Source organism: Girardinichthys multiradiatus, chromosome 14 (assembly GCF_021462225.1).
Source record: "Girardinichthys multiradiatus isolate DD_20200921_A chromosome 14, DD_fGirMul_XY1, whole genome shotgun sequence".
In the NCBI taxonomy this organism is placed as follows: Eukaryota; Metazoa; Chordata; class Actinopteri; order Cyprinodontiformes; family Goodeidae; genus Girardinichthys; species Girardinichthys multiradiatus.
In genome coordinates this window covers 27057132-27197991 of record NC_061807.1, presented here as the reverse complement: position 1 = coordinate 27197991, position 140860 = coordinate 27057132, and the positions used below count along the sequence as shown (strand labels likewise).

General features: G+C 40.7%; 8 protein-coding genes and 2 long non-coding RNA genes across 17 annotated transcripts in view; 5 read left to right on the top strand and 5 right to left on the bottom strand.

The window, feature by feature from the left end:
• Positions 1 to 17381, top strand: part of acap1 (ArfGAP with coiled-coil, ankyrin repeat and PH domains 1) — a 21309-nt gene extending 3928 nt beyond the window's left edge. The window contains exons 2-17 of the mRNA XM_047385368.1: positions 419 to 476; positions 5738 to 5857; positions 6141 to 6194; positions 6380 to 6438; positions 7958 to 8141; positions 8402 to 8446; positions 8541 to 8636; positions 13150 to 13224; positions 13369 to 13481; positions 13609 to 13660; positions 13769 to 13869; positions 14064 to 14175; positions 14312 to 14517; positions 15102 to 15171; positions 15281 to 15375; positions 17171 to 17381. Coding sequence (XP_047241324.1) covers positions 419 to 476; positions 5738 to 5857; positions 6141 to 6194; positions 6380 to 6438; positions 7958 to 8141; positions 8402 to 8446; positions 8541 to 8636; positions 13150 to 13224; positions 13369 to 13481; positions 13609 to 13660; positions 13769 to 13869; positions 14064 to 14175; positions 14312 to 14517; positions 15102 to 15171; positions 15281 to 15375; positions 17171 to 17381 — 1651 coding nt within the window. The remainder of the gene's footprint in view (positions 1 to 418; positions 477 to 5737; positions 5858 to 6140; positions 6195 to 6379; positions 6439 to 7957; positions 8142 to 8401; positions 8447 to 8540; positions 8637 to 13149; positions 13225 to 13368; positions 13482 to 13608; positions 13661 to 13768; positions 13870 to 14063; positions 14176 to 14311; positions 14518 to 15101; positions 15172 to 15280; positions 15376 to 17170) is intronic.
• A 784-nt stretch (positions 17382 to 18165) lies between these two features.
• Positions 18166 to 43373, bottom strand: slc16a13 (solute carrier family 16 member 13). Of its 3 annotated transcripts, none has more exons than XM_047385412.1 (7): positions 42950 to 43373; positions 37091 to 37348; positions 36197 to 36340; positions 35558 to 35814; positions 34779 to 35310; positions 30669 to 30903; positions 18166 to 18531 (listed from the first exon to the last, which is right to left on the bottom strand). In XM_047385412.1, the coding sequence occupies exons 2-7, from the start codon at positions 37317 to 37319 to the stop codon at positions 18318 to 18320; spliced, it is 1611 nt and encodes a 536-aa protein (XP_047241368.1). In that variant the 5' UTR covers positions 37320 to 37348; positions 42950 to 43373; the 3' UTR covers positions 18166 to 18317. The 3 variants fall into 3 exon arrangements, with proteins under 3 accessions (XP_047241368.1, XP_047241367.1, XP_047241369.1); XM_047385411.1 differs by having other exon boundaries at positions 37091 to 37336; positions 42950 to 43372; XM_047385413.1 differs by lacking the exon at positions 18166 to 18531 and having other exon boundaries at positions 29757 to 30903; positions 37091 to 37336; positions 42950 to 43369.
• LOC124880367 lies at positions 25601 to 28922 on the top strand. The gene is made up of 2 exons (XR_007041299.1): positions 25601 to 26996; positions 28227 to 28922. It is a non-coding gene; the product is annotated as an uncharacterized LOC124880367 (long non-coding RNA).
• A 4850-nt stretch (positions 43374 to 48223) lies between the features above and the next one.
• On the bottom strand, positions 48224 to 54180 carry bcl6b (BCL6B transcription repressor). Its single transcript, XM_047385415.1, has 12 exons — positions 53945 to 54180; positions 53181 to 53258; positions 52891 to 53105; positions 52515 to 52766; positions 52279 to 52413; positions 51923 to 52115; positions 51653 to 51843; positions 51466 to 51566; positions 51252 to 51338; positions 51017 to 51147; positions 49207 to 49344; positions 48224 to 49099 (listed from the first exon to the last, which is right to left on the bottom strand). Exons 3-12 carry the CDS (start codon positions 53088 to 53090, stop codon positions 48959 to 48961), a joined length of 1569 nt encoding a protein of 522 aa, XP_047241371.1. The 5' UTR covers positions 53091 to 53105; positions 53181 to 53258; positions 53945 to 54180; the 3' UTR covers positions 48224 to 48958.
• Positions 54181 to 60258: 6078 nt separating this feature from the next.
• Positions 60259 to 71179, top strand: trip6 (thyroid hormone receptor interactor 6). 5 transcript variants are annotated; one of them, XM_047385409.1, is made up of 11 exons: positions 60259 to 60337; positions 60782 to 60823; positions 62876 to 63086; positions 64212 to 64315; positions 64773 to 64886; positions 65450 to 66034; positions 66537 to 66630; positions 66727 to 66896; positions 67012 to 67190; positions 67277 to 67397; positions 68584 to 71179. In XM_047385409.1, exons 3-11 carry the CDS (start codon positions 62885 to 62887, stop codon positions 68713 to 68715), a joined length of 1701 nt encoding a protein of 566 aa, XP_047241365.1. In that variant the 5' UTR covers positions 60259 to 60337; positions 60782 to 60823; positions 62876 to 62884; the 3' UTR covers positions 68716 to 71179. The 5 variants fall into 5 exon arrangements, with proteins under 5 accessions (XP_047241365.1, XP_047241362.1, XP_047241366.1 ...); XM_047385406.1 differs by having other exon boundaries at positions 66534 to 66630; XM_047385407.1 differs by lacking the exon at positions 60259 to 60337 and adding an exon at positions 60353 to 60542 and having other exon boundaries at positions 66534 to 66630.
• A 130-nt stretch (positions 71180 to 71309) lies between these two features.
• sst5 (somatostatin 5) lies at positions 71310 to 73236 on the bottom strand. The gene is made up of 2 exons (XM_047385420.1): positions 72928 to 73236; positions 71310 to 71706 (listed from the first exon to the last, which is right to left on the bottom strand). The coding sequence occupies exons 1-2, from the start codon at positions 73192 to 73194 to the stop codon at positions 71512 to 71514; spliced, it is 462 nt and encodes a 153-aa protein (XP_047241376.1). The 5' UTR covers positions 73195 to 73236; the 3' UTR covers positions 71310 to 71511.
• Positions 73237 to 77015: 3779 nt separating this feature from the next.
• On the top strand, positions 77016 to 87674 carry LOC124880743. Its single transcript, XM_047386069.1, has 13 exons — positions 77016 to 77081; positions 78401 to 78490; positions 78595 to 78719; positions 78795 to 78938; positions 79080 to 79283; positions 79367 to 79390; positions 79731 to 79880; positions 79950 to 80067; positions 81383 to 81597; positions 84668 to 84785; positions 84869 to 85038; positions 85108 to 85203; positions 87551 to 87674. Exons 2-12 carry the CDS (start codon positions 78469 to 78471, stop codon positions 85171 to 85173), a joined length of 1356 nt encoding a protein of 451 aa, XP_047242025.1. The 5' UTR covers positions 77016 to 77081; positions 78401 to 78468; the 3' UTR covers positions 85174 to 85203; positions 87551 to 87674.
• Positions 87675 to 94912: 7238 nt separating this feature from the next.
• Positions 94913 to 95377, bottom strand: LOC124880744. The gene is made up of 3 exons (XR_007041442.1): positions 95255 to 95377; positions 95109 to 95165; positions 94913 to 95008 (listed from the first exon to the last, which is right to left on the bottom strand). It is a non-coding gene; the product is annotated as an uncharacterized LOC124880744 (long non-coding RNA).
• Positions 95378 to 104572: 9195 nt separating this feature from the next.
• Positions 104573 to 112561, top strand: LOC124880742. 2 transcript variants are annotated; one of them, XM_047386067.1, is made up of 20 exons: positions 104573 to 104732; positions 104801 to 104856; positions 104928 to 105014; positions 105153 to 105277; positions 105364 to 105501; positions 105567 to 105632; positions 105696 to 105866; positions 105935 to 106031; positions 106105 to 106310; positions 106381 to 106740; positions 106837 to 106954; positions 107026 to 107231; positions 107306 to 107423; positions 107497 to 107666; positions 107744 to 107811; positions 107897 to 108015; positions 108088 to 108237; positions 109053 to 109188; positions 109254 to 109342; positions 112424 to 112561. In XM_047386067.1, the coding sequence occupies exons 1-19, from the start codon at positions 104710 to 104712 to the stop codon at positions 109324 to 109326; spliced, it is 2487 nt and encodes an 828-aa protein (XP_047242023.1). In that variant the 5' UTR covers positions 104573 to 104709; the 3' UTR covers positions 109327 to 109342; positions 112424 to 112561. The 2 variants fall into 2 exon arrangements, with proteins under 2 accessions (XP_047242023.1, XP_047242024.1); XM_047386068.1 differs by lacking the exons at positions 109053 to 109188; positions 109254 to 109342; positions 112424 to 112561 and adding an exon at positions 108307 to 108674.
• Positions 112562 to 113370: 809 nt separating this feature from the next.
• On the bottom strand, positions 113371 to 139542 carry arhgef15b (Rho guanine nucleotide exchange factor 15b). The gene is made up of 16 exons (XM_047386066.1): positions 139503 to 139542; positions 127791 to 128277; positions 124207 to 125394; positions 124046 to 124088; positions 123885 to 123916; positions 122498 to 122772; positions 121740 to 121900; positions 121463 to 121615; positions 121209 to 121338; positions 119714 to 119788; positions 119359 to 119451; positions 119115 to 119269; positions 118214 to 118378; positions 114546 to 114628; positions 114362 to 114466; positions 113371 to 114071 (listed from the first exon to the last, which is right to left on the bottom strand). Exons 2-16 carry the CDS (start codon positions 128194 to 128196, stop codon positions 113911 to 113913), a joined length of 3225 nt encoding a protein of 1074 aa, XP_047242022.1. The 5' UTR covers positions 128197 to 128277; positions 139503 to 139542; the 3' UTR covers positions 113371 to 113910.
• Between the last annotated feature and the right edge of the window lie 1318 nt (positions 139543 to 140860).

The window sequence follows — 140860 nt, the reverse complement described above, 5'->3', positions numbered from 1 at the left end:
GAGTTTTAGACTAAATCATCTTTTATTTTCAATTTCAGAGACACTTATAGTTGATTTGTAAAAAATTCACAATAGTTTTTAGTTTTAAATGTTTCTGTAGACGCTTCAGAACCAATTTTCTAGCTACATTCATGGGACAAAAAAAAAAAAGAGAAATTTTTATAACAGTTTTTAAGTTAGGCCACCAGCAAACAGCACAAATAATTAAACTGCTGGTCATTGTGTTGTGTAAAGCCAAACAAATTCAAATCTGCCAAACAAAGGAAACATTGGCTTCACAGCATAATTGTTAATGCCTAGCTCTTTATGGCTCATTACTCAAAATGTTTGTTTTTTTATAAATGGTTAGAAATCAATATGTGGTTTAATATGGAACAATAATTAAATTCAGTTTTTTTGATGTGTTTATCCTTTTCAGAGCTGAAATCGAAGTTGTCCAGACTGATGTGAGCGAACTCGAGACTCGCCTGGAAAAGGTAAGACTGCTTTCCACATACAATCAGTTATCAGATGTTATTGGACAAGTTCCCTTTAAGTGAGGAGGCAGTGTTAGTAGGTGGTTTGGGGAAAGTTTACCTGAAGCAGGCAGGAAGTAGCTGCAGGTGCTGCTTCCCCATCATATTGACATCCCAATGAGAGAACTACACTTTGTTCTGCTTCAGCCTGTCTTCCCCGCTGCACAAATGGGTTACGGTTTCAGATGTATTCAGCTAATAAGCCGATAGACCATATGCTGTGTTTCTGTTCCCTGATCAAACCTAATAAACATTAAATGAAATGCCATCTGATTTTGTTACCTATGCTTCTGGAGGCTGGGTCCGTTGCTTTTTGGCAATTCATAAAAAAAATAAAAAAAACGTTCTACAGAAACCTTTCAAAATAGACAGGATCAAGCTTATTTGTTAAATCCGCATAAGCGATAAAACTGGGCAAAATGAGATGAAAAAACTTTTATCTGGCTTGTGCAGCACCTTCAGCTTCCGCAGCTGAATTCTGATCTTACTTTTAAAGAAAAGAAACAGAAACAAAAATGTTTTCAGTTTGCATGAGATTATTTTTCATGAGATAAAATTGATGTTTTTTCTTGTCACCCCTCTGTTTCACACAATATCATGTTTTAACATGCTTGGTGTGAACGACGGTTAAAAGTCACTTTCAGATAAAGGGTTTTCTCATTGGCAAATAAGAAACTATGTTCTGTTTCAAAAGATATGTTTCCGATATGCATATCCTCTCAATAGTTTTACAAGGATTATATTACTTTGGTTAAATATAACTAAAACTAGAGATATACCAATCAGGGTTTTACTGGTCAATGCAGATTTCCCGTCGTCTCTGTTTTTTTTTTCTTCTATTTTCTATTGTAAACAGTCCTCCTGCTGACGATCAGTCAAAGTCGATCACAAAGTGTCCAATCTCCGGACGATTGCCTTTAACGTTTTACTTTTCTTTTACATAGAAAGGACTCCTGGATCAGTGCTTCTTTGTTCTTTTTGTGTCTCTGGTCTGTTCTCTCTAACCCTCAGTCGGTCGTGGCAGATGGCTGCTCACACTGAGCCTGGTTCTGCTGGAAGTTTCTTCCTGTTAAAAGGGATTTTTTCTTTCCACTGTTGCTGACTCGACTACTGGATTTCCTTAGAAAACATTTTTAAGCCATTTGAATAATAAACTGAATTTGACTGCATTGTTTGATGATTAGGATCAATTGGAATGTATGCACCTGACTTGAAATCTGAATGATTCGATTGAATTGAGTTTGTAAAGTGCCTTGAGACGACGTGTGGTGTGAATTGGTGCTGCAAAAAGTAACTGAATTCAATTGAACTGACTGATAAATCTCTAATTCCAGTGAGAACCTGTAAAGGAAAACTGGTCAATCAAAATCCTCACAAAAAGGTTATTTTCATGGAAAGCTTTGTTGTTTAGCCTGTAGAGAGCTGCTTTAGTAGATCCTTATTACAGATGAATCTCGTTAAGGTCAGTGTAATGCTCTTATAGAAAAATCTCACATGTAGACGTGCAATATATCTGTAACATGAGCCACAAGGTTTTAAAGCTGTCATATCTTCTAAGCAAATGGACAAAAAGATGGATGAAAGAAAACAAATATATCTAAAATACCCATAAACCTTTATTTACGTTACATAAATTAGTATATTCATTGAATCACATGTTAAAAACACACATCTTCTACAAAAAAAACGTAAGTCCACATACGGGTTAACATTCTGAAAAGGAGTTAACACATTTTTTCTCCTCAGGTTATGAAGCCTATTGCAAAACTTTAAAAATACATATTTCCATAATACTTTTAATTGCAGCGAAACCTATTAATAACGGGGGTGCCACTAAAGAGAAACCGGAGGAAATGGACATAATGGCCAGATTCACACCAGTCAGCTTTATAAACTTTATGTAGATAAGATTTCTTATGAATATAAACTTATAACAGGAAAGGGTGAGCTTCAAAGAGCATCACCTTTTATTTTTTTTTATTAATTTCATTGTCCTTCATCGTTGATTGCTTCTACACTGCTCAAAAAAATAAAGGGAACACTCAAATAACATGTCCTAGATCTGAATGAATGAAATATTCTCTTTGAATACTTTGTTCTGTACAAAGTTGAATGTGCTGACAACAAAATCACACAAAAATCATCAATGGAAATCACATTTATTAACCAATGGAGGCCTGGATTTGGAGTCACACACAAAATTAAAGTTGAAAAACACACTACAGGCTGATCCAACTTTGATGTAATGTCCTTAAAACAAGTCAAAATGAGGCTCAGTATTGTGTGTGGCCTCCACGTGCCTGTATGACCTCCCTACAATGCCTGGACATGCTCCTGATGAGACGGTGGATGGTCTCCTCCCAGATCTGGACTAAAGCATCCACCAACTCCTGGACAGTCTGTGGTGCAACGTGACGTTGGTGGATGGAACGAGACATGATGGCCCAGATGTGCTCAATCAGATTCAGGTCTGGGGAACGGGCGGGCCAGTCCATAGCTTCAATGTCTTCATCTTGCAGGAACTGCTGACACACTCCAGCCACATGAGGTCTAACATTGTCCTGCATTAGGAGGAACCCAGGGCCAACCTCACCAGCATATGGTCTCACAAGGGGTCTGAGGATCTCATCTCGGTACCTAATGGCAGTCAGGCTACCTCTGGCGAGCACATGGAGGGCCGTGCTGCCCTCCAAAGAAATGCCACCCCACACCATTACTGACCCACTGCCAAACCGGTCATCCTGAAGGATGTTGCAGGCAGCAGATCGCTCTCCACGGTGTCTCCAGACTCTGTCACGTCTGTCACATGTGCTCAGTGTGAACCTGCTTTCATCTGTGAAGACCACAGGGCACCAGTGGCAACTTTGCCAATCCTGGTGTTCTCTGGCAAATGCCAAGCATCCTGCACGGTGTTGGGCTGTGAGCACAACCCCCATTTTTGGACATCGGGCCCTCATACTATCCTCATGGAGTCGGTTTCTAACCATTTGTGCAGACACATTCACATTTGTGGCCTGCTGGAGGTCATTTTGCAGGGCTCTGGCAGTGCTCCTCCTGTTCCTCTTTGCTCAAAGACGGAGGTAGCGGTCCTGCTGCTGGGTTGTTGCCCTCCTACGTCCTCCTCCACGTCTCCTGGTGTACTGGCCTGTCTCCTGGTAGCGCCTCCAGGTTCTGGACACTACGCTGACAGACACAGCAAACCTTCTTGCCACAGCTCGCATTGATGTGCCATCCTGGATGAGCTGCACTACCTGAGCCACCTGTGTCGGTTGTAGAGTCCGTCTCATGCTACCACGAGTGTTAAAGCACCACCAACATTCAAAAGTGACCAAAACATCAGTCAGAAAGCATAGATACTGAGAAGTGGTCTGTGGTCCCCAGCTGCAGAACCACTCCTTTATTGAGTGTGTCTTGTTAATCGCCAAAGATTTCCCCCTGTTGTCTATTTCATTTGCACAACAACATGTGAAATTGATTGTCAATCAGTGTTGCTTCCTAAGTGGACAGTTTGTTTTCACAGAAGTTTGATTTATTTGGAGTTATATTGTGTTGTTTATGTAAGGTAAGGTAAGGTAAGTGTATTTATATAGCGCTTTTCAGTAACGAGGCACTCAAAGCGCTATGTGTTCCCTTTATTTTTTTGAGCAGTGTAATTACTTGTAACTCACTCCCAGTTCTGCCTCCCACTGCTTTGAACATGACAAAAACATATTAAAACTTCTGAAATTCTGTTATTGGTTTTGGTTTGCCACCCCAAGACTTTCATTGGCCCCCATCTTGCCACCCCTTTGGAAATCTCCTGGAAGCGCCCCTGCGTAATACCTGAACCTCAAAACTGCGGCAGGGTTTTCCCCCTTTCCTACTTGCCAGGCTCTCCATATGTTTATCAGAAACATAGGCTCTATTAGAAAGCCCACAGAGCTGCACAGATAGCAAGTGAATTGCTGAAGAAGGATGAAGGTGGTTTAAGCAAGGGGCTGCATAAAAAACCTATATTACAAGTGCATTAATAATGAGCCCTTTTAACAATTAAATGCAGATCTTCTAATGAAGGGACCAATGAAAAAATAGTCATGTCTAATGTTACATGTTGTCTCATAGCAAATTGGCTTAGATTGTTTTTTGGGTGCATAATAATAGTAGTAGGTAGACTGTTCCCAAACACAGAAGTGGAAAAACTGAGAATTGGGCAAAAACTATAGTTATAAAACAGTGTTGACTTGATGAGAGTGACGTGAGGAGCTGAATTTATTTTTGTTGCAAGCATAAGAAGAGTGTAGTAGCCTTCTTTTAGTCAGCTGATGGGCAGTGCGTAGCAGCAGGTGAAGGTGGGGCAGCACTGTGGGACTCCCAAGCTCTACACAGTTGGAGAAAACAGTTGTTAATCTGTTTTTTTTTCTGGTATTTCATGGAAAGGGCTGCAGGAATGGTCTGATAGATAACTTCAGTTTTGAAACAGCGACTTTGTATAATTATGGTATACCTTGATACCACCAACCAGGCCAGCATCCATCCATTGTCTATACCTCCCAAATCCATTGGGTTGGGGGGAATGGTATCACCTCCAGCTGTCACTGGGCAATAGGCAGGGACACCCTCAGACAGGTCGCCAGTCCATCAAAGGTCAACACAGAGACACACAGGACACACAACCATGCATACACACACTGATATTTATGGACAATTTAGAGTAACCAGTTAACCCAGCAGTGATGTTAGGTTAGGTTGGACTGTGGGAGGAAGCTGGAGTACCTGGAGAGCCCATGTATGCATGCAGAGAACCTGTAAACTCCATGCAGATAGACCTCAGGTCTGGATTTGAACCAAGGTCCTTCTTGCTGCAAAGCAACAGAGCTAACAACTCATGATCTCATGTTGGTTGAATGTGTAGACGAACAAACATACAAATGTTTAATAAAATGCTCTGTTCAGAACTAAAAAATAAGCTTTTAATGCATCATCAATATAATGTTTCGACATAAAATGTTTTGCACACAATCCTAAAAATGTATTAGTTCATTTTTAAACATTTTATTAAAATCACACAGGCTTTGAATGTTCAAGACCCTGAATATGGGAACAAAACAGCTTAAAGGCAGTAATTAACAGCTTGAAGTTACATATATTTTCCATTGAATAGTTTAAAACCCGAAATACTGTTTAAGTTTCTGTTTATCTATTCATTCTGTACTGATATTAGTTGCTTTGTTTGTATCTTTTAGCTTGTGAAGCAATGCCAGGCCATGCTGGAGGCAGGCAGAGTCTACTGCCAGACCAGCAAGAGCTTCGTCAACGGCCTGCGGGAGCTCGGACACCAGTGGTCGACGGACAACATGATGGAGGTAGCAAAAACAAGCTAGCATAATCGTTACAAGAGTTATGTATGCTCTCATAAATATGTTATATAAGACAAAAGCATGCCTAATTTTAAGTACGCTTCAAAGAAAATACACTCGAGTACTCATTTTCTCAGAGGAAGTGTTTGATGCTAGAATATCTTTGCCCATTTGCAGCCGTTCTTGTTTTAGAAATAGATCCACAACTTGTCATGTAATTTGGAAAAAGACCCATCAAGCTGCGGATTAAAAATAATGCACAACCTAATCTGAAATGTCTGCCCTGCAGGACTGCTTGGATAAATTTTCCAAGAAGCTGTCTGTCATCTTGGACGCACAGGGGGTGAGTCTGTGAGCCAGTCTGTCGGTTTTTGCCTGCGTAACATCTTCTTTCCAGTCATGGTGGTTATCAGCTGTAGTATGTGGCCAAGCAAACGTACAGCTCACTGTCGAAAATATTGCGTTTGACTTTTCACTGAGAGCTATGCTAACGGCGCTTGATTTGTCTTTTTCTTGATCATCTTTTAGGAAGTGATTGAGACCATTCAGAAGTCAGTGAGGACGAAGTTGCAGACCTTTGTGAAGGAGTGAGTGAGCTGCTTTCACACCACCTCCATGGGTGTTCAGGCTGAGCCGTTGGATTTAGTGCTTCTTTCCCAACAACAGTGCAATCTGTGCAATTAGCCAACATGTGAACACTGAGTCACTCCCTTGCTTTTCTGCCAGCCATCAGCATTGTTTTATGGTTCTCCTTCTCCGGACTTTGTCTTGCTGTCTGCCTCTATTAGTGGAAGGTAATTGGTGGATAAGACGAAGGAGGATGCTTAGGAACATGCTGCAATCCTTTCCAGCAGTTAATATGTTATAATGTGGTTTTATCTTATGAGTTCACTGGTTTCCGTTTAGAGATGATTGAGAATAGTGACATAAATTCACTAAAGCCTTTATTCTTTAACTGAAGGCCCTATTTAACTTGAATTATATAATACCAATATGAAAAAAGTACATCGTTCTTGGTGTAACTGTGGTTTTATAAGGTGCCATTGGGTGTGCTAATATCACTTTATTGTGACAAAATTTAAATCTATAATATACCGCCATTTAAATGGGTTTATACCCTTTGAACCTTTCCACATTTTTGTATGTTACAATAACGAGTAGTGCAAACTAAAATTATGAAAGAAATCTTACTTACTACCACATCTAAAGACTGAAATCTTGGCCAGTTTTTTGTTTAAGCCAAAAAAAAGCTTAAACAGTCTGGGCTTTGACTGGGCCATTCCAACACATGGATATGCTTTAATGCAAGGCAAGGTATTTGTATAGCACATTTCAGCTTTACGTGAAGACAAAAACATTTTACAAAAGTACATTGCAATGGCATAACAAAGGAAAGTAAAAGAAAAGTTGGACTACAGATTGAAATGAAAGGCCTCAACCTTTTAAACGAACCAGGAAAATTTACATCTTTAACCTATTTATTGATGCACTCTGTGCTTTTTGGTCCATTTCTTTTCACCATAAAATCTAACGTTTCTCCCTGGGGAGGAGGTCATTCCTTAGAACCCTTCTGGCCCATTACGTGTCTGGGTAATGGGGGAATATTCCTTTCACGTAAACCACCCTAGTTGCATGGTTAGGGTTGTTGTTCTGCTGAAAGGTGAACCTCTACCTCAGTCTCAAGTCTTTTCAGCCTCTAACAGGTTTTCTCTCAGGATTGTCAGGTCTTTAGCTCCCATCAACTCTGATGTGGACTGGTAGCTTCCCACCACACTAAGCATTTTACACGTCGGCCAGTAGATAATTTTTCTTCCACCTTACAATTATGCAATATTTGGTATTGTCTGTCCCGTTAACACCAAATAAAATACACTGAAATTTATGTTATTTTAGCAGCAGTATGAATTATTGTGGCCTATCTGTTTTTATAAATGTTTGTCCAAAATCTTTGAGTAAATACAGCGAATCCCTACTATTTTTACTGAAAGCTATCATGCTGTGTGACTGCCATGAGCCCACGCTTGTTCTTTATTGATATAATAAAACATAGATAAACTACAGGGAAATAATCCCAGTTTCCTGGTATTTTCTCTCCCTGAATCACAGAGATGTTCGTAGGTTCAAGGATGTCCGTAAAGAGTTTGAGCGCAGCAGCGAGACTCTGGAGGGGGCGCTGGTCAGGAACGCCCAAGCTCCACGAGGCAAGCAGCACGAGGTGGAGGAGGCGACTAACGCTCTGGTCAATGCACGCAAGGCCTTCCGGTCGGGGGCTTTGGACTATGTGCTGGAGGTAAGTAAAATGTTACAGAGAAGAATAATCCAATTACCTCTACTTTAGTCTTTTTAATTTTTCATTTAACTGAACGTCCTAATTTTGCCCTTCAAATTTAAATGTAGCCTGAATGAAATAAGCAGCAGTACATCTGATTGTAGTTTTGTTTTGACTGATAACTATCTTTTCTCCAGCTTTGTGGTTGTGGCTCACAGTTGGTCAGTGAGCTGCTTATCCCACATGGAAATGTGTGTAACCACTGCCTCCTTTTGTTACAGATTAATGTCATTGAAGCCAAAAAGAAGGCAGATATTCTGTTGGCCGTGAGTTCATAGTGCATTTTGTTTTTAACATTTTCTATGTATTTAGTTTTTTGTTTAAAATATCTAATTGTAAAAGCTGTCTTATACCTTTTAGATGCTGTCCCTCATGGAGACCCAGGCTCAGTTCTTTCAACAAGGCCACCAATCTCTGTCAGAACTGGATCAATATTGCCAAAAACTGAGCGAAGAGGTAATAATTTGCTTCCTAAAATGATTGTAATATGTTGCCATTAGTTATTCTCTTACTGTACAAAAGGTTGCTTTAATTCAATGACGCTAAAGAATATTTGCTTGCTGGAACTTCAGGCTGTTTTTCAACCTTTCCATTGGACCTGTTTTTGAATTTAACCTAATGAACCGTACTAATATTTGTGTGTGTCCCCTGTATAAAAATAAGTGTAACATGCTCAGACGTTGGGTGTTCTGTTATTAGAATGTGATGTAACATAAAACCTTCGCTCTGTTATTCAAAGCCTAAACCAACTCACCTATCATCACAATCAAAGGCCCCAATGATGTAGAGACTTCATTTAACCACATGCAGTTTAAACCAGATATTTACAGTGTTGTGATTATGAATATGAATATATTATTTAATATTTAATACTTCATTTTATTAAATAATATTTCAGTCTGTTAAGGGTTGTTATTAGGACAAAATTGAAAGGGATGAGCCAAGCTCTGACATTATTGAACAGCCAAACTCTGCACACACATGGAACGAATTCACACAATTTCTTAAAATACAAGAATTTATTAACAACAATAAGTCAACTCAAAGTCAAACATATTTCAATCAACAAACTATTTACCATGCTAAAATAATCCAACTAAACTATCAAGCAGAATTAAAGAATAATGAAGACTAATGGGCTATGTACAATATAAACAAGTTGATTGGAGATGGTTGAAAACCATGACCCAAAGAATGATGCAACATTACCATGCAATGTTATTTATGTTTGAGAACCAAGGATTATCTTGAAGAATCTGGAAGCGAAGTGAAGTTAGTCTTGGAACCAACTTAGACAACCATTCACAATGCAAGATCAGATAAAATATTATTTTAATTAAAATAATATTTTAAAGAATGATCTGCTGAATAAAACCAACCTTCTGGATGACCGATTCTCAACGGTGTTTAATTAGCTGCCTTTATTTATTAAAATAATATTTAAAGAAATATTATTTTGAATAAGAACCAAATCTTTGAGAAATGGGCTTAATTGTGTTACTTAGTTATCAAGTTTAGTAAAATAATATTTAGGGAAATATTATTTTGCTAGATTGAAAACTAACAACCTTTTTGGGTAAATGATCTTTAGCAGGCAACCACGTGTTCTTAGCTGTTAGCAAAAGAAGCTTATAGCTTATAATCAGAATCAAACATACCTTTAAAATACCACTAATAAAAGGGTTAAAATGCATAAGCGTGGACGGCGCGTTATGATCAATCTTCTGTGTTAAAATCACCCTTTAAATAAAGTTTGTCTTAACTTTTAAAAAAAACACAGAACACACCAACTGAGCACATGTGCTTACAGCTAATCTGCTAGCACTAAGATGGCTGAGTCTTCAACACAAACAAAATGCCATAAAGCGAAAAAGTTTTCGATTATTTTATTCTAAACTACTTCTCTCTGCCCAAAGCACAACCTCTTACGTGAACCGTGCTGAGGAAAAGTTTTCTGGGGTGACGAAGTTGAAGAAAGTATCCGCAGTGAACAAAGGGTTAATTTGCAGCTAACCTATGTAGCTGTGGGGTGGGGTAGCTCATTCTGTCGGCCGGCCAATCAGCACGTTACTGCTGTAACCATGGTGATGCGGTCCCGTTGTCCTTCCTTCAGACCGGAAAAACTGCTCCACTCGGGGTCGTAGAGACAGGGTCTCTGCTGGGAACTCTCTGGGACACAGTTTGCTTCTGTCGACCTCAGAGAGAAAGTCAAGCAACGCTCGTACCTTAATTACCCCTGTTCATGAATGAATACCGGATACACAAACAGTAATTCATTCGTACTTAACTTAGTGCATATGATCGCGGGATCGTATGACACTCTTGGATCCAGTTTGAATAGTTATGTCTGTTTGCCTGCAAAGAGACATTAGCACGCTGTGTCCCTCCATCCAGTTCCCCTGGGGACCTGTGTGGAAGAGGTCAGTTTGTTGCAAAAGCGGGGGTTTTATTCGGACAGTGACGTCACGGGAAGTCCGCTGTTATTCCCTGTTTCTCCCTGTGCTGGAAGTAGGTTAATGCGATTTATTTTGAAAGTTCCAGAAAAGTTCTTGTCGTGTTGTAACCATGGCTGTGGTCCCAACAACATACACTGAACAAAATGACACAAAATCATATTTTTATTACTGTCTGACATGTGCCCTTTTCTACCTTAGTTAGGATTACAAAAATTATTTATTTTTGCTAAATTCCAGAACAAATGAGAAGAAAAATTATGGAAGCATTCATAGTCAGAAGATTACATAGACTAAGATTAGAATGCCTTTGACAGTTTGTGAAGCCAAAGGGTAATTAATGCTATGACTTTGTAATCTCTTAATAGGTTAATATAAAACATGTAAATTAATTAAAGGCATTCCTGACTATGCATTTTTAAGGCAATGCACCAAACACACTGCTTTGTGTGACGTCTTGGAAAAATCTAAAGAAATCAGGCAAGAAATCTGTCAGCAGCAAGGGTGGTGCAGTTTATAGTTGTGAGTTTATCGTTAGTCTTTAATGCTCAATTTGGTTTCATTTTATGTTTGTGCATATTAATGTCAGTTAACCCCTGAAGCTTGTTGGACACAAGCCACATTGCTGTCAGTGAACATGAACAGCTTTGTAAAGCTAACTGAAAAACACTGGCTGCTAACTGCAACCTGGTCTCGGTGTTGTTTCTATCTACTGAAAATCGGAACCAATTCAGGTTTCTGACTTGGTTCTGAAGTAGTCATACCAGTTTCTTTTTATGTTTGTGTAAAAAAAAAAAACTAAATCTGGATATGATTTGGTGAACGTAATGAAACCATGTTTATGTACAAGAAACAACCTGGTAATCTTGGTGAGGGAGGCCCCAAAAGGTTGACTGGGTAAGACCACATCCAACTGGGGTGGGGGCAGAGTCACAAGATTACATCACGCTTTCATCATGACAGGAAAAAGGGAGCAACAACAGGAAATATTTCATATGTCTGTGTGAGTCTATCCCAGTGTGTGTTTGCTTGCTCCAGCCTTTTTTTCTGCAGAGGCTGGAAATGTTTCTGCCCCGTCAACTCTGACGACGGCTGCCAATTTTGTCTTGTAATTAAAAGAATTTGAAACTCAGAACAAACAGGGAACACAGATAAATTAAACAGCAGCAATGTTTAACTGTTTCCCCTGAAATCTGAACTTTTAGGGGTAACAAAACCTACATGAGAAATGCCACGTGTTACACTCAAAGTTGTTCAACATTTTCCACTTCCTCTTTTCACGGAAGCCTACAGGAGGGATAATCTCCCATTTCTCTTTTTATCCAATAACCAAATACACGGACAAATAAAGAGAGCAACATTTTCATTCAGTAGCTGGCATACAACACAGACAGGTGAAAAAGTTATAAGTTGATGCAGGATTTGATTTTACGCCGATCTACATCTCTATGCTTGTGAAACAAAGACTTCAGCGTGATCTCATCTCTTGATTGCAGTTGTAGTTTAACTGGTTTCTTAGCGACTGGTTTGGTCTTGCTTGTTCTCACAACTGCTTATGATCTGGAGTTACATTATTAACCTCTTCCTGTGTTGTTTTTTTGGTTCATATTCTCCACTAAGGTCGGTTAAGGTAGCATTTTGTGTGGCTAGAGGACACGCAGTACCAAGTTCTTACAGTGCACCAAAGTCCTTGAACTTTTTCACAATTTTTGTAGGTTACATTTGTTTTCTTTAGTCTGAAAGTGAGCAAATAGAGTCCACCTGTGTGTAATTTCATCTCAGTATAAATCCACCTGTCCTGTGAAGGCCTCAAAAGTTTGTTCAAAAACATTAGAGAATAAACATGATCATAAAGACCAATGAACACTAGCAGACAGGTCAGGGAGAAAGCTGTGCAGACATTTAAAGCAGGGTTTGGTTATAAAATCTCACAGAGCTCCGTCATGTGAAAGTGGAAAGATTATGGCGCAAATGCAAACTCACCAAGAAATTGTTGCTTACCTTCTCTGACGGGCCAGGCAAAAAGAGCATTAAAATGAGAAGCAGCAAATAGCCCTATTGTAACTCTGGAGGAGCTGCTGAAATCCACAGCTCAGGTGGGATCATTTTTGACAAGATGACTATTGGCTGTCCACTTCACAAATGTGGCATTCATGGAAGAGCGGCAAGAAGAAAGTTAATTTAGGGGATATAGGCCATATAGGGGGACAGAGAAAACATGTGGGAGACGGTGGTCTAGTCACATGACACCAAAATTAAACTTTTGATCAACATGCATCATGCACTGGGTCCGATTGTTGGCAAATCAGAAGCTTTTTTAATTTGGTGGGAAGATGGAAGGAGCTAAATATGGAAGAATACAGGAAGGAGACATAGAATCTCACTAAAATACATTGAAGTTTGTGGTTGTAACTCGACTAAATGTACAAACGGGAAAGTGGCATGGATACTTTCGTGAAACACTGTCAGTCTGTATAAAGACTTACTTCTTGATGATGTTTTTTCTTTGTTTACAGCACACCCAGTTTGTCTTAAACTCTGCCAGGGAGAAGAGGGATATGGAGCAAAGGCATGCAGCCATCAAGAAAAAGGTAAAATGTTACAAAAAAGCACAATTAAAAAGAAACACCTTATATGTACAAGAGATATCACAAAGCAATCAAACAAACTACAGAAATCTGCAGATTGATAATGATGCAACAGATATTGATCTGCACCTTTCTTTACATTTTAAGGACATGTCCTACGATGATTCTGTTTTGGATTTCAATTCTGATGCTGCTAATGGGATAGCAATGGAGGGTTACCTTTATAAGCGGGCGAGCAACGCATTCAAGACCTGGAGCAGGTAGAACTGTTGCCATCGGATAATTTACACAGAACAGCTGCTTCGTTAAAAACAAATGTATGAATCTGCATGTTTGAGCTTTCTTTCACTGATTCCCAAATTCTTTGTGTTTTCTTCTCCACCTCAGACGTTGGTTTTCAATTCAGAAGAATCAGCTGGTGTATCAGAAGAAATTTAAGGTATATTGTTTGAAACATTCTCTGAAAGCACACGTTTGGCGCCAACAAAAGGGCACTGTTGCATGCACAGACTTCACTGTGTGTTCTTCTTGTCTGCATCTCGCTCAGGACCAGCCCACAGTTGTGGTGGAGGACCTGCGCCTCTGCACAGTCAAGCCCAGCTCTGAAAACGAGAGGCGATTCTGCTTTGAAGTGGTTTCTCCGTCAAAGTGAGTTTGTGTGGGTGGTCACCGTCATGCAGTCATTGCAGACGTGTGTCTGAGCCAGTGTGATTCTCATCAATGCTAAGTGTGTGAATTAATGTGTCCTGAGTGCAGAGGAGAGGGCTGGTTTTTGAGAAAACGCCAGGGGCAGATCATCACAGTGTGTGTGTGTGTGTGTGTGTGTGTGTGTCTGTCCACAGGTGCTGTTTGTTACAGGCAGACTCAGACAGGGAGCAGCAAGGGTGGATCAGCGCAGTCCAAAACAGCATCGCCTCCGCCTTTCAGGAGCGCAGAGAGGATACACACAGCCCAGTGAGGAAAAGAAAAACACTCCCCCACACACACCCTCTAGATATTAACTTTTAGATTTGTATTTTCTGTGGGACCTAATCTGCTGCGATGCAAAGGGAACTCCTTTCTTAATTCCGGTGCGTCTGTTTTATATCAGAGGCAGCGCTGCAGCTCGGTGTCGATGAGCAGTTTAGGAGGAGGCGGAGGAATCGGGGAACAGGAGAGTGAAGGCTGCAAGGCTCTAGAGGAGATTCAGGCAATCCCAGGAAACAAGCAGTGCTGCGACTGCGGAGAGCCCGGTCCTGATTGGGCTTCCATCAACCTGGGCATCACCCTGTGTATCGTCTGCTCAGGAATACACAGGTAGTGATAAGCCTTTGTGAGGAAAACTTTGTGTGAAAAGATTTAAATGGACCCCTAACGTCACAATGTATGGCAACATTATGCTTATTTTACACTTCTTCTAGTTGCCTCTAGTTCTACTAAACGCCAACATTTAATCTAATCATCTAATTAAAGCACATTAATCAGCAGTGGCATCATAACTCAGTTTACAGTTAAATCTGAAATTATTCATATGCCTGGCAGATTTAAGTTTAAAGTAATCTTTCAATTTGATCAACATGTTTCTTCTGATTGGAAGTGATATTAATGCTGCCCAGCCAGAGTAAAGATTTTAATCTAAAAAGGTAAACAATTGTAGCTATGCCTGTGCCAGAGGGATAACACAGATAAGTAATTAATCCTAATATTTAATATAATTATACCCTGTTAACAAAAATTACTTTAAATCCTCCAAATTGGCCAAAAATGCCCTTACTATCAAAGTGACCATGATTGGTCTAAAGCCTACCCTGATCCTCAGTTGCGTAGATAAGCACACACACACACACACACACTCAGCGTTATCTTGAATCCTGTACTGTAATGGTTTCTTTTTCTAACAGGAGCCTGGGAGTACATTTTTCCAAAGTGCGCTCCCTCACTCTTGATTCCTGGGAGCCAGAGCTCATTAAGGTAATTTCACCTTTTTAAAGCAGCCTCGCAGACCTCATTATGGCGTTTTTTGTAACAATAACGAGTATTCGGGGGATTCTCCCTGCTCTTTTGCTCTTTTGTTTTTAAGTTGATGTGCGAGTTGGGAAACTCAGTGATCAACAGGATCTATGAGGCTCGGATAGATGAGATCACCATCAAGAAGCCCCACCCCACCAGTCCCAGGTCAGTCAGAGGGGTCCAGCGTGTAAATGTGTACTTTAACAGGGAATTTGACAGATTGTACACATGGTGATACACATCAGATCATATTATATTAGGAAGCACCTTAATCTGAAAAAAGGAAACTCAAATGTCTGAGACAATAATCAGAACTTATCTGCTAACCTAATATTCAATGATGCACTACTGCACAGTACTGTGCAAAAGTCTGAAGTCTACACTCACAGACCAACTTGCATCCAAGAGTACAAGGTGGTTTTTAGAGGAATGAATGTTGGTTTTATAAAATCTCTAACCCTGACCAATTTCAGTTGTATGTGTAGGGTCTTTATTTAATACAACTTTGACACAAAGATACATTTTGTAAAAAAAATTTAAAAAAAAATAAGCTAATAGAACACAATATAACAAATAATGCTAATACCTGTTATAATAACAAAAATGGTCATTTAGAACAAACAAGGTGAGTTATTATTTGAAAATGAGATGATTCCCTGGAGGCCTGCAGACACTGACTCTGCTAGTTCTGCACGCTGTGCGCCCCAGTGTGCGCTGTGCCTGTGGTGGTCCCAGTAACAGTAACCATGGTATGTTTAGTGGTGAGGAAAGTTGATGAAATAAACATATTGCACAGATTGCATCTTATTATAATGTCATGCTTTAATTCACTGAGCTCCTGAGAGCAACCCTTTCTTTCAGAACCGTTTGTAGAGCCAGTCTGCCAGCCAAGCTGCTGACTAAAACATCTCAGTTCAATTATATAGAGCGTTGTTCATTACTTTAGGCAATGCAGTGAATAAAAAATGTTGGGCTTAGTTCACACTTTCACACAGTACTGTATGGGATTTGGCCTTATTAGAAAGAAATGATGTAACTCCTTTGTGTGTTTTAATTAAACTAAACCAAAGACATAATAAAACTCCAGTTATCCAGAAATGTGCCTTTTAAATTTGATGGTGTCCTAAATTATTTGGGTGCTTGTTGAAGCATAATGTTCATGCACATTGTTGAACGTTTGCGTCACTTGTCCATCTTTGTTGAAGCAGGTGACACATTTGTTAAGCTGCCAAAGATGGCCTGCAGCAGATGGTAAACTGCAGGTGTGGGGAGGCACTGAGGATTATTTTAGTTATTTCACAACTGCCTATAGATTTCATCGGAGATAAAGCGTTTATGGTGACAAGTTTATATTTAAAATAATCTTTGACCTTACTTGCTGAAGAAAATGCGTTTTTTGTTGGGGTTTTTTTTTTTTTTTTTTTTTTTTTTTGTATTTTATGTAAACTATCTTTCAAATCATATGTTCCTCCTGCTGTGATATTGCTGGCCTATTTAATGAAGTTGTACTTCACTTTGCTGTGCAGGCTCTGTTTAAAGATCTGTGTGGTTCAGAAATGCGTTATCAGTAGACAGCGACTAATTCTACACATTCTTCGACTTCCTCGTCTCTTTGCCGTGTCGCGCTGCAAAAGACAGGAAGTCATAGGTATTTCATAGAGATAGTAGAGGTTGTTATATCCGGAAACTTGCTTTAATGCTACAGAAGGTTTTTTTTTAACGCAGAGAATGAGATGCTATTGCTGTATCTGACAGACGTGGGTTTTTAGTATGATACAAGTGAAACTTAAACATCATGCTATGGGGATTTAAAAAAAACACAGAGACACTTTGAGTTTTGAACATATTTTTTCGAGTCAAGTCAGAAATCTGTTGAGCAAACTAAGCCTTCTGGCTTCATATTGCCTCAGTTTGTGGGAAACTCATTGTTTGATATGTATCTCTTTCTTCCTTTCCTCAGAGGCGATAAGGAGTCATGGATTAGGTCGAAGTACGTTGAAAAGAAGTTTATCCAGAAGCTGCCTGAGACGGGCAGAACCACCCTGCTGAGGCGGTCCAGTGCCAGGAGAACCCGAGCCACCACCCAGGACACGAATGTTCAACGGCCGGCTCTCAAGCCCAAGCCGAACCGGGCCACGCTGCCTCGGCTCACAGGTAAAGCGGCGCCATAGATCATTATGATAAATCCGTAGGGGCCTTGCCAAAGTATTCACACCCCTGTAACTCTTCCACGTTTTGTCAGTTGACAACCACAAACCTCAGGGTGTCCTGTTAGTGATTCAAAGGTAATTTGACAGGAAAGAGGATGGAGAGAGATCTTTTTTACACCAGAACAATGATCAAAATGTAGTGTGGTGCAGAAATGTAAGGCAGCACATCACCCTGAACGCACCATCCCCACCGTGAAACATAGTGGTGGCAGCATGGTGCTATGGAGATGTTTTTCTTCAGCAGGGAGATGAATGGGAAGATGAGTGGAGTTAAAAATAGGAAGACTTGAGATGGGGGAGGAGGTTAACCTTCCAGCAGGATAACGGCCCTGAACATACAAGGAGTTTAATAGAATCATTTTCACAAAGATGCGCTACATTGTGTTGGTCTATCAAAGAAAATCCCAATAAAATACATTGAGGTTTGTGGTTGTAAAGAAACAAAATGTGAAAAAGTTCCAGGGGTGGGAATATTTTTGTGAGACACTAAAGCTCTCTTTAAACTGACCGGTGTTAATTAAATATCAACAAAATCAATCCCTGCTGATTTAGCAGCAGTGGCGTTCCCAAAGGGATTTTCCTGCGGGGTTTTATGTGTGTGTGTTGCGGCAGCAGGCAGGAAAGACAAGTTTTACTGTATCTGTCTGTCTCTCCTCAGGACTAAGCGTCAGTGACAACCAAAAGAACAATTCAAGCTCTCATAAAGGTGGGATCAAACACGCTTCAAATGATGTGACAACACCAAGCACACAACTCAAGTTTAATCTAAAGCCATTCTTGCAACCTTTATAAGAAAATGATCACAGTTGGTCAATGACTAATAAAATTAATTGACATAAAAGACCTCCTGATGTCCCCAGATTGGGTGGAAGACGAAGAAGAGGATCTCAGCGGCCTTCATCCGGGGGCGTTGTTGTACCGCTCAGCAGCACTGCAGAACTTCCCCGTCATGGCTGACGCGCTGGCCCATGGAGCTGACGTCAACTGGGTCAACATGGCCGAGGAGTCGAGCACACCTCTGATACAGGCCGTGTCGGTGGTGAGGACAACAATCAGCTCACTTTTAATGCACTGATGGTGTTCAGTCTTGGTGACACCAGGGCTTCTGGTCCTGTGGGTCAAACATATTCTCTGATAAAAAAAATAACTTATCGATGATGTGAAATTTTAAGAACACATTAATTTGAACTGAACCACAGTAATTCTCCCATCTTTTTAACAACTTCTATTTCTTGATTTCCTTCCAAGCAGACAGACTTTTTTGTAATCTTTGAAATTGGCCTTGATTACCAGTTCTCAAGGTTGTAGATTTTTGGTAAAAGTGGACATGTGAAAATAAGTGAAGAATAAGTGTTAGACTTAAAAAATATGTAATGTGTTAAAATAAATCCATGAAAAACCTGACATAGAACCTGAGAGAGGCAAAACTCAATGGAAATCCCTGTTTTTGACCCAAAACACTACAGAGCCCTTTAAAGTTATTACCCTAATATCCATGTATAGTTCCATCAAATTTACTAAGCTTGTATTGATTCTTATTTTACATTTTAAACAAATAAATAAATAATTAAATATCTGAAAATGAATTCAAACCCCACCCTCCTGCAGCTTTGACTTGGTTCGGTCTGGCCCGTGAACCACCAACCGCTTCAGAAATAAGACTCTCTTAATCTCAGCGTAAGATTAGCAGTGAAGCATTATACAGTCATTTGGGATAAAATTTAACCAGAATCAGAATCTACTTTTTAAGCATTATAACTGCTGCAGCTCTTTAACTTGCTGTGAATCTGATAAAATAGAGCAGAAATCTTCAGCAGCAACTTGCAAGGTGTCATGCAGTCTTTATCTATTGCAATAAAGCTCCCTCTCCTTTTGCAGAAACAGCTTCCCAATGAAATCTCCTGAGGTTCAATCTGGCTATAGACTCATTCAAAAGCCTTGTAAGCGTGTCGGCATACAAACACTCCCACTTTATAACTAAATTATGCTCACCATTTGTGTGTTTATCTTCATAAGTCTGGAAATTACTACAGGAAAATGGCAACTTGACTAAACTTGCTGATATCCACAATCAGAGCAGCAATTACAACGTATAACTAACTAGAAGTGTGACAAACGAGCCTGAACGAAGACCAACATTTATCTTGCAACCACATGGTAATGCAGGTAAAAACAAAACCAGAACTGCAACTGTAAGGAAAGATGCATTTATTTTATGCTTGTTTACATATTTTCAACCAAAGTTTTAACAGCTATGGAAGAAGTTGTATGTTCTGTTCATCAGAGCTACTAAACTTTGTTACAGTAACTGTGGATGTTTTTCAGTTTCCACTCAGGAACAAATGATCTCTTTGTGATTCAGTTAAGAACATTTCTCTGGAAAAGTTCAGGTGCTGGACTGAAAATAAGTTAAAGAAATTTAAAAAAACACCTTAAAACCTGGGGAACTACTGATGGTGACCATTTTAAAAGCTAAAAAATAAAGTCTGGCTAATTGGAAGAAAAATATAAAGAAATGGGTCGAAGAATTATGCTCAAGTTGCTCATAATTGATGTGAAAATAACCAATCTTAAAGATCAAGATGGCTATTAGATGCCACCTGCCAGATTTGAACTTTTCTTTGGTTGCACTCTAACATTTTGTCCTCTTCTGACCAGAACGCTCTGGCAGCTTGTGAGTTCCTACTGCAGAACAGCGCCAACGTCAACCAGGCGGACAGCAACGGGAGAGGACCGCTGCACCACGGCACCATCCTGGGCCACACAGGGTACGACCGACCCGCTCCCACACGCTCACCATGTTACTGCATGATGGCCCTCATAAAGATCAAACCACTTAATCGAATACAAATGCTCAGTTCCTCTGGTACATGTGAGCAAGTGCAGACTATTTTTAGAGATTGAGACTTTCATTCATTCAGCACATTCATTAGCAAATCTAAATTAATTCTGATACCCACTGTTCCAGAACATTGCGGCTACATATTTGATACGTAATTAGGGACGCACCGATATGAAAACTTGGGCCGATGTCGATATCTGATAGTAATATTGCTCTGACTGATATTTACTGATATATATTACATATATTGCCCTACCCTTTCGACGCCTTGAAAAAGTACCCCACCACTGACATTGCTTCGTCGATTCAGTTAAACACCCCACAATCCTGTGCTGCATCACTGTCACATGACCAAACACATACCACATGGCCAACCCCCTCCCCTTCCTGAAACACATACAACAAATAGCAGCAAGATGGAAACAAACATCGGCCAACATGCACAGGTGTGGCTATCCAAGCAAGTTCAAACTGAGGGTAGATTGCAAGAAGTCTCCCGAAATCTGTAAAATATCATCATGGAACCTGCAGCAGGATCATGCTACTGCTGATATGAAGCGTGGTCCTTTACAGTCAGAAAGAGACTGAACAAGTTTAACTTTCATTGGAGGTGTGCAAGAAGGAAGGTCAGATTGAAGTTTACCATAGAGACCACAGACAAAGACACTAGATATTTGGGGATAGGGTGTCCTAACTTTTGTCTTCTTCTGCAGTTTTTCACAGGATAACATTGAGAGGTTTTGTGAGATGAGCTTTACCAGTGTTTGCGAGGTTTATTTTGTGGTGTTAGCTCATAACGTCAAACTAATCAGTCATGTACGTAGGTGCTGTAAATGACCGTTTTTTAATCAAGTTCTGAAAACCACAACAGGTTGTACTTCCTGTTGCGGAAACACAAATAAAGTGCAACTTCCTCATCATGATTCAGTAGCTTAAAGAACAATGGAGCAGTTTCAGTGACCTAAAAGCACTTTTTTGTACAAAATCTGAACTTTCGCAGTGCACATTTTTGCTGCAGTCTCTTTCTTGTCACAGTATAAACCATGATGTTTTTATAAGCATACACTATATTGCCAAAAGTATTTGCTCACCCATCCGATTAATTGAAATCAGGTGTTCCATCACTTGCATGACCACAGGTGCATAGAACCAAGCACACAGGCATGCTAAATGTTTCTACAAACATTTGTGAAAGAATGGGTCACTCTCAGGAGCTCAGTGAAGTCCAGCGTGGTACTGTGATAGGATGCCACCTGTCCAACAAGCCCAGTCAGGAAATTTTCCTCAACCAGAAGCTGGGCTTTGCCCCTTGGTTCCAGTGAAAGGAGCTTTGAATGCTTCAGGATACCAAGACATTTTGGACAATTCTCTGTTCGCAACATTGTGAGAACAGTTTGGAGATGGTCCCTTTCTCTTCCAACCTGACTGTGCACCAGAGCACAAAGCAAGGTCCATAAAGAGATGGATGAGAGAGTTTGATGTGGACGAGCTTGACTGGCCTGCACAGAGTCCTCAGCCCAAGCGGATAGAACACCTTTGGGATGAATTAGAGTGGAGACAGAGTCAGGTCCTCTTGTCCAACATCGGTATATAATCTCACAAATGTGCTTCTAGAAGAATGTCCAAAAATCCCTATGAACAAGCACCTAAACCTTGTGGAAAGACCTTGCCAGAAGAGTTGAAGCTATTACAGCTGTTATAGTTCATACGTGAGTCAAGGTAGGTGAGGGAATACTTTTGGCAATATAGTGTAGGTACACCGCCATTTAATTCAGTTTATTTATATAGCGCTAATTCACAACACATGTTGTTTCAAGGCACTTCACAAAGTCAGGTACATACATTCCAATTAATCCTAATCATTGAACAGTGCAGTCAGATTCAGTTATTTATTCAAATTGGATAAAAAGTTTTTCTATCTAAGGAAACCCAGCAGATTGCATCCAGTCAGTGACTTGTAGCATTCACTCCTCCTGGATGAGCATGTAGAGACAGTGGACAGTCACTGGCGTTGACTTTGCAGCAATCCCTCATACTGAGCATGCATGTAGCGACAGTGGAGACGAAAAACTCCCTTTTAACAGGAAGAAACCTCCAGCAGAACCAGGCTCAGTGTGAGCGGCCATCTGCCACGACCGACTGGGGGTTAGAGAGAACAGAGCAGAGACACAAAAAGAACAAAGAAGCACTGATCCAGGAGTACTTTCTATGGGAAGGAAAAGTAAATGTTAATGGATGTAGCTCCTTTAGTCGTTTCACCTAGAAAGAATGAACAGATAAACTCTGAGCCAGTTTACAAGGTTAGAGTCTGAAAGAGAGCACATATAATTAGTTACAGTAAAAGCTCAGTCAATTTCCATGTCTAGGAGAGAGAAAGGGTTAATCACTAAAAGACAGGGCTATGTGGATCATCGGTAGAAGGTGAGCATTAAGTTGTTGCCAGCAGAAGCTCGGACGATGCCCCCCTCCAGAAAGATGTCACAGATAGACACAGAGTCAGACCAGGTGTAGCTTCTAGGAAGAGAAAAGAGAGAGAACATAAAGTTAAAAACTGAAATAACAGCAAATAATGCAAAATTGGAGAGTAGTGTGAGAATGTAGCGAAGAGGGTGAAAGTGGTCATTATGTCCTCCAGCAGCATAAGCCTATAGCAGCATAACTACAGAGATAGTTCAGGATAACCTAAGCCACTCTAACTATAAGCTTTATCAAAAAGGAAAGTTTTAAGCCTAGCCTTAAAGGTAGACAGTTTGTCCATCTAGAGGCCACTGGTGGCCATTGTTATACTAAAAACCACAACGATTGGGATACCTCTCTCTGTCAGATTGACCATAACCATTGGAAAAGAGAGGGGGTCATACAGGTAGCAGAAATGGAGGATGTGTTTACACCTCAACCATAACTGAGCCGGTTTAGGCTAAACCTGACTCTCCCTTACTCCATCCAACAGGGAGGGAAGAAGATGGAGGTAAAAAATAAGGAAGATAGCTCAGGATAAACTAAGCCACTCTAACTATAAGCTTTATCAAAAAGGAAAGTTTTAAGCCTAGCCTTAAAAGTAGACGGGGTGTCTGCCTCACGGACTAAAACTGGGAGCTGGTTCCACAGGAGAGGAGCCTGATAACTAAAGGATCTGCCTCCCATTCTACTTCTAGAGACTCTAGGAACCACCAGTAAACCTGCAGTCTGAGAACGAAGTGCTCTGTTAGGAACATATGGAACAATCAGATCTCTGATGTATGATGGAGCTAGATCATTAAGGTCGTTTACACTTATTTGCACTCTTGTTAACGATGTGGAAAATACCAGTACCTCAACTACTGGCACAGCTGCTGTTAATGCAAGTACAACCACCTTTTCCCAACAGGACACTTAGTCAATAGCACCTCAGTCCGAGGTAATAATTCACTATGTTGGACCATACAGAGAGGGATTTTTGACCATTCCTGATTGTGAAGTCTCTAAGATGATCCAGAGTCCTGGGTCTTCTCTTGTGCTCTCTTGTCTTCAAATTGTCCCACAGGTTTTCTCTAGGATGTAGATCTGGTTGATTTTGTGTCTAATGAATGATTTAAATGATTTGGATCATTATCCTGTTAAATGACCAAATGATGGCCCATTTTCAGTTTTCTGTGGTGCCATCAGATTTGTTTTTAATTGTCCTGTTAGTTCAAAAGTTGTCTGAGTCTTTCGGGGATAAACTGGCCCACAGCATCACAGATCTTTCACCTTACATAGTAGAAATGAGTTGCTTTTCAATATATACATCCTTTGTATTACACCAGGTCTGTAAAGGGGTGCAGTTGTTAGCACTGTTCCTTTGCAGCGAGATAGTCCTGCATTTGAATACCTGGCCAGGGGCCTTTCTGCATGAAGTCTGCATGTTCTCCCCATGCATACATGGGTGCGCCCTAAGGTACTCTGGCTTCCTCTCACAGTCCAAGACCACCAATGTTAGGTTAATGGTCTGAATTACCCTCAGGAATTCTTGGTTGTGTGTCTCTGTGACGCAGTGGCAACTTGGCCCACAGCATCACAGATCCTGGCGTCTTAAAGACCCTGAGATGTCACTTTGTGCCGTAGTTCTCTATCAGTGGTGGACATTACTTTTACACCTTCTTCCCATCCTCCTCACTGTTCACTGTAGCAAAATAAACCTAGGGCCTCCTCCAGGCTTGTTTGATGCAGCATTTGAATTATTATTCTTCTCACTGTAGTTATATGGGAAAGTTTAGTTGAGTAACTATTTTCTTGTTGTCATTTCCTTGTCTATGAAGATCTACAGACATCTGTCATAAAGCTTATATGACTGGCTTGTTCTACTGTCTTTCCCCTTCTGAAGAGTGGCTAAGAGAAATGTGCCTCTGCGTCACATCATATTTTTCCCCTGGAAAAACAGGAAGTGATGGATTACTAAAAGATCCTAGAAAAAAAGATTAACTTTAGAAAGTTCAACATTAAAAAAAGCTTCAATAAACATTTATTTTATTTTATAGTGTCAATAACAAAAAAAGCACACGCCGAATGAATGTAATAATCATAAAACTTTATTACATTTTTTATATTGAGTTTTATGATTCTTTATTTTATCACTTCAAAGAAGTTTTTCCTATTGACTAAAGTAGATTAGCCTGCCGTTATCTTTGTTGTGCAAAAGCAAAAAAAAAACTTCTTAGATGAAGAACATAAAGAAAAAACCTGGAATAATCACCCAACTGATTGAACCAGCCTGAAGATATCCTGCCTGGGACACAAATTTGAAGTCCAACCATCAATCACCTGCCTGTATTTTCATGTAGCACAGGTCATTTAGCTGGCCTGTGGGGAGCAACACGTGAAATGACATCGGAGCGAAAATTGTTAGTGCAGGATTGTTGCACAGGAGCTAAATTCAGGAACAACATAAGGAACCAAAAATATGCTTAAATCCTGTTTTGATTTCTGCCGAATTAAAACAAAACCTGTTCCAGCCTCAAAGGCATCAAAAATCACAACTGTAGTAAAAGGCATAAATGGAGTTACTGTAGAAAATGTAATTATTGAACTGTAATCTGCTTTACTTGTTTCTCCAGGCTGGTTTGCCTGTTCTTAAAACGAGGAGCTGACTACAACGCCAGAGACAAGAACGGAAAAGACCCCATAACCATCGCCGTGGACAACGCAAACGCGGACATTGTTACTCTGTAAGCGCTCATGTTCAGAGAAACTCCATAATCCAGCACAAACAGACACTGTTCTGACTGTCTCCACTTACCTTTCAGGTTGAGGATCGCCAAAATGAACAAAGAGATGCGGGAGATGGACGGAGCGTTCGGCCAATCAGGTCCGAATTCAGAGGGGGAGGAATGTGTTGGGGTAGCGAGCGGGGCTAGGGGTGGCCGGGCCCACGCCCGGAAGAGAATCCAGGCCAAAATGAATCAAATAAGCGACTGGGCTTTAGGAGGGGTGGAACGATTAGCAGAGCTGAAATCAGATCTTAAAACATAAATAATCACTTCCCATATAACAAAACACTATTTCTAGTCATTTCCACAACACAGGCTGCAGAGAACATGAAAAAGGTAGAAGAGATAAAAAGAAATGTAGGGAAGATAACAAAATACATACATGCATAAAAACGCTTCAGGTGGACTTTGAATTATACTGTGAATAATAAATGTGTTTGCATTGCTATAAAATGCTTCAGTAGGTTTCTGTGACTTAAAAGCAATAATGGATCATTTCAAAACTTTTCCACCTTTAATGTGACGTGTATGCTGCTCCAGTCCTGGCTAAAATATGCCAGAACGTTGCGGGAGAATGTGTTTCAGCTTGATAAAACCAAACTTCAACTTTTGGTCTGTGATTCTTAAAGCTGAGAGTGGCGCAAAAAGGAGACAGAGAATCACGGAACCAGAACCATACTACCCTCAGTGAAACACGGTGGTGGCAGCATCATGATTTGGGATTACAGAGCTCAATAACTGAATCAGTAGTTGCTTCAACCAGGTTATTGTTTACATTTTCTGACTGGTTTATTAGTTAGACTGCACAAGATATGGCATTAAAGGAGGAAAACGTTTTGAAATGAATCATCATGGTATCATTATTTTACGTCACATAAACCTGCCGTTTTCACATGGCTGTGTACTGTGTATATTCACTGCAAAAGCACATCGGCACTTTGAAACAAAGTCAACAAAGAAAAATGCAAAATATGTTTGAATATTTTGCTGTTGTATGTAAAACAAACTTTTTCCAGTGTGTTTGGATATATTTTGACATTCTCACATCTTTATTACTTCTAAATAACTGGCTGTCCTTCCAGTTATTTAGGCTAAATTCAGGGTTGGTTTTTGAGCTCTCTGGTAATTGTTTTCCCACTATTCTGTGAATAGTGGCTGGGATTAAGCTTTTAAGCTGTTATATTTCATATATTTATTAGCTACTGTTAGTCAGGTTCCACACCTCTCTGGTCAGTTTGTCTCCAGTTGAAGCTCCACGGTCCATTCTTTCGCGACTGCTCTGTGGTCAGTGTCGCTAACCTGTCTTAACTTCAGTTTCCAGTGGGAGTTGGCGGGGGGGTGTTTGCTCACCAAGGAATGGAAACGTGAAACGCGTTTGTCTGTTGGTCAGTTTTTAAAGTGCTCCGCTTTTTCATTGTCTTGTCTTTGTTGTGTGCTCTCCTCTCCCCACTGAGATGTCCATCTGGTCTCAACTGCTTGCGCAGTGTGCCACCTACAGCAGACTAAGAGGTAAATTGCATGTGCATGCCACTGTGTGTGTCAGTTCATCCTGTTGTTATGCGTTGTGCTTCAGGGCTTCTGCTCGTTTTGTGTTCAGGGGAACTGTTGCTGGAGTTCTTTGAAATAAACACATCCTGACTGCTTTCTTGCTTTTTGTGCAAAAACCAACTTGATCGAAATAAAAGAAAGTGGAATGTCTGGCAAAAGTATTCACACCCCACACTTTCCACACACATTCAATGCATGGTTTGTGATTTTATGAAATAGACCAACGAAACGTAGTGCATGATTGGGAAATGAAAGGAAACTGAAACATTGTTAATTCAGAGTCCTGTCCAGCTACAAGTCGTTTGGGGTACGTCTCTTATCAGCTTTGCACCTCTAAACAGTTTTCCCCATCCTTCTTTGCAAAATAGCTCTAGCTCAGTTCGATTGGATCGATAATTTTTCAAGACTTTAACTGGGCCATTTGAACGTTTAGATCTTTGATCTAAACGTTGGATTTCTAGGTTTAGTGTCCTGCTGGAAGTCAACCTCTGCCCCAGTCTTAAGTGTTTTGCAGCTTTGCCCTGTGGTTAGCTTCATCCATCTTTAAATCAACTCTGACCAACAATCCCCACGGCATAATGCTGCCTCTGCCATGTTTGAAGGTGGGGACGGTGTAACCAGGGTTCAAGTTACTTTCCACCACACATAGCGTTTTGCATATACGCCAGAAAGTCCTTGCTCAGTTTAGCTGGATGGCCACATCTTGGTAGATTTGCAGTTGTGCCATAATCTTTCCATTTTGGTTGATAGGTTGGTCAGAGCTCTGTGAGATGTTCCAAGTTTGGATAGTTTAATAACCTAACCCTGCTTTAAATTTCTCCACAACTCTTTCCCTGAACTATCTGCTGTGTGGTCTTCATGATGCTATTTGTTTGCTAATGTTCTTTAACAAACCTTTATTTTATATGCTGGAGGGGGCTGCATACAGATACACATCACACTTTTTAGATTATTATTAGCTAAATTATGTTTCATTTTCCCTCCATTGAACAATTATCCACTATTTGTAGTTGGTCTATCACATTAAACCCTAATAAAATACGTTAAGATTTGTAGCAAAATAACTTTCCAGGGGTGTGAGTACTTTTACGGGAGATTGTATAGTAAGAGTTGGGTTGGGAGTTTCTGCAGTTTTAAGAAATGTGAAGCTTCCAGCTCTTAAGCTCATGTCTCTTCTTTGATATCTTCCAGGTGATGAAACGTACCAGGACATTTTCAGAGACTTTTCACACATGGCCTCCAATAACCCAGAGAAGCTCAGACGCCGCAGTGCAGATCCCAAATCTTAACCAGCCACATAACCCTCCCCTCCACCAATTGTTCTGTCCAGTTCCATCTTCCACAGCCCCCCAACACCCAAAAGCAGAAAAGGCTGAGCTCTCAAGACACATCCATTCTCTCTGGCTTCCTTCCACATGTTGAGCTCAGCTGGTGCTGACTTCAGAGACGTGGGGTATGAACGCTCCGAACAGGGAATGCTTTGTGCGATCACGTCAGCGCAGAACAATCGCGTCCAAGTGGAAACACTGGAGCAGCTTTATGAATCCAGCATGAGGTGTTACTATGTCCCGCAGAGCGGCGCCATCACTCTGCCAAGAGTTCCTAATTAAAATCAGTAATTCTGATTTCTTTCCTTTCGGTTTATTTTAACAAAAATGGGCTGTTTTTTTGGTTATCGTTCGTTTTTGTTTAATACTGACTTTTTAAAAGGATGGTTGCAAGGAGACATAAATGTTACAAAAAGAACATTTTTGTTTCAATAAAATACAATAAAAACTGCACTTGGCAGATTTCTACATTACAAAAGACAATATTTATGTATATTTTCTCTACATCATGTGAGCATCTTTAAATTTGTATTTGACCAAATAAAACAGTGCAACCTTACGTTTCAGTGTTAGTGCTTTTCTTACAGAAGTCCACTAGAGGGCGACCATGCTTAAGGCTGGGACCTTAGAATGGTATTATCCAAAGGCCTATTGCATTGTAACAACCCTGCAGTGAGTGTGCCAGGAATCAGCAGGTCATTGTGACCCTGATGTTCATCCAGCTGTTCTGAAGGTTAAACATATCTGGTGTTACAAAGGCGTTCCTGGTTAATGGTTTACAAAGGTTCACAGACCACGTGCAAGTATATAGGCCGTCAGAGAGTGCAGTTTAAAAAACACAGTCTGGCGTTCTGCAGTGAATGAAGGAGACACTCCTGATAACACTGAAAGGTGTAGAGCTTTGTTCCTCATATTAAATCAGTGGTAACGGTGAGCAGAACTGTGAGGTGAAAGAAGTACATCTCATCTGCCTTATAAGACATTCATTCGCATGATGATCAAACATTATTAAATTCCCACAATTTGGATTGATGATGTTAAAGAAAAACCATGAACTCATGTATTAATTAAAGGGTGCACTTATTAAGAAATATTCCCCACAGGTCCAGCTTTTTTTATAGGCTGGATTTGTGGTGTTATTCATTTTAATAACCAAATTATGACAATGCAAGATTTAAATATGCTGCTGACTGAGACTCAAACAGTAGGGAAAATAAGTTTGAACATGTTGGTGTTTTTATTTATAAATATAATATTATTTAAGGCTATTGACATGAAAATCATTGGAAATGTTGGTAACAACCCAAGTCATCCATCCATGCATCCATCCATCCATCTATTTTCTACACGGCTTATCGCTGCAGGGTCGTTAGGCCAAGGAATCCACACATACTGAAAAGTTTATAAATCTATTTATGTGAAATACAGTAGAATGACTCAGGGAATACATATAACACTTAAAGAAAAGGAGATGCAACAGGCATAGTAAGCCCAAAATCCATCTGAAATCTGTCACTTTTTAGAAAGCAATCCTGAGTGCAAAAATAATATCAGCTGATACAGTCCTAATTAATGGCCTATTAAAATGTGTCCCGGGATACTGGGAGAATATAGACCATAATTTAACTCTTTCATGTCAATGCACTGCACATAACCCCCAAAATAACCAGCGTGGAGGTGGGAACGCCATGATCTGGGGGCTGTTTTTCAGCATTTGTCACCTCATCTACTTGAAGGAAGGATGAAAGGAGAAATGTGCCGGGACATTCCCAAACACACTTCCAAGGAAACTAAGCTGGTTTCAGAGAAGGAGAATGGAGCTGCTGTATTAGCCCAGTCAAATATCTAACTGGAAATCATCTGAAGATTTATGGAAAAAAAAAAACAGAAGATCAGAGTGCAGAGACGATTCCCATCAGAACCTTTAAGATTTAAAGGCAGTTTATGTGGAGGAAATATGCATTTCTTTTGTCATTCTGTTTTATCAAGCATAACCTAATTTATGGACTAATTTTGCTACCGACATCTGGTGTACATTTCATGTCGGAGAAAACATACTAATGCGTCTCAACTCTTTTTCTTCTAGCTGTAATTTACACTCACTATAATGTTATTTTTTGATCCTTAATGTCTTTGTCATGTACGATTAAAATGCACATTTAAAAAGGGACAACACTTTTTTCTCCTTCTGTCTTTTACTGGACCCTTTCTTTATCCACAGGCTTTGGATCTGAGCCTCTGAGGTAGATTCATAAAAACACTCAGCTGACTTTTACAAACAGAGAGATCTCCCCGGTTATTTCACCTCTTGGTTTGTTCCACGGCTTGATGGTTCATCTCAGAGGAACAGCAGTTCTTCTGTGCCAGCTCTAAACGCAAAGCGTCACTGTTATCTATGAGGACGGGTCTCTTAGGAGGTGGTGGGTCCGTGCAGGAGAAGAAGTGAGGCAGCGTGGTCATGGTCAAGCTACCAAGGAGTACGAAGGAGCCGGCGACCATGAAGGAGGCCACATAGTTTCCTGTGTTGTCTCTGAGCCAACCTGCGAGAACAAAGGTTAAAAGACAACAATGATCACAATGATTGCAAAACACACACAACAAAAATGTACAAGTTCAAAGCTTGTAATGATTGATCTGAGCTGTTCTTTTCCAGCGTGGTCTGATTACACAATATATTTCTTTAAGGAATTTGAAATCAAACATTAGGTCCACAAGTTTATTGTGAATTTGCTGTAGGCAACACAGCGTCAACATAGGCTCAAATATATACATACAGCCTCACTAATATTTGGATGAATGTTTCCTAGCAAACTGCAAAAAAACCTGACTGTTTTTGGTTCCATCAACAAACATCTAAAATAATTCTGGCTAGATGTTTGACTGCTCTTCTTAGCAGATTTGGAAGAGCTCATTTAAATATGTGTTTCATATTTATGGCACAAACTGTGCCATGAATAGTCCATACATTTTAGATAGAATTGGCACCAATCCAGAAGCTTAATGTTGGCCTGTTTTATCCCTTCCACATTTCAACAGTCTAGTTGAAACATGGATATGACTAGATATAACCCCTGACCCCTAGATCTGGTGCCTATTTCCAGCAGTCATTGGGCGGGAGGCGGGGTACGCCCTGGACTGGTCGCAAGTCCATCACAGGGCAACACAGAGACACACAGGACACACACAATCACCTAAGGTGTAGTGTGCCTGCACGCACTTTGGACAGAGGGAGGAAGCTGGAGTAGATGGAGAGAAACCCATACATGCACGGTGAAAATGTGCAATCTCCATGCAGAAAGACCCCAGGCAGGGATTTGAACACAAGACCGTCTTGCTGTGAGGCAACAGTGCTACCAACTGCACCTTTTATCTAATTAATTATTCACACTGTTATACATCCCTGACAAATGCTGTTTTATTTTGTTGCATGCTATTTTTTAGACACTGAATGATGATAAATTGATTTGATTTGAACATCCCTATTGTTCAATGTGCTAGTCAACCCAATCAGTGCTTTTGCTTTTTCTCCTGGTTTAATGAAACTACCAGCTGTCGACCATGGTCACTAACAGATAAATACACCATGGCCTCGACAAGCCCTCAGCAACATGCATTTAATATTTAGATAAACGTATGTATATATTTGACTCTGGATTTATAATCTGTACTCAGTGTAGAACTGAGAAAACTCCCAATAAATTCAAACTTTTTCATCCAATTCTTGTTTCTCTTGTTAATGACCACTTAAGGTGGTTTGAAATAATTTCAATCTGGAAACAGAATGGTTTAAATGAATGGTTAAAAGCCCAAAATTAACGCGGCATTCATGCCTATGATGAGTGTATGTAAATGTCTGACAGAGAATCATCTAAATGAGCATGAAACCTTTGCACAGTGTGCCGTCTCATCCTGAGTCGGTAAAACACAGATTACACAAGAGGACGCGTTGTTAGTAAACTCTGCAGAGATATGTGCTTCAAATGATCAGTTTAATCAATGAGTTACAAAGTTCCGAATGTTTTAAAATATGCTGTTAAACATTTGAAAAGAGATTTTCAAACTGTTCATTTCTTTCCTCCTAGAACCAAACTGAAAATGTGTCGTTTTTTTCCCCATTCGCTCAGTTCTTTCTCTAAAACAATATTAGAAATCTCAAAGTAACATAAGTCAGTGTTAGAACACATGTCTCATAATATTCTTATGTATTTCTTACAATTTCTCTTTTTTATCTCTGACAGAAAGCAGAGCTGTATCTTATGATCTTAATGCACGCTGTATTGCTGCAGTGTGACAGGTTACTTAAACAGATGCTTTGAGATTTATCTATCAACTGTTTCAGACATTAGTGTTTGACAGTCAAAGTTTCAGATGACAAGTTGTTAATTTTTTTACACTGTGTATAAGTCCGTGACTTTTTTCACGGTTCCATGAAGGAATGGATGTTTTTACTTCTAAACTACCGGCCAATCTTACTTAATGCAACTCTAATCAAACCTAACAGATACAATATTTAGGGCGTACAAGGTAGACTCTTCGATGTGTAAAAATGATGTAAGCTCGCCTTTCTAGACATATATTTCTAGATTTCTTTTTGTTACTGTTTAATAATTTAAACTCTGCATAGATTATTCAATTCATTTGAATTGTATGGCAAGAAATAAACTAAAGCACAATAAAGATTATTAAATGTTTGAGTAAACTTTGAGTGAAAAAGGTTGAAAACCTTTTTTTCTGTTAGGTTAATCGGTTAATCTAAATTGCCCTTAGGTGTATGAATGAGTGTGTGCTTGGTTGTTTGTGTGTTGCCCTGCGATGGACTGGCGACCTGTCCAGGGTGTACCCCGCCTCTCTCCCATAGACTGCTGGAGATAGGCACCAGCTTCCCTGCGACCCACTATGGAATAAGCTGTAGAAAATGACTGACTGACCTTTTTTTCTGCTAATGTTTAACTACTTTCAGGTTCACTAGGTTAACTCGTCTTTATGGACTGATTTCATCACTTTAGGTAATGGTATTACACTGCAAACCAAAATAAATAATACCAGTTTTTACTATTATCGTTATTAACCTAAAAAAAGAGTCTACTTTTATGACTACGCTCCTTTCTCTCCCTTTCTAAGGAAGCTTAGAGTTAGAGTGGTTTAGGTTATCCTGATCTATCTCAACAGTTATGCTGCCATGGGCTTAGGCTGCTGGAGGACATACTGACCGCTTTTTTTAAGCTACTATTTTTTCCTACTACTCTCCACTTAATCACTATTTGAAATTACTGCTGCCATAACCTGGTCTGATGCCTCTGTGTTTGGCCTTGTCTGTTTCCTGGATAAAGCAATCATTGGCACTATTGCTGCCAAAAAAAAATTATCTACTCTCTTTGTTTTTATTTCTCATAGAAAGCAAACCCTTCTTAGTGCTTGGGAAATAATCTGTCTCTTTCTTGGGTGGAGCTTTTAATATATGATTTATAAATATTAATTTTCCATATCTTTATGTAATCTCTTTGTTTTTCTCCCACAGATAGTGGGCTCATTGCCGTAGTGTTAAATTATGTCTCATTCCTGGATGAAACCACTGACAGCACTACTGCTGCCATTTACTACACTCTTTGATCTCCCTTTTTATGGAAAGTAGCCCTGGGCTCAGTGTTTTACAGTGAAGGTCTAGTTTTCCTGAACAGAGCTACTGGCAGAGCCACACCTGACTTATCTATGTGTACTGTATTTGTTTTTCTATGCTATATACAGTAATCCTGGCTCATGGCTTCTGTGTCTTTTAAAGCCTGCAGAGTTTAGCCTGCTAAACTCTGCAGGCTTTTTTTTGTGGATGGAGCCGTTAATGGAGCTATTGCTAAAATTGATTTTGGGTGCTGCCTTTACTATTACCTCATATAAAGTGCTCCTGGCTCACTGCTTTTGTTTGCATGCGTCTCTATCCTGGACAGAGCCATTGACGGAGCTGGTGCTGCAATCAATTACATGTGCTGTTTTTGTTTTACTCCCCCATAATAAGTACTCTGGATTCACAACTTTGTTTTCTGTCTGTTTTTTTTCTTTCCATAGAGGGTATGCCTGTTGCGGTCCTTCTGTATTTTGCCGTTTCTCTTTCCTGGACAGATCCAATGAGAAAACAGTAACTTTTATGCAACCAATAACTTTGTGTACTACGTTTTAATTTCCCATAGAAAGTACTCCTGGCTCAATGGTTCTATGTTTAGCCATGTCTCTTTTCTGGACAGAGCCAGTGATTTCTTTCCCTGCCATAAACTCTCTGTACTGCCTAAGTCTTCTTTAAAATAGAAAGCGCTTGGGGCTTTATGCTTCCTACCAGAGGACTTGTTTGACTTGCTAAGTGCCTTAAGATGACTGTCGTTGTTAACTATCATATTAGAGAAGTTCCTGTTTGGTAAGCTCCTACCTGACAGTGGAGTCCCCAGCAGTCCTCCACAACTCTCGATCAGCTGCAGCAGCCCGAGGCCCCCCATCATGCGCTCCACTCCCATAATCATCGGCACCACAGCAAACACCATGGAAGTCAAAGCGCCGGAGCAGAAACCGTAGAGAAGGCTGATCACCATCAGTGCAGAGTAGGAACCCATCAAGGAGCTCACTGGCAGAAGCATGATGAACACTCCAGCCAAAACTGTCCACAGGATCAGTAGATGAATGACCCTAAAGTGTCCCAAGTCAGAAAACCAGCCTGAAACTATTCGGCCAAAAATGTCTGTGGCGCCTGCAGCTGACATGATGAACGCCGCCCCGTACTCAGAGAAGCCCACATGGCGGCTGTGGGCCACCAGGTGGAAATACGGCACAAAATAGCCGAAGTTAAAAAGAGTTACACCTAGAGTGTAGGTGAGATAAGGCCTCTCACAAAGCAATGATACCTCCAGGTAGGAGGAGACTCTCTGCAGCATATCAGAACATGGCAATCTGCTCTGTGAGTCCAGCTGCAGCAGAGAAACATAAGGAATCACAAACACAAATCATCACTTCTGTTTCTTTAAATAACAGAAAACTTTAAACACAACCTGGATTTTAAAAAACAGATCAGCAAAGGTGATACTGAAACATGAATACAAGTCATATTAACCTACATGCTCAGAAGCATGAAGGGAACTCTTCCTGTAACATTAATAAGTCCTGCTTTTACCTAATGTTATTATTATATCCAGCAGGCTTGACAGTCTGGCCTACCTTTGCTGGGCCTTTAGAGCGGCACTCTGGTCGGATAAGGGCTCCGCAGGCCATGATGTTGAGGCTGAGGCCCCCTAGAATGAGCAGGGCACCTCGCCAGGCATATGTCTCCACCAGCAGCTGGAAAAGAGGGTTAAAAGCAAAGGAAGAAAGGCCAATGCTAGAGAAACCCAGTCCTACAGCCAGGGCTCGTCTATGGGTGAAGTTAGCCATGACTGTGGCAACCATGGGGGTAAAGACCAGCCCCCAGCCCAAACCTGGAGGAAAAACGAAGTGAAGAAAGTGAAATGAATAACTAGAATGTTACCTTTTTTAACCTTACCCTCAAAAACACATCTAAACTCATCCAGCTGATGTGTCCTGCAGAAATAAACATAAAAAGTGACCAACGATTACTCTGGTACAGATGGGTTTGAAAAACGAATGCTAAACTTGACCTCACTGCAATTATTTAGCACAGTGTCATATAATCCACACTTTAATTAGCTAAAGTTCGTTCCTCGAAGGGAAGAAACAAATAAGGTTTTAACATGCAACCATTTTAATCAGTGTGACTTGAATCGCAGAAAATGTTTTTGGTCTTTCAAGTGAATTCAAATTTAAAAAGTAAATAAGGGATAAAATTGAGACGAGATGTACCTGAGATTACTCCCATAGTGAGGTAGAGGTGGACCAGGCAGGTGGCCTGTGAGGCGAGTATGAGTCCGAGGCCAGAGAGGAAGCCTCCTGTCATGACCACCGGTCTGGTATTATAAGCATTACAAAGAGCTGCACCCAGTGGGCCTGCAAAATAAACACAAACATATCAGCAGCAAAAATGAATCCTCAATCAAATCAAATCAAATCAAATCAAATCAAATCAAGCCTATTTTCCTTGGATTTTGGGATGTCCAAATCAGGAAATACTTTGACTGGGATGTCAACATGAGTCATTTTAGAATAACATGATACAGAGTCGTGGTCCAATGCTTCAGTAAAACCAGTGAAGTGAAGGAAAATACCACACTGTTCTCATCAGTATTACATGATCTACACTGCTATTGTGATTGTGTCCCTCTTAACTCCCTCACCAGTAATGCTGCATCTTCACCTGCAGCTTTAGTCCACTGTAAAGCTCAGGGCTCGCTTCTTGTGACAGTGTTTCACATGTAGCAGTATCCTTGATAATTTGGCTGAACACATTGGCAGGTAATCATATTTAGGAGTTGCAGCAGCACATTCTGTAATTGTATGAGATAGTAAATAGTGAAAAAACTATTCTGATACCAGGGATTGGACTGGGACATCCAGAATTCAGACAACTGTTTATGGTGTCATTAGTGTCTAATCGTTATCACATCCATATCATCAAAGCCCTTTAGTGTTTTATGACTCCTTAACTTTATTTTTTGGGGATGCCTTAACATTCTGTATTAATAACTTATTTCTGTACCCTTAAGAATCTGCGTTTCTTCTCAAACCCCATTACAAAGATCCTTACAGTGTTCTTTAATTATTTAATGGTGAGAGGACAGGGTTCAGCATTAGACTTACTGAAGAACTGCTGCGCTGCCAGACCGATGGATGAGATCCAGGAGATGGCCTGAGCGCTCTCCTCGAAGTACTGGACGAACTCCACGAAGAAGACGCCCAGACTGCGCATCAGGCCGAACACAAGGCTCGTGCTGACAAACATCGCCACAACCAGCACCCAACCCCAGCCTCCGTCCGGGCCTTCCACTCCATCCCCCTGGCTCTTAGATTTCAGCTTTGAGTTGGTCATGTCAGCAGAAGAGTTATCTAAGAAAAAGCCTATTATTTATATAAATATCTATACATATATATATATAAATATATACACACATACATATATAACAATAAAAAAAGAGGCGTTCAAATTAAGCTGTCAGAACAGCTCCAGAACAGCAAAAGTGCAGAATAGATAACAGGTCCTTGCTGTAATTGTCCAAAGTGGTAATGATTGACCTGCTACGGGGCGGAGCGTGGCACTGGTTGCACAGGGGTTAATGTGTGCGACCTGTGTATGGGGGCCCCAGTCCTTGAAGCAGGCTGTCACGGGATCGAATCCCAGACCGTCAACATTTACTGCATAGGCCTACACTTCCCCAGCTCTCTCGTACACTTACTTTCAAAAAATGAAGGCTGCTATGCCTAAAAATAAAATACCTTTAACCTCCTACAGGGCAATAAACTCTCTCGGTGTCATGTATGTGTGACTAAACTTCTTAACAAGTTGGCCTTCGTTGACCTGATGTAGGTGAAAGGTGAGAGATTGTTGGCAGAAGCTCCTCACAGGTTGGTTATCGATTACTGATGTTGAACTACTGAGCACAATCAATCAAACAAAAAGATCCGGCTCCACCTGAAAACATCTAGTACCACATTATTGCATGACGTCGTCGCACTTACTAGTAAATGAAGCCATCATTGGAGAACTTTGTGTTTGCTCAAGTTATCTTTGTTATTAAAATTAGACTGATGATCTGAAACACTGAAGCATTACAAAGCATGAGTTACAAACCTTTTTTTTTCTTAACTTTAGCCTTTGCTTTTTGTTAGACTTTAATAACACATGGGTTTTCTCTGGGGGCTCTGAAATATCTTGTATTTGTTATAAACGTTTTTAATAGTTATTATTAGTTACTGATTTCCTAGTATGAATTTGAACTGGTCATCAAATAAATAATGGGTGTCCCGACAACTGGCTAATTACCAACACTCCTAAATACATTTGGGTTCTGCCAGTAACTGATGATAAATCTCTGAGATTCATGTTTTTACAACTATTTATTTTGCTTTTTCATTAGATATATTTGGCCAGAAGCAGGCTAATTTACTCAACCAGAAAGTATTTTTTTACTTAGTCTTACTCTTAACATTCACTCATTCTTAGACTCTGCAGGCTGGTAGAAGCTGCCGTCATGTTGCTGAAAGTGAATTGACGAAAGCCCAGGTGCAAACTGTCTTATGCTCAGTGAACCTGCAGTGCTGATCATTATTTTATTCATGATTTTTAAAATATGAATGTAGCCGAGCTAGTTTTGCTGAGTCAAAATAAAGTTTAAGGAAATGCTGCATAGCTGAGATGTGGTTAGTCCAACAAAGCAGCAGTTCCCCAATCACTAATGGAGGAAATGAGGACGTGGGTTCAGTCATTTGTCTTACCACATCGAGGTTATGGCTGACAATATGATGTCTAACCTACTCTCTAGTTGTGTTCACTCAATATAAATCCAGATTAGACAAACTGGGAACTAAAAATATAAGAAGCTTCTGTCAGGGTAACCGTCTGATTTACAAGAAAAGCCCCATAAAACCAAAAGTATTTTAGTGGTTTAGGAAAAACCTAGTTTATGGATTTTTACACAGACTCACTTCTTGGTGCGTGTTTCACACAGGAAAATCCTTGTTGCCACACCTCCACCAACCTCCATTACAATTCAATTCAATTCAATTCAATTCAATTCAATTCAATTCAAAAATACTTTATTAATCCCAAAGGTAAATTAAATGTTGTTGTAGCTCATATTATGAAGGTTTCCTCAAAGAGCCGTTGTAGATGCTGATGGCTGTGGGCAGGAAGGATCTCCTGTAGCGCTCCGTCTTACAGCAGATCTGAAGAAGCCTCTGACTGAAGACACTCTGTTGTTGTAGGACAGTCTCATGAAGAGGATGCTCAGGGTTCTCCATAATGTTCTTCATTTTATGAAGAATCCATCTTGCTACAATGATCTCCAGAGGTTCCAGAGAAGTCCCCATATCAGAACCAGCCTTTTTTATCAGCTTGTTGAGCTTTTTTAAGTCCCTGGCTCTGATGCTGCTTCCCCAGCAGATGATGGCAGAAGAGATCACACTCTCCACAACAGACTTATAGAAGATATGCAGCATCTTGCTGCAAACACCGAAGGACCTAAGCTTCCTCAAGAAGTACAGTTTGCTCTGTCCCTTCTTGTAGATGGCTTCACAGTTGCATCTCCACTCTAGTCTGTTGTCCAGGTGAACACCGAGGTATTTATACTCCTCCACCACCTCCACTTCTTTTCCCATGATAGAAATAGTTTTTGACTTATTCCTGTTTCTCTTAAAATCTACAATCATCTCCTTTGTTTTAGTCACGTTCAAAATGAGATGATTGTTTCCACACCATGTCACAAAGCGGTCCACCACCTTCCTGAACTCAGCTTCTTGTCCATCTCTGATCCACCCCACGACTGCAGAATCATCCAAGTATTTCTGCAGATGACAGGAGTCTGTCTTGTACTGGAAGTCTGAGGTGTACAGAGTGAAAAGGAATGGTGAGAGTACAGTCCCCTGTGGTGCTCCTGTGCTGCTGACTACCTGGTTAGACTCACAACCCTTCAGTCTCACAAACTGTGGTCTGTTTGTCAGGTAGTCTTTGATCCAGGAGATTGTTGAGGCCTCCACCTGAGTCTTCTGGAGTTTCTGACATAGCAAATCAGGTTGAATTGTATTAAATGCACTGGAGAAATCAAAGAACATGATCCTCACAGTGCTGCTGGCTTTGTCCAGATGACAGTGGGTTTGTTGAAGCAGGTGTATGATGGCATCTTCAACTCAAACTCCACAGCGGTAAGCAAACTGAAGGGGGTCCTGATGGTTTACTGTTTGCTTACTCAGGTGGGCCAACAGGAGTCTCTCTAGGACCTTCATGATGTGGGATGTCAGGGCAACAGGTCTATAGTCATTGAGGACTGATGGGTGAGTTTTCTTTGGTACCGGAACAAGACAGGAGGTCTTCCACAACACCGGAACCTTCTTCTGGGCCAGGCTAAGGTTGAAGAGGTGCTGCAGAATCCCACAGAGCTGCTCTGCACAGGCCTTCAGGACTCTAGGGCTGACATGATCTGGACCTGCAGCCTTATTCCTATTCAGTCTCTCCAGTTGTCTCTTCACCTGACTTCTTGAGACACACAGGTGGAAGGGGGAAGGAAAGGAAGCATCAGCATCTTCTGATATGGTTGAAGGCAAACATGTAGAAGCTGAAGGGTCTAGGGCTGAGGTGGAAGATAAAAAATGTGAGGTGTTACTGGACAGCTGTGGGTCCTGTGGGTCAAAGGAGGGTGGAATGTCTGTTTGGCTGTGAGCAGGAGAGAAGGATGCTGAGCTTGTTTCTGAACTGAACCTATTGAAGAATGTGTTCAGTTCATTGGTTCTGTCCAGACCTCCATCGGTCTGATCATCCTTCTGCTTGAAGCCTGTGATCTTCTTCATCCCTGTCCACACATCTCTGATATTGTTTTGCTGGAGCTTGCTCTCCAGCTTCTTCTCGTACACCTCCTTGCTGTCTCTTATCTTGACTTTAAGTTGCTTCTCTATAATCCTCAATAATTATCTGTCTCCCTCTCTGAAGGCTCTTTTTTTCTTGTTAAGCAGGTCCTTCAGGTCACTGGTGATTCAGGGTTTGTTATTGGGGAAGCATCTCACGGTTCTGGTGGGATGATGTTATCCACACAGAAGTCTATATAGTCGGTTACACACTCAGTCATGGCATTGATGTCCTCTCCATGTGGCTGGCACAGTGCGTCCCAGTCTGTAGCCTCAAAGCAACCTTGCAGAGCTTCTTCAGCTTCTTGTGACCATTTTCTCACAGTCCTCTTTATTACATGTTGCCTCTGAACAAGGGGCTTATATTTCGAGCAGAGAAAAACAAGATTGTGATCTGATTTGCCTAGAGGAGGTCTTGCTGTAGAGATGTATGAGTCCTTGACATTTGCATAAAACAAATCCAATGTTTTGTTTTCTCTGGTAGAGCAGCTGACAAACTGTTGAAACGTTGGAAGTGTAGCAGAGAGTGAAGCATGGTTAAAATCACCAGAAATTGCCACAAAAGCATTGGGGTTTTGTGTCTGTAGCTTAGCAACAACTGAGCTGATGGCATCACATGCAGTGTCAGCAACAGCGGAAGTTGGAATGTAAACTGTTACCAAAATAACCCTGGTGAACTCTCTGGGTAAATAATATGGAGGAAAACTTACTGCCAACAGTTCAATATCTGGACTGCAGAGACGACACTTCACAGTAACATGTCCTGGATTACACCATCTGTTGTTCACAAGTACTGCCAGTCCACCTCCTTTACATTTGCCGCTCCTCTTTAAATCTCTGTCTGCTCGTATGGTTAAAAAGCCCGGCAGAGAGACGCTGGAGTCGGGGATATGATCCTGCAGCCATGTCTCAGTAAAACACATGATACTGCATGCCTGGTACTCTGGCTGGGTCCTTTTGTAGGGCTTGGAGTTCATCCAACTTGTTTCCCAACGATCTCACATTGCCCATCAAAATCGACAGAAGAGATGGTTTGAACTTCTTCCTTCTCTCTCTTCTCTTAGCTCCTGCTCTGCATCCACGGCATCTCCTTTTCAACTCACCAGGGATTTGGGGTTGTAGCTGAAGTATTATTTGAGCTTTTGAGATATTAATCAGCTGCTCCCGGTTGTAAGAAACAACCCCATTGCCATGGCAATGCATCATAACAAATGTCCAAAAATAGAAAGTATTAAGAAAAATCCTCCAAGCTGCACAGCATCCGACACTGGAGTGGACAGTCATCCAAAAAAAATCAACTGTATCCACCACAAGAGGAATAGTTCCCAAAAAAGAATAAATCAGAATCAAAAGTAACAGAGCTACTCCAACCTGCTGCCACCTTGAGCGGCGCAATTCTAGTTATATTCATGTAAATATAACTTGCTTCTGTACAGGAAACTGATGGCGCTGGTTTAAAGCTTCAAAAACAACATTCATATGAACTTCAATGACGTTTTAGAGACTGGAGTTCTTTTAAGACGGTACACGTCCATTTTATTCTTGCAACCTCTCAGATTGTTGAGACCATCTAATCTGACTTTATACAACATGAAGATGCCAAGACACTTATCTACTGCAGTTAATTTATTTATTAACTGCCTATAACCTTTTAACAAAACCTAATCTCAAACAATTTAACAACTATTGCCTTGAAGTTGCTTCTTTTCTTGGCTGATTTAGGTCAATTTAAATGTATGGTTTGATTATATCTTAAAACACCCTGCCATACCTCCTGCTATATCTCCAATTAACACATGAGCATGACGTAGCCTCACGTGATTTCTGTGTATTATTGCTGCTGAACGTTGCTTAATAGTTTATTGAACAAAACTTTTAGAGAAAATAGCTAACTCCCCATTTTTACAGCTGCTTATAACATCTCAGTTAGAGTCTGGTTATAAAAGCATCAAACGTGGGGGGAACTAATAATCGTTTCATTTCCTTTGACCCGGAGCGGACTGTGAGGACACCTGCTGACCGGTGGAGAAAACAGGAGCTTGAACACGGATCCCATCCCGCTAAAACAACTCACTGAGCTGTCTGTAAGTCGACACAACTACTCACCGTCCGTGTGTGCGTGTCAGCTCGGTCCACAGCGCCTCATGGTCCGCAGGGTCCTGGTTCAGAGCAGTAAACTGAAAACATGTTAGGCGACAGGCGAGACCTCAACATGCAGCTGAGTCTGCGCAGTCGCAGATATCCGAGAGTAAACACTGTGCCAGGGGCGTAGCCAGGAACTTTGGGGCCCATGACGAAAAACATCAGCTGTTGTCACCACATCTCTAGGATCTAACTGACCCATCAAAAGCTTTACGTAACTTTAGAAGCTTGCACCTGTTTTGCTTCATGTAGTTCAGTACTCGTACTAGGACAATTTAATGCAATTTAAACAATTTTATTTAATTATACACAGGGGTAAAAGGTTCTGCGCCAGTACGCAGTACCGGGAAGAGGGAAGAACAGGTCTGCTATGAAGCCTTCATCCAGAACCAGCTACAGCTGCAAAAACTCACGAGCACACAAAGAAGATCAGATCCGCTACCAACAGGAAGTCTAAAACACGACTTAATCTGTTTATAAATGTAGCTTTTTTCCCCTCATTCCAAATAGTTTCTGAACTGTTCTGCTATGATGGAGCCTCAATGCTCTTGCTTTCCTTCTCTCTCCTCGGAGCTCGAGGCTTTAATGAACGGCCAGCGTTTAAAACGAGCACCGCTACATTTAATGTCTGTCTGCTCGTTGCAGACAAAACAGAGAACAATAAGACGGAAACTGAAGATGAAAAGTTATGCATCAGAAAATAGGTTATCATTGTTTCATACATGGCAGTTCTTTAACAATTGAAATATACTGTATATATATATATATATATATATATATATATATATAAATATTCTACATTGTCAAGCTATTCTGATTTCTGCATATACAAACAGCCAACAGTAAAGTAAATTATTGATACATTTTAATTAGTTTAAGTTTGGACTTTGCTGAGAGACAGAGAGATCTCGAAGGGGCCACAGATGAGAGTAACAATTAACACACACACACATTTATATATATATATATATATATATATATATATATATATAAATATTCTACATTGTCAAGCTATTCTGATTTCTGCATATACAAACAGCCAACAGTAAAGTAAATTATTGATACATTTTAATTAGTTTAAGTTTGGACTTTGCTGAGAGACAGAGAGATCTCGAAGGGGCCACAGATGAGAGTAACAATTAACACACACACACATTTATATATATATATATATATATATATATATATATATATATATATATATATGCATGCATATATGCCTGCATAGTGCCTGCTCAGCCCCCCCTCTAGCTCCGCCCCTAAGTACCAATAGTTTGAAACTACTTTCACCCCTGATTATACATGCACAGGCTTCATACAGAATGCAATTTGCTATTTTAGGCAAGATTCAAAGCTGACAAAACTGTGCCGTACTTTATGCATTTTTTGCAAAAATTCAAAATGAAAAATTCTCTCAACATTCCTGAAAGATTAAAAAAACAGATAAACTGTCACGGTTTGGTCACGGTTTACTTGGAATTGGACCTCAGAATGCTTTACTGACTCTGTGAACAGTTATAGCCTCCAGTCAACCACAGTCAAACTTTATTTAATTAGCACATTTAGGAAGAATCACAGTTGAACAGTTGGTTTACAATGGATATGGCCAATAAATCAATAAAAGACTGAACCTCGGCAAAATTAAACACTTTATCAACAAAAGCAAAATATCTTGTTTTATTAAAACGGTCATATTGTGTTTAGCTGGAACTAAAGGCCAGTCGAAACATTTAAAATGATCAACACTTTGTGCCTCTCCTATTTCCAAAAGCAGCTTGTTCCAAGTCAGACAGGAAACAGCAGCAGTTTTTTTGTTTTTGTTTTTAATCCTTTTCTCAAGCTCCGAGTGTTTTAGCCAGCAGAATAGGCCACCCTTTTTACTGTCCCCAGTTAAGATGCTGTTTTTAGCAGCTGCTGGAATCTCCTAGTGCGCCAATCATGTGAGTGGGAGCACCTTGAACCTAACTGGGAAATGACACAAGATGCTGCATATCTTCTATAAGTCTGTTGTGGAAAGTGTGATCTCTTCTACCATCATCTCCTGGGGAAGCAGCATCAGACCCAGGGACTTAAAAAAGCTCAACAAGCTGATAAAAAAGGCTAGCTCTGTTCTGGGGACTCGTCTGGAACCTCTGGAGATCATTGTGGCAAGATGGATTCTCCATAAAATGAAGAACATTATGAAGAACCCTGAGCATCCTCTTCATGAGACTGTCCTACAACAACAGAGTGTCTTCAGTCAGAGGCTTCTTCAGATCTGCTGTAAAGCAGACCTACAGGAGATCCTTCCTGCCCACAGCCATCAGCATCTACAACGACTCTCTGAAGAAACCCTCATAATGAGCTACAACAACATTTAATTTCCCTTTGGAATTAATAAATTGTTTTTGAATTGAATTGATTGGAAATGATACAAAGCCCAACCTCCCGTGAGGTTTTCCTTCTTCTTGAGTCTGATTTCTTTTGGATTTTGTCTTTTTATTTATCTTGTATAACATAGAACATTTCAATTCATTATGTCCCTACAGTGACATTGACTTGACTGACTTAGCTGAAAATGCACATCTTATCTTCCCTAATATAGTTTTCATTTAACTTTGTGTCACTGTAGATACATTTTACTGCTATGTTTGTGCACTTTACAGAGAAATGTCATGATCAGTTTAGTTCTGTAATTCGTTAATTCATAATTATTGTAGGATCTGATAATTTCTTTGTTTTGTCCCTCATGGTGTTCCTTACATGATTCACTCTAGGTTCTTATTAGAATAACAGATTCTTCTTGTATTATTTTTAACCTCTATATTTTGATTTAATTGATCCTTTTGTGTTCTCCTAATTTTCCCTCTGTGTTATTTCTCTGCCCTAAGTTGTCCCAGCTCTTGTCAACACCCAGCTGAACTATTTTCTGTTTATTGTACTCACCTTGTCCCCCTTTCACTGATCATATCCCTAGATGTTAGAAGCCAGTGACATTTTTCCATTCCTTGTCAGATCCTATCAGTTTCCCTGTTGTGCTAGTTTCTCTGCTGGTTTCATTCCACGGTCCACAGTTTCTCGTTCGTGCCTGCTGTTTTTCACCATTTTTTCATACTTTTCTAACTCATACATGGTAAAACACAGCAATAATTGCTAGGCTCCATGATGTTATAAAAAGTCCATTAAAAGTTTTCAAATGCCTTAAAAGTTTTCTGCAGATCCTCTGGTTTTAAATAAAAAAATAGCATTCAGCAAAACAAAGTAAAGCAAACAATTAAATATCCGATAATCAATTTTAAGTATGTTTCATGGTGATTTTCATGAATTGGTCGTTAAATTTGAACAGGGTAATTATACAAATAGTTATTTCATATTTTTAATTCATAAAGGTGATCCTAATCTTATCTATTATAGAGAACATATAGGAATATCTCAGTTTATCTTCTGAACACTTCAAGTCACTGGAAATGCAGATTCTTTGATGTAATGCAAGGCTTTCAGTTTAGAGCCACCTTAGTCTGGAAAGATGTTATCAAATATCCCTGGGTGACGGAGCCCCTCATCCTGTCTCTATGGCTGAACCCAAACACCAAACGAAGGAAGTTCATTTCAGCCACTGCTGTGTGGTAGCACATTTTTTGCACTTCTGCCTTGCCGCAGGAAGGTCCAGGGTATAAATACTGATTGTTGAGGAGTTTGCATGTTCTCTCTGTGTTTTCTGACTTCGTCCCACAGACCAAAAACCTGCATGTTAGGTTAATTGATCACTTTAAACTGCCCATAAATGGGAAGGTGTGCATTGCCCTATGATTATACTACCTTATCCTATGTGTAGAACACCTATTGAGGATCGAAGATTAAGCGGATTTAGAGGATGGAGGTTTCTGGGATCTTGTACTTCTGGTCGGGATCCGTATCTTGTGACAACATGTTAGGATAGGAAAGATGGATTATGCACCTGCGTCACACAGTCTGTCTCTATATTTCCTGCTCTATGCTACCATCGCTTGTGAACAACGCTGAACTCCCCCTCTTCAAGGATAGGCTAACCTCTTACCCAGGAGAAAGAAATGCACCTTTTCCCAGTTGGGAACCATCAAACTTAGCTGGCTGCCAGCTACTGCAGTACACGCTGAGGCTCATATCCTGGAGATGCCAACAACAAAATCATATCATCTGCAAACAGCCAAGATGAGCTCCGGTTCCTAAACCAGACCCGACCCTCTCCTAGACCTTGAGATCCTGTCCAAGAAACCCACAAATCTGGCTGGAAATTAATCTCATAAAGTGTATATGGATTTATTGACAAGAGGAAGTATTTGTTTTCTATTGGTTTAGATCATTGAAAGGTTTCTGGTACTTCCAAATTCTTGAAATGTCATCTCAAATGGCCTTCTTTGAATTGATTTCCTGAAATGTTCTTGCACAATTCCTCTTTTCAAGCAAATCTTTTTTTTTTTTTTTTTGCATTTGTGAACTAATTTGTAGGAAGATCTATTGAAACCTAAAGTCATAAGTTTTAATTTCTCATTTAGTGTATACAAGGGGTACAGGAGAAGTGTTTTGAAGCCTGGAAAGTCCCGTCAAACTTCCAGTGTTTGTCCACAGAGCTCAGACAATAAGGCCTGGCGAACCACGGCTCATCAGGGAGCAGGAAGCGGGGATGACAGAGGGTGGGAGAGTTCACCGACACCCCTTCACCTTCAGGAAGCTCCCACACGTGTTGGAGTATCGCAGTGCGACCAAGGAGAGCTAGGACTCTGGAGGAAACAGGTGCTCTCAGCTTCATTGTTTCAACACAAAGAAAAACAAGGATTTGGGCAAAAAATTGGCTAAATGGATTTGAATTACGACAAAAGCCATCCATCCATCCAATCCCTACAGTAGTCATTGGAGGGAGGTGTACACCCTGGACAGGTCGCCAGTCCATCAAATGGAAACACAAAGACACACAGGACAAACAACCATACACACATCAGGACAATTTAGAGAAACCAGTTAACCTAACAGTCATGTTTTTGGTCTGAGGAGGAAGCTGGAGTACCTGAGGAGAACATGCATGTACAGGGAGAACATCCAAAATCCATGCAGAGAGAGCCCAGACCAAGATTCAAACTCAGAACCTTCTTGCAGCAAGGCAGCAGTGCTAACCATTGCAACACCTCTTAGACCTCTAGGACAAAATGTGGTTCATATGAAAAACAAGAATAAGGCTATTTTTGAAGTATTGCAAGTGAATAAATAAAACCACACAGGAAAGACTTTTGAAATGACACAAAACTTATTTTAATTTAAATTTGTCCTGCAAATGAACTCATACACATACAAATTAAATTTGCTTTATAACATTTCGTTTAAATGCCTTCATCAATAACGTATAATTTAATTTCATTCTACAGTCTATATTCCGTACAGGGGAACTATTCCCTTTATCTGTTTGAACTTCAAGACCATAAATTACTTCTTATAGATGCTTAAAAAGACAATATAGAGGCCCCAGGCCATCAGGTTAAATAAACATTTACAAAAACAAAAACTCATGAAGGGCTTCTCCACATTTAAAACATTACTCACCATCTCTCTAATTAACATATTCTTCCTTTCTTTCTTCTAGTCACATCCTACACCTTTCTACAACATGTGGTCTCAAAACGTTTTTCCCTGCACTCTTTCCCTCTTAACATCTGCTAACAAACCTTCTTCAACACTTTACTTCAATCCTTTTCATTATTTCTCCATTTATCAATATTCACATAACATTTCTGATAAAATGTGAGTGTCATACACGGTCCAGACCTCATCCAACAAAGACGCCTAAAATGCTGGGAAAATAGAAATGTCTTTCTCTCAATGCAACAATTTTAACGTCCAAATCTAACATTCAGTGGTGCATAAGTCGTCAATAAAAATCCGGTGGTTCTTTCCCCAAGTTTAACATTTTCTGACAGATTCAGGTATAACTGGTGTGATCCGGTATGTTGTGGTTAGTGCTCCTCAGCAGGCCTGCAGAAGAGGCTGGAAGGGCTCGGTCAGCACCTTGTAGCGGATCTTGGTGTTGGTGACGGCGCCGTGCTTCTGTCGCAGGTGCAGACGCAGCTGGCTCTTGTGCCGGAAGTGAAGGTCGCACTTCTCACACTGTAAACAACAAAAAGCACCCCACATATCAAGGATGTAACAAGGTTATTATTCCTGCTTGGTTGGATTACTATTTGGAGGCTTTGCATGTTGTTTCTCTAACGTACAGAGTAAGGTTTCTCTCCAGTGTGGATGCGCAGATGGCTCTTCAGCGTCTGCAGGTGGCGGAAGCGGGTGCCGCAGGTGTGACAGGGGTAGGGCTTCTCACCTGTATGGATCAAGACGTGGGCCCTGAGGTGGGCGACCTAATACCAGGACAGAGCAAAGGAGCAAATGGTTGAGACGTGCAACAGTTCAAGAAAACATTTTTTAGCTGTGGAATTTCACAAACTAGTATGTTTAAATATAAAGCTAATAAAAATATCTTGCTATTGATGCACAGCAGTTTTTGGCTCCAAGTAAATTTATTTTAACTTGGAAAGGTTCTTAAAACAAAGGTCTCAAACTCTACCTTTTTCTGCTACTTTTAGAAACATCCCTGGTCCAACACATCTGAATAAAAGCTGTGTGTACCGGCTGCTGCAGCTGTCTTTTGTATCATATCCCAACATCATTCTTGTTCAGCAAGTGGTGGTTTCATTTATTGATCGGGTGATTCTTAACACTTTCTTCTGTGTCGGGTTGAATTGCCTCCACGTCGCACAGTCAGGTTCTATGAAGTCCTGCTAATGAACAAGTTACCTGTATTTGATTTGATTGTGCTGAAGCGGGGACACACCTTAAAGTTGCAGGACGCCGTCCTTTAAGAACTGGAGTTTGAGAACCCTTATCTACAGCCATATAAAATACATTGGAATATGTGTTCCGATGAGGCTTATTTGTCAGATTAAAAATACCTTCTGAAAATAATAAACTTTAAGCAGGTATTAAATTTACTTTTAATTAGTTAATTGTAGGAAGCAAATCATCATAATTTACAGAAATAAAGGCTGAAAAACATCAGTGTGTCTGGAATTAATCTATATAATGCGTTCTGCTTAGTAAACTTGAATTTCTGAAATAAGCAAACTTTTCAATAATATTCTAATTTATTGAATATGACTGTAATACAAGATCTTCTAAATGAACTGAATTTTCCAAATACAAGATTTTTGTCCCAGATTGTTTTAAGGTTTTTTTATTTATTTTTTATATAAGTTCTTAATTACATTTTGGCATCTTTGAAGAGGTTTACATACCTAAATCTAACAAAAACATCATACTATCAGCTAAAACCGGCTGTTTTAGCTAATGTCTCTTTAAATCACTCATGCTAAATGGGATTATTATACTCTGAAAAATTATTATGTCAGACCTTAGGACAGCAAATCCTCCTTATTTGAAATGAGAGTCATGTGAATGAGGGAAAGACTCAACAACAAACAAGACCTTCCAGGCAGTATAAAAGAGGAGTTATCTGGAGGAGGGCATTACTCATTGTAGTGTGAACTTTGGGCTTTTGCAATATTGAGGTTCATTTTTTCTTGGAAGTTGAATTTCAGATCTGAGAGTGATGCCGCACCCAGTTTTTGTCCTTTTTGAACAGGGTGGCGAATATTCGCATGATGCTAATAACATTGCATTCAAAAAGTGTAGAAACATGAACTCTGCGTGTGGCTGATTTAATGAGGGAAAATTTTTTTTACCTACCTACCAATGTACTGTATGAACTTGGTAGCCATATTGGATTTTAGGCTTGGAGCTGGTTAGAACGTCCCGTTTTCCAAGTCAAAATTCAGAGTTCAGAAGCTGTTCAACTTAATTTTTCCAAATCAGAACTCAAAACTCAAAAGTAAAGTAACTTTTCAAGGCTTTTATAAATTATTAGGGTCTTTTTAAGAAGAAAAAAAAAGATGGGAAGCCACTTTTAACTCAGTGTGGCTAACTTCAGTTTAATAAGGAGGTTATTTATTGTGGTAATGCACCATTTTTCCTCACCTGAACAAATCGAGCTCCACAGGTGTCACAGCGGTAAGGCTTCTCTCCTGAGTGAATACGGGTGTGAGTTTTCAGGTTGGCTGGTCGGTTAAACTGAGCTCCACACACGTTACAGCGGTACGGTTTGTCTCCTGCCAGAAGAAAGTTCACTCCTGTTACAAGTTTGCTTCTAATTCAGCAAAACAGAATCAAGAAAAAAACAAAATGAAACAGAAATATATGTTTAAAGTTTCACCTGAGCACACAGATTTGGTTCCAGAGTAAGCGAAGGGCAGGTAGCGGTTCTCGCATTTGATTGGAGGTTGGCAGAGCTGGCCAGTTTCTGAATCAAATGCAAGTTTACGAGAAAAATGGACCCAGGTGAGACCCGAGAAGCCAAGAAGAAAAGGAAAACTATTTTAGACACCAAATCATTGCTATTTTTATGAGCTATTTCCATTTGGGCTTACCTGGTTCCTTCTTGTGAGAGGCAGACGCTTTTGGGTTAGAGGGAGGTGGCCCGAGGGGAGGGGCTCGGCCAGAACCCTCGTAGCAGGAGGCCTGCCCCTGTCTGATGAGAAAATAATCCAAATATTTAACAACATCTTTTCATTTTTCTTTTTTTATCATCATGATTTTCTTGTTTCTCTGGTTTACCTATCAATCTGACCAGGCACTTCTCCAGACCACGCCTCTATTGGAGCTTTTAGAGCCAAATCTTGACACTGAACTTCCTCTGGCTCCTCTACCTTCACCCCAGCAGCAGCAGAGCAGAGAGGGTTCAGGACAATGTACTTGTACTTCTTCCAGTTGCAGGCCTTTGGGTCTGGTGTGGCTTTGGTTTCAATCTAAAAAAAAAAAGTTAAATTGATCATATTTCTTTCTGTTTTCTTGTTAATAACAGCCACCAGGTTTTCTGGGACCTACTTCAGGGTTTTTGCTGCAGGTGCTGGACTCAGCAGGAGAGTTTGGATGGCAGCTGGAGCGCTCTGGGCTGTTTGGGGATAAAGTCCGGGCGTTCGGGAGGGGCGAGTCAGGATGTTCTTTCACCTCGTCTGACCCGGGCTGGCAGGGCTGGAAAACCCCAGGCTTGAGAAAGCATTCTGCGACAACAGGGAACCTGCAGGAAAAACAAAGGAAGTTCTGTAATGAGCTCAACATGCCGACAGACAAAGGCACATAAAATGCAGCTGCAGCTGTACGTCTGGTAATGTGCAAATGGCACGAAAATAAAAGTTTCCTTCATTTTTAGAGTAATTCAGGTTTTTTATGGGAAGACTAACCTTCTTTTTGCAGCTGCCGCGAAGGACTGCTGGGGTCCTGGATGGGGCAATTCCCCTCCTTTAGGGGAAACAGAGGCTACAGAGACACTGGAGTCCCGCTCCATATGGGGTTGTCTAACACTCACGTTCTCTGTGCTGGAAAAGAAAAGTCAAAAACATGCAGGAGATTCAGATCAAATGCATCAGGTCTCTGCTTTAGAATAGCTGTAGGAGGTTGCAGATTTCCAGGCCCTCACCAGTGCAGCTGCATGAAATCCCTGCACGTGTCAGCCACATGGTCCATCTGCAGATAGGCAGCCACAGCCAACACTCCAGAGACAATGCTTGGTGTCAGAGGGAGGCGGGAGGTGTACATGAAGTCGAGCAGCAGGGAGACACAGGACGGGTCCAGCGTACTGGGGAGAGACACGGTCATGAGCTGCTCCGTGCTGCCACCACCACGCCCCTGAAGCAGCACCCGGCGGGAATACAGGGAGTAGAAAAACCCACTGCACGGACAGAGAAAGATTCGGAAAGGGTTAAACATGCGTGCTGGAACATCTTTAAAAAACCTAGACAACTCCTCATTGCTTTCTAGAGCAAAGGGAGCAACATGTTGACCCATGCATTCACCTGCAGGCCACAAGCACCGCACAGTGCGCCTGCAGCTGAACGCTGCCGACCACCAGGGTGGTGTCGGTCAGGATGCCTCTGTGCCGGAGCTCGTTCAAATTCAGCAGGACATCATCGGAATGGCGGGTGAACTCCTTCACGTATCCCTCAGCCCGCATGGTCTGCCCTCTGTCCGCCATGTAAACCCCCCACATTTCCATCAGGCTTGCCTGGATCTACAGGGAAAAAAGAAAACATAAGTGTCCTGGAATGGTGACTGTTTGGATGTGTGTATTTTCAGACTGACATACCTGGATGTAACTGATAGAATAAATAAACAGGAGTGTCCCAGACACATCTGTTAGGTGAGACCAGCTCCCTACTCGTACCTGCAAGAGAACAAATGAAAATAACGACTTTATTCTCCGTGTGGGCATGTTTTCAGATTCTGACAGTATTAAAGAAAAACTAGAGGCCATTTCCACAATTTCTGATTTATCCGTTCTAAGATCTATAACACATAAAAGAGAATACTGTACTGTGTGTTTTCTCATAGAGGCAGTAGCTTTGGATTAAACAGAAAATTAAGGAATTCTTGTCATGAGTTGAAGGATTGTGAACTCATTTTATTTTATATTTCATTGATTTTACATGTAGTGCATTCTGGATTACTTTATTGTCCCTTGTCCATTTTCTTTTGTATAAATTCCCCAGCTCCCTGCTTTCCACACTGCTGCAGATGGTTAATCAGACCCACATATGTCCCTAACCAGTACCTGCCTTTTATTAAACTCAGCCAAGTACATGCTGTTGGTCCATGTGTTTAGGGACCGAAAATGGTGGAAGTTCTTTTAATGCATTTAAAGAATAGGGGAGAATTAATTTATTTTTCAGTTTTTGACCTGTCCAACAATAAAAGATTGGCCTATTTCCGTCCCTAGGCTGACTGAATGGTGCATCTCCATCATTATTATATTAAAAAGCTCAAAACATGAAAAGCCTTTCCAACTAAACATACTCAGACAGCTGAAACAATAATAAAAAAAAAAATAACAAATGTGATCTCAGAACTCACCCCGACCAGCAGGGACGAGAAACACTCTGCGCCTTTGTGCCTTCAGACCCCCCTCCGAGTCTGTGTTCAGTCAGCAGTCAGAGGGAAGAGGAGCAGGCATTCACCTTCCAACCAACACTGTGACACCAATTCAACTGCAGGGAGGGCCTTTATGAAGTCTTGCAGGAAACTCCCTTACAACCATAGTTCCTTGTTTCCTCCTTCCTCAATAGCCCACGCGCCCTGTGGAAGAGAGGCAGGAAAAGACCAATGGCGGCAGCCTCCAGGCTCTTGAGTATTTTTAGTGAGCTATTAGTTTTTCTAAACCCCCACAGCTCTGTGAGGAGTAATGGCAGGAAAGCTCTGGGTGTTTTTGTGCCACGCTGAAAAAATATATACTGGGACCCCTTGGGAAGAAGCAGTACGTGCCTGGCTGTCCAGGGGTATAACTGGGGAACACCCCCACCAACGCTTTCCGACACTTCAGTCCTGTACAGAATAGAGGAAACTGCAGGAGAGGAAGCTGGAACACCAGCTTATTGTTTGAAAAACAAGCTATTCTCCAATCATTGAGATTTTATCCTCGATTCATACGAGGTTGACAGATCTTTTAACGCACACCCACTCCTATTGTCCCTGTGTAGTAAAAAGGTCTGAAAAAAGCTGATGTTGCTTATTTTTAATCTATTTAGTTGGACAAAATTAAGAGATTTTTGATCACTCAGATCTGAGTAAAAAAAAACACTGAGCTGACCTATATTTGTGATGTATTTTTATGCAAACGTGCTTATAAATTTAAGAAATTTTAGTTTTAATGGGGGAAAAAAAACACAAAAAAAAAAACAACCATATTGATTATATTTTCTCTGTTGTGGAGGTAATAACCAGTCCGGACGCTGAGCGGAAGCCTCTGGCTTGCTGCCTGGTAGGAGAAGTGTTTATGAGGACCAGAAGAGGAAGGAAGCAGGACAAACTTGATCTTTCTAGATGGGAGACACAGGGTTAGGGTTAGTTAAGTGTTGAAAAACAACTTTTACCCCACCCCGAGTAAGAAAAATGTAGCCGACAGATGTGCAGGAACTTCCCCAACACATACATACACATCCACACAAAGCTCTGAATACATCCTGCGAAGCTGGGCAGAGACAGGGATGACAACGCCGGTGCAGGACATCCGTCAGTGACATAAAGTAAGAAGGAGACAGTGACGGAGAGGGTAGGTAGTCATGGAGGAAGGGGACAAGGGCCAAGAGGTCACAAACAGCTGGAAAAATAAGCGGAAAGTTAACTCATCATCGAACCAGCTATGTATCACATTCAGAGGAGCTAATAGAGTCGCAGAAAATGTTAACTTTGAACTAAGATGTTTCCTTTAAATGCGTTAAACAAGAGATGTTAAAGGAGAACAGAAGGAAAATCTCATCAAAGAAGATAAATGCTTATTATACGCAATCTAGTGAGAGTGATTTAACTAAAGTTCTTTATCAATTATAATACCTGAGTTAATATAACAGGTAATAATTCATAGAGTATCTGGCAGGGAGAACTGCATCAACATTAAGGAAACCTGCAATGGTTTCCAAAAGTAATCATACCCCTTTAACTTTTCCACATTTTGTCAAGTAACAACCACACATTTTATAGATTCTATAGGAAGTAAATGGTGCATAATTGTAAAGTGGAAGGAAAATGATACGTGATTTCTCATTTTTGTAGAAATAAAAATCTGAAAAGTGTGGTGTGGATTTGTATTAAGCCCCTCTTAAACTTTGTGGAACTGTGTTTCGTTGCAGTCACAGCTGCAGGAATGAAACGTTTTGCCCATTCTTCTTTGTAAAATAGCTCACATTTAGTCAGACTGGAAAAAGAACACCCATGAACATGAATTTTCAGTTTGACTTTGATTCTTAATTGGATTTAGATCTGGGTTTTGACTAGGATATTCTGACACATAACTATGCTTTGATATAAACCATCCAATTGTAGCTCTGGTTGTATCATTAGAGCCATTGGAAGGTGAACTCTCATCCCAGTCATCTTTTGCAGCCTCTAAGAGGTTTTCTTCCAGGACTGCCCCGTATTGAGCTCCATCCATCTCCGCATCAACTTTGATTAGCTTTCCTATTACTTAAGAAAACTATTCCCACAGACTGATATTTCACCCTTGTGATAGTGTGTTCAAGGTGATGCAGAATGTTAGTTTTCCTCCACAACATGGCATTTCGTACGTAGGCACAAAGTTCAGTGTCGGTCTGACCAGAGCATTCATTTCTCATGTTTGATGTGTTTCCTACATGACTGGCGGCAAACTACAAAGGCTATTTCTTATGGCTGTCTTTCAGCAATGACTTTCTCTTTGCCAGTCTTCCACAAAGGTTAGATGGATTGCACTACTAATATTTATAATGTCGGCAGATCCTTCCACCTAAGTTGTGGATCTCTGCAACTCCTCCAGTGTTACTATGGGCCTGTAGACTGCTTATTTGATTAATGCTCTCCTTTTCTAGTCTGTCAGTTTAGGCAGACGGATTTATAATGAGATTAATTTACACAAATACTCTATCAAATAATTATGTAACATCAAAAGGCAATGGTTGCAATGGGTTTTATGTAAGGGTTCCAAAGTAAAGAGAGCTAAATGCATATGCAGATAACACCCATAACAGTATACACTGACATTTAATAAAGTGGCAAAAAGTGCCTTAAAAAGTTACTTAATATCAGAAGGAAAATCTAGCCTAAATGTCACAAATTTTAAGTCATTTAATTAAACGTTGCTCAGATTTCTGCTTCTTTGAAAATGTGAATCGGAAGTATATTGTTTGCAGGGGATGCAAAGTAGGATGAGAGCGTCCTTGTGCTTTAATGTGTTGAGATGGAAGGTTGGATCAATTGTGAGCTTTGTTAAAATAAAAAAATAAAAAAAACAGAGGAAGAAACCATAAAGGAAAACAACGATTAAGAAAACAGAGGTGGAGATGTAGGTCTCTGCTACTTCCAGGCATTGTGAGAAGAACGGATGAGGGGGGTGGTTGAGGAAAAGTGAGAACATTACTAAACGGGTTCACCAATGGCCGGAAGCCGTTGAGTCTGTCCCGTTGGCAGAACGGGCACCGCTCTCTGTGACTTCCTGCATCTTAGCCCATCTGTGTGTGCCCTTTGTCGACCCGACTGGCCGTGTTTGTGATAAAATAGAGAGATTATGTTATTTAAAATCAAAGCGAAGAGGTTGTACAACCTGTCTGTATTTTACATTTAGGGCTTCCCCTCATTTTGGAGTTTCCTGGTTTGCCTGGAAAGAACTTCTATCCATCTGATAACAGATGGACTGAGGCCATGCTCTGACTTCAAAAGCCCCAGTCAGCGCCAAAAGGTTGACAATAACACTGATCTGGGTAAACTGGCTCTTCCTGTGGTTGTGGAGCTATCTGGACATATAAGGGCAAACAGCAGAGGAGCAAAAGGAAGAAGATCCATCAATGTTGTTTGTCCACTCTTCTACAGAAATAGCCCAAAATAGAGAGAAAATAAATAAAAATAAGAACATTCTTCTGTTGAAGTTACTCTGGAAAAACAGTTTAACATCATTTTGGGTGGAGTGGGAGGAGGAGGAGAAGGAGGAGGAGGAGGAAGAAATAGGTTAGGGGTATTGGGTAAGAAACAGTTGACCCAAATCTGATGAAGTGCAAAATTATAAAGCCTCACATGACCTTCATATGAAATTCCGCATTTGATGTGAGAGTAGAGAGTAAATTAGGATCAAGTTTTTTATGCCTATCTATAATGACGGTCTCCAAATCATCATCATTGTATGGTTATGGGAGTCTTCCTTGCCATACCCAGTATATTAAACACACAGGAGGATTCACTGAAGATTTTGCAACCACAAAACGAGCTGTGTGGAAAACGAAGTACACTCTAGCAATCTAGGGAAAGTATGAGCCAGATGTTGCTTCTCAAATGCACTTTGATCAGCATGCGACCAACTCAGTTCAGCAAATTCAGACTGTGCAATGCTCAAAAGAATTGTAAAAACCCAAAAGCTCAATCTCAGGCTCTGCAGGTCCCAGTTAGTAAGTTAAGTGCGAAAGCTGATGACAGCACAAGGAGAAAAAGGCTGAACAAGCATCATATTTGGAAGAGTTATCAGAAAATAGCTCCTTTCCTCCATAAAGAATATGGCAGCAAAATTGGGGTTTGCAGGGCTGCACCTAAATGAACCACATAACGTTTGGAACAATATGTTTTGAAAAGATGACACCAAATTACAGATTTTGAGCTATAATGCATAGCACCATGTTTTGAGAAAACAAAACCATGCTTATCAGCCCAAACACCTCAAACTAACTGTCAAATACAGTGGTGGAGTGGTGATGATTTGGGAATGTTTTGCCGCCACAGGACCCGGGCACCTCTTGACTGAGCTCTTTTTCAAAAATATGTTAAAATATGTCATGTGCTGGATCATCAAAGAGTCATCAAAACAGAGAGGAAATATGCGAATGTTAGTCTTGCACTACAACAAACTGTTCTTTGTTTGAATTGAGTGTCATTGTGATGTATGTAGTAATCTTGTTAATAATGTGGAAATAAATAGACATTGGGAAACAAGAGAAAAATCTGTCTAAAAATGGATCTCTCAAATTACTTATGGTGTGAAAGTAAGGAGACGTACGTATATATTCCAAACTGTATTCAGAAGTTTTTTGAAATTAAAAAAACAAAATATGAGCTTGGAGGGAAACACGTATTTAAAAAAGTTAAGGTCAAGACAAACATTAGATTCAGTTTACATCATAAAATTCATAGTTATCATGCTCTATCCTATCTTATCCTATCCTATACTATGTAGTATTATATTGTATCTTATCATATCCTACTGTATCTTATTGTATTCAATCATATCATATATCATATTGTAACCTAATTTTTAATGGTTTATATTTATATTCTATCAAATCATATCATATTGTAACCTTATGTATCATGCTGTGTCATATCATGTCATATTGAAATATAATGTATAATGTTGAACTCTATCATATCATATCATATCATGTCACATTGTAACCTAATGCATAATGTGCATTACTTCATAGCATACGATAACCTAATATATAGTGTTGTATTTTATCATCGTATCATATTATATAATTTTTACTATCAATTTCATGTATAATATGGTATCATATCATATTGTATCATATTTTAACCTTATGCTGTATCATATCATATATCATATCATATATATATATATATATATATATATATATATATGTCATATCATGTAATGTCATACCATATCATTCCATATATATATATATATATATATATATATTATGTTGTAAGCTAATGTATAATGCTGCATTCCTTCATATTATATGATAACATAATGATAATGTATAATATTGTATTCTTTCATATTTCATACCATATCTTATCATATTACATTGTTCCCTAATTCACAATGCTGTGTCCCATCATATATCATATCATATAACCTAGTGTATAATGCAGTCAGTCATGTTATGATATATCATATGTCATGTCATGTCATGTCATGTTATATCATATCATAAATTATATCATTTCATGTCATATCATGTCTTGTCTTGTCATGTCTTTTCATGTCATATCATGTAATGTCATACCATATCATTTCATATCATATTACCATATCATATATTATCATATCATAAGTTGTATCATGTCATGTCATATCATATCATATATCTTTTCATGTCATTCAATTCAATTCAAAAATACTTTATTAATCCCAAAGGGAAATTAAATGTTGTTATAGCTCATATTATGAAGGTTTCTTCATGTCATATCATGTAATGTCATACCATATCATTCCATGTCTTGTCTTGTCATGTCATATCATATATCTTTTCATGTCATATCATGTAATGTCATGTCATATCATGTCATATATCTTTTCATGTCATATCATGTAATGTCATGTCATATCATGTCATATATCTTTTCATGTCATATCATGTAATGTCATGTCATATCATGTCATATATCTTTTCATGTCATATCATGTAATGTCATGTCATATCATGTCATATATCTTTTCATGTCGTATCATGTAATGTCATGTCATATATCTTTTCATGTCGTATCATGTAATGTCATGTCATATCATGTCATATATTGTTTCATGTCATATCATGTAATGTCATACCATATCATTCCATATCATATTACCATATCATATATTATCATATCATAAGTTGTATCATTTCATGTCATATCATGTCATGTCATATCATATATCTTTTCACGTCATATCATATCATCTAATTGTGTGCTTTTGTTTTGAAAAGCCGATTACGTCAGTCAACAGGAACGCAGCCAGTAGCTGCTGCTGCTGCTGCTGCTAAAGGCCTTCGGATCCCTGACAAAGTAGGTTAACGACGCTTCAACAAACAAGGAGGGTTTTCCGGATAACTTTCACTAACCTGTGAAAGTTTAGGTGGAGGTGGAGATCGTGTTTTTGTGGCTGGTTTCGGGGCGGTGGGTGTCGGTTGCCGCATTGTTTCCTCATCGGTCGTGTTGAAAGTTAGCTCTGGGGGAAGCAAGCAGAAGCTCTGCTCGACTTCATAACATGGTGGGAAACTAGTCAACTAAACTGTTATTAAAGTTAATTACAGCTACTTCTTCATTCTGGGTTACTTTATCTCCTCGGTGACATTTTAGCGTAAGTGGGACCCGCAGACAGACTTAGAATGTGATTTAAGCTAAAGACTAAAGAGTTTCTGCCATATTCAGACCGTTAAAGCAGCTCCATGTCCATTATATGTTTGTTTTAACTTGATTGATCGATTTATTCTTGTTCTGTTTGTGTAGATGACTCCAAGAGAAAGAGGGCTGTAAAGTTACTGTCAAAAGGTAGGAAACGCCTTGTTTTCTATTAATAAATTCCCACGTAAAATGCTATTTGTTTTGTTAATGATGTATTTCTTTACACTTGTTCATTTCAATTGTGTTTTTATCTGTGTTTATAGGCGCATAAAGATGTTAAATGCAACCTAAACAGAAAAGTTTGCTTTCAAATTAAAAGCGCCAGTTTATTCTGAATTGATCAAATCCGAGTTAAACCAAAAACTGCAACATATAGTTGTACCTTCAGCAAGTCTGACCATCATTTTTCCATTTTTATTTGTGCTATATTCATTTTTATTCTCTCTGGCTTGATGCTTGTCTCACTGCCTTTTATAGAGTTAACAAAAAATCTTTTCCAGTCAATAGTCCCAACCAAAATAAAGGATAAATGTGTAATCTTCGCAGTCAGGTCACATGTAAACAACAACTGGCCGTAAAGCAGTGGGGATAAAATTGCAGGGATTAATTTTCCTGGGATTTGGGTGTCTGCTCTCATTCCGATTCAGACAGGCAATAAATGATTAGGGAGAAAATGGAGGTGGTGGGAACTCCTTCCACATGGATGCAGTTTGATAAGCGTTGACCCTGCAGGGTTGAAGCGCTGACGCGACGACTATGCAGACAGGACGTTTAAAACAACTAAGAAAATATATTTTATTATATGGAGCTGTCATCATAATCCTCTTAGCTACATGGTTGGTGACACGGTCCACATACAATCAGTGTGAGTGGGTCATTGTTTCCACCCTGACGTTGCTTCTGTTCAAGTTCACATGGCTTGTGTTTGTATTTGCTTTCTGTGAGCATTTAGAGACCATAATCTGTAGTCATTGATAAATCAGTTAGTTTTACTGATCCCAAAATCATGTTTTATTAGTTTCTCATTTAGTTTTTTATTTTATCAGTAGCTTTCACTTTATCCTCTACACAATGAGCCTTTAATTAAATTTCTGTTCTTCCTTCCATCAATTTTTTAAATATCTGTCCCTCCATTTGTCCATCAGTTTATTTTTCTATCCATCCCACTCTGAAAAATTATGTAATTTTGACATTAAACTGTGTAGGAACCCCAGTATGAGCCCCTGGTGATACCTTGCAGAATCAAAGCATACATAAAAAGGTGACGCTATAGTGTGAAAACTATAATTAGTGACCCATCAAAACAAGATCACAGCAGAGAAATGATTGGAAGTGTTGGTCCGAACAGGAAACGAGGACGCTGAAAACTAAAAAGTTTCTTCAACCTTCCTCAAACGAAACGGTTAAGGCACCGCCGGCATTGAAACACGGGGGGAATAAGTCTTTCTTTCACACGGTGCTAGCCTCTAGAGAAGTTGCTCACAACAGAGACCCCTGTTCTCTACTCTGGTTCATTGCCTTGTTGGTTTATCTGTAAACTGGGATTAAAAGAACTCATGATCAGCAAAAGATGTTGCTTCAGGAGTTTATAGACTGAAGAAAATTCATCCCTTCTGCCTCATCCTGCTTGATTACATGTAATTAACGTTCTGCATGCTCATTGTTTTTGAACTGAGTGACTTCTTATATAACGGTCGTATCCTGAAAGCCTTCAGTCAGCTGTTGGCTTTCAGCGTTGATGTTTATCCCGCATGACACATTGTTAAGAGGCAGGTGTTCACCCGGATAAATATCATTACAGAAGGTTTCCTGTCTCGATTTGCCTCGGCTTCAGTTGGAAAGACGTGATACTTGTGTGTAAACACCCAAACACAATAACTATTGTGGATTAACACCTGCTCGTGTATCTGTGTATGAGAAGGGCTTCGTGTGAGCCGGAGATCGTCTGTATGACGATCCCCCAACAATAAACACATTGCTCTTTTCCTCCTCTTCTCGAACTCTATTGTTCAGTCTGTGTGTCTTCTGTTACTATAGGAAACAAAGCCTGGAGCATCCTGCGGTTTCCATTGGTTACCTGTTACATAAATGGACACAAACCAGAGCTGTTTTTAAAAAGAAAAAAATGAAAGCTGGAAAAATAAACGTAATCTGTTAGTTATGACAAAAAATAGAGGTTGTTTTGTCATCTGATCCCAGAATCCTGCCATGTCCGGTCCCACCTGGCTGCCGCCGAGGACTCTGGACAGCCCAGAGCGATCCGTCCCCCAGATGTCCCACTCTGCAGGGCCACCGATCTACCAAACCGTCAACAAGAAGGGCGTGTCCGACTTCAGGCCCAAGTACGCTCCCTACGACCAGAACGGAGGAGGGGGGATGACCAACAGGTACATGGCTACAGGATCCACAGGTAAGGATTCTGAGATTTCCAACATATTTCCAACATATTTACAGAAGAAAACCGAGAACGATGTTAGCATTTCCACTCTTTATTTCCTATCCTGCTGCATGTTTCCATCCATCCACCCCAGCTGTAGTTTATGCAGATTCTGCATTTAAAGCCTTACCTCTGTAAAAACATTTTTTGAAAAATAGTTCAAGTTCAAGAATGAAGAACTTCTGTGAACGTTATTTTTTTTAAGCCTTGCCACAGATTCTCAATTGGAGTTAAGTCTGCACTTTGACTAGACCATTCTGTCCAAGAATTTCTAAGAAACAGCTAGACGAAGTAACATTCATGGGGCACCAGTATGACTAACTCTGACTTTGCTTAGTAATAATCAGTCTGTGGCAAAGAGGAAGTTTTTAACAAAGAACACACTTTGGCCTGATGAGTAAAGGAAACTGGCTTCTGCGAAGTCTTTATCTTCTGTAAATGTTTGTTTAACAGTAAAATCTTTTCTCTGCTTTAAACTGGTAGACATTTTAGTTTGAGTCATAGTTCCTTTTTTCTGTGTTGTTCGACGTGTTGAAATCCTTTCCTTGGAAAAATACAGTGTGACCCTCAGCGCTTTGAGAGCCTTGTTGCTGGAAAGCGCTATATAAATAAACTTGACTTGACTTGACATGATTGCTGGAGGGCTTCAGTACAAAGTTATCCTCCAGTTGTCTTAGCTCCAGATTCCTGCATTTTCTCAGCCCTGCTTCTCATAACTAACAGTTACTCTTTTGATTTCAGCATTTTATCTCAGAAAAATACTGAAGTGATTTAATGCTTTGAAATGCAGATACTGGGCGTGAAGATTAAAGCAATATAAGCTGTTAGTTATGCTCTTTTTCATCCTCCAGACAAAATAACTGGATAATCACGAGTCTTTTTCACATGCTTCTCGTTTTAAACTTTAAACTTTGAAATTAAACAAGTGACAGAATAGCCTAGTCAAAGTCCAGAACTAGTTTTGTCCATGACTGGAGCCCCTCTGCAGAAGGAGCTTATTGAAGTAGACGTCAAACAATACTCTTCTGATTTAGGTGTGGGCAATCGTACATAGCATAGTAATAAGAATAAAAATAATATAGTCGTGTCTAACTCCAGGTGGGGCCACTCATCATTCATCAAGTGATCACTACTACCCTCCCCCTCATGGTCCCACAGAGGATCAAAGCTGGAGCTCTCACATGGACAGCTACGATATGATGGTGGGTGAATTTTCGGCACTTTTTCCTGAACAGCTTTGAGTGAATGTATTGGCACCCCTGGTAAAGATGTGTAAAAAGCCTTAAAATGAACTCGTTTTGGTACATTTGGCGATTTAATTATTTTTTTTAACAAAATCACCAGTGCTGCACTTACGGGCAGCCCTAACTATTTCTGTTAAATAACTAACTAACTAAATAATAACTTGAACTCTTTTTGAAAAGAAAAATGTCCGTTTGATACATCTGTTATTTGTTGTGCGTTGGATTTGTCATTAACAGAGTAAGGAAACTATGTAAAGTATGTTAATACTGAGCCATTCGTCGACGCAGGTTGAAAACGTGGTTGTTTTTATGAATAGCTGAAACATTTATTTGACATGACTACGTCCTCATATGGCCTGAAATAACTACTCATATGATGAACTACATGTCATTCGTTCCTTTTGGGGTTTTTTAGCATCGCGGTCCTGAAAAACCCTCCAACTACCACTCCAAGATTGATGCCGATATCGACTCCCTCACCAGTATGCTGGCTAATCTGGACAGCCACCCACAGGACTCCAGCACCCAAGTATGACGCTCTGTTAGATTAAAACAGTGGACATGGGTCAGATACTCTCTACTGAGGTTGTAAGTTTGCTCATTGAGCAAGAAATCTTATGGTAGTTCAGGCTCAATGTGAAGAGAAGTCTCATGACTCTTTATAATATAGGAGTTTCACTTATTTAAGTTATTAACTAAAATAAATACACTCTTTGAATATGTCAGATTCATTAATAGCCACCTATTATGAGTTAGGAATGCCTGTAATTGATTAATTGACTTTATGTGCCATATGGACACAAGTTAGCCAGGTTTCTGACTGAGCTGTAGATGTTGATTCAGGTTCATTTAAAGGAGTTTTTACCACTCAGGCAATTAGCTTTTTTATTCCTGATATTAAATCAGTTTTCCTTCCCCCCACATTAAAATGAAAGTGCCATAAAATTAGAGGCTCTCATTTCATTTTAAGTGCTACCTTAAAGTCTGCAGGGTATTAAATATTCATTCCCAATATTGTACATGCGGTTTTATTTCATTCGTGAGCTGGTAAGTGTGCCATAAGGATCTAACAGTGACACTGTGCCTCCTCAGCTCTATGACAACGTGCCTTACAACAAATACATCTCAGGGGATCACTACAGGTCTGCACACCAGAGTGCAGCCCCTGCTCAGGGTCGGCCTTCCATGGGCTACAATTCTCACCCCCAGAGTCAATATCACCCAGCCCCTCCTTATCCCAGCGAGCATCAGACCCCCCAGTACTCGCACCAGCCAGACTTCTACTCCACTTCCACCCCTAAACCCTACCTGCAGCCCGTCCCGGCCTCCTACACCACCGCCTCCACTCCCACCGGGCCGAGGTTCAGCGTACAGGTCAAGACGGCGCAGCCCGTCACCTACTCTCAGACTGGGAGGCAGGCAGAACAGGCTTACACCCCGCCCCCTCCTCGTCAGCACGTGTCTCGGCCCCCAGCACAGAACCAGACGGGTCCGCAGGGCTGGTACCCTCCACATCCCACCTCGCAAGTTCAGGAGCTGCACTCTGATGGGGGCTACAAGGGCAACAACCTGGGATCTGGAGGAAGAGTTAACCAGGTTCCACTAACTAAGAGAGGGATAGAAAAGACCCAGACGACTCAGACGTCAGCACAGACGCCTTCTTATCAGACCAGCAAGGTAAAGACTTGAACATGCTTTATCTGTGATCGCCACCTCACAGCATGGGTATTTGTCCTATTCCTCAGACTGTTTTGGTTTTTGGTTTACTGAGTGAACCCACAGATATGCATAAAGATACAAAGGGACTTAACTGGTTCCAAACATTAAAAACAAAAAATCAAGGCATCTCGCATCACAAAATACAATTGAAAGCATCTTTTATTTAGTGTAGGATGATATTGTCCAGATTCGACAAAGCTAAGTGATTTTTAAATTTAGCTGATCTGCTTGTCCATATGTACCCCAAAAAGTTGGAAAATAGCCCTTTTTCTTTGCTGGCAAGTAAGAAGCCAACTTAAGCGTTGATCTGTTTATTGATTTGTGACATTTTAGGTAAATGTTTTGTACTGAAATGTCCTGAATGTTATAAATTTTCCATCAAAATCTGTAAATTTGAGTTTGGAAAAGTCTGGAAATCTGATAATTTGAGTTACAGCCTGTTTCCTCCTTTTTCCAGCAGGGGGCAGCAACGACGAGGCCTGAGGAGGAGCTGGATCGGCTCACCAAGAAGCTGGTTTATGATATGAACCATCCGCCTGCAGAGGATTACTTTGGTATGACCCATTTTGGGTTTTTAACTTTGACACTTTTAGTAAAGCGTTTTAGGTAAGTTGAATGCAAAGGGACATGGATTCTGGTTCTGTGCTCAGGTCGCTGTGCTCGTTGTGGGGATAATGTGGTCGGTGACGGCAGTGGCTGCATCGCCATGGAGCAGGTGTTCCACGTGGAGTGCTTCACCTGCATCACCTGCCACGCCCGGCTGCGAGGGCAACCCTTCTACGCCCTCGACAAGAAGAGTTACTGTGAGAGTTGTTACATTGTAAGTGAAGGAACCAGCTAAGATCCTACGGAGAGATTTATTATAGTTTTGCAGCTTTTGCTGCATTCCTCTCTTCCTCTCCTCTCTCTCATTCTCTCTTCCTTTGTTTTTTAAGAGCACACTAGAGCGCTGTTCTAAATGCTCGAAGCCCATTCTGGACCGGATCCTGCGGGCCATGGGCAAAGCCTACCACCCTCGTTGCTTCACCTGTGTGGTCTGTAACTGCTGCTTGGACGGGGTGCCGTTCACCGTGGACTCCACCTCTCAGATACACTGCATCGACGACTTCCACAGGTACGCTCCCATTCCTGCGTCACACAGAACACCACCTCCGATTTCCAGCTGTGGTTTTGACTCTTCGAAGCACGTCTTTCTGACAGGAAGTACGCCCCCCGCTGCTCTGTATGTGGTGAGCCCATCATGCCCGAACCGGGCCAGGAGGAGACGGTCAGGATTGTAGCTCTCGACCGCAGCTTCCACGTTCACTGTTACGTTTGTGAGGTGAGTCAGTTGTTGATGGAAAATATAAACACCACCTCGAAGCCTCTGGTTATAAACAAACGAAATAGTTTTCAAAAACAAGTTTAAATTTGTTGTGGATTTTCTCTAATCAAGTTCAAAAATATACATAAACATTAATAATATTTGGGGGTGTCTTAGGAGCCTAAACCTTGATCACATGCATTCTGTGGCCGTCCACAAGCTTCCAGCATAAATCTTGGCTGGATATTAGCCCCCTATTCTTAACAGAACTGCAAAACCTGGGGTTTAAATAAAGCCCGTAGATTTCCAGTGGGGTTTGAGGTCAAGGCCAACAGCTTGTCAGTGTCCTAAGAGAATTAAAGAGGGCTCAAAAGAATTGAAGCCATTTGACTGCATAGAAAATGATCTGGAAGTGGACGGGAGCCAAAACAACAGCCAACATGCCCACATCTGGCAGTCTAAGCAAATTAACCCTAAGAGCAGACTGCAAGATGCTAAGAGTTTCTAAAGTATAACCCCAGGACAGCATCTTTCTACTATAAATGTGAAAGTTCTGCCTGTACAGCAGAGAGAGACTGCACAAGTTTAACCTCCACGGAGGGGGGTGCAGGGAGAACACCTTCAGCCTCTCTGAAAAACACAAAGGCCCGACCGTTTTAACTAAACCTAAGCAGAACTGGACCTCGATGCACAACGATGATCCAAAACCTACCAGTAAATCCACCGAGAACTGGCTTAGAATGAAGAAAAACAAAGTCCTACCTCGAGTCAAAGTCCAGATCTCCATCTCATTGAGAAGTTACCGGGTCAAACATCTCCCAGCTGAAAGTGAGGAGTGGGCAAACTTTCCTCAGACTGATGTCAGAAACTCGTAGATGTCTACAAGAAGTGTCTCTGAAGTTATTTCAACCAGAGGCAGTAACACTAGGGATTTGGAGGCAGGGTGTCCTAATTTGTCCTCAGCTAGAAAACACGCGGTCAAGGTGTAGCTTGCTAAGTGAGATTTATCCAAATATTGGTGGGGGTGAATTAATCCACAACCTAGTGGGGATTAAAGAAAATCCACAATAAATTCTAACTTATGCATCCAGTTCTTGTTTTGTTTGTTGTGTTGATGTTCCTCACTTGGAAACAACAGAAGACTTGGAATACATCATTAAAAGACCTGTTAGCTTGAAGTGACTCAAATGTCCGTGTCCATCAGGAATGCGGTCTCCTGCTGTCGTCTGAAGGCGAAGGTCGAGGCTGTTACCCGCTGGATGGACACATCCTGTGCAAGAGCTGCAGCGCTCGCCGCATCCAGGACCTCTCGGCCAAAATCTCCACCGACTGCTAACAGATCTCCTGCGTCCTCTTCTCATTTTCAGCCTCCTTCTCCTTCACAAACCCGGTCAACACGTTGATGATGGCACAAACATGTCCCTGCAGTGTTCAGACATCGTTATTGTCCGTCCCCCCCCCCTTCTTTGTGGTTTGCATTTCTCTGAATCCCTCTATTGCTTTATAGTTACTGACAGTTGGTAGTGCAGCTAAATCATGTCTAGCATTGTTTTGTTGTTTCTGGTGCACCAGTAATCAGGTTTAGCTCAGATTAGTACGACGGTAGCCTGACCTGCAGGCAGCTTGGGCTCCATTTTCCCTTTTTGTTTTTGTCCCACTTTGGTACAGATTATATCTCAGTTTGAATCTTATCTTCTCATCTATTGGGGTGCCAGTTTCAGGACACTCAGCAATTATGATAATCAGTTGTCTAAACATATCCCTCCAAGAAAAATAGACTCTGTATTTTTGTAAAACACTTTCAAAAGGGACTGAAGAGTACAACATAATGCTGGGACTGTATATAACGCACTGGCTTGGTTTGAAAGCCTTCGGAGCAGTGGAACTTCCTGTGAAGTAGCCTCATAGCACCAGAAATGTAGACGAGAAGAATGTGCAAACCAGTTTTCACTCCTTTAGCTTTTATTAAACACTAAAACACTGTAGGACAGATTTGTTTGCCCTCACACGATTGTGTCATTTAGCTTGTTAAAATGATCTTTGTCGTTGAATGTCTTAGAAACCACGATATGGCTTAGATTTTGCTTGTGTTTGATGTTGTTTAGTGGATTCTTGCCTGTTACGTTAGAAATGACGGTGCAATGACAAATGCTTCTGTCTTCCAAAGGAAAGCAGGGTGTAGGTCACCTCTGGAAAGTCTCACGAGTTCGTAGATGTGCCATTAAGAGCAATATCTGCTGGTCTAAAAGTGTTTCTGCACAAATGTCAAAGTCATGCACACTATAGGGATTGAAGTGATTTATGGAAATGAATGTCCAATTAAAGGAGAACTTATTTCTCCCTCAAAAGGACTTTTTGTTTCAGAACTAAAGGGTTTGCGAGGTTGATTTGGTTTATAGTTGCACTCATGTTGTCAGAGTTTAGGCTTTGCAGCGACAGTATTAAATGTGCTTAGCACGGCTTTCCCCAGAGCTCCTACGCAGCCTTTAAAGGAAATGAAAAGAGTGAAAACTGCATGGGCCGGTATGAGATCCTCATTATGATCACCTTGATTAAAAATACAAAGGTTTCATTTTCATAACACACAAACATTTAAAATGGCAAAAAAGCAATGCCTAATCCTACTGCTGCCAAAATCATGTAGCATATGGATTATTACAGTTATAATGTTGTCTATAACATTTACTTTGTTCAGTTTTCAAAGAAAGTATGAGTATGACTTTGTCAAAGGTCTATAATTAAACACGAGCAAACATTAGTTGAAATAGTTAGATCAAAGTTGCTTATTGTTTAGGATATCATACCCTTTAGCCTGTCTGCTATTTACAGGGGGAACCTGGGTATATAACAAGCTGATAAAATAGTCACATTGTCTGCACAGGTAGCTAGCCTGCAGCCTGCTGCTTAACAGTCATGCTAGAGTGATGGTTGGCGGCCCCCTAGATGAACTAGTTTGTAAAATTTGGCTTCCTTGTAATCCAGGAAAAAGCATAGCAGCCAACTGCAACAACGGTGGGGGAGGGACAGCACTGCTTTACTTTATGGTACTAACAACCAGGGAAAACTCCATTTGCTCTGGCAAATTGCAATGCTTCTCATTAAAAACAAACCTTTAACCTATAGACACAATATACCTTTTTTTCTTACTTAGAAGCCCTACGATTGTAAAAACCGGCCCATGCCTGGTCCAGACTCTTTTTCCCATTTTTGTAAGATAATTATCTATATTTCTAAAATAATACATTGCTCCAAAAATTACTTTTGACTCCTCTACGTTAGGCCTCGAGTCTGGATGCTTTAGACTTGCTGATGGAGAACTCGGACCTGGGAACAGATTTACAGTTATCGTTTTCATGGGTGGCTGTCCCGCATCTCATTTAATGAATCTTCTGTACAGTTTGGGGATTTAAAGCTCAAGAAATGTAGAACTTCAGTATGGAATAAATGGAAAATCCTTTTTTGTACATGTTAAACTTTAAGGGCTACAGATTTAAAAGCCTTACCTCAAGGATTTCATGTCAGTTTCACTATAATCCTATTTGTAAACTTGGTTCACTGTGAATTTAGCTAAAACGGTTTTCACCTCTTGTCACTTTACCTTGTGAATTATTTTTCCTGTAAATTCAGCTTAACTGATCTTTATGGTAGACATTTCATCACAATTCGGGCATCTTTTTAAGGTACTGAATCATGCCAGCTATATTTGTGTGCTTTTAAGATGTCGTGAACTGATTCTGCAAGCGTCAAATTCACTCTCCAGGCTGTTTTTGAGCTGAATAAACATGTTGTTAAAGCATAAAGAGTAGGTATTTTAATGCATGTGCACCAAAGGGTGGATACTTAGGCTAATGCGTATTATTATACATTTAGTGCTTAGTTGGGTTATTTTCCAGGCTCAAGAGTACGTAATAATACATGGTTTTACCTGAAGACACAAAGGTTATTTCTGACGCTTTAATTCCAGTTTAAATATCTTACATTTTACAACTCAGACGACAGTTTGACAGAATGAATAAAAACAGACATCTGTATACTGGTTTACTCTGCCGTAATTTGCTCTAATGTGAAAAGAGGATTTATCCTTATTAAAATCAGAAATATGCCAGGTTTAAAAGTCCGGATGTGTCTCCTGCTAACATGAGGTGAAAGTCTTCCAGAAGAAGTTTCGGCAGCCTGCTTTGCGCTGTCTGTGGGTGAAGCGCATGTGTCGCCTCATCAGCCTCTCGCTGCCTCCGAACTCGTCGTCCTCCAGCTCGCCGAGCATCTCTTCTTCCCTGGACGCCATCAGTTCGGACATAAGCCTCAGCAAGAGGAAGTCGGTTAGATCCTGAAGGAGAACAGGAACATGAAGTGGATTTTATGACACTACTGGTTCTTCAAAACTACCTCCACCTAAAATATGCGAAGTAAGATATTTTAGGCATTTTGCACCTTTACGGGCCAGTGCGTTTACATAGGTCCACTCGTCATAAAAAACAAATCATTTAGTTTAAAGATTCTAGGGAGTACCGGACTGTAACTATTAAACCCTGAGGAGTCGTGATTGGCAGAAAAATTCATTTTACTGCATCATTTTTTTTCTATAACGTTAGAATAAAAAAACAATATGCTGTCCTAAGGACTAAAAAAAATGTCAACTTCCTGAACACTTTATTTTGTTTCCATTCCAGACACGGCAATCTTTATAACCTATTTCAGCTTAAAATATTAATATCAATATTAACAATGTTGAGGGGATTTTACCCCTTTTAAGGCAAGTACTTTTACACAACTGTTGTCGTTGCTTACCTGTTTTAAGATGAAAGATGAAAGGACAAGAAAAACAGTCAAAATATCGAGACAAAAAGCGGAAAACTATCAATCATAAACCTAAAATAACAATGCAGCAAAGAGCTGTGACAGACACGCTTTTGTAAATGAGCTAGTAACTTTATACTTCAGAATAAGATTCAATAATAAAGACACTGACTGGGAAGAACACAGCAGATTCAGCATTCTGAATATTTTAGCTTTAATCACAAAACAGAAATTCAACTTTATTTTGTAATGGAACATTAAACAAATCTACCATCCGCCTCTTTAGTAAGTGACCTTGATAGTCCATACTTTTTCTGTAAAAAAGAGAGATCCTTTTATTCTCGGTGGGAAAAATTATGTGTACCAGCAGCAAAGCGAAAGGCAAATGGAGGAATGCAGATTTACTCAAATATAAAAACAAAAATAAGAAATAAGAGCAATGAGGGCACCATTACAACAAGAAAAAACACGGTACAATTATTAAAAAATGGCATACTCGGTTTAAAAGAAATGTGAAACTGATTAGAGCCATTTAATAAATGTACAATAACTGACGTTCTCAATACCAGCTTTCATGTTGCTTAGCCATTTCAAGCCAATTCTAAAGGCTTCTAAAAGTAAATATCTGCCAAATTTAGGTATTTTCAGTAAAAACATTTTCAAAATCAAATATTTGAAATGGTGCAAGATGTCCCTAGGGTCTTCTATTGGTCAGTCTAATCAAAATGGCTCTTCTGGTTACTGAACTCACCTCATCAGCTATAAGTTCTGCTTGCAGGGTTTGTGTCCGTTCGTTCATTTGTGGAGCAGCAGTTACATGGACCACCAGCATGGAGGAACACAGAGCCACCAGAAGGACCTGAATCTGAGAGCAAAACATCTCCACCTCAGTCAACACAGTCCCAAACCTATTTTCTCCGAACCCGTCCGAAATCTGAAAAGAGTGGATGGTTGCCGCTGCTGGCGAAAGATGTGCAGGCCTGATAAATAGAGTTCTTCGTCTTCGTATCCTCCTCATCCAGGAGCCAACAGACGGGTGTGATTGGTGGTGAGGGCCGGGAAAGGCGTAAAAGGAGGTCGTCTTTAAATGTGACGACAACAAACAAAAACATCCAATAAAATCCACAAACACTGTCTTTGGCTGATTCAAACACGTACTGTAATATCTTTATATTTCACATTAAAACAACATAAACGTCAATGCAATTAATTGATCATGTTTGTCATAATTAGCAGCCGCAGGAGCTATGCAGGGGCCCCATCATAACATGAGGGCTGCATGCTGAGCGGTGCTGTTACTGATCCGATGTGACTCAAATGTTGACCTCTCCAGCACTCGCCCACCGTTCATTTTATCACTTTGAGTCAGTGGGAAGATGAGCATTAAGGGATCTAACACCCAAATGTCATGCTGCAAGCACACAACTTGCATTTAAACATAACATAAATAAAAATTAAGACGTTTGTGCACAACGGAGAAACTCCAGGCTTTGAGCTTTATTCATAAGGTTGTCCGTCCGACTCGGGAGGGTGCTCGGGTGTCAACGTCAAATCTTCCAGATCATCAAGTAAGTTTAAATATCAAAGATAAACAGAAAATACATAAAGCGTTTTTTGTTTTTTTTTTAAGATTATGTAATTTATTAGGGGATAAAAGCCACCCATATCAGCATGACCCTATGAAAAAAGTTATTGACCCCTAAACCAAGTAACTGGTTGTTCCATCTCGGCCGTAACAATCCATCGCCATCGAGTGTTTATGATGAGCCACATTGGAGGGTTTTCCACCATGAGCAGCTTGTTTTTGAGACATTAAGACCTGGACTTACTGGTTCCTTACAAATTATGAAACAACACGGTGCTAAAGCTAGCTTCCAATCCCAGTGTGCTAAAGGGCGTTTTCCCAGTTTTTGGCATCTGGACAAACTTTGATCAGTTAGAGCAAATATTGAAAAAAACGTCTGGACTGGATTATTCTAGATTAATTGCAGATCCTCTCATTCACAGTTTACTCTCAATAACACGTTTATTCTCAAAATTGCAGATAATAGGATTTTCAGTGCTTTGACATCTAAACTAAATCCAGTTCAAATACTGTGGGTCCAGTTTAAAACCCAAAAGTGAAAGGACAACTTGGCCATATGTTCTGGATCATGCAGAAAGATAAAGGGATCATTTATTTTCTCTTTTCTGGCAGATTTCAGTTTTCTCTGGATTTTTATTCAAATATCCTGGTATTTCAAAGGGTTCATCAAATCATGCACTTTAACAAGGTTTCTAGAACCTTAGGAAGAGAAACCATCCCACAGCATCACAGACCCTCCGCCATACTTAATAATGGGCATGAGGTGATTCGTCATGTTCATTGTTTATTCCAAGCCAAAAACATTTTCCTCTGCTGAATAAATGCACTGAAATTAAAGGGTAGATATTTGTCAAATTTCCAGTGTGATTATGCTTCTGCAATCAAAGATTTAATATAATTTACCAGCAGTGTCAACAAATGTGGAGGGCGCTGAACAATGCTATTTTTATGCTGACAAGAATTACAAATTCAATGTTTTTTAAGGAGCCCAAAAGCCTTAAATTAGGAATCTTATTTTAAATAAATCTAATGTGAACATTTCTCCTCAACAGCAGTCTTAGTATTTTGGAAACTCACAGCGCCGACTAATATCGGAAGTGTAATTTGGAGACCACACTGTATAAATAGATGATGACCTTTTCTTCCAGTTTTCCTCCTTCTTCTCAACAGGACTCTCACTGATGAACTTAATTACTCGGCCTTTAATCGAAACATGTCTTGACTTCAACTAGGATTTTCCTGGCAGGCGTCCAGCTGTGCAGCTGCGGACGAAGGAGGAGTACTGCACCGTGAAGATCAAGTCACAACTGTCTTAGTCTGAGATAAAACGCTGCCAGCGTGTTTGTCATAACTAATTATCTGATTATTCATTTGATATCACATTAGAATGATTAATGTATGCATTCTTGCCATCCTTTATGTTGGTGTTCATGTCTAATTGATGAGTTAAAGTCCTAAACAAGAGTGGTGGGAGGAGCAGGAAAAGCCAGGCCCGGATTAACTTGTGGCATCATCCAAAAGTTAATTTATTTCGCTAATTCAATTTAAAAAGGGAAACTCATTTATTATATAGATTTACGATACAGGCTGATATATTTCAAGTGTTTGTTTCAGTTCATTTTGATTATTATTATGGCTTATTGGTATGAAGACCCCAAATTCAGCTTCTCAGAAAGGTTTGAGGAATGTTGACCCACTGAAGTAGGTCCATGTACTGTACAGAATATGAACTCAGCACTTGGCCAGGGCTCATTCATATGAATCACTGCATCAATGTGGCATGGCATGGAGACGATCAGGCTGTGGGTCTGCTGAATTGATGAGGAAACCCAGGTAGCTTTATTAGTGGCATTCAGCTCGTCTGCATTGTTGGCTCTGGTGTTTTTACTCTTGCTCTTGAATCCTACGATTCATGGTGGGGTTCAGGTCAGGGGAATTTGCTGGCCAATCAAACACAGTGAATAAACCAGGTATTGTTACTTTGGGCAGTGTGAGCAGGTGCCAAGTCGTTCTGGAAAATGAAATCAGCATGAGATGCTCTAAAATTTCCTCTTAGATAACTCTCCTGACTGTGGACTTGAGAAAACACAGTAGATCAACACCAGCAGATGACATGGCACCCCAAATCATCACTGACTATTGAAACTTTACATTGGACTTCTGTACCTCCTTACTGTTTCCTCCAGACTCTGAAACCTTGATTTCCAAATTAAATCTTAAATTTACTTTCATCTGAAAAGATGATGTAGGACCACTGAGCAACAGTCCAGTTCTTTATCTCCTTTGTCCAGGTAAGACGCTTCTGATGTTGTCCCTGGTCCAGGAGTGGCTTAACACAAGGAATGCAACATTTGCTGCTCATGCTCTGGATGCATCAGTGTGTGGAGGTTGTTGAAGCTCTGACTCCAGCTACAATCCATGCCTTCTGAATCTCCTTCAAACTTTTGAATGGCCTTTGCTTCTTAATCCTCTCAATGTTCTCTCTGTTGGTTTAGCGCCTTTGTCTACCACACTTTTTCCTTCCACTCATCTTTCCAGCCAGCTTCTTTAGCAATGCCAATTTGTGGCCTGTTTGTGGAGGGTGTCAATGACAGTCAGGTCAGCATCCTTCCCTATGACTGCATTAACCATAATCATCAAATTACAAGAAATAAACTCTTTAAATATATTACCATGTGTGTAATGAATCTATATAGTACTATCCAAAATTATGTGTAATAGTAAAATACACAATTTTATTCGAATTATTAAAATAAATAAACTTTTCGATAGTATTTTGACTTATTTAGTTCCACCAGTAACTTTACTTTCTTTTATATTTTTTACAACATATTTTAACTAAACCTTTTCTGCCGTAGGGCAGGGACAAGTCCCACTCTGACCGAAAGGTGTCACTGTTTCATCGTGTTTTCACCTCCAACATTTATTAATTTTCTCAACAAACACTTTTTAACAGTTTATATTGTGGTTTATTAAACAGTATTTATTAAGTTGAACAGAATATATGTAAACAAGAGCAAAATATAATACGCTTTTTGACCTACAGCCAATGACCATAAAAGCCACCTGAGCTAACGTCCTAATTAGCTTCTCAATTAACAGGTAGTTCAGGAGAATGGCGACAGCTGGAGCCTGACAACTTGAACTGGACTTGTTCCGAATAACTGAGCCACGAAAATGGCTCTAATGTATACTCTGTGTGGGTAGGGGTCAGGATGAAACAGTTGGAGTGGTTCAGCCAATGGTTCTGAAACGTGTTTGTTTCAGTGTGTCGCTGGCGCTGGCTTTTCCTTTCTGTATTAACAGTCCAATACCTGCAGGTGAGTCCTAAATGTTCATAATCCACCATAATGTTCTCAAAGGGGCAAGGAACGCGTTCCTAAAGAACAACCAGCTTCAGATTCTCACTTTCATTCAGGCTGGTATGTTGCTGCTGTAAATTAAATTAAATTAAATTAAAATATATTCAGCTTAAAGTAACAGGAAAACAAATGAGGTTTATGCAGAAATAAGTAAAGAGGCACAATAATATTTTATATTTGATTAACATTTTTCCCTCCATATGCTCAATTTAATCCTAATTTAATACCTTGGGCTCAACAGAGGAAAAAGCAGCTGCGCTTTTTGATATTCCTGCAAATGTAGAGATTTTTCATTTACTTTTAAGACAAAGTAAATTCAGCTGTCAATTACAGTTTACATAGTTTTCTGGAAAAATACCTATATGAAAACTGATGGATTCAGACCTACGATGAAAAAAGGCAGTAGCCGATGGAGAATTCAAAAACAAAAGATAAAACACTACCAAAAAAAAAAAACCTATAAATGCAAATAAACAACATATGTTCAAAATTATATCTAATGGACAAAAAATAAGATTTTAACATCAAATAAAATACACTGATTATGTTCTTTATGTCTGACACACTGGTCCATATCATTAAAAAGAAAAGAAAATCTAAAAACTAACCAAGAAAGCAAAGCATGTAACTATTACTAAATTGTTTAGAGACCAGCACTGAATCACATTTAAAGGCTTTTAGCAAGACAGACAGGTCGATGTTTTCATGTTTATTTATTTCTAATCACAGTCAATCAAATCGATCAGATTCAGTTCAGTTAAGGCTGGAATAGTCAAGTTCTGTTCAGTTTTAACTTCAAATTATATATCCGATTATTTTAAAGGATTACCGTATTTGTGAGTTAATGCTTAGTTTGTTCACCAACTATTTCTGATTATTGATGGTATTTATTTAGAAGTTTACTAATTACTCAATGCTGCTATATAGAGTGCGAACAATGTCAATCTATTGTTCTGATCCAAAACCATGTAAAGGGTTCATTTGCACCTATTTATAATGCAGTACCATCAAACTCAATGGATAAAAATACGAATAAGTAAAAAGTTGTTTAAGGAAATTATAAATTGCCTTCAGCCTTCACTTCAGCACCGTCACTCACGTTGTGGAAGCATGGGGCGACAGTGGACAGGAGAACCACTTTCTAACTGGAAAAACCTCCAGATTGCAGATTGAGTTTTTTTTTTTACTATTCATTTGTTTTTCTGAGAACCTTTTTATAGTAGACTTTTCATACTTTGCTAAAAAAAAAAAAAAACGGTATGCTTTATATGTTTCAGAAGAATTTCAGACCAAATGTCTCGAGCGTCACTTCTGGCTCTCAGTTAAGTCCAGCTACCTTGGTCAGATGGTCCAGTTTAATTTTGAAGGTACATGTGTCTAAAGTTCTTAACAAAAATGTTTTAAGTTATTTTAACTGGAAATGCAAAATTGCAAGATGTCTTTTGTAACCTTTAGGTTCTTTTTTCTGCAGATCAGTATGGACTCCACACGCTGTGTCCTCAGGAGGCCGTCCTCTGTGGCTACACCGTCCTAATCTCTGATGCTGGAGATCTGCTCTTCCGAGCCTCCTTCTTGGCCTGTCATGTAAACAGCCAGGTAAGATACAGCTTCATGTGGAGCTCCAATATGTTCCAGGAATGTTACACCTCATGTTATTTGTCTCTCCTGCAGACAGGATCAGACTACTTTCTGCGTGTTTGGCTCACACATGTACAAGCAGATGGAAGGGTGGCAGTGTACCCCTTCCATCTCCACTGTTCTCTTCAGGGGACGTGGAGCCCTAGTGAGTTTCTCTTTGAGGAAAACTACATGGAGGTATCACCTGAGTAGCTCAGGTTGTTCTTATAAGTCTTAAAAGCTTCCAGCCAGAGAAACATGTAGCTGATTGCAGAAAAATGTTATTTAATGCCAGTTTAGTTTTAGAACATGTCATCTGGACGTGTTTATCTTCTGTAGGTGTCTATTCAGCAGTCCTACCTGCCTGGTAGGCCTGCACCTGAGGCAGGTGTAGCCATCATGTTTCACAAAGACCAGTCAGGGAAGGAAGCTGTGGTTTTATCCCTCAGGGAGGCTGCTGCTATGGGCTACTATGTCTCCATGCAGACGTCACGATTTGTGCTTCGCTGTCCGTACTCGTCTCCGTTGTCGTACACTGTCAAGGTGCTCTATGGTTTACGATCAACATTTCACTCAGTCATCTTTTTTTACAAATTCAAACTGTTTTTTATGATTCTTTGTTTCAGGAGAAAGGAGTGGATTTGGAGGTTGTAAGTGCTTCTGTCTTGCACTTGTTGATGCCTCCCTGGCCTGTGCTCTCAGTCAGTATACTATCATTTACATGCAGCAGAGGAAGGCAATGTGGAATTGTTTTGGAATAATCTCCCTTCTTCTCATTTTTTTTATTTTATTTTTTTGTTGAGCATGTTTTTAATAATTTCATCAATGCACCAGTGAACATCATTATTAGTTATATCTACAAACACACTAACCATTTTGTGTCCAAAATAAAGGCTCAAATATCAGATCTGTTCCTTTGTAGATAAAGACTCATCAGGGGAGTTATTTTCTGTCTCTTTGGGATTCTTCATACCTGACGTTCATCTGCAGAAGGTGACGTTGGATGGTGGCGGTGATCTTCCAACGTGGACCCAAAGCCAGATTGACAGCGACCTCCTTGTGTCCAGGCTCTCCCTCTCCAACGGGAGTCTCCTCTACAGGCTCAATGTCTCCTTATCGCATCCAAAAGTCATCCCGAAGGTGAGACTGATCAACGCTGGGGGATCTAACACGTCTGCACGTCTCATACAAGCTCCTGTCTGATGCCAGCATATAGGTGACGGGTCCATAACGTACAGCTTCACTTTAACCTTTACTCTGTCCATCACACCCAGTGGAGAGGTGTTTTACCATCATGCCACTGTGAAGCACCAGGCTCCATATCCAGGTGAGGCCTTTCACTTTCGGGAATAACTCACACAAGTTGGTTCCTTTTAAGAAAAGCCCGTAGCTTAAAAATGTTTCATTTAAAAATCATAGATTATGGAAGTATTTCTTCAAACGTTTTATTTAAATCTTTATTTCCAACCCTTCTTCAGCTACATGTGATCTACTCAATGTTTTGGTGCAGCACTTACATAAGACTTTATACATGTGAACTGAGTAATTGCTGTGATCTTTTGTAATTCAGTTACAGAATTTTGGAAACTAAAATATGTACATTTACCAAATAATGTGTTATTAAAAGCATTTCCAGTTAACTGGTTCAAGTGATTTTTGTTTTGTTTAAAGAGATGCACCAAGACATTGACAGCCCACCACCGTTATTCCCCTGACTCGACAAGCAAGGTAGTCGCTGGCCTGCATCAGCTGATGTGGGTCAAAGCAGTGATGTAGTGATTATGACTGGAAAGGGACAGCCCAATAGCAGCTTTGCTATTAGTGGGGTGTTTACAATTAATTCAGAGGAAGCAATAACTGTTAGAAGCTATTTAAAAGGAAACTGTTTTCTATGACGTGTTGAAACATGTCTGAGGTTCATTCAGGCTGTTGGAGAGTGAGACTTTCAGCAGATAACAGGAAGGCTGAACGGAGTGTGTCGTGTCTAAATGTTATCCCTTTGAATATTTAACCCCTGCCTATCATGGGACAGCTGTAATTTGAAATTTTGGGAGGCTTTTGAAAATCCTTGGGAATACAGACGGAGACTGCGGTTTCTGTAATACTAATAGCGCTAACTGCGCTAATTGCTAACCTCAAATACTAAAGACAGTTTAAATGTGAACTCAGTGTTGATACATTTGCTACTAATATAAATAACTGGATGCTCACAGCCTACCTGTAGCTGTTCTTATGGTTCTTAACGAGAAACTAGAAACGTCCCAAATCTTTATTGAAAAGGTCAAGGGTTGGAAATGAATTTCCACCGTAGAAGAATAAATTTATTTTACTTTCCCACAAATGTTTTTGTGTTGCGCTTTTTCCTTTTTTTTTTTTTTTTTTTGAAGCTATTTGATTGCACAAGTAATATCTGTAGAAACAAACATGAAACCAATAAAGTAAATGCTTTAGAAAGTTTTAGTGCAATATTCTTCTTGCGTTTGTTTTCTTCTGGGGTCATTTGGGAGAAGCTCCAGTCAGTGTTTTAGTCACACATTCCTCCCCCTATAATGCAGTACAATGTGTCAAAGTCCATGTAACAAACTCTTCTTAGCAAATGTACATCTGATTAACCTCAGTTTTGTTTTGCTATAACAATCCAGAGTTAAGATCTCCCAGGCTGGAGGGGAAGTGCACAGAGAGCAGCCTGCTGGTGCTGCTGCACCACGGGGCCCATTCTGATCTGCAGTGGGAGCTCTTCCTGGGAGCCCGCAGGCTGGAATGGGATCTGGTGGAGATGGGTGGATTCAAAATGGAGGCGGAGGACAACTACCTAACTGTGAAGATTCCCTTCTACAGCCCAGGGATGATCTATCAGGTTCTAGTTTTACAGCAGTCTTTTATTTTCCTAAAGCAAATTACACTTTAAGCTTTGCTGGCATCCACAGTTGTGTACATTGCTGCACTTGATTGAATCCATCCAGCGAAGTTTTAATACTTCAAGGAATACTTCTTTATATACAGGTCCTTCTCAAAATATTAGCATATTGTAATAAAGTTCATTATTTTCTATAATGTCATGATGAAAATTTAACATTCATATATTTTAGATTCATTGCACACTAACTGAAATATTTCAGGTCTTTTATTGTCTTAATAAGGATGATTTTGGCATACAGCTCATGAAAACCCAAAATTCTTATCTCACAAAATTAGCATATTTCATCCGACCAATAAAAGAAAAATGTTTTTAATACAAAAAACGTCAACCTTCAAATAATCGTGTACAGTTATGCACTCAATACTTGGTCGGGAATCCTTTTGCAGAAATGACTGCTTCAATGCTGCGTGGCATGGAGGCAATCAGCCTGTGGCACTGCTGAGGTCTTATGGAGGCCCAGGATGCTTCGATAGCGGCCTTTAGCTCATCCAGAGTGTTGGGTCTTGAGTCTCTCAACGTTCTCTTCACAATATCCCACAGATTCTCTATGGGGTTCAGGTCAGGAGAGTTGGCAGGCCAATTGAGCACAGTGATACCATGGTCAGTAAACCATTTACCAGTGGTTTTGGCACTGTGAGCAGGTGCCAGGTCGTGCTGAAAAATGAAATCTTCATCTCCATAAAGCTTTTCAGCAGATGGAAGCATGAAGTGCTCCAAAATCTCCTGATAGCTAGCTGCATTGACCCTGCCCTTGATAAAACACAGTGGACCAACACCAGCAGCTGACACGGCACCCCAGACCATCACTGACTGTGGGTACTTGACACTGGACTTCTGGCATTTTGGCATTTCCTTCTCCCCAGTCTTCCTCCAGACTCTGGCACCTTGATTTCCGAATGACATGCAGAATTTGCTTTCATCCGAAAAAAGTACTTTGGACCACTGAGCAACAGTCCAGTGCTGCTTCTCTGTAGGCCAGGTCAGGCGCTTCTGCCGCTGTTTCTGGTTCAAAAGTGTCTTGACCTGGGGAATGCGGCACCTGTAGCCCATTTCCTGCACACGCCTGTGCACGGTGGCTCTGGATGTTTCTACTCCAGACTCAGTCCACTGCTTCCGCAGGTCCCCCAAGGTCTGGAATCGGCCCTTCTCCACAATCTTCCTCAGGGTCCGGTCACCTCTTCTCGTTGTGCAGCGTTTTCAGCCACCCTTTTTCCTTCCCACAGACTTCCCACTGAGGTGCCTTGATACACCACTCTGGGAACAGCCTATTCGTTCAGAATTTTATTTCTGTCTTACCCTCTTGCTTGAGGGTGTCAATAGTGGCCTTCTGGACAGCAGTCAGGTCGGCAGTCTTACCCATGATTGGGGTTTTGAGTGATGAACCAGGCTGGGAGTTTTAAAGGCCTCAGGAATCTTTTGCAGGTGTTTAGAGTTAACTTGTTGATTCAGATGATTAGGTTCATAGCTCGTTTAGAGACCCTTTTAATGATATGCTAATTTTGTGAGATAGGAATTTTGGGTTTTCATGAGCTGTATGCCAAAATCATCCGTATTAAGACAATAAAAGACCTGAAATATTTCAGTTAGTGTGCAATGAATCTAAAATATATGAATGTTAAATTTTCATCATGACATTATGGAAAATAATGAACTTTATCACAATATGCTAATATTTTGAGAAGGACCTGTACAGGGGTTGGACAATGAAACTGAAACATCTGTCATTTTAGTGTGGGAGGTTTCATGGCTAAATTGGACCAGCCTGGTAACCAGTCTTCATTGATGGCACATTGCACCAGTAAGAGCAGAGTGTGAAGGTTCAATTAGCAGGGTAAGAGCACAGTTTTGTTCAAAATATTGAAATGCACACAACATTATTGGTGACATACCAGAGTTCAAAAGAGGACAAATTGTTGGTGCACGTCTTGCTGGCGCATCTGTGACCAAGACAGCAAGTCTTTGTGATGTATCAAGAGCCACGGTATCCAGGGTAATGTCAACATACCACCAAGAAGGACGAACCACATCCAACAGGATTAACTGTGGACGCAAGAGGAAGCTGTCTGAAAGGGATGTTCGGGTGCTAACCCGGATTGTATCCAAAAAACATAAAACCACGGCTGCCCAAATCACGGCAGAATTAAATGTGCACCTCAACTCTCCTGTTTCCACCAGAACTGTCCATCAGGAGCTCCACAGGGTCAATATACACGGCCGGGCTGCTATAGCCAAACCTTTGGTCACTCATGCCAATGCCAAACGTCGGTTTCAATGGTGCAAGGAGTGCAAATCTTGGGCTGTGGACAATGTGAAACATGTATTGTTCTCTGATGAGTCCACCTTTACTGTTTTCCCCACATCCAGGAGAGTTACGGTGTGGAGAAGCCCAAAAGAAGCGTACCACCCAGACTGTTGCATGCCCAGAGTGAAGCATGGGGGTGGATCAGTGATGGTTTGGGCTGCCATATCATGGCATTCCCTTGGCCCAGTACTTGTGCTAGATGGGCGTGTCACTGCCAAGGACTACCGAACCATTCTTGAGGACCATGTGCATCCAATGGTTCAAACATTGTATCCTGAAGGCGGTGCCGTGTATCAGGATGACAATGCACCAATACACACAGCAAGACTGGTGAAAGATTGGTTTGATGAACATGAAAGTGAAGTTGAACATCTCCCATGGCCTGCACAGTCACCAGATCTAAATATTATTGAGCCACTTTAGGGTGTTTTGGAGGTGCGAGTCAGGAAACGTTTTCCTCCGCCAGTATCACATAGTGACCTGGCCACTATCCTGCAAGAAGAATGGCTTAAAATCCCTCTGACCACTGTGCAGGACTTGTATATGTCATTCTCAAGATGAATTGACGCTGTATTGGCTGCAAAAGGAGGCCCTACACCATGCTAATAAATTATTGTGGTCTAAAACCAGGTGTTTCAGTTTCATTGTCCAACCCCTGTATGTTTTGTATTAAATGAGATGTCTCCATTTGTTTTCATAATGTAGAAGCTGTCATTGCAGGGCCTCATTGGTGGAGTAAATGTATCTGTCGTGGATGCAGAGTCCCTGCAGGAACTTGACCATCTCGTCCATAAATGCACATTTCCTGCCAGAGAACTTCTGGGTACAACATGAAGGCTCTAACAGGAGCATAAAAAACATTTTTTAAAGCTATTACAGGATTTTTGACACTCATGTCTCTGCCAGTTTGTCAGCCCGATGGAAGGATGGTAGCTATAGTTGACACCACCCACGCTGTCCCGCCTGTCCAGCCCAACAGAACCACTCTGCTGGATCCCAGCTGTGGTCCAACAGAAACAAACAGCGCCAGAGCTCTCTTCATATTTGGCCTCAAGTCCTGTGGGACGACTGTCACTGTGAGATTAATATTTATTATATGTATGTAGTTTTTGGCTCTCTGATTTGATCTCCTCATATCTCAATAGGTCGCTGGAAATGTTTTGGTTTATGAAAACCAAATCAGCTACTCAGGATTTTCAGCCTTTGGATGATCCTGTCATACACAGAGATGCTCCCTACAGGTGAGACTGTTTGACTGAAAGGAACGTCTGAAATTGTTATGTGAAAAATCAGTAGGAATCCAGTGCTCAAATGTGCACTCATACCAAAAACCAGAACCTCACTAATTTATCATATCTTAAAATAGTCCAAAAGTTAAATTTTCTTCCATCTTTATCTTCTATTGCTCTGTTCAAGCCCCTATTCCACACAGACCACGAATAACACAAATCACAAAGAATGTCAAAATTTTAGGAAATGGGAATGAGTTCCTGAATATGTAACCGATATTTTATTCTTGGTCCGTTCTTGAGGTTCTGGAGGCAAATGTTTTGAGCCATTCAAAATTTTTCAAAACTCCCGAATCCAAGAAAATCTCATTAACAAATTTTTAGGTCATTCTTGGGTATCGTAACTGATTCCTAGTTGATTCTTAGGAGAAAAAAAAAACAAAACCAGAAAAATTAAAAGAAATAATTTGTCAGTCAAAAAAATGAGGCTTAATTTCCTAATTGATTAAATTGTCAAATCATACAAATGACTGGTGACTTGTCTAGACTGTTGTGCAGCTCTTACTCTGATCATGATGGACAGATGCGTGCATGAACACACACACACCACACACACCTCAAGTTGTAATCCACAGTGTTGCTTCACATCTGCTGCTTTTTTTTAAAATTTTGCTCAAATGCTTGGAAATGTGTAATTCAGGATGCTGCCTCAGTTGGAATAAGCCAGTTTTATGTGAAAATGTATTTAATGCGATTAAAGTTTCATTTAGACATTTAGTGCAGTACTCGTACTTGTCGTCTTCCGCTTTATCCGGGACCGGGTCGCGGGGGCAGCAGACTCAGTAGAGACACCCAGACGTCCCTCTCTCCAGACACCTCTTCCAGCTCCTCCGGGGGGAGCCCAAGGCGTTCCCAGGCCAGCCGAGAGACATAGTCCCTCCAGCGTGTCCTGGGCCGTCCCCTGGGCCTCCTCCCGGTGGGACGTGCCTGGAACACCTCCCGAGTAAGGCGTCCAGGAGGCATCCGGTATAGATGCCTGAGCCACCTCAACTGGCTCCTCTCGATGTGGAGGACCAGTGGCTCTACTCCGAGCCCCTCCCGGATGGCAGAGCTCCTCACCCTATCTCTAAGGGAGTGCCCGGCCACCCTATAGAGGAAGCTCATTTCCGCCGCTTGTATCCGGGATCTCGTTCTTTCGGTCATGACCCAAAGTTCATGGTCATAGGTGAGGGTAGGAACGTAGACCGACCAGTAAATTGAGAGCTTTGCTTTTCGGCTCAGCTCTGACTTCACTACAACGGACCGGCACAGTGCCCCCATTACTGCGGCAGCTGCGCCGATCCGTCTGTCGATCTCCTGCTCTATTCTTCCCTCACTCGTGAACAAGACCCCGAGATACTTAAACTCCTCCACTTGAGGCAGGAACTCCCCTCCAACCAGTATTAGTTTGTAAATGAAATGAAAAACATTGTTATTTTTTCTTTGGCAAAAGTTTCCCTTCACCTGATCTCTCCACATTTAAACAACACAATATAGCTCCAAGTAAATCAAACTTCTGTGAAATCAAACTGTCCACTTAGGAAGCAACACTGATTGACAATCAAGTTCACATGTTGTTGTGCAAATGGAAAAGACAACAGGGGGAAATCTTTGACGATTAGCAAGAGACACTCAATAAAGGAGTGGTTCTGCAGCTGGGGACCACAGACCACTTCTCAGTACCGATGCTTTCTGGCTGATGTTTTGGTCACTTTTGAATGTTGGTGGTTCTTTCACGCTCGTGGTAGCATGAGACGGACTCTACAACCCACAGAAGTGGCTCAGGTAGTGCAGCTCATCCAGGATGCCACATCAATGCGAGCTGTGGCAAGAAGGTTTGCTGTGTCTGTCAGCGTAGTGTCTAGAACCTGGAGGCGCTACCAGGAGACAGGCCAGTACACCAGGAGACGTGGAGGAGGCCGTAGGAGGGCAACAACCCAGCAGCAGGACCGCTACCTCCACCTTTGTGCAAGGAGGAACAGGAGGAGGATGGAGCCTGACTGCCATTAGGTACCTTGTGAGACCATATGCTGGTGCGGTTGGCCCTGGGTTCCTCCTAATGCAGGACAATGCTAGACCTCATGTGGTTGGAGTGTGTTTTTCCACTTTAATTTTGTGTGTGACTCCAAATCCAGGCCTCCATTGTTTAATAAATTAGATATGCATTGATGATTTTTGTGTGATTTTGTTGTCAGCACATTCAACTTTGTACAGAACAAAGTATTCAATGATAATATTTCATTCATTCAGATCTAGGATGTGTTATTTGAGTGTTCCCTTTATTTTTTTTGAGCAGTGTATGTTGTCGTATCTTTTGCAGACTGACAGTTCGGTGCAGCTACCCGACAAATACCACGAGTATTTCTGCTGTGCAGCATCGTCCACTAGAACCCGCCTCTGGACCTTTCGGCCGTCGGAGTCAAATAAAGACATAGTGAAGCTGTCAACACAGTGCATTGGTCATATTTCCCCCCTAAACCTGCAATATTTATATATATTTTCCATTTTCAACAAACGGAACAAATTTGAACGAAAAGTCTTCATATAATAAATGCTGCTTTGAAAAGGAATATTTTTGAGTTATTCATTTTGTTCGTTCTGTACATTTAAAAGATCTGCAAAGGAAAGGGCTTTAAAAATAACTGAAAAGGTGCTGCTCCCGAAAAACCTATTTGTTTGTAATGTAATATAATAATTCTAAAAAGTAAAAAAAAAACAAACAATTTTTCAGTATGTGATAATGCTTCTTTTTGCAGCTGCAGGATTTTGGTTCCCTTTACACTAATCCAGTGGTTTTTAGTCAGAGCCACCCTTTAGAGTAACCACATTATCTGCCTCCACCCCCTTTCTGAAGGCAAGAAAAAAACAAGTTGTATAATTTTAGGAAAGTCATTATTAATCAGTAAAGTATTCATCTGACTTTCTTGTATATTGTTTTTCTGTCCAGAAGAAAATCAATTACTTTTTATTATTTTGTATTTCTGATTGTAACTTCTCAAAATAAAGAAGCAACAAAATAATTTAATAAAAACCAATCAGTTATTAATAAAGACATTGATATTAAACTCAAAATGTTTAAGATCCATAAGGGTAATCCTTGCAAAACAAGTCCACCTAATTTATGCAAAGAACTTGCTTTTTTGTTTTAAAACCAACTTTTAGGTTGGCACCAGGTTCTTTGGTTGACATGTCAACAAGAGCTAGAATAGAGAGGAGTTATTGATATTTGGGTGAAATAATTTGCAAGACACACTCGATGTTGAGATCAGGGCTCTGTGGGGGCCAGACCATCACTTCCAGTAAGTCTTGTTCTTCTTTACTCTGAAGATGGTTCTTAATGACTTTGGCTATATGTTTGGGTTCGCTCACTTATCATTTTGTAAAATGATAAAAATTATATTTCTGAAAGCATTCTTGGTTTACAGCATTTTTTCACACCTGCCTAAAACTTTTGCACAGTACTGTATATATTGCTGGGCTTGAATGATTTTCAAAGGCTTGCAATCAATGGAAATGAAAGGCCTGGCAATGGGGAATAGAACTTGATAAAAGCATGGACAAAATGGCGCAAAAATACTAAATTGTGGTTTAATTTTTAAATTGATTTCAAAAATAAAATCCAGGTATTAACTTCTTAAGCCTAATTAGGTTTTGGTGAAGTTTGAATAACATCCGCAAATCTAACTGAATTTGTCTGAGGATCTAAGCAGTCATTCTGTTAATAATTATGTGTTTCAAATGGGAGTGATAATTCTGGCCTTGACTAAAACCTGGTTGGATTGCGACAAATGTATTTTTTGGAATCTGTGAGCTCTCTGCTTACAGCAGACATGCTGCTTGTGTGTGCAGAAGCCGTGCGGTGAACCGCTGAGACAGTTTTCTGGTCGTTTTGTGGAGTTTTTCCTTTAGCTTGAACTGTTTTTGATGTTTGCAGAAATGGTTTATATCAGCTTTTAGCCAAGATTCTAGGATTTCTGTGTATACCACACATGTTTATGTTTAACTAATGGAACTTGCAGTAAAGAAAGTAGAAGAAAACCAGAGTTAAATTCTTCCCCCAGTACTGGGGGTTGGGGCTTAAGAGGTTAAACCTAATACTATATCTTGTGTAAAGATATATTTAACCTTTTGTTAGTTACACTATGAACTGTTGCTTTTTTGCACATATTCATTGAATGGGCAGTTGGCGCCCTTGTTTACTGATAAGACTGTATTTTATGACCTTTTAACAGGACTGAACTGCCTTTTGTCATCCTATATTCAATTGTTTTCCTGCATTTTGAATAGTTATAGGACAGTAGACGGAGGCGCTCGCCCGGGGCGAGTAACCAAAGGGGAAGAAATAATTAAATTTGAGGCTTAAAAGGTTTTTTGATTTATTTTTTTGCCTCCTTATCTAGCAAGAATTATTATTTTATTTTATTTTACTGTTCATCTCTCTGACGGAGGTTCTTCTTTACCAGAGGTGTAGCGGTGTTCATTCACTCACACATTCACACATTTCATCCAGACATTTCATGGCTTCTTTTTTAGAAATGTTTCTCCAGTTTTCAGGAATCTTTCCTAAACCCTCAAATTTTAATCTATAGTGTTTTTCCAGATCTTTTTGAAATCTGCACATAACCCATTTCCAGAATGCCAGTTTAGACTCATCTCCATGAAGCAAACTCTGGACCAGCAGCTCTGTACCATTTACAGGGAATGAGGGTCTTTGAATCTCGGCTGGGGTAAAAATTGCAATCGCTTGCAACTCTTGATGTGCAGAAGTCGATGGTCATGATGTTTGTGTCTGCGTGGTACATTCCACTGAGCGCGGAGGATCGATGGAAAGATACGATGTGGTCATCGGCGCTGTGATCTTTTAGTGTGTTGGTGCACACAGCTGAACAAAATGGGCACTTTACCCAGCAACACGTACACAGCTGATCGATGAGGATTTCTTCAGGAGTTTGCCTTGAGTTTTTCATTTCATCCACTGAGAAACAGCTAACTTGCTCTTTCATTGATTTAAGTTTTTCATTTACTTCTCTGCTGAGAAAGTCGAAGTCCTTTGTGTCGCTGAAGTTCATGAAACATGTACCATTAAATTTGAGCTGATCCTTCATCAGGGTAGCTAATTCCGTCAGCCACATGTTTATATCACCTTGCTGAGTTTTGGTTTTTTGTGTTGCTGTAAATAGAGCTTGACTCACCACTGTGTAAATGTCTTCCACTGTTTTTTTGAGTATTGTTTTTGCCTCATGACCTTTGCGGATGTATCTCTGTGCTTCTGCTTTAATGAAAGCCTCTACTTGGTCTCTTGGATGTTGTATGTATTTGATGAACTCATCAAACTTCTCACTCTTTGCGAGTGACCTCAGCAGATGTTTCTCCAAGTTCAGCCTGTTTTCACTGAAGGCTGGGACATTACATTTCATAGCTCCAGCCAGAGCCATGGCAGTCTTGGTATAAGCACTTTCAACAATAGATGGTCTCAGTTTTCCGCAGATCAGTTCCCCAAGCACTACGATAGAGGAACTTCCTTTGCAGTAGATTTTAAAAATGTTGTAATAATGCATTTTCTGGCTTTCCAAATAGAAGATTGCATCATTGTTCTTTTTGAACTTGTTCTGGGACTCCATCAGCCAACTCTTTATCAGGTCAAACTTATACAGAACAAGATCAACAGTAAACTGCTTTTTAAAACCATATTTTAACTCTGATTCCAATGTTGCCACCATTTCTTTGACAAGATGAGCCATTTCTTGCAAATAAGATGATTGGTAGCCTCTTGTGGCCACAGGTTTCTTTTTCATTGTATCGAGGGACTCTTTCACAATCATGTCAATCATTTGTCCGATTTGTTTGTGATCATTAGGATCTTTGTGCGTGTTCGGAAGTTTTAATAAGATAGCTTTCCAAATGGTCCTTAATTCAGCAAATGGTTTAGTTTGTTTATTAGTTGCTTTGTTTTCTTTCTCATCATTTTGAGATTTTCCAGTTGTTTCACTGAGATCTTGCTTCTTGGGGACGTTTACATATTCCAAATATGTATCAATCTTTGAGATATCTTTATACCTGCCACTTGCTTTGCATTCTGCGATGAGTTTTTCCTCCATTCCAAGCTCTGCAAGGATAATGAGCAGATCATTTTCTAAGTTGATGTCCTCAAAGGGTTTTATGCCTTTTGTTAATTCATGAACCCAGATTTTCCAGATGGAGTCAAACTCCATTTTCAGCTCTGCTTCGGTCTTGTCCTTTAGGTTTTGACTAATTTCTTTGCTCTTCTGGAGGAGTTTGTTCTCAAACTCTTTCTTCATATCATCCATCCTTTTCCTAGCATTCTTTTGCTGAACAACACCATCCAGTTTGCTTTTAACTGCTGTCACTTGTTCATCATGAAACTCTTTGATTTTGCTCTTAAATCGGCCTTGCCACTGAACCAACATTTCTTTGTTCTTATCATCCTCAAAGTATCTAGCCATTTCTCCTTTGATTTCTTCATATGTTTTGCTAGTTTCGGTACTAATATAACTTGACTCGAGCTTGTTGATGTTTCCATTTTCTATAGTTGGTTTTCAACGGTCAACAAGTTGTCCCTGATGGCCCAGGTCCAGTTCCTGTACTCCACCTTCAGTTTTCTGTACACTGAGATTTCTAGCGTGTTTTTAAAACTGAAAACAAAATTTTCATTCAGGAGTGCGTCCCACAGGTGTCGTGAACATGTGCCGTGAGGCGTGAGAGACTGATCCCATCAGACTGTGAAGCTTTGGAGAGAATGTGGTTCTTCAGTTCTTCAAAGCTCTCACAGTAACCTGTGTTTGGAGGAGCCATTGGTGGGCTTCCTTCCCAAAGCTGGGCAAAGTATGTCACATCTTTCTTTATGTCAAATTCAATGATGTTACTGAAGCAGTTTGTATTGCAGTTCTCTTCTTTGGCTGCTAGTTGGGTCATTTGGTCAAGTTCTTCTTGCAGGCATCTCCTTCCATCCATGTTTTTCTCTGCTGCAGCAACGTCTGTGGCATTCTGGTAAACAAACACACAGCTTGGACTAAGTCTGACTTTCTTCATCCTCATGAAATCTTGAACAACTATCTGCAGAACATTTTACATCTCGGCTGGATTTTCCCCAAAGATGTTGATTACAGTCAAGTTTCCCACACCAACAACAAATGTTGCCAGTTCATTGTCACGATGAGTAGTATTGGTACCCTGCAGCTCAAGAGCCAGCAGTCCTTCAGTATCCACCACTAACAAATAATCATCAGTTCAGGGTATTTACTCCACTCGGCCTGTTCACTGTCTCCATATATTGTTTTATGGGCTAGGATTATATCGTTCAATGTTATATAAACTGTTTTTGAAGGGTTATAATGAAAACATTATTGGACACTAAAAATGTCCAATAGTCGGTCCCCACATATATAATCTGTAAAGGCTTTGTTTTCTGTCTTTGTACATTATGTAGTGTATTAAATGAAGAGTCATTGAATACACTCTTTTAATCATTTGCATTGAATTTTTACCTTGCCTTATGTTGTTGTTTTTGTAGTTTAAAAAAGCAAAAAGAATGTTGTAAGAAAAAAAGACACATTTATATGCAACAATGTATGTTGACACAAACTTGACATACCCAGTTTGTTGGTACATCTGTGACATTTAGGTCTAAAACAATGAACATTAAGTCTAAATTTAGAAAATTAAGACTAAATTTAGACCGCCAGACTGCTGGCTTCAGTCCATTTACATGATTATTGGAGCAATATTGTTTTTTGTTTTTTGGTCCTGTCCAGCACAGTAGCACTGAGTGCCAGGGAGAGGTCCAACAGATGTACTTTCACAAGTGCTATAGTGCTCTGCTTGATGTTTATAAAAACTTTATTAGAAATTGCTTTGGGATTCTTTCAAATGCAAGGCACAGTCACAATCACACATTCCCACCCTCATGTGTACACATCATGTAAAGACACACAAGAATGGATGCTGTACACTCACTAGAACTCCTCATACACACTCTATGCTCTGTGGTCCTGGTACCGATTCCCCAGGGGGCAACCGGCCCTCTGACCCACGAGGTGGTCCCCTTCATTCCAAAGTGGAGATAGGCAGACCACCTGAGCCAACAGTCCAGACTAGGGCAGGACCCAGCCCCAACCTGATGGGCCCCGGCCCTGACCCTGACCCGACCCCCTACCCTGACCCGGCCCCCAACGACCCCTGTCCCCATCCAGAGATGGGGCCACAAACAAAAAGAGGGGGCCACCCGCTCCAAACGAGCAAACCAACCAGAGCTGCCCGATGACAAAGCAGTCCCAACACCCCAATGAATTCAAGTCTGAACCCATGAACCTCCCTCCTCCCTTGAACCCCAACAGGAATTTTCATGTTGGGGTTCAAGGGGGTGAACATGCATAGTCCCTACTGCAAATTCTGGGTCTACCCTGGGATCTCCTTTCAGTGGGACATGCCAAGAAAAAAATGAAATGTGGATGCCCAGGATGTAACCTGGGCATCCACATTTACATTAGCTGAGGTGTCCAAACCACCTCAGCTAACTCCTTTCAAAGTGAAGGTGCAGCAGCTCTACTCAGAGCTTCTCACCATATATCTATCTCTCCCTATCTCTAAGGCTGAGTCCAGCTGCCCTACAGAGGAATCTCATTTCAACTGCTTGTATCTAGGATCAAAATGGTCCATAGCTCATGACCGTAGGTGCGGATCGGAATGTAGACAGAGCAGAAAATCAAGAGCTGCGCTTTTTGGTTTATCTCTTTCTAAACAATAACAAAATGGAGCAGAGGGTGCAATATGTGGATCCTCTCACATTATGCAAAAACAACCTTACTAATCTCACATCACGCGAGGTACAGGCTTGTCTGGATACAAAAATGTTAAAAGTAAGTAATGGGGAGACCTCTGACGGGGGTTGAAGGGGCCACAGCATTTACTTATTGGCGTCTTTGGTTTGGGTTTCCTCTAAACCAAGAACCTAGGTGTGTACCGTGTGCTTTTGGACAGCTTTGACCTGAGACAACAAAGTTTTCTCAATGGGAGGTGCTGAGTGTGGATCCATCCAACAAGTCCTACCTCCCTACCAGGTAGACACTGGTAGGGACTCTGGTTTAGTTGTTTCATGCAGTGGAAAAGACAGAACTGGAAAAGCGGCCCCAGAAAAAACGTTGGTTCCTGAATAGGTTCTGGCTGTGGAAACGCACTGAATGAGTAGCTTGAGAGGGAAAACAATTGAGTCTTACCAGTTTGGATTTCCTTAAACACCGAAGACTCCATCAAGTTGTGTCCCAGAGATTTAGGCTTCAGATCCTCTTTCAGTCCAGTAAAGCAGGATGGATTGTTTTCAGACACCATGGTCTTTATTTTTACCAGCAGCTTTGCTATCTCCTCTGGCCCTGACATCTTTTTTCTTCAAAGCTGTCATGGGCTTTCAGGTCTTTTAATGCATCCTCAAAGTTTTCATCTGAATTATGAGTCACAATTGTCATTACATAAGAAAGTGACTCTCTGCCAAAGGTTTTTTCCAACCACTGCAGCCCTGATTTGTAATGACTCACATGGAGGCCATTTTGGATCAGTAAAATAAAGACATGGATTCCCTTAGTTAGAGTTATTTCTTTATTGTCTTGTAGGCCAAGCAGGTTAATAACCGATATGTGCTGACCAGAGAAGTCATAAAGCTTGGATGAAAACTTTGTATGCTCATCATGGTCAATTAAGATGTTTTTTGTTCCCGTCTCAACTGAGCCTGTTTCACCAAATAAGACAATGATGAGCCCAGCATCAGCTAAAACAAGAAAAAAGACTTGTTTTATACCACAGATACGAAAATAACAAATGCCAAATGAGGTTTAATAATTGAGTAAAACAGATTAGTTGACTCTTACTGATGCCTGTGGCTGTCCTTATTTCCTTCGGCTTATTGTATCCCTCTGCAGACCAGTCTGTTAATTAAATTTCATTTTTCTTTTAATTCAGTTAAATGAAATGCAGTGGGCAGAAGGATTCATTAATGTATTCAGAATAATCTTACCTCTCTCAGATGTGGCAGAGCTGTTGTCGGCATCTCCCTGTGAGCTGCCATCACTTTCTTCTGTGCTTTGGGCTTCTCTAGGTTTGGCCACTAATTCATCCTATCAAACCAAGGATTTAAATTGCTGTTCTGAGGGTTTGACCAGTTGACAGCTACTTTTTCTGTTAAATGGTCACTAAACAAAAAACGTATTTTATTACAGTATATATAGCATCAGTGTTTGTGAGAATAAAAAGATTTTATCTTTATTATAACTTTGTGGTGATCTATTTCATGTTCTTCACCTTTATATATACAAACAAAATGTTTTTTAAAAGTTAAAAAGAAAAGCTATGTTTACCTAATACATTACGTTTCAGTTTTGCTACCTAAATTACCATCCACTTAAATGAAGAAAAAAGCTAAATATAGAAACAGTTTTAAAATCTTGATGTCTTGGTGCACAAGCAAAACAATCCACCTCACAGTTAAGCTTAAAATATTAGCTTTTTACAATTTCCACTGATACCTAGACAGCCTTTTACGTTTTAAATCAAAGATAAAGGTAACGTTAGGCTAACAATGACTATTGGGGGTGTCAAGAGTTCCGTTTGCTATATGATTTTCTTGCACTTGTGGATGCATATAATCCTTCCAGTTATACTGATTAGACAAAAGCACACACCCTGAAATGTAGATTTGCATCATGCATAAAAACCAAGGTTTCACAAGATAGATTTTGGGACTGATAACGTCTAAAAAAAACAACAGAAAAGACACGGACGCATTGTTCTACGTTCCTGTTGTAAGGTTTTTGCAGTATCTAATTACAGAATTGTTTTGTGATAATCAACACGTTCCAAGTGCATTTCTTACTTTCCAGCTTGAACATAACTATAAAAATAAAAATAAACATATTTAAAACTAAAAATATAGATTTGAGGTATCTAAAAATAGTGAAGTAATTGTTATTAAAGTTATAATCCTCTGTTGTTGATAGCTGGTTATACTCATTAATTATTAAGTGTAAAGTCACCAATGTTATTAATTAGTTCTGTGTCTTATTTGCACCCTTTTACAAGCTATTTTACATGAATAAATATGGTTTATTTTCTTTATAATTTTTATGCAATACCTTTTTGTTGCAGATCATTGAGCACTATGAGAAAGAAAACAAGGAAGTGTTCTGCTCGAAAACTGGTAAAAAAGCTTTTGTCCAAATATTTAGTGATTTAGTCATAATGTTTTGATCATATCCTTGTTATTCAACTGTCATATTGTTGTAATTGTGCAACTGTGTCTAAGGTTGTTTTATGTTATGTTGCCAGGTCTCCCTTGGAAAATAATCGGGCTTTAACTATATTTTTGAGTTAAAAAAGATAACTCTGACATGACTGTGTTGACAACAGTCATACTGGTTAGACAAAAGCACATGCCCTGAATTAAATATTTGCATTATGCTTACAAACCAAGGTGTCACAACACAGATTTGGGGACTGATAAGGTTTAAAAAAAAAAAAAAAGACACTGATGCATTTTTCTACTTGCCACCTTCCTGTGTTGTAAGAGATTGTTTTGACAGTCTCTGTCTTAAATAATCTGAACATGTTGAAAAGGGAGAATTGGTCTCTCTAAATGCCCCAGGGTAACCTGTCTAGGATGTACCCCACCTCTCGCCCAATGACGCTGAAAGGACCAACGGGTTTGGTGATGGATGGATGGATGGAAAGCAGAGACTGCCAGATTTTACCTGAAAAATTAGCTATTTTTTTTTATCCAGAATGTCAGTTAATCCCAAAATTATTCAAACCCCCAGGCAGATAAAATTCTCATCCAACCAACAAGTTTGTTTGAATTGCATGAAGCCCTGCAGCTAACCAGCACTTCAGTGGAGCCAGGTTCCTCAGTCTTTTGGGACTAATAAGTTTTCAAAAAAGATAAATGACTTTTTTCCTTTCATTGAAAATTTCTAGGAATATGCTTTCACAATATTCTAATTTTCCAAGACACTGATTAATGGGTTTTCATTATCTGTAAACCGTAATCAGCATTATCACAAGAGTTAAAAGGGTGGACATTTTTGCCTTTATAAATAAATTAAACTTTAACTGAAATGATTAAACCACCCACTCCAAAGAAGTTAGGTCTTTGCACATTTGAAAGATTTTCTTGCTGTTTGCAATTTGATGCTCAGATAACTCATAGCCTAAGCCACAATGGGTGGAGCAGCTGTTTTATCCTGTCATCCTTTGTGGCCAAAGCTACATGAGATTCCTTCCTTATCAGTCAAGGTCCATCCATGCATTATACTGTAACAACTGATACTCTAATACTGATAATTATCAGGAAAAACCTGAGTAGTGTTGGCTGTAACCTCCTTAACCCATTCTGCATCATTAAGGGGAATCAGCATAAATATTGTTTTTGCTTTGGACTTATTAACTTAAGTTAAATAATAATTTCCTGTTTACACAGACTGGCCTCACATTCTATTGTTTGTTAGAACCTGTTTCTAGTAGATTGGCCTTTTTGAGTAAACCAGCCTCACTCAATCAATCTTTTCTCCTCACCAAAGTGATAGTAGGATGGAAGGAAACACTAGCAGGAAACAACAGAGGGAAAAAGCAGCACTCTCGATTTATGTGTCCTCTACGACTCTCACCTATGGTCACGAAATCTGGGTCATGACCAAAAGAACAAGGTTGTCGATACTGGCAGATGAAATGAAGCTTCCTCTGCAGTTGCTGGACTCAGCCTTATAGATCAGACAACCCGTTTAGGTGTTCTGGTCTGGTAATCTGATCAAGATGCCTCCTTGGTGCCTCCCTTTGGAGTATTTGCAGCTATGGCCCACAGGGAGAAGACCCCAGGGCAGACCCAGGTTACGCTGGAAGGACTATATATCCCTTTGGCCTGGGAACACCTTGGGATCTAACAGAATGAGCTGGAGAGTGTTGTTGGGTGGAAGGGTTATCTGGGTTTCCTTCCTGGACCTGTTACCCCTCCGCAGCCAGATCTTGGATGACCGGAAGACAACATATGGATGGATTTTCTCTTCTCAGTCTTAAGACCACTGAAGTGCATGTTTATAGATGTTTGAGATGGGCACCAGATCCCCAGCTCTCCACATAACGGGTACAGAAAAGGGACTGAATGGATGTCATACTGCTTAGACAGCAGCAGGTGGCACCATGCTTGCAAACCTAAATATCATCAGCATATATTTTGACACAGATTGAAAGCTAAAACTGGGGCAAATATTTTATCGTATCAAATTCCAGATTTTTTTCTTGCTAGTAGTTTAAAGCTTAAGCGATAGAAAAATAGAGTCCAAGTTTATTAAAAGCATTTTTTAATTCAATGAAAAAAACCATGTTGAATAGTTAACATTGCATACAATAGCATACCAGCACAAAATGTTGCACAGCATCATACAATGATACATAAAATAAAATCTAAAATCTAAATATACTTACCTTTGCAGGTTGGTTCTTCCTGTCCTTCCTGTTCATGTGAATGTATCTCCTTTTTCACAAAGCAAATAATATACAGTTGGACTTAACAAGCTCCTCCTGCCTGCGTCCAACCAAATCAATGTGAAAAGAAAAAATGAAAGTAGCAATTCCCCTAAAATATTGTGAGCTACAACAAACCAGTAAGAATTCTTATAAATTATATGAACTTTAACATTGTATACTTGAAAAATCAAGATATTCTGTAATAATTGCACATGGCTTGTTATAATCTTGCCAGTATAACTGAATAATGAATTTAATTAGCAAACAAAGTAGTTCATAACAAAGTAGTTGATGGGTCAGACAAAGAGTGGTTCAAGAATCCCTCATGAGGACCAAAATATCGAGACACGTGACGTCGCCCGGTACGGCGGAGCCGGGGTCCCACCCTGGAGCCAGGCCTGGGGTCGGGACTCGTCGGAGAGCGCCTGGTGGCCGGGTTGCTCCTCGCGGGACCCGGCCGGGCCAAGCCCGAACGAGAGACGCGAGGCCATCCCCCAGTGGGCCCACCACCTGCAGGGGGAACCGTGAGGGACCGGTGCAAAGAGGATTGGGTGGCGGACAAAGGTGGAGACCTCAGCGGCCCGATCCCCGGATGCTTAGGCTGGCTCTAGGGAAGTGGAATGTCACCTTGCTGGGGGGGAAGGAGCCTGAGCTTGTGCGGGAGGTCGAGAGATATCGACTAGAAATAGTCGGGCTCGCCTTCACGCACAGCGTGGGCTCTGGAACCCATCTCCTTGAGAGGGGTTGGACTCTGTTCTACTCTGGAGTGGCCCACGGGGAGAGGCGGCGGGCTGGTGTGGGTTTGCTTGTTGCCCCCCAGCTCAGCTGTCTCGTATTGGGGTTTACCCCAGTGGATGAGAGGGTCGTATCCCTGCGCCTTCGGGTTGGGGAGAGGTCTCTGACTATCATTTCAGCCTACGGGCCGAGTGGCAGTGCAGAGTACCCGGCCTTCTTGGCGTCCCTGTCAGGGGTGCTGGATAGTGCCCCTCCCGGGGACTCCATTATTCTGCTGGGGGACTTCAACGCCCACGTGGGGAACGACAGTGACACCTGGAGAGGCGTGATCGGGAGGAATGGCCTCCCCGATCTGAATCCGAGTGGTGTTTTGTTACTGGACGGGTTTTCGTCCCGGCCGTGGAACACTGGACCAGCTCTATACCCTCTACAGGGTGCTCGAGGGTTCATGGGAGTTTGCCCAACCGGTTCACATGTGTTTTGTGGACCTGGAGAAGGCATTCGACTGTGTCCCTCGTGATGCCCTGTGGGGGGTATCTCCAGGAGTATGGAATCGGGGGCCCTTTACTAGGGGCCATCCGGTCCCTGTACGAGCGGAGCAGGAGTTAAGTCAGACCTGTTCCCAGTGCATGTTGGACTCCGGCAGGGCTGCCCTTTGTTACCTGTCCTGTTCATAACTTTTATGGACAGGATTTCTAGACGCATCTAAGGGCCAGAGGGGGTCTGGTTTGGGGACCAGTGGATTTCGTCTCTTCTTTTTGCAGATGACGTGGTCCTGCTGGCCCCCTCTAGCCAAGACCTACAGCATGCGCTGTGGCGGTTCGCAGCCGAGTGTGAAGCGGCTGGGATGAGGATCAGCTCCTCCAAGTCCGAGGCCATGGTACTCGACCGGAAAAGGGTGGCTTGTCCTCTTCAGGTTGGAGGGGAGTTCCTGCCTCAAGTGGAGGAGTTTAAGTATCTCGGGGTCTTATTCACGAGTGAGGGAAGAATGGAGCGGGAGATCGACAGACGGATCGGTGCGGCTGCCACAGTAATGGGGGCGCTGTGCCGGTCCGTTGTGGTGAAGAGAGAGCTGAGCCGAAAAGCAAAGCTCTCAATTAACCGGTCGGTCTACGTTCCTACCCTCACCTATGGCCATGAACTTTGGGTCATGACCGAAAGAACGAGATCCCAGATACAAGCGGCTGAAATGAGCTTCCTCTATAGGGTGGCCGGGCACTCCCTTAGAGATAGGGTGAGGAGCTCGGCCATCCGGGAGGGGCTCGGAGTAGAGCCGCTGCTCCTCCACATCGAGAGGAGCCAGTTGAGGTGGCTCGGGCATCTATACCGGATGCCTCCTGGACGCCTTCCTCGGGAGGTGTTCCAGGCACGTCCCACCGGGAGGACGCCCAGGGGACGGCCCAGGACACGCTGGAGGGACTATGTCTCTTGGCTGGCCTGGGAACGCCTTGGGCTCCCCCTGGAGGAACTGGAGGAGGTGTCTGGAGAGAGGGACGTCTGGGCGTCTCTGTTGAGTCTGCTGCCCCCGCGACCCGGTCCCGGATAAGCGGAAGACGACGAGTACGAGTACGAGTACAAAGTAGTTCAACTATGTAAGAATATTGTGACACCCTGTGAAATATCACGTCCATCTGTTAGATGTTGGATGGGGTTGTTGCATTTACAGCATCTAAATGAGATCAAAATCTCTGCTCTGACTTGGCCCAGGACTTTAAAGTCCAAATCTCATACCTTCTGAGAAGCATGGAGGTAAAAGTGTCATAGTCTGGGGATGCTTTGCTGCAGCAGGACCTGGCCAGCTCATTATCATTCATCACCATGAATTCTTCAGTGGGTCAGAGCGTGCTTGAAAAAATGTTAGATCATCTGTGAACAAAGCAAAGCTAAAAAAGAAATGGACCCTGGAACATGACATTAATCAAAGCATAGCAGTGAACCTACCAAGGACTGACAGACTGAGGTTATTTCAGCCACAGAAGGTAGACTAGTTATTAGAGGGTGGGGTGTCCTAAGTTTTTCCTTAGCCAGAAAACACATTTTTGTATATTAATGTTATTTATTGTGTAAAACAAGGTTAACTTTTATGTTCTGAGCAATTAAATCACTTATTTTACAGAGAAAAAAGAAAACGAAATAATAAATTAAGATTAGACATCAATATGTGAACCTTTCTTCTCAAAGAACCATTTATTGGGTTGTGATAATGTTTTCATATTATTACAAAAAGAAGATATGTTGGTGTGTTTAAACTGGGGTTCTGTTAAAAAATATTGAACAGTACATATCTTACTTGCAGTAGATAGCTGTCCTAATATCATCAGTTTGGAAAAGAAATCACATTATTGGGTTGGATATATTTCAGATGTATCTAGGTTTTTTGGGGGGGACGGGGATAATCTTTCACTGACTTTATCTTTGTTCATTAAATAATGACATAGTGAAATCTTTTGAGTGTACGTGTTTTCCTTTTAAATTAGGTTAAATTTCATAATCTAAAACCCTGCCATTGATCAGTTTATCTGACAGATTGTGTATTTTGTTTTCACCGTTCCTATCAATATGTTCGTCTTCATGTAAAAATTTAAAAAAAGCAATTACAATGTAAAAGCCAATTACTAGGAAGGAAACTTGCAGAAAATAAGCAGGTAGTGAAAATAGACTTCAGTTGGTCTTTGTGATAAAGTCAGAAGCTCATTAAGAATGATATCTGCAATAAATAGAATGACATTTGTTAAAGAATTGCCATGTAGGTCGGTGGCTTATTGGTTAATTGTGTATAAACCATTAAAGTGGAGAAATGGGTTTAACAGGGAATTAACGTTATTCTCTCAAGACAGATGTCACTCTTCCGTGGCGTGGCTGCCCCCTACTGGCTGCTTTGTGTCAGTGACTGATGGACTGGACTGAGACCGACTGGTTTCTCCATCAGAGAAACATCTCTGATGTTTCTTGGCTAAAACTTATTTCTTGGAGCAGTCGATGAGGTTTGCACTTTCACTGAAGGAGTGCGTACTACACTTAGATGAATAGTAATTAAAATAAATGCTTTCAGGTGAAGGCTGAAGTCAACCTGTCCAAACTTAAGTCTGATTTTGTCACATTTTCAAATGATACCAAGATCACAAAAGTAGGTTAAAAATGAAGAGAGTATTACATCTGCAAATGGTGGCTACTGACTGATGAGTCAAGCATTTTGAATACATTTTTAGTTTCCAAATTGGTTTTATTTATTTTTTCTTTAACTTTAATTGCCTGGCTCACAAAAAACAGCCAGGCTTGGTTGAAATCTCCCAACACCTTTTGAGAGCATGTGTTGTGGTCTGTAGGAACCACAGAAAAAAAACAACATTCCCACATTGAAACGTGGCGTGGGCAGCGTCATGGTCTGCGGTTACTTTTCTTCATGTGAATCTACAGTTATTATCAAAGTGAATGAAGGTGTGAGCGATTCTAAAAACCAGTCAGTTTTAACCCAAAACCTTCAGGTGTCTGCTTGAAAGCTGAAGATGAAGAGGGTTTTCTTTTTCTCCATCATGTGTCCATTTGTACATCCAAATCAACAAAAGAATGGGTTCGTTAAATGAAAATTAAAGCTTGTCAATGATCAACAGTCCAAACCCAAGAGATGTTCTCACAGTCCTGTATATTTGGAGAACTTTTGCAAGGCAGAGTGGGCAAATATTATCAAGTCAAGATGTGCGGTGCTGATAGTCTGCTATTAAGAAAAAAATGAATGCTGAAATTAAATGAAACGGTGATGCAACAAGGTGGGGTTTGCAAACTTATGCAACCAGGTAAGTCTCAAAAATCTGACAATTTAACCGGGGTGTGTTCACTTCTTAGAACCAATGTAACCACTGGAAAATAACTACTTTAAACAATTTAAAAAACTAGTAAAGTATGTTATTACAATTAACAAAAGACAACTTTAGTAGCTGAAATCACTAAAAATAAATAAATAGCCAGCAAAATAAATGTCTTGGGCTGTGTGTTAAGTCTAAATAAAATGAACAATTGATCTAAAAAAGATTTTTGGAGGCAGCAAAGATGGTGTCTGTAATACAAACATTTATCTAGAAAAATGTAAAAATGAAGTTCAGAAGGTCTAAGAGATCTGAATTCAAATTAGGAAACAAGTATATCAGATATATTCAAGGTCTAAACAATTCAAAGCTAAAAAAAAATGTTTTAATCAGTAATATAGAAGCTACTGTACAGATACTGTACAGATTTATGTCAGTGGGCAGAAGACAATAGCCTCATGGGACAATTGTAAGGCATGGTGAGAACAGTAAGACAGTAAAGTCATCAGGATTTAAGGATATATATTCAGTCAGTCATTTTCTAGCGCTTATTCCATAGAGGGTCATGGGAGAGCTGGTGCCTATCTCCAGCAGTCTATGGGCGAGAGGCAGGGTACACCCTGGACAGGTCACCAGTCCATCGCAGGGCAACACACAAACACTCATTCATACACCTAAGGGCAATTTAGAGAGACCAATTAACCTAACAGGCATGTCTTTGGGAGGAAGCCGGAGTACCCGGGGAGAACATGCAAACTCCATGCAGAAAAACCCCAGGCTGGGAATTGAACTCAGGACCTTCTTGCTACAAGGCAACAGTGCTACCAACTGCACCACCGTCTTTTGTCCAAAAAATAGCTAAATGAAATAAAATAAATAAATAAATAAAACAAAGAATGACAGGAAGGGGGGTTAAGCATAATGAAACTTGCATGTTAAAAATATCAGAGGAAAAGTGCATTATTAGTTATTTTTTACAGAGCAGATTCTGTACTATGATGAGCCCTAATGCTTCCTCAATGTTATTGCTTTCAATAAAAGACAGAGGCTGAGAATAAATAATTATTTATTCAAAAAATATTTCGATCTAAAAAAAGAAGCTCCTTTAAAAAAATGATAAAGTGGCAAAACAGTGGCATGTTCTAGTCCTTACTGCTGAGTGATTTCTGCCATGTCCTTGATTCCTATAAGCAGCAGCTGTGCTGTTTGACTTGCTTGATTCCTAACAGGCTACACCTTGGGAAGCAGCTGACTGTTAGCTGCTGGGTGGAGAAATGGGATCATAAAAAGCTGGCGTGGGAGACAGAGTTTCATGGTGCATGTTTGGTGAAGAACAAGAAGTTCATTTGTGCTTGTGTTGGTCAGTTGGATTGGTTTGCTAGTAGCCAAGCTAGCTTTAGACACCAACACATCAGCAGCTATGGCTTTCAAGTTGATTTACAGGTAAGTTGTGTTTGGTTGCACATAAAGTTTTGTTGGAGCTGTTTTCTCATCTTATTTTGTAACAACAGTGTGGTGTTACTCCTGTCCTTATGGTCCACTGGAGGATGTGACTTCTTTATGGAAGGTTGGTAAATCCTCATTTGTCCTTCTGCAATATCTGCAGATGAGGGTTAGCTACAGTTTGTGTTTCCACAGGGGATCTTCAAATGGAGTGTCATGATCGTTATTTCATGATAGCTGTTGACCTTGCAGCCACTGGAGGTCCTCGCTTTGAGGCTGTTGGTGAGTCGTCCTGTTCTGCTGCAGGTCAAAGTTGTGTCCGACAGCTTTGAACAATGGCTTCAGATATGAAAATGAACATCATCTAATGGTTAACTGCTAGGTTTAACTGTTGGCCATCTTTTCCTGTTTTCCCCTCAGATGGAACAGGCACATATGCCATCACTGAGGATTATGCAGCAAAGTGTGGTTACAGTATCAATGTCTTCTCTTTACTGGGCCTTGTAGAGTTCAGAGCATCTTACTTCAGCTGTCACACTGAGAAGGTACAGAAGGAAACAAGTGCTTCTCTAGCCTCTTAGAAAATATCGTTTTGTAGGTCTTTGCTAATATATTCAACTGGATTTGTTAGGATGACGGCTTCTCGTTCAGATTTAACCTGTTAACGACCTACGATGGGGAAGATGCCTATTATGCACTCAATAAGACCTGTTCTCCCCCTCTACCTTGGTCACCCAGAGAGGTTACCTGTGAGGTCAACTACATGGAGGTAGGTCTTCACTAAATGATCTTGTATGGTGCTTGTTTAGCCTCTCATCATGCATGTCTTCACAGGTATCCGTAAGGAGTGAACTTCCCTGTCCAGCTGGGTTTAGTGATGACTGGAGCACTCTTGAACCTGTATGTATCAATAACAAACATCTGTTTTTGTTTTACTGTCTTTCTAACTGACAATTTGTACAGCTGTACAGTGCCTCAACCCAAGGCTGGCAGGTGACCTTTCAAAACCTAGATGAGCAGTTGCCACCCATGAACCTGTCTAAAGCTCGCAGGGAGGGCTATGTATTTGACCTTGCCCATGACAGGATTGTATTTCGTACACCGTATGGTCAACCAGAATCCTACAGCACTGAGGTAGAAAACCAATGCCCAGTAATCAGAATTTGCTTCCAAAGCAGTGTTTAACCAGCATCTCTCCATAGGTGAACGGGGTTCCAGTAGAGGTGGTCCATGCAACTGTGTTCTTGCGTCAAAGCTGGGTGGCGATTATGATTGACATGATTGCTTCTTGCTCCATGGGTGGGTAACTTGCGCCTTGCTATATTTTGACAAGGTGTGCTGCTGAATAAAAGAATCTCCTTTCTTCAAACAGATGCAGGGTCATACCACAGTGGCTACATGATCTGGGACACTCCAGAAGCACTCTATCCCAGTCTTGTTGACACACAGATTAGTCTTGGACTAAATGGTAAACTTGTGGAGCAGGCTGCTGCGGAGCAAAAAGGGTTTATTATGGCAAGGTATAACTCGACAGTTCAAATTAGGATCCCTTATAATGCTGAAGGAGGCTACAGGAAGGTAAAAAGAGATTTGACCTTTTTCCTTAACTCACCCAACTCTAGCTTATAATGTAACAAATCATTTTCAGAGCTTTGTGAGCAATGGCATCTATGAGTTCTACATCTTCAACCTCTACTTGAAGCAAACTTCAGTGGATGAACGCCATGAAGAGACTGCACTGTGGTTTCACAGGACTCTTGAGACACCCCTGTTGCCATCTTCACTTTTCACTGAAGATCAAACTGATGTGGCTGAAGGAGCATTTACAGTTTATCTGGGCAAAGTTCCCAGAGATGTTGAGCTGACCTCCCTCCAGCTGAATGGGCAGGAATTTGAAGTGCCCTTCAGTGACGCCAATACATACACCCTGACAGAAGTCAGTCATCCCAACAAAACTCACAGCTACACTCTGAAAGTGCCATTGCATGACAAAATTGTCTTTCAAGAGGAAAGTATCTTTAGAAGCATTGACCAAAGGAGTCTTTAACTGTAAACCTCATACTAAACTTTTTCTTTTTTTTTTTTTTTTTTGGTTGTCCTTTAGTTCTCCAAAGAGAATGGAGCCATGTTGCACAAACTGGACATTAACTACACCCTGAAAGCCATACCTGGAATTGACCCATACTACTACACTGTCTCAGTCAAAGCACTAATGGCTGTCTGTAAGTTATGAGTTTCTTAAAGATGTTTTTTTATCTGAATTAAGTAGTCAATCGTATGTCTTGTTTGGCAGCTCCTCCATCTTTTGATGCTGGATGTACAGCATCTGGGATTGACTTCAAGTTGGCTTATCGTTCTTTTGACTACCTGTGGGACATCAGCATTGGCTCAGACCGGCTGACACCGGCACTGGCAGCCGAGCATGGGTACACCATGAGTAATGACAGCCACAGTCTGCTGCTCAGTGTACCACTGTTCACACATGGCTACAAATACCAGGTAATTTTGGAAACCTGGGATGTCTAGACTTTACCAGTTTGTAAGGTTGTGGACATTTATAAATTTCTTTCTAGGATATTACTCTGAAAGGCTTTCTTGGGACCTTTACAATCCTTGTGAGGGATCATGACACATCAGAAGTCAAGACTTCCACCATCAAGACATGCTTGTTTAATACCACAGAGCTACTTGGTAAGAATACTAAGCATTACTGCAATGGGAGGAGGGTGGCTGGTATATAAACATGTACCTGCTTTTCCTACAGTATGTTCAACTAATGGGTGGATGACTTTGGTGGCTGATCTGGCTGAGCTCCTTGACATTGATGAGATCCCAGCAATTCATCTAATGAACAGCCTCTGTGTACCCAAAGAAGTAGATGGCACACGAGTGCTCTTCTCATTCCCGCTCCACAGTTGTGGCTCTGTAGTTGAGGTAAAGATTGCACAAGATGGAAAAATGAATAAAGGCATTGTTCTGTGTTTTTAAATGAACTATCCCCACCACTCCAGCTCTCAAAGGAAGGTGTGACCTATCAAAACAAGATTTACTTTGCTCGTTCTGAGACTGTCACTTTAGGGTAGGTCCTAAAGCTATAATTCATCATGCTATAGTAAGTACTGGTTTAACTTCAGTGTAACCTTCTCCCCACTCCCCCCCCACAGGATGATTGTGCAATGTATATACCCTCTAGCTAGTCTCCAACAACCTTTCTCAATTCATAAATTTGAATCTGACAATGACGGTTTTGGCAACGTAATCCTCTTTGTGATGCCCACAAACGGTATGTTGGCTTGATCAAAAGCTGAACACCATTTGTCAGGAACTTTTATTAAACTTCATATCTTTCCTCCAGATGAAGAAACTCACACTACTACTGAAATGACAACCACAGTTGCTCCCAAAAGAACCAAAACTCCCAGCTTGCACCTACCTTCCTTCTACCCCACTGCTCGCTATGACAAAGTTTACAGGGTTCAGAACAAACTTTCTTACTTGAAGAAAGGTAAGTGAATGTCTGCAAATCAAACTTTCAGACTGAATGTCTTATAACATTCATTCCCTCTCTCTGCAGGGACTAAAGAAACCATGCAAGAAATGGGGTTTCCTCACTTTTAAGGATTAATGCAGAATTTTAAATCTTGAATTCAATGGAGATTCTTCTACTGGATGGCTGGTTTAGTCGAAGCTTTGTGTGAATTGCTTTTTATTTTTTTCTTAAGTTTAAAAGATGCCTTGAAGTACCATGATCTGGGTTTGTTGTGGACCTTTGCTTTTGGTTTGGCAAGAAAGGGACCTGCACATTGGCTGGCTGTATAGATAGATTTGCTGAAGTAAATTTTATGACAGTTGTGGAAAATTTAACTTGACTGGTGCATACGTTTCTATATTTTACTGTAAATGCCAAATTAAAGCTGCAACTTGATGCATATTTTAATTAAACTGTCTGTCTGTTTTCAATAGTCAGATTACTTCCGGTTATCTGACGTACTCAGAATCTATAGAGCAATAACAGACACTGCTGGAGATCTCTAACGTAACATCAATTTGTCAGCATCTAACGGCTTAATCTTATTTTTTACTTTTATTTTTTTGTTTAATCCGTAACCCGCTCTTGGCTTGTCGAATGTAATTTCGTCCCCTGACCAGCAGGTGTCACTAGAAACGCACCAAAGCATATTTACGTTCAACTGTTCTAAAACTATGCGAGTCCGTTGTTCGAAGCAAACTAGACGACCATGAACCACGAAGGACATATATTGGTGAGTTTTAGCTCGGGTTTTAATGCTCCAATCAGATTATGTTGCTTTTTTTTATCAGCCTGTTGTCCTGAAACAGAGATCCGTACAAGCAGTCCTGCCACCCATCTCCAACAGGACCCTGCAGCACCCCTCCTTCCTGCCTCTTTACATGCCCACACGTTCCGACCACCACTTTCACGGAGACACTCACCCAAGTGAGTCACTTCAATATTTTAAATGTTCGCGCTGAACGGGATTAAGTGACGGGTTTTCTGTTCAGGTTATCCGATGACTCCTGCAGAGCTTTTCTACACAGACCCCGCTCTGCCCTGCGGGAGGAGGATCTACAGTAGTCTGAGTGGGAAGATGGTGAGTCAGTCCACACTTCCCAGATATACAAGATCTCAGAAAATTAGGGTTTTTGATACAGAAATGTATTGTAGCCTACACTATCATTGGAGACTGACTTGACAACCGTCAGTTACTGAAACCCTCCCCAAGGAGGGTAAGCCACTAAAGTTGAGCAAGAAACCTGGTTCTAAATGCTGTATCAAAGCATAAAACTCGACAATTGAGGTGGAAGGAAAAAGCGGTGGTGAAATAAGGCGCACACGCAACAGGGGTAACCAAAGCCCATTTAAGTGTCGGGGAGATTTGGTGTGGACTTTAGCTGGTGGCTGTGCTTTAAGAGCCACAGCACACAGAAGTATCCAGGACATGGGTTACAACTGTCACATTAAGACATCTGAATCAAGGTCCCACAGTCTGCAGGGAGAGTGGAGAGGTACATAATCAAAGTTGCTTCAGGTCCTGTGTGAAACTTCAACAGTCATTGGTGATTTTAGGAAACATGCCTTATGCTGGTGTTGGGCCACTCTTTTAGGCTTAAAGTCAGAGCAGTCATCTACTTGGACCAATATCTACTTTAATAACTCCACAGAGAATCCATTGGAAGGCAAGTTAATTTGTATAGCACATTTAAGCAAGACGATTCAAAGTGCTTTACGTGATGAAAAAATACACATAGCAGTGGCATGATAAAGTAAAGTTGGACTACAGACTGAAATTAATGAATGCACTCACTGCTTTTTAGGCAGACCTGTGAAGACACTGCAATAAAAAATTCAACTAAAGAGAACTTGGTTGAGTTTTTTTTTTTTTAATCTTGGAAATGTTCTTCAGGTGATGGAATGCCAACTTTAGTGATTTGTCTTTATGTGCCTCTGGAGGTTCAGATCTGAGTCCACCACTTTTGCCAGATTTCAAGCCTGATAAGTGGTTTCTAGCTGTAATAACTGAAGGCATGTGCTGACTCTTCCTCCCTCCTTTGGTCCAAAAATAATTACTTTAGTTTTGTTTTTATTCATTTGATTAAAATTATGGCACATCCACACATTGATTTGTTATATGCATCTAGCAACACTTGAATAGGTTCATAGTCACCTGGTAAAATCGTAATGTAGAGCTGTGTATCATCATGTAGATCTTGAATAGAAGGGGTCCCAGCATGGAACCTTGAGGAACCCCGCAAGTGATTTTTTTTCTTTTTTTTTTTTTTTTTTGTCAACTCTGATGTAGTTACCTACTGAGACATAGAAGTCACTGCCCTTCAAGTAAGACTCAAACCACCCAAGTGCTGTGCCAGAAAGACTGACCCAGTTCTCCAGTCACTCCAGTAATATACTGTGATCAAGTGTCGAATGCTGTGCTGAGGTTCAATAATACCAGCACTGTGGTTGTTCCACAATCTGCATTTATGACAAGGGCAGTCTCTGTACTGTGGTGAGCACGGAAACCTGAAAATGTCAAAGCAGCTGGTCATTGTTTACCCACACTTTCTTAAAGAAAACTGTGGGTAAAATCTCAAGACAGCAGGAGGAGCAGCTTAGTTGATGTATCATTTCTAGGTTGTAGTTGATCTGGTAGAATTATGATTTTGGGAAAATTTGTTTTGGTTGGACACAGCATTGGTGCTGGACTTGATTTTGATATATACAGACTATTCTAATCTTAAACTTCTCTGTAAAGTTAACAAATTAATTGCAGGTCTTGGTAGAGAGGAGTTCAAATGCTGCAGACACATGGACGTTTGTTAACCTGTTGAAGGTGGCAAACGAGGCACAACCGATATTTTTGTTGATTCCATTTTCAGTTCAAAGATATATCTGTGGTGCGGCGCTGATGGTGTAGGGGTTAAGCGCGCGACCGTATACGGAAGCTACAGTCCTCAAAGCAGCTGTCCTGGTTCGAGTCCCGGACCCGGCGACATTTGCCGAATGTCTCCCCCTCTCTACCCCTCTTTCCTTTCAGCCTACTGTCAAAAAAAAAAACAAAGGCCACTAGTGCTGAAAAAATTGTGCCAAGGGAATGCCATGATATGGCAGCCCAAACCATCACTGATCCACCCCCATGCTTCACTCTGGACATGCAACAGTCTGGGTGGTACGCTTCTTTGGGGCTTCTCCACACTGTAACTCTCCAGGATGTGGAGAAAACTGTAAAGGTGGACTCATCAGAGAACAATACATGTTTCACATTGTCCACAGCCCAAGATTTGCGCTCCTTGCACCATTGAAACCGACGTTTGGCGTTGGCATGAGTGACCAAAGGTTTGGCTATAGCAGCCCGGCCGTGTATATTGACCCTGTGGAGCTCCTGACGGACAGTTCTGGTGGAAACAGGAGAGTTGAGGTGCACATTTAATTCTGCCGTGATTTGGGCAGCCGTGGTTTTTTGGATACAATCCGGGTTAGCACCAGAACATCCCTTTCAGACAGCTTCCTCTTGCGTCCACAGTTAATCTTGTTGGATGTGGTTCGTCCTTCTTGGTGGTATGCTGACATTACCCTGGATACCGTGGCTCTTGATACATCACAAAGACTTGCTGTCTTGGTCACAGATGCGCCAGCAAGACGTGCACCAACAATTTGTCTTCTTTTGAACTCTGGTATGTCACCCATAATGTTGTGTGCATTTCAATATTTTGAGCAAAACTGTGCTCTTACCCTGCTAATTGAACCTTCACACTCTGCTCTTACTGGTGCAATGTGCAATCAATGAAGACTGGCTACCAGGCTGGTCCAATTCAGCCATGAAACCTCCCACACTAAAATGACAGGTGTTTCATTGTCCAACCCCTGTACTTTAAAGTACAAGGATAAACTTTGTAGTAGACTGACATTTCTGTATTAAAAAATATCCCTTATTGGTCTGATGTAATATTCTAACCTGAGTTAGTTTTCAGTACTGTAAGCCATGATCATCAAAGTAAAACAAACACTTGAAATGTGTGCAGTGAATCTGTTTCACCTTTGGAACTGATTTATGGAAATAAACTTTTCAATAATGTCTTATGTACAATACAAATAAAAGATCCAGAAGCCCAATGGGTTGAAGGAGTGAAAAGTAACTGCTTATGTCTTTTTTTTTTTTTTTTCTTCTTCCAATCAGGTTTTTAATGTCTCCCAGCTCAATGCTCCTCAACCAATCATGTCCGCCTGCGTCGCCATGCCAAACCGCCCAGACCCGTTCAGGGCTGTGCCGTACCCCATCAACAACCTGGGCAGCCCCAGCTGGAAAATACAGAGCATCCCCCCTCAGGAGCAGCTGAGCATGGTCATCCAGCTCACTCAGCAGGAGGACCAGGCTATCACCAACCTGTTGAAACTACACCACCAGGAGGCGCTCCAAAGCAAGGAGAGCATCATTCCTGGACATACTGACTTCCCAGGTGCTGTAATGTCAAATCCCAGACATTTCAACACGGCTTCACTTGACGGAGCAACTAAGGTTATCTGCAATGATGCACTGGAAGAGGGAGGGAAATGGTCAGGGGCAGAGTATGATGCTGCCAACACTCTATTGAGTAGCTTTAACCAGATGGATGATCACTTGATAGGAGAAACGGCAACACTTCCTGATCAGCTGCTGTCCCAAAACTCTGAAACGGAGTTAGAACGTCAGTCTTTCTCACCGTTAGTAACTTGTTACTGTTCAAAAAATGGAAGCTGCATCCAGGAGAATGGAGAGATCAGGTCTGAGGAGGACATGGTCACATGTCCACCAGTTTTTAAGAGTAAACAGGAACCAGGGAACTTACAATTAAAGATGGAGAGCAGGTCAGAGGAACGGACACTTACAGATCTGGAAGGAGATGCCGTGCAGGTTCTTCTTGGCCTCGGAGAGGTGATAACTTTCAATGTCATGCAGTGATTGTGTGAAATCTAAAGATCTGTTTTGGAATTGGTCTTTCTTTGTTTATGGACACAAGTTGGGCAATTTATCCTCTGAAAATCTGAAAGACCTCAAATTCATCTGTCATTTTTCATCCAGTTGTAAAATATCTGAAATTTCATGTTTCTATTGTAAATGCAAATGTTTCAATAAAAATGTTTTCCTTTTACAAACAGTACTTTTTATTAAAAGTAAGTCCCTGGTTTAAACAGAACACCCTTTTATAATTTACATTTTTCAACATATTTACATTTTTCTACAGAGTGGTATACTTATTAAAAACTGTAGGGGGAGCTGTAGTATTCCTGCACCATCAAAGTTTTAAACCCTCCACAATATTCTTTTAAGAGCTCATCCTTCTGGTGACTCCACAGCGGAGAGATTCCTGAAAACTGGATCTCCTCGACCGTCTGCAGCTTGTTTCGCAGGGGTGGAAACGGGAGAATGAGCTTGACTCAACATTAACAGAGTCTGTGCTGAAAAGTAACACCAGACAAACTGCTTCAGAAATGCCCAGAATGACTGGGATGTGCTTTTAGTTTCTCAGATGTAGTTGTCATATGTTTCAGCACCCGCAATAAAAGTTTTAATTTTAGTTCGGAGTTGTCAGTTATATAAAGAGGGAATATCTACAGTATGTTTTCCTTGTTTCTGACTTTTCCCCTCTTATTGTCCCTTGAAGCGTTTATTTGATGCAAACGTGCTCAGCGGGTCTTGGGGCTTTTCACCATCCTCGTGGCCTGAGAGACCCTGTAGCGCTCCTTGATGTTTCTTCTCCTGACGTGCTCGTTGGTGATCTCGATGACGTTTTCATCGGGGAACCAGCCCTTCTGACCGTCGGACAAACGGCTTCCTTCGTACCAGCCTGGAGTAGATAAACAAAAACCGGTGGATGACAAACAAGGGGAAATTGAAGGTTTTTCTGTCGCTCATGCAAGAAAGTTATATAAAAAAAAAAAAATTAAAGTGCTAAATGTGGGTTTTAGGATTGAAGCAGGATGTATACACAAACAGAGTCAAGGAAGGGAGTGTATCAGTGAAGCAAAACCAAATCTGTTCACTGGAGGGCACAATTACACAATTCTACATTTCCACATTGAGGGGAAAAATTGTGTTTTTAAACTTTCTCTGAGCCAATGTTTGCAGGTTTTTTACCCTCGTTGGTTTTGCGGATGACGTTCACTATCTCGGTGGGCTCCAGGCTGAGCTCGTCTGCTTGCTGGGCAACGTACTGCTCCACACACTGCACCTGAGGACAGTCTGACACACACAGGACCGTAAGCATGTAGCAAGATGAAACACAGTATCTGTTCGTGTCGATGCTGGGTGTCGTTCTCACCCCAGTCCTCATAAATCACTTCTTCATCGATATCTTCTTGGGTGGACCTGGGGAAAGCCGCCAACCATCTCTGCATGTCGGACCTGTTGACGCAAATTAGCTTTGACTTGACTCTGAACCAGAAAACAATTAGTTTCTTTTTTGTGTGAGGTGAATAACTCCGACTTTATGCAAATTGGATTGTATGTTTTCTTTTCCGGTTTTTAATCCATGCACAGCGCTGTGAATGTTAACTCTTATTCTTAACAATATCCCAGCCCAGAGCAGAGACCTAAAGAAAACAAAACACAGGAGGCGTAACAAACACTGTTGAAACCAGATATTCACATTTTCACCAGTGAAAATGTGAATACATCTCACTGTCTGACATTAAATGAGACTAAACTTTCCATAATTTAGGTCGGTTAGGAATAGCAAAGTTCTATCGCTAAATTATAATATATTTTTCTTCATCTTCCTTCCAACTTCCAGAGTTTACATACAGGTCCTTCTCAAAATATTAGCATATTGTGATAAAGTTCATTATTTTCCATAATGTCATGATGAAAATTTAACATTCATATATTTTAGATTCATTGCACACTAACTGAAATATTTCAGGTCTTTTATTGTCTTAATACGGATGATTTTGGCATACAGCTCATGAAAACCCAAAATTCCTATCTCACAAAATTAGCATATTTCATCCGACCAATAAAAGAAAAGTGTTTTTAATACAAAAAACATCAACCTTCAAATAATCATGTACAGTTATGCACTCAATACTTGGTCAGGAATCCTTTTGCAGAAATGACTGCTTCAATGCGGCGTGGCATGGAGGCAATCAGCCTGTGGCACTGCTGAGGTCTTATGGAGGTCCAGGATGCTTCGATAGCGGCCTTTAGCTCATCCAGAGTGTTGGGTCTTGAGTCTCTCAACGTTCTCTTCACAATATCCCACAGATTCTCTATGGGGTTCAGGTCAGGAGAGTTGGCAGGCCAATTGAGCACAGTGATACCATGGTCAGTAAACCATTTACCAGTGGTTTTGGCACTGTGAGCAGGTGCCAGGTTGTGCTGAAAAATGAAATCTTCATCTCCATAAAGCTTTTCAGCAGATGGAAGCATGAAGTGCTCCAAAATCTCCTGATAGCTAGCTGCATTGACCCTGCCCTTGATAAAACACAGTGGACCAACACCAGCAGCTGACCATCACTGACTGTGGGTACTTGACACTGGACTTCTGGCATTTTGGCATTTCCTTCTCGCCAGTCTTCCTCCAGACTCTGGTACCTTGATTTCCGAATGACATGCAGAATTTGCTTTCATCCGAAAAAAGTACTTTGGACCACTGAGCAACAGTCCAGTGCTGCTTCTCTGTAGCCCAGGTCTGGCGCTTCTGCCGCTGTTTCTGGTTCAAAAGTGGCTTGACCTGGGGAATGCGGCACCTGTAGCCCATTTCCTGCACACGCCTGTGCACGGTGGCTCTGGATGTTTCTACTCCAGACTCAGTCCACTGCTTCCGCAGGTCCCCCAAGGTCTGGAATCGGCCCTTCTCCACAATCTTCCTCAGGGTCCGGTCACCTCTTCTCGTTGTGCTGCGTTTTCTGCCACACTTTTTCCTTCCCACAGACTTCCCACTGAGGTGCCTTGATACAGCACTCTGGGAACAGCCTATTCGTTCAGAAATTTCTTTCTGTGTCTTACCCTCTTGCTTGAGGGTGTCAATAGTGGCCTTCTGGACAGCAGTCAGGTCGGCAGTCTTACCCATGATTGGGGTTTTGAGTGATGAACCAGGCTGGGAGTTTTAAAGGCCTCAGGAATCTTTTGCAGGTGTTTAGAGTTAACTCGTTGATTCAGATGATTAGGTTCATAGCTCGTTTAGAGACCCTTTTAATGATATGCTAATTTTGTGAGATAGGAATTTTGGGTTTTCATGAGCTGGATGCCAAAATCATCCGTATTAAGACAATAAAAGACCTGAAATATTTCAGTTATTGTGCAATGAATCTAAAATATATGAATGTTAAATTTTCATCATGACATTATGGAAAATAATGAACTTTATCACAATATGCTAATATTTTGAGAAGAACCTGTAGGTTTCCTTAGTTTTAGGTGAAATTGTATTTTAACTTATGTGACTTGTGTCAAATGTTTTGAGCCTCCTTCCACCTGCTTCTCACTATAGTTTGCAGAAATTTTGACCTATTCTTCTGACAGAACTGGTCTAAATGGGTCAGGTTAGTAGATCACCTAGCTTGAAGTACCTTTTCAGCCCTGCCCGCACATCTTCTACACTTTCACTAAATATTGACTTTGTTGTCCTTAAGTGGTATTCTTAGGGTCATTGTCTATCCGACTCATAATCGGCTAATATAAAAAAAAAAATAGTTAACAGATTAATTAAAGAGCAAAATGAATTTTGGTTTCAGTCTTTATTTGCACATAATATTTCTGCTTGATCCCATCTATTGTTACTATTCACTTGATTGATTTTAAATTAGATTTAGGTCAGGTGATGTAGTGTTTTATTTTCTCTCTGAAACCAACAGTTTTCTTGGCTGTTTTTTTGGGGTCATTGAACATCTCAACCATCTTTTCATCTTCAGATTCTTCCCAAGAACATCTCTGTACAATTCTCATTCATTTTTCTTTCAAGAATATGAAGTCTGCCTGTTCCATGTGGTGAAAAGCTCCACACCATTGGTAAGGTTCTTTTGTTGAACTTTACTGGGACCACTGGTATGGTGTTTTTGGGGTGAAGTGCAGTGCCAATCTTCCTCTAAGTTGGGTGTGTGCAAAGAGTTCAATTCTGTCTCCTCTGATCAGATTTTGTTCTTCCAGTATTTCACTGGCTTCTCCAAATGTTTTGCAATCATGGATCAGCATTTGGGACCACTGCTCTAAAATGTCCTGGTAATCACTGTGTTGACTTTGAAACTGGTATAAAACACATTGGACCAACACCAGCAGATGACTTGGCGCTCCACCTCAGCACTGACTGTGGAAAACACACACTGGACCTCAAGCAACAAGGATTCTGTGCCTCTTCCCTTCTGCAACCTTGATTTAGAAATGAAATGCAATTTTTTCTTTTATCTAAAAAGAGAACTTTGGACTAACAAGACAGTCCTTTTTCTCTATAGCCGATTAAGAAACAAGCTACTGACATTTTTTTTTTCTGGTCCTGAAGTTTAAATTAAGCACTGCCAACCGCTGTGGCCCATTTTCTGAATACGTCTGTGTGTGTTTCCTCTTAAAGTACTGACTCAGCTGCACTCCATGCTTTGTGAATCTCCCACAAACGTTTGAATAGGCAACAGTTATCCCTATTACTTGTGCGCCTTTTTTCAACTACACTTTTCCTTCCACTAAACTTTCCAAACATATGTCTGGATAAAGTGGCAAACTTCTTTAGCAATGCCCTCTGTGTGTGGGCCATAACATTACATCTGTGCATTAAAGAAATATCTTTCAAAGGTCTTGTATTTTACTCAAATTTTCTGAGACAGAATTTTGGATTTCAATTAGCTGTAAGACCTGATCATCAAAATTAGGAGAAAGAAACACCTGTAAACAATCACTCTGTGCAAATAATTTTATTTAATATATGGGTTTGAGGATTTGAATTTAATTACTGAACTAAATAAAGTTTTTGATGGTGACCTTTTCGAAACAAACACTCACTTGGACGGGGCCTTGAGGATCCGCTCCATCATGCGTCCTTGGTGGTTTTCCAGCATGACGAGGTTGAAGCAGTTCTCATAGGCTGCGCCACCAAAACATTCATCTAAAGGCTGGGCCTGCACCAAAGAGCGATGAGTGTGGTCCACCACCACGTAACGGTCCGAGCTGTTAAGGACAAACCAAACCAGAAAGAACTCCGTTAAAGGCAAACACAGAGCTGGAAGGACATAAGGAGGTTTAACTGGTTAAACAAACATGTGGCATCCCCAAGAAAAACCATACCTAAACCAGCGTACATTACACAGGTATGTACTGTACTACTTTGACAACACTTCCTGTTACATTTGAGGACGAGTGGAGTCATTTCATGAGTGGTGACAGAAAATCAATCTTCTACCTTTGTTTGGGGGAGTTGATGCACATATTTCCCACCAAAACACGTTCATCTCTGGGACAGAACTCGTCTTATTCCTGGATATTATGGCTGAACATATTTATGCTTTTTATACCTATCATTACATGAACAGACAAACAGGGCACCTCCAAGCGTCTGGAAATTGTACTCAAGGTGGAACCAGACTTATGGGGGTACCTTGATTGATTTTGTTAAGATTTTTTTTACATGATATCACAAAAGGCTGGTTTAAAATACATTAACAGGTGTGCCTCCATTTAACTGAAATGTTGTGCAAGGTCATGACATCATGGACGTCCTCAAATTGGCTTAAATCGCGATAAACTTGGTGAATGTAAACATCTGTAATAAAAGATCAAATTTTTCTGGCATTTAGCAAACAGAAGTAATTTTAATGATCCTAACTGGCCTGGTCTCTTTATATTGATGGTTGTACTGTTTCAATGCATCATAGCTCATGTTTTATTAAAAGGTTTTCTTCCTTACCCTTTCTTAACAGTAATCAGTAGCCGGTCGTTAAACAGGAAGAGGTAGACCACAGAGAACCTGGCCCTCATGTTGACAAAGGTTTTTGCTTTTGACATTTCTTGGAGCTCTCCCTTCTTCTCCAGAAATCGAGACTCAGAGATGATCGGGATGGCCTGGTGCAGACAGGAAACAAGCCATAGATGTTTCATCCTCCTAATAATTAACAGATGGACACATCGATGGTGTTCCTGCCTCAGCTTACCTTGAGCTTATCAAACTCGAGCATCTTAGAGATTTCAATCAGCTCTTCCATTTGTCTCATCTTTCCCACATCTCTGTTACATTGATCAATGATCTGTGTGCGATCAAGTGAAAAAAAAAAGTCGAATTATTCACCATCTTCTTTATCTTGGTTTTAAAAAATTCCCTCTGTCACTTTAAGTCTGTCCCACTGGGACTATCGGGTTTGTTTACGGCTTCTTCGCTGAGCTCATTCAGCAGGAAATCCGTCCTCAACACGATAGCAAATATGAAATCTCCAGCTATGTGAAGCATTCTGGGGTCAAATCACGTGCGCGTGTTTGCAAAGGGGATGGTGTAGAGTGAGAGGTATTTACCTTAGTGACAGAGGACAAAGCCTTGGAGGCCGTCTGCTCCTCTGCTGTACCCTCATTTGTTCTCTTCAGGATGTTCTGGAACGACAAACAACCTTTTATTCGTGCAGCTCATTCTCCTCAATGTGGATGCAAAACATGCCCCTGATGCAAACCGGTGGGGGGGCCTGAGTGGGAAGGACTACTCTGGAAGGATGACATTTCACAGAGTCAAAGAGCAGGATGAACTCAGATCACTGGTTGTTAAAGGAAATTAAAAAAACCAAGACGGGTCACTCATTCACAACGTAGTGAGGCAAAATATTTTAAAACCTAATTGTTCCAATTCTTCATTTCCACATTAATGACATGAACCACCTAAACCAGAGCAGAACACGTTTATTTACACTCCAATTGGGACTCTGTGCTCCGGTTACTAGCCTGCAGTCAGCTGCTTAACAGGAATACTGTCCTTAGCTTGCCAACTGCAGCTTTAAAGCAGCGGTACGCTGCGTGATGTTGATTTAGTTTCCACATCGTGACTGTCCGTGTTGTTTATAACCAGAAATATGTGCAAACAGCCTAATTTGTCCTTCCGGTTGGTAAAGAAAAACTGTGCAGCCTTCTTTCAGCCAGCTGCATGACAGTGCACAGCAGCAGGCGGTGGAGGGTTAGCGCTCAATGCTTTATGGTCCAGAAGTTTTCTTGGGCATTTCATTAAAAGGACTTTAAGCCTTAGTAATAGCGTAATAGAACATTTAAGAGGTTTTAAAGCCACAGCTAGCTAGCTGTTGAATATTAGAGCCCACATAAAAAAAAAAACCTCTCTATTCTTGGATGCTTATATAAAAAATACTAAAACAGAAATAGTTATAGAGTTCTTAACCGGCTTTAGATCTGGGCTTTGACTAGGACACTTTGGTATAAACCATCCAATAGTAGCTCTGGTTGTATGATTAGGGTCATTATTCTGCTGGAAGGTGAACTTTCATCCCAGTCGTTTTTTGCAGCCTCTAACAGGAAAGCTGAGGTTTCAAGGACAAAGCATCTAGGACATCTAAAACCTTTTAGCCTAGAGTCCTACCTTCACATAGACTTCTGTTACACAGTGATATTTAATTACTACACATTTATTTTCATTTTGTGCTTGACCAACGTTTTACTCAAACACCTTTATAAAAACATTTATTTTCCCTTAGAACAAAGGTTTAGTAGAGCAACAATTACGTTGCAGAACCTGTTCTGGGTCTGTTCCTAAATGACCATAAATGAATGCCTCACGAACTACTGCAACATATGCAACAAGAACATGATTTTCCGGTTTCAGTGACGTGCTGCAGACTCAAAGGCGTAGCGGATTTTAGAGGCAGCTACGGATACAACTCCTTTTAGACCGTGATTACTTTATGGAGCATATGTTGCTAAAGCACGAGGAGCTTGAAGTGTAGGCAGCAGTCTGCCTTCCACCTTGCATCAACATTTTTATGTTTTTAACATTCGATAACGTGACACTGCTCACCTCGATGAGCATCTTGATCCGTGTTATTCGCTGGAAGGGCAGCAGCAGGAAGGAGATGAAGGGCAGCCGGTGGCACTCAGGCAGCTCCTGAAGACGGTTGATAACTGTAGCGAACTGTTCATTAGTCTTCCTGCAGGTATGCAGAAACTCCGATTACATGGCATCGGTTTTGGTATTCTTGCAAGTCAGTCACAGCTAAGATCCAACCCGGCTGACTTCCTAACAACCCTAAACTGCTGATCATTGCTTCTTACATGAGTCGGCTGTAGGTCTTTTCCTGGTAGCTCTGGTTGCGGATATAGTCGATGTAGGCGGAAAAGTTGTGCTGGGCGTGATAGTTGAGGATGTCGCATATGTCTAGGAACATTATCTCCTTGAATATGTGGTCTTCCAGGTCTTTCAGGAACCTGCAACAAGCAGTTTCATTAAACACCTCCAGATTCTCCAGATAATCGCTTCAGCTGCATTCTGCTGTTGACGTCAAAAATCACGTTCCCATTTCCTTTCATCTCTTGTGGTATGATCTCTCACCTCTCGCTGACCTCGCGGACCTTCGTGATGTTAGAGAAGAGGGTTTTCTTGTCACTCATGATGAGCGTCCCTCCCAGCTCCCTGTTTTCCATAAAGTGCTCAGTCAAAACGCGGAGGGACCGCAGGTAGGAGGCCTCTGAGGTCAGGACCTCAAACATGCTCTACCAAGGACAATCAAAGTCAAACACTAAATTTAGAACAGAGTTATATGAATTTTAAAATCTAAACAATGTAACTTGCTTATTTAAAGTATTAAATGGGGACAATTAGAAAAATGATTATTTATATACAAATGTAATGTTATGATCTTAGCAGTCATAGGAAAGACAGCTGACAGACACTCATGACACAAATGGTCACTGCGGAAGACTCTGGCTGGTCACGGAGTGCAAGCATATTAATGGAAAGTTGAGTGGAAGGAAAAAGTGTGGTGAGAAAAGTTTGCAAGCATTCAAAATCCTCTTGTTATTGGTCGTTTGTAATTTTTACAAGTTTTGAAAAACTGAATTTTGGGTTTCATTACCTATAATCCATAATAATTGAAATGAACAGAAATAAAAACTAGACATATAGTGCTTTTTTGTGTAATGAATCTATATAATACATAAGGACAACTTTCTCTAATAAATAAAGTCTTCAATAATAAGATTATCACTTGTAGATAAGATTTCAAATAGATCAAGCATCTCTCGTGTTTCCTTTAGGCTTTGTTGTAGTTCTTTCTTTATGCTACAGCTTCTTAAGTTCGTCCTCCTCACCTCCTGGTACTTGATTTGATCAGGAGTGAACTGGTCCAGCAATCCACTGTCCCGTACAGCTGGGAGGTCCTGCCACAAGGTGCTTTGATTCACATTGGGCATGGGGCCACTCTTGGCTGCTCCGGTTCCCTCTGACTTTCCAGATATTTTCTCGTTCATGCGGGCCGCCCATTCCATAGCGTAGTCCGCACTAGTTTTGCTGATGGAGCGGATAACGGTCTGTCGACGCAGCTCCTTCCTGATGGCGAAGTCGCTGTATGTTTGGTACAGAGGCTCTGAGGTGAGACAAATGGAGAGATCTTAGTCTGTCGCCAGCATACATGTTTAGCTCGCCTTTAAGTTCAAACACAGAGCAGCCAATAGATCTGTGTATTTCTTTCTACAACCAGACAAAATATGAACCTAAATACAACAGACTTTCCTCTGATATTTATTATTATTGCTTAATGTTTCAATGTGGTCAAAGAAAAAAAAAGCAGGCAGTAAATATTCTGTATGTAGCTTGTACGATATAATCTGGTTTCCATTCAGCTGACATTTAGTGTGTCAACAGGTCAAACTCAGTCCGACCGGCTGGAGAGCATCTGTAAAAGTTTTCAAGTCTTGATATAGACTCTCTATTAGATTTAGGTTTGGACTTTGACCGGACCTTTCTAACCTTTTCTAACCCCGCCCCCCCATGCATCATCCCATCAACTCTGACAAGCTCCTATGCCCCTCTTGTAGAAAAACATTCCCACACCATGATTCTGCCACCACCATGTTTCACTGTAAGGAGGCTGCTTTGTTAGTTTCCTACTACACAAACCATTGTGTGTGGTGCGACCACAGGACCATCTACCACGTTTGCTTCTAACAAAGGTTTTATACCTGGCGAACCAACAATGGCTTTCATCTGGTCGCTCTTGCAATAAATACCAGATTTCTGGAGTATACAACTAATAACTGTCCTGTCAACATATTCCCCCACCTGAGCTGTGGAGCTAAGCAGCTCCTTTAGAGTTACCATGGGACTCATGGCTGCTTCTCTCAATGGTCTCCTTGCCCAGCCTGTCAGTTTCGGTTGAAGGCCAAGTCTTAGTAGGTTTGCAGTTGTGACATACTCTTTCCATGTTCAGATGATGGATTGAACAGACCTCTATTAGATGTTCAGAACTCAGGATGTTGCTTCATAATCTAGCGCCGCTTTAAACTAAATACTTAAGACCTCCGCAGGCTACCGGTTGCACAGGATTTGAGTAAATGGGGGCTGAATACAAATTAACGCCACACTTAAAAGATTTTTATTTGGCAATTACATTCCAGACATACTTTTAGCTCTCCACTTGCACCTTGGATGACTCACACGTTAATTATGAGGTACTTTAATGACGTATCACAGCCTTACCGTCGTTCAGCTGGAACTCCCGGTTGAATGGCCTGAAACAGGAATTAGAGCGAGACGTAAACAATCATCCACAGGTACGTTTGTACATGTCTGGCAGAGGGAACTACTTTGTTTCTGATTGTGGTCTGATATTACAAAACTTGAATTTAGTAGCAACTTACTGTTCTGTTTCTTTTTTGTCTTTATTGCTCTTATTTTCTTCTCCTATTATATATAAAAAAACAACAAAAAAAACAAGAAGGTCACATCATTCCTCCAGTATTTGTTACGATAATGAGCAATTCAGCGCAGCAAGAGACTCTTATGCTGCTTAAGTACAAACCAGACAAGATGGTGGACTGCATGAAGGTATTACTGGCCCTCCTGGAATCTGTCTTTGGTGGAGCAGGTGGCAGTCTGCGAGGAGACAGAGGGCTGCATGGAGGTGAAGCTTTTGGGGGCGGTGGCCTGATCCTACCAAATGAGGAGTTGCTGCCAGGGGAGGTTCTCCCAGAGTTATTCTCATTCCAGGGGAGTGGAACATCATTCACAGGAACCCTAGGTGGTATGGCAGGTGGTTCTGTCGTATTTTCAAGCTCAGGTGTAGAGTCTGAGGCGTTGGCAGGTTTACTCTGATGAGCTGGTTTGCTGATTGTTATTTGAGGAACATCCTTCCTCGCAGATGACATTTTTTTAGCAGCCTGATCAGCCACAGGAAGTTGGAGCTCGTAAATACTATCCTCTTTGTCTTCTAGGGACTGGTCCTGGACCGGTGGAGGCCGATAGGGAGCAAGGGGGAGTTGAGAACCCTGGTTTGAACATCTTCTTAGACCCCCAGCCAGCAAAATTTCCAAAGATTGATGGAACTGTGATTTCACCGCTTTCTCATCTACCACAGGAGCCCTATCCCTTTCATCTCCTGCCTCATTCTTCCCTTCCCTATCATCTACCTCTTTAATCTCCTCACAGACCTTTCCATTCTCTGCTCTATGATCTTCCACCTCCTTCTGTGCTGCATTCAATTCGATCTCTGTCTCTGTTGTGTTCACTTCCAGCTTATTCTCTGCTTTCTGCACTTCTACTTCCCTCTTTTTCTCCAAATTCTCATTTTCCATCTCCTTCTCTGCATCCTTCACTTCCCCCTCCTTTGCTGCCTGAATGTCCAACTCAGATTTTGCTTTCTGCCCTCTCACTTCCGTCTCTTCTCCGTGCATCTCCTTTTCCTTTTCTGCTGGCTTTACTTCCATCTGCTTCTTTGCTGCCTTTGCTTTCAACCCATGCTCTACTTTCTGTCCCTTCACATCCATCCCTTCTCTCTGCACCTTCACCTTTGCCTTACCCTCCCCACCCGGACCCTCATTTTCATGCTCATCCATAGGCACCCATATGAGCATCATGCCGGGTCTCTTTAGATGACACATGCAGGTGCAGGTTATGTTGCAGCAGCGACTGAGAGGAGAGTATAGTGTGTGATCTTCCTTTGCTTCAGCTGCTCCTGGCCCCTGAGCCTCCACCTCCTTCCCATCAGGCGCTGAAGACACAGAAGAAGTAGAACAGCTTTTTTTTTTTGCCAGTTTCACAACGTTTCTCCCTCAGATGTGCCGCCCCTGTCCTTAAAACACTTTAAAAAGATTTTTTTAGCTCTGTGTGTTATACTTTGCATTTAATTGCTACAGTCCATGGGACAAGTATTCACACCCCCTCCAATTATGTGTTTAAAACCACAAACCTCAGTGTATTTTATCAGAGTTTTATTAGACAGATCAACACAAAGTGGTGCATAATTGTGAAGTGGAAGAAAAAATTGTACATTGATTAATAAAAATGTGAAAAGTGTCACATGCATTTGTTTTCAGCCCTTTAAGTCAATTACTTGCAGGAAAGCAATTGGTGTTCTTACAGCAGCAGGTGTTTTGGGGTGGTATGTCTCTACCTGCTCTGCACATCTAGAGACTGAAATATTTGACCATTCTTTGTAAAACAGCTCAGGCCGGATGAAGGACATTCATTTTCAAACCTAGCCACAGATTTTCGATGGGATTTAGCCCCACCCTCCTTCCACCGACTCTTATCTAATCCCAACAGCATGATGCTGCCACCACCATGTTTTGTCGCAATTTTTAAGTCTTTATTTGTAAAAACAAAAACAAAAAAAGTCGAAAACCATGCATCATTCTCCTTCCACTTCACAGTTATGCACAGATGTGTGTTGGTCTACCACTCGATGTAAGATGCCCTGACGTCTGTGGTTGTAATGTGGCAAAAATTGAAAATGTTCCAAGGGCTATGAATACGTTTGCAAGTCGCTAAATACGGTTTTATTGTACGTGACTTACTTTCACTGGAGCATTCCAGGAAAAACAATCTAACACAGGTCAGGACGTCAACATGAAAGCAACATAAAGAAAATAAAGTTATAAAAAAAATAAAACGATTGATTCCCCCCCTCCGGCCATTTCTCTAAGTTCCTGCATGGAGACAATGTGATATTTTGAAGCCGGTGGAGCCAGCAGCTTCAGACCTCCTCCCAGAGGGACAGGTCTGCAACGCTTCCCCTGGAAGGCATCTGAAAGGCAGCCAAGGAATCCCCAAAGGCTTTAAACCGGTCCATTTTAACATTGGATCTTGTAGTAAAAGTTGTCTAGTCGCAGCATCCTCGTTTATTAGAACATCTGGTAATAAAGTCGTTTAATCCATAGGTTGTCCTCTGAGACAATGAATAAAATATGATGGATTTGGAAGGTCTAAGGTGATCCATGACACAGCTTGTGAGTTTCCGAGTCAACATAAAAATCATCTAACAAGTGTTTCACTTTCCTAAGGATAGATTGTTAAACATGGTTCGTAATCTTACGCTGCATCATTTCCTGCCTTGCCACAGGGAAATGTTTAAATGTAACACGAAGACCGACTCAGTAGCAGGAATTTCATTCGATCCTACGTGCCAAGAACCTAAACGATGGTTATCTTTAGAACTAGAAGGAGACTCTTCCTTGTTTCACCTCAATCAGCCAGGCTGGTACGCAAGAGCTGAGCTGAATGACCCGTTGACAGCCGACAGGCTGGAAAAGTGGTCGGTGCCACACCTGTCTGCCTGCCTGAATCTGTTGGATATTTTAGGATTGAAAACAATCAGTGCCAGACTGCTAACTGCTCTTCAGTGCTACCTACTGCATAAAGAATAACAATCTGGTCAAGTTGTAGATCTCATCACCTCCCGTTTACTCGGTTCTTGTGCATTTTATCTTATATTGTAGCTTATTTTAGGTTTTTGTATATTAAATAAATACAATGTACACCTACCTTAATAGTAAAAACAAATAGAAAAAGTCAATTTTATTGCATGTTATTTAGCATTCCTAAATATAAGAGTAAATTCAACTTTGTCAAAGGTTTGACCAGTATGAGTCCGAAACCAGAATAAGTCCAGTGTTTGTGAAAGTGCTACCAGTTCAGGCTGAGCTGCGGGCTGTGTGAGAAACAGTTAGAAGAGACAGGAACTGAAAATCACACAGGGGGCATCACGTGAAAAGAAAATATGGTTTTTGTGATCGGATCCTTGTATTAAAGACCAAATGTCTTTTTTTCTCCCCAACAGGAAAAACCTGCTCATTTCAGCTCAGTGCAGAGTCTGAACGTAAGGAAACGGTTCTTTTAGAGCACCAGTAACCTGGACATCTTAGAACAAAACTTCTAATTGTGGAATTAGTAGGCTGTGGCTCGCTCACTATTTCTTTTCAGTCTTCAGGTATTTCCCAGACAGAAAACAGTACCACCTCCCTAATGGAGCCGTTTTCTGCAACAGACTTCTAGCTTGCTAATCTGGTGTGACTTTGATTCCTGCGCTGACAAAGACTCCAGATTCCCTGAAAATGTTTCCGACACTTTTCTACCATCCTGAATCACATATCTGAGTGGCTGCCATACCTGATCGCCGTTTGTCTACATTCATGCCATCGCTGTCCTCTCCTCCTATGCTGTCCTTTTTATTCTGGAAGCGGCTCCTCTTCTTGGGCAGTGGCGGCGCCTGCTCTGTCCCCACCTGAGGCTGTGGGCCGCTGTTGTCTGGTTTGGGTTTTATCTCAGGTGGCTTTTTCCCCTCTTTACTTGACGAGAGTGCTGCAGCGCCATTCACCAACTGCTCTCCTGCTTCGCTGGAGTCCTGCTGGGTAAACTTTTTTGCTATTTTCTTGACTTTTCCTTGAGTGGTGCCTGAAGTGCAGCCTCCGCCCACAAGACAAAGAGAGTTACTGTGCAGTGATCTCTGAGGGATCTCTGGTTTTGGTTTGACCTCTGGCTTGAGGGGCGACGTAGGTCGTTCCAGGACAGACATCGTACCTGCTGGTTGTCTTCTCTTTTAGAGTCGAGGGAAAGACTTGGATGGCGAGTGTCAGCGTGGGAATTTCATCATCCCCTGATGAAAGGAAAAGGCAAAAAGAAAAGGGAAATATAATCAGTGTCTTAAGCAACTTTTTTACAACAGGGAAATAAACAATATATAACTCAGTGATACCATCAGCATATAATACTTGGTTCAGACTTTGAGCCCAGAGCCATAAATCTGCCTAAGGAGGGGCTCAGGCTCTAATCTGCATTGCATGAGGTTCACTCCTTTCCACTGTGCTCACATTTACACATTTTAAACCCAAGATAATGTAAGACCTGTTTGTCTGGGCATTAATTAGTGTGTTTGCATCACTACAGGTAAACATATAGGGATGTTTTTTTTTTGTCTCCGATTCAGTTCCCTTTATATTTAAACTTCTTATAATGTTAATAATTTACAGCTAAAGGTCCAACGTTATCCATTCATTTACTATTTTTACAGCCCTTTGCCATCTGTGGCATCAGAGCACGGACATTGATCAACAACAGTGTTAACATTTTTATTGAAGATTATTATATTATTATTATTACAACATTTCAGAGCTGGCAGCAGGCGGTCTTTGCAAAACCAGGGGCGAGTTGAATTTTACAGTCCTGAGAAGACCGCAGAATTGCTTGTTTGTTTGGTTTTGGTCACAGTGAAACGTTTGGGATCGTTAAATACATACAAAATCAGACAAAGATAACCTGAGTAAATACAAAATGCAGTTTTCAGATGAAAAAAGCTCTCCAACTAACCTGACTCAGTGTGAAAATAACTGGTTGCATCACCTTTCTGGTCATCCATCAAGTGTTTGGGCTAACTGCCAATGAGTGTTTTACCATCGCTGTGGAGGAATTTGGGCGCACCCTTCTTTGCACAATTTCTTTAATTTAGACATTTTGGCAGCTTTTCAACCATGTGAGGTCCAGACTTTTACTAGGCCACTCCAAAACCTTCATTTTTTTTTTTTTGCATTCAGAGGTAGACTTGCAGGTAAGCATAAGATCATTGTTTTCCTGTACACGGTCATGTCCAGTAAATTAGAATATGTGCTGCAGTGAGGCTCGTTTCTCACATTAAAAGGACCTTTTGAAAATAACAACGTTTAAGCTTGTATTAAATATACTTTACATTAAACCCACATTTCTGTATTAACAATGTTTTTTATTGGTCTGATGTAATGTTTTAATCTTAAACGTTGGGTAAGCAGGAAATCGTCATAATTAACAGAAATAAATATTTTAAATATATATTCTCATTTATCGAACATGTATATAAACCTGTTGATCAGGTTCTGAAGCAGGTAACTGGTCCCGGACCATCGCAGCTACTACAAGTCCTTCTCAAAATATTAGCATATTGTGATAAAGTTCATTATTTTCATTAATGTAATGATGAAAATTTAACATTCATATATTTTAGATTCATTGCACACTAACTGAAATATTTCAGGTCTTTTATTGTCTTAATACGGATGATTTTGGCATACAGCTCATGAAAACCCTAAATTCCTATCTCACAAAATTAGCATATTTCATCCGACCAATAAAAGAAAAGTGTTTTTAATACAAAAAACGTCAACCTTCAAATAATCATGTACAGTTATGCACTCAATACTTGGTCGGGAATCCATTTGGCAGAAATGACTGCTTCAATGCGGCGTGGCATGGAGGCAATCAGCCTGTGGCACTGCTGAGGTCTTATGGAGGCCCAGGATGCTTCGATAGCGGCCTTTAGCTCATCCAGAGTGTTGGGTCTTGAGTCTCTCAACGTTCTCTTCACAATATCCCACAGATTCTCTATGGGGTTCAGGTCAGGAGGGTTGGCAGGCCAATTGAGCACAGTGATATCATGGTCAGTAAACCATTTACCAGTGGTTTTGACACTGTGAGCAGGTGCCAGGTCGTGCTGAAAAATGAAATCTTCATCTCCATAAAGCTTTTCAGCAAATGGAAGCATGAAGTGCTCCAAAATCTCCTGATAGCTAGCTGCATTGACCCTGCCCTTGATAAAACACAGTGGACCAACACCAGCAGCTGACACGGCACCCCAGACCATCACTGACTGTGGGTACTTGACACTGGACTTCTGGCATTTTGGCATTTCCTTCTCCCCAGTCTTCCTCCAGACTCTGGCACCTTGATTTCCGAATGACATGCAGAATTTGCTTTCATCCGAAAAAAGTACTTTGGACCACTGAGCAACAGTCCAGTGGTGCTTCTCTGTAGCCCAGGTCAGGCGCTTCTGCCGCTGTTTCTGGTTCAAAAGTGGCTTGACCTGGGGAATGCGGCACCTGCAGCCCATTTCCTGCACACGCCTGTGCACCGTGGCTCTGGATGTTTCTACTCCAGACTCAGTCCACTGCTTCCGCAGGTCCCCCAAGGTCTGGAATCGGCCCTTCTCCACAATCTTCCTCAGGGTCCGGTCACCTCTTCTCGTTGTGCAGCGTTTTCTGCCACACTTTTTCCTTCCCACAGACTTCCCACTGAGGTGCCTTGATACAGCACTCTGGGAACAGCCTATTCAGTTCAGAAATTTCTTTCTGTGTCTTACCCTCTTGCTTGAGGGTGTCAATAGTAGCCTTCTGGACAGCAGTCAGGTCGGCAGTCTTACCCATGATTGGGGTTTTGAATGTTGAACCAGGCTGGGAGTTTTAAAGGCCTCAGGAATCTTTTGCAGGTGTTTAGAGTTAACTTGTTGATTCAGATGATTAGGTTCATAGCTCGTTTAGAGACCCTTTTAATGATATGCTAATTTTGTGAGATAGGAATTTTGGGTTTTCATGAGCTGTATGCCAAAATCATCCGTATTAAGACAATAAAAGACCTGAAATATTTCAGTTAGTGTGCAATGAATCTAAAATATATGAATGTTAAATTTTCATCATGACATTATGGAAAATAATGAACTTTATCACAATATGCTAATATTTTGAGAAGGACCTGTATATCTGTGTCCGATGTTCGACTGCTGGATCTTTTTCTGATATGCCGTGTTAGTTTTACAGCAGATTTAACAAGACGCACGCTTTCCGAACTGTTCTGCTTTCGTCTCGTCAGTTTGCACAATATGTTCTCCGAAAGCCTTCTGGATCATCACGATGTTTTTGCCAAATGTGAGACGACCCTTTGTGTTCTTTCTGTCTTCACACTCTACTGGGAAGGTTCACCACTTTATCTTTGTCTGATGATAAAAACAGTTTGATGACACGAAACATTTAAGTGGGACAAAAAAGCACAAGCAAAACCTGGAAGGAGGCGGATTTGTTTCCCCACCACCTTATATTTACTGTTATTAATGTTATTAGTGTGGTGGGAAGCACATTTGTTGCGGATTAAGGAGCTTCCTGGTTCAGATCTTAAATGGGGACTTTCTGCATCAACTTTGCCTCTGCGGAGTTTCTCCAGATCCCTCGAATGCTCTACAGACTATGCAAAATATATGAACGGATTAATTTAACATGGCGGTATTAACAAATATTGCCCTTTCGCCAACGTCAAATATAGGCCGCGTTAAATTAAGGGTAAGTTTTCAGGATTTTGGCAGCTCTTCCCAACGATATGTTTTAACCTGCGCATACGCTACTCAAAAAAAAAAAACATTTACCTTCCTCATTCCATGAAAGGATATGTTAGGAGCCAAACACATGTTTTTGTTTTTTGATTTTATCTACTGATTGTGTGCCAAAATATGCCAGTAATTCTCAAATTAACCTTTGCAACCTTGTTACACAACAGTGTTGGTAAAAGGCGTTTTCAACCTACGACTGCAGGTATTTATTTGTTAAGATATTTATCTCTAAATATCTCTCTGAGCTTCCTTGAGGACAGCTCACAGTTCTATCAGGTAAAACAAATGATTAAGATCTTTGGAGGCCGAAAGGCTCCTGACCTATTCTCAAACTTTAGGTAGGTAAAGATCGGCTAGGAGCTGCTGTGTGGAGGTGTAGGCGGCGTATTTAGTCTGTGTTTGGTTAACAGGACCGGCACTGCAGGATGTCACAAAAACAAAGTGGCATTAATACATTAGTCTCTAGTAAAGGTCGTATGTATGCAAACCAAAAAATAAAGTTAATACTACAACCAAATGTGCAAATCCAGAGCATCATATGATGCTTTTAAATCCTTCCTATTTACATTGCTTCAGCATACTTGAGCTTGTACCACAAAATCGCAGCGAAAAATAAGAATGGGGGATTCCCAAAAGCCGTAAGCAAAAAGTCCATGACCTTGTTTAGCTGTTCAGCAGCAAATACAGTTAAAAATAAATGTAACAGAGAATAGAGAAAACTGAACGGATTGAAAAATATGACCCAAACAGCACCTGGAGAGAGTAAATTCAACTTTTCTGGACTTCTACAGACTCCCAAGTACAAAACAAGCTATATTTAAGGGCTACAAAATTGAATTTTACATGAAATGTCCCCTTTAAAGAGAGAACAATCAAACTTTTCTCATCTGAAACATTCAGCAGTTTATTTTACATTAACAGTGTCAAGCAGGGCTGAGCAGTACAGCGCAGAAATATCATTGCAATATCTGTAAATATTCATTGCAAAGCACTGTTGGAAATGCTATAATTACTCGTCATATTGCAGGTTTCATGAGTCCCCTCTTTGTATACGAACTATATATTCAACCTGTTGAATAGAGGCTAACTGCAGTAGATGCCTAAAGCTGACACAGTTGATCGAGCTTATCCTGAGGGTCTCATTAAAATTCAGCCATTTGACAGGACTTTGACCAACAGTGGGTTTTCTACCTAAATATCAGGGCAGCGGATGGCTGATTTTTAAGCTTAATCTATTTTTTATTTATTTGGTTAATGTGTTTTGTTTCCATCTATCGTTTCTTTAACTCCAGATGAGAATTATTCCATTTTCGCCGAGCATCGACGTACTACTAGAGTGAGATTATCTGGAAATAGCAGCAGTATAATTTTTTTTCTGCAGTGCTTCAGATGTTTATCAGACATTTGTGGTGATCATGTTTACAGATGTGCTCTGCTTTAAACAAAGCCTCAAAAGGAGCGATTCCCCACTGATGAGGGTGATGATTTCTAAGCTTCCTGCTGAGGCTGCTGCTGACCATGGCTCGGTGCTCACTAAGCTCCAGCTGATTGAAGGCTCACTAAAGGGCTGAAACAAGTCATCGTGATTAATCGATTATTTAAATAATCGAATTAGTAATCGAAGAATCGTTAACTGGAGTGTGCGGACTCTAAAACATGCCAATTGTTGAAACAACAACCCACTCTGAGGAGTAATTAAGCAATAACTGTACGAAAAAATATATTCATCTTGCATTCATCTTAAATGCAAAATGAATATATTTTCGAGGGAATCGCTCCTTTTGAGGCTTTGTTTAAAGCAGAGCACATCTGTAAACATGATCACCACAAATGTCTGATAAACATCTGAAGCACTGCAGAAAAAAAATTATACTGCTGCTATTTCCAGATAATCTCACTCTAGTAGTACGTCGATGCTCGGCGAAAATGGAATAATTCTCATCTGGAGTTAAAGAAACGATAGATGGAAACAAAACACATTAACCAAATAAATAAACCTTTCTTTGTCTGTAAATATACTTTATCCAGAACTGGACAGGAGGCTGTACCGGCACATTCTCAGTCTCCTCGTGTTTACACAGCCACTGTGACGCTGTGCGGCCCACAGATGTTCCCCCTTGGCTGAAAGGCTGAGGTTAAGCGGATGGCAGATATTTAAAAAAGGACAAATATTGACCTAATTCAGCTCGATGCGCTAAGCTGAAGGTGTCACCGGATTGACCTTACAAGGACACCTGCTCCAGGATACGCTTCTGTGCTCCAGTAAACTTACTGATCAAACTTCAACAGAACCTTACGGCTGCTAAACAACAAAGTACCCAAAGAACCATTTCAAAGAAATGACAAGAAAACTGCTTAGAAGGAAAATATGAAATAAGGATGGACTAAAATATTATGCAGAATACTGTTTGTGTAGATGAGGTTGGATTGAGAAGCCAGTTGTTTTTAAACACTGTAAGAAGTTCTGTACAATTAACGATCGCCTATACGGGTTTAAAACTGGAAGCCAAAGTGTTCATTCAACTCTAAATGGGAATCAGAAACAAATATCTCACAATGTTGAAGAAAACTTCATGTAAATATTTAGTTTTAACCCAAATATTGGTGGTATAATAACCCTTGTAATGGGTTATGAGTTTCAACCACGTTTTTGGTCATCTTAACTATAAACAATGGTCCGTTTAAACCCATTCTTTTGGGACTATTGTCCCAACCCTGTATGTTGTAATTGGTATGTCAAACCAATAACCCAACCCTGTTGGCTTGGCTCGGTCCAAATATGACCCAGCACTGGGTCACAAATTTTTGGCCAGCAATTTCTAGTGTGTGTGATTTTATACCATAGATTCAGAAGGAAAGCAAGTCTTGTTCCCTTGTATCTGTTTGCATGTGCAGTCGGGTTTTCCTGTGTTTTAGAGCACATCGATAACAAAGCCAGAATATCAGAGTAAATGTTTACATTTAACAGCTAGCTAAAAACTATAAAAATGGATATTTGGGCCTGGACTTTCTTTCTATTCATATCTTGTTCCCCAGTATGACTGTAGGTCTACTCTAGCAATGCCTCTGTACTGAGCTCCCTTTAATTTCCAGCACTTATATGATCCCTGGAAAACCACTGCTACTGCTACTTTCCTTTATTGCACAGTAAGGTGACTGTGGTGTACGGATGTGTGCACGTTTGTGAGTGTGATGTGGCTCTAGAGTAAATCGCTTTGAGTGGACGGTATCAGTGCATTTACCATTTAATGTCTGTTTAACAAGCTGGATCTCAATGTAGACCCATGCAGCTCATGGCAGACAAGGGCAATATACTAATACTAGTTAACAGCTGTTAGCTACTAGAAGAAGTGTGTACTTACAGACGCTCCACCCTTATTAATGTTTGAGTACAAGTGTTTGGACGAGATTCGCAGTTCCTTCCCTGTTTTCACACAGGTTAAATGTGAAACTGTCATGTTCACTATGAGTTTTAATAAATGAAGGATCATAATTACTTATCTGCTACTAGGCTGACATATAAAGATGTCTGAGTAACCCATATTCCATTTTACCCTTTAAGGCCACAAATAACTACTTACATGAAGCAGTCAAACCAAGCTTCCTCTTTATATAAAGACGTCTAAATTTAGAAACACGGTGGGGCTGAAGTGGAATTTGATTGGTCAATCCTCCTCACATGTGTAATGCACTTTTGGAGGAACTGGACCAACACAAAAGTAGCACATTATCAAAAAGTGAAAGGTAAATGACTTTCAACATTTTTAGCACTTAACATCAGAAAAATCTGAAACGCAGATAAGAAAAGCATTCCCACAGTATGATGCTGCCACCACCATGTTACATAGTTTGGTATCTTCCTTGGTCTTCGTGATGATGTTTGTTCTCTAACAGCTACATTTATTCAGTGCTTAAATAACACACAGTTGGACTCCATTTATGCTGTTTATGTGTCATCTGAAAGGTCTGGGTTTTATTCAACGGCATCAGATTTAAGGGGGCTGAATACAGACGCACTCCATTTTCCTTCCACTTTACAGTCACGTAGTGCTTTGTGTTGGTCTACCACATAAAATCCCAAAGGCATACACTAGAATTTGCGGATGTCACATGATAAAATGTATTCAATGGGTATAAATACTTTTGCAAGGCGTTTAAAGTGAGAAACATAACGACGCTGAAGTGACATTTGAGTGTTCATTCTGGGTGACCAAATGTCCAGGCTGCAGATTCTCCTCGCCATATGTTTATTTGATGTGATCACAACAGCTGATGAAACCAAACCAAATAGGGGCTAGTCATCCTCTGAGTCATGTCTCATAAAGATGCTAAGCCTGTCCAAAATGTGTACATAGTCAGCAGAATTACATCAAAAAGAGTGATATGACAAGGTCATTACTGTCAGGATGTGACATTTGGGATTTTGTGGTTTTGTTTTGCTAGATGTTTCTTGTTTGTGGTTTTGTATTCATGTTTATTGCTTTCTGTTTTCTGACAGTTCTGGATTCCTTTTGCCTCTCAGTGTGTTCTCCTCTCGCCTTTAGTTCCCTTGGTGTTTCTTTCCTATTTATGTACTTAGAATGGTTTTATTATTATTATAGTCCTCTGGTTCCTTAGCTTTGCTCTCGTTTTATGTTTTGTATTGGTTCCTTTGCACTCTCCTATTTATTAATTTATTTTCTGTTACTCCTCTCGTCATTAGTTTTCCTCTTTTAGTTATTCATTACTCAGTTTTAGTCCCCTTTACATTCATTGTCCCTCTTAGCTTTGTTTCCTCTAGTTTTTCTTTATTCTCCAGTCCCTCCTTTATAGGTTAGCTTTAGTTATTGTTCTCGTTTCCTCTGCTTCATTCTCAGTTTGTTCTATCAGTGTTGGTTTAGGTTTGTTTACATTTGTAGTCAGGGTTTCCTTATGGTTTCTTTTTGCTAAGTTATTAGATCTTAGGTTGTTGTGTTACCTCCAGTTTCTCAGTTTCCTTTAGTCCATGTTTATTCTTGATTCTATGTTTTATTTTATCTTGGTTTATAGTTTATTTCAGGTCTGCTCACTGTCTTGTCATTTAGTTCTTTTCCTCATGCTTTAGTTTTATTAGGCTCATCTGCTCCCTTTGCCTCCTCACACCTGATCTTAGTTCCTTGATTACCTGCCTTTGTTCTCGCTCTGTATATCAGTTGGTTTTGTTTCATTGTCCTTTGCTGGTTCCTTTCGCTCACACTCGCTACCCTCGTTCATACCATGTTCCTGCAGTGTTCAGCTTCGTACGTTTTTGGATTCCGGTTCTTCGTTGTACCTGCAGTGATTTTTGTTACGTTTTCGATCCTTCAAAATAAAGTGAGGTTTTATTTAAGATGCTGCTTCCAAGCTCTTGTCTGCTCTTTGGTCCAGCCCAAAACCCCAACGTGACAATTACAAGTGGAGCTGAATACCTAAAAATAGTAAAAAATCCCACGGCAAAACAAATCAATCCTTTGGTTCAGAAATCAGATTATTTCAAACAGCTTAACTGCTGATGTTCACAATCACTACTATGATGCTTTTCAGTTTTCTTTATTTTGAAGACTGTTACAGTGATTTTAAAGGCGGATAATGATTATGATGACTGGAAACGTGTCAGTTTTAACATGGTACTTTGAGTTTGAAAGAAGTATTTAGTCTTCATAACGGGCTATGACACAAAAAGAAGGCTAAACAAAACAAACACATTAGTCAGTGGTCAGAAATGTCCAACATTCTTGGCTGTCGGCCCAGATTAAATGCTGAAAATCTCATTTATTTTTATGCTCCTTTAATGCATCAAATCTGAAAATCCAACTTTTTCAGTCAAGCATCATGCTCCTCAATTGGTTATACCTGCACTTGTAAAGCACTTTATCAAGTCCAAAGACTCCACACATTCACACACTGACAGTGATAGGTCACACTGTAGCCACAGCTGCCCCGGGGCAGACTGACAGAAGAAAGGCTGCCATACAATCAGCGCCACCGGGCTCTCTGACCACAATCAGCAGGCAAGGTGGGTGAGGCAAGGACACAATGACTGAGACAAACAGAGCAGGGGTTTGAACCGGCAACCCACCGGTTACAGGGCGAACACCTACCACCTGAGCCCCAAACAGCACAGGAAGGAGACAGTAGATCTGTTTGCAAAAAGCAAACATCAAACAGTCATAAGTATTGTAAATTACAGAAATGTGATTTGTAAAATAACCCCTGCTGCTTTGACTTGTCTCTCCTAAATCTCCAAACTTTAACTAGTCCCCTGCAAAGCTACAGTCTATCTAAAGCCCTTTATAACTGAAAGGTTTAATGGATTTTGTTTTTTCCCACAAGTTGCAGCTACATGTATGCGAATCTTAGTCTAAGCAAAGCAACAGAATGTTTAAGATACTCATGAATGGTAATGACTAACACTAACCTCCAAAGGAAATCATTGCAGTCAAAAAACCATTACAAACGCCTCTTCCTGGCCTGAGAGCTTGTGTGAATAAGGCGCAACCAGTCGCTAAGAAAAGCGCACCAGCTAGTCAGACCGGTTTGGAAGGGACATGTTGACTGCTAGTAAGGAGACGGAGTTTCATGTTTCAATCAGAATAAAACGACACCATCCGAAGAGTTATTATAACAGGGTGAATATTTTACGGTTTACAGAAATGATCAGAAACAATCGGTTTTAGATTTGACATGAGGTACAACAGCAGTGGGCTTGAGTAGGTCTTTCCCTTGTGTCAGATTTGGCCCTCCGATCATTTTCAATACAGAGTGAGATAAAAATCCTAAGCTTAAGGGTGTGTTTAATCCAGACAGACAGACTAACACAAAACGGGCTGGAAGATAAAACAAGTCCAATTTTCCCTCTTATCCTCTCTTTTAGGCACACTCTACCTCTTTTGTCTCCCTTTTCCCTATTGACCCAGTTAGTTCAATAGCCGAATCCAGCAGTTTACTGGTTTCTGGCTTTTAGGACCTACTCCGGGGGCAGATCGGTCGGCTTTACTGTAATAGCATTTGCGTTGCTAAATCCAATATGAATGGTGTGATCCCTTAAAGCAGCCCCATTTGAGAACAAGAGGGCAGCTTTTGACACATTTCTCTTTGTGTGTGACAGACACAGTTTGCCATCTGGTCTGAAGACCTGAGGGTTGGTGTGGGAAATAAAGTGGCTGGGTGGGGTGTGATGAGTGGGTAAGCTCCACGCTGGCCAAGGAAAGCAGAAAAGGTGACACATGGAGAGACGAGATGAGAAAGCAGGAAAAACATGGAGAAGCTCCTGGTGACATGTTGGCTGAGGCTCCTATGAGAAGAAGACTCCTGTATGTGGGATTTAATTATACTGAGATGAAAGGAAATTTGGATATTTATTACATGGAATAAATAGTTTGAAATGTTAACCCCTGAGAGATAACCGAATATAAATTAAAAGTAGCCTAATATGCTCTATAACATGAGAATTACTGTTTTGTTACCTTCATTGAGTAGGAACCTATTTTTAGTGAAACAAAGGCCATAAAATTCCTTTACTAACAGGAATAAATGCCGCTTCTTTTGAGTAAAGAATTAATAAAATATGTCAAGTTATCACAAGTAGTTGTTTTCTGTAGGGGGAACAGGTGCTCTCACCATCACCCAAACTACACTAGCTAAACAACCAAAAATAAACTTAATCTCAATTAAACTACTAATCATTTATGACAAAAACTCACCAAACACGGTTTGGACGGTTCCGCTTTTTTTTTCTTTTTTTTCTTTTTTCGGGTCTACTTTGAGTCGAGCATCTTGAACTACTTCTCTTTGGAAAGTCCGAAAGCCGCTCGGTGTAAACTCCGCTCCCGCCACGAAGAAAATTAGGGGAAGAAAACGGTCGTTAATAGGGATAGAGGAAAAAAAATAAAAATAAAAATGTCCGCTGGAAGAAAATCCGTTCAGTTCATTTTTGTCTGTCTGACAGTCGTGTTGCGTGAGATCCCATCATCCTTTTGTTGTTGTCTCGTCTTTGTTACGAGCGGCGTTTGTGAGAGGAGCGGCCGGGAGGGAGGAGAGGAGAGGAGAGGGAAGGATCAGCACAGCAGCCCCCCCATTCGCTCCTCCTGAGGTTCCAACCGACAAGTACTGTGCAGTAGAGCAGACGGGCTTCCGGTGGTGCATTTCAAAATAAAACCAAATTCGATGGAGGGGGTTGTGGTTTCAAAATAAAATGTTTGGCGAATAAGGAATACCGCTAAATACAATTCGTAGTAATTCTAACAAATACATTTCATGACGAAACATTCGTAAGTATCAGTTTTGACTCATATTTTGTATTTGTTTCACGCGGACGAGGAATTTGCTTTGCTGGTAAGGTGCTACACATACCCAAACATACAGTTAAAAATAACAAGAGTGTAAAAATTAATGATGTGCTGAGATATTCGTATTATTTTTATTTTTTTTTGTACGCATATCAGAACAATAAAGTTTTGATGAAAATGTTAGCTTTATTGTGTAATGAAATGGCCCAGCACACAGAACCCTGAAACTAGAGCTTAACAGTACAGTGCAATGAATCTGAGTCGTCACAGCAGTCACTGTGTGCAATATTTAAGGACTGTTTATATGCAACACATTGCATCGAGTGCTAAAGCACCCACCCCTCCGCCACCAATGTTTGGGGTAGGGACAGCATTTTGCAGATTGCATAAAATTCACATGTTTTTTGCAGCCATCCTGCTCCTGCTGGATATGTGACCAGTCCTCTTATCAGATTTGGTAAATATCACGTAGACTGGTTGGATTCCTGGCACAGACGTGACGCACACAACTTTTAAACTTTTAAATACAGTAGATTGAGTTGGGGGCCTTTCCAGAAGCTTGATATTAGCTAGCTTTATACATTATGTGTATGTACTCAACAAACCAACCGCATTTATAATGAACTTTAAGATGTGAGTTTCTGTACCTCATATTGAGACACTTAACTTTGACAGTGTCACTACTTACTGTTGTGTATCTCGTTTCGTTTTCTGCTACTTCCACCTAGTGTCTGGGTATGAAACATCCAGCAGAAAATATCAAAAAAACGTGC

What these genes read in the sequence shown, in the direction of transcription:
- slc16a13 (XM_047385412.1), bottom strand. Translation starts at nt 37,319, where the DNA reads ATGACCAACTCAAAGCTGAAATCTAAGAGCCAGGGGGATGGAGTGGAA. An exon ending in GGCAGCGCAGCAGTTCTTCA is followed by an intron (nt 36,341 to 37,090) that starts GTAAGTCTAATG and finishes TTTATTTTGCAG; the next exon opens with GCCCACTGGGTGCAGCTCTT. An exon ending in GCTGGGGACTCCACTGTCAG is followed by an intron (nt 30,904 to 34,778) that starts GTAGGAGCTTAC and finishes TTGTTCTCGCAG; the next exon opens with GTTGGCTCAGAGACAACACA.
- bcl6b (XM_047385415.1), bottom strand. Translation starts at nt 53,090, where the DNA reads ATGGAAATGTGGGGGGTTTACATGGCGGACAGAGGGCAGACCATGCGG. An exon ending in GCGGTGCTTGTGGCCTGCAG is followed by an intron (nt 52,767 to 52,890) that starts GTGAATGCATGG and finishes CTGTCCGTGCAG; the next exon opens with TGGGTTTTTCTACTCCCTGT. An exon ending in GTGCCTGGTCAGATTGATAG is followed by an intron (nt 51,567 to 51,652) that starts GTAAACCAGAGA and finishes TTTTCTCATCAG; the next exon opens with ACAGGGGCAGGCCTCCTGCT.
- trip6 (XM_047385406.1), top strand. Translation starts at nt 62,885, where the DNA reads ATGTCCGGTCCCACCTGGCTGCCGCCGAGGACTCTGGACAGCCCAGAG. An exon ending in CATGGCTACAGGATCCACAG is followed by an intron (nt 63,087 to 64,211) that starts GTAAGGATTCTG and finishes GTCTAACTCCAG; the next exon opens with GTGGGGCCACTCATCATTCA. An exon ending in ACTGTGAGAGTTGTTACATT is followed by an intron (nt 66,897 to 67,011) that starts GTAAGTGAAGGA and finishes TTGTTTTTTAAG; the next exon opens with AGCACACTAGAGCGCTGTTC.
- sst5 (XM_047385420.1), bottom strand. Translation starts at nt 73,194, where the DNA reads ATGAGGAGGATACGAAGACGAAGAACTCTATTTATCAGGCCTGCACAT. An exon ending in CAGAACTTATAGCTGATGAG is followed by an intron (nt 71,707 to 72,927) that starts GTGAGTTCAGTA and finishes GTTCTCCTTCAG; the next exon opens with GATCTAACCGACTTCCTCTT.
- LOC124880743 (XM_047386069.1), top strand. Translation starts at nt 78,469, where the DNA reads ATGGTCCAGTTTAATTTTGAAG. An exon ending in AAGGAGTGGATTTGGAGGTT is followed by an intron (nt 79,391 to 79,730) that starts GTAAGTGCTTCT and finishes GTTCATCTGCAG; the next exon opens with AAGGTGACGTTGGATGGTGG. An exon ending in GCACCAGGCTCCATATCCAG is followed by an intron (nt 80,068 to 81,382) that starts GTGAGGCCTTTC and finishes ATAACAATCCAG; the next exon opens with AGTTAAGATCTCCCAGGCTG.
- LOC124880742 (XM_047386067.1), top strand. Translation starts at nt 104,710, where the DNA reads ATGGCTTTCAAGTTGATTTACAG. An exon ending in TCAGCTGTCACACTGAGAAG is followed by an intron (nt 105,278 to 105,363) that starts GTACAGAAGGAA and finishes TGGATTTGTTAG; the next exon opens with GATGACGGCTTCTCGTTCAG. An exon ending in ACAAAATTGTCTTTCAAGAG is followed by an intron (nt 106,741 to 106,836) that starts GAAAGTATCTTT and finishes GTTGTCCTTTAG; the next exon opens with TTCTCCAAAGAGAATGGAGC.
- arhgef15b (XM_047386066.1), bottom strand. Translation starts at nt 128,196, where the DNA reads ATGTCTGTCCTGGAACGACCTACGTCGCCCCTCAAGCCAGAGGTCAAA. An exon ending in GACAAAAAAGAAACAGAACA is followed by an intron (nt 123,917 to 124,045) that starts GTAAGTTGCTAC and finishes TTCCTGTTTCAG; the next exon opens with GCCATTCAACCGGGAGTTCC. An exon ending in CTGATTACTGTTAAGAAAGG is followed by an intron (nt 118,379 to 119,114) that starts GTAAGGAAGAAA and finishes TGTCCTTAACAG; the next exon opens with CTCGGACCGTTACGTGGTGG.